Raw genomic sequence first — 144,179 nt, 5'->3', positions numbered from 1 at the left:
CTTCTACTGTATCTTCAATGCCAGAGATCCTCTCTTCCATCTCTTGCATTCTGTTGGTTATACTTGCATCTGAAGTTCCCGATCTCTTACTCAGGTTTTCTATTTCCAGCATTCCCTCTGTTTGTGTCTTCTTTATTTTTCTAATTTCCCTTTTCAGGTCTTGGACTGTTTCTTTTGTTTGTTTCATTGCTTTTTCATGATTTTCTTTCAGTACTTTATTGTTTTCTTTCAGTACTTTATTGTTTTCTTCTAGGACTTTATTGTTTTCTTCCAGAACTTTATTGCTTTCTTGCAGGACTTTATTGTTTTCTTCTAATTTGTTTGCCCTTTCCTCTAGTTGTTTACAGTGTTCTTCCAATTTTCTTGTCTTTTCCTGTACACAAGCCTCTACCTTCTTCATGACGTTACTCATAAGGCTACTTTCTTCTGCTTCTTCCAATTTTTGATGTTCAGGTCTAGATGTTGGAGGCTGGCTAGGTTCTAGTGATGCTGTATTGCTCTTCATTTTGTTGTGTGTACTTCTGCCCATCTCCTTGTGGTTCCTTCTTGGTCTTATCAGTGTACTTGGTTCAGAAAGAGCTGACAGATTCAGGAAGTCTCTCTCTCTTGTCCAGATGGGAGTTCTCTTGTCCAAATGGGAACTCCGGGGCAGGATGGAAGCTCTTATCTGGACTGGAAGTCTCTGGTCCAGAAGGGAAGTCTGGAGCAGGATGGGAGCTGGGGGCTGGTCTCTAAGTCTCAGGAGGTGGCTGGGGTCTCGGGCAGATGGGCGTGGGGGCAGGGCGTGGAGATTACAGGGGCTGCTGGGGGGCTTGGAGAAGGGGATCCCTCCTGGTGGGGCTAGAAGGGGACCTCCCCAGTGGCCAGAACCTGGGGCCAAGTTGGGCAGGTCTTCCCGGAGTGGCTGGTGCCCAGGGATGGGGTCCGGGTTGGGCCCGGATACTCACCTCTGGTCCAGAAGGGAAGTCGGGGGCAGGATCCCACTGTTCATTTCTTAGTGTTCAAGAGGGACTGTGCCTCCAGATCTAAGAAGCCTGCTAGTTCATAGAGCAGAAACTCCTAAATCAGGAGTAGACATAAGGTTCTCTGTGAAATTCACTGGGGATCCTGCCCTGTTCCTTCCGAGATGGACAGATAATGTGGTCAAACCATAGCTTTGGTTTCAGAGGCATAAAGTTCAAGTTTAACTCGTGTCCCTAGAACAGGGTGATGAATAACTGTAACCCCAGTCAATACAACAACTGTGTCTCAAAGAAAATTACAAAGTAGTGGTCTATTCTGAGACATGTATGAGCAACCATACCCTAGGCACACAGCCTGAAGCTACCCTAGATTATGCGGTCCATGATGGAAGAACTTTCATGCATGTTGATTTGTATTTCTTTGTTGTAGATGATGATGGTGTTATTTTTTTTTAAAGACAATCTCCCTTTGAAGCCTAGGATAGCCTTGAGTTTATGCTTTTCTTGCCTCGGCCTCCTGAGAGCTGGGATTATAGTTGTCTGTCTCTGTGTGGCTCATCTTTACCTGTTCTTAACTTTAGAGTTAATAGAGACTAAAATTCAGGCTTAGCTATATACTGCCAAATTCAATCTGGTAGTCACAAAACCAGAACTTCGTGCCAAAGGATGGTCATCTATGGAGAAGATTTGAGGGTTTAGCAGGAACTGGAGGAAGGGATCGTTGACTGATATCACTAAAACTGAAAAGGAACAACAACAACAACAAACCTTGTCCATTACTTAGGTTAAGCAATGATGCTGTCACCATCACCTCACCCACTAGATTTGGCTCCCTGGCTGCTCCTTTGAGCAAAAAGCCTTGGTTCTTTCCTTTATGAAACAAGGTCCCTTGTAGCACAGGCTAGCCTCGAACTCATTACTCAGCAGAGGATGACTCCACCTCCTGGGTGCTGGGATTATAGGTGTGTGCTGCTGTGTCAGTTTATGAGATATTGGGAATCAAACGCAGGGCTTCCTGTGTGCTAGGCGAGCACTCTACCAAGAGAGGTCCATCTTAGCCTGGCCATTTCTGCCCTTGGTCTTTAGTTAACGCTGGATATACGGGGAAGTTGCATGCACCCTTTGACTTCTTATGCTGAACTGCAGTGTTTTGCCAGAGGGGAAAAAGTGGCAAAGTAGAACAAAGCCAAATCTCTCTCATCTCTCCCCCCTGAACAAACATTGCTTTTGTAATATTCCTTCCTGCCCAGGCTCCACTATCCTACATTTATCTTCTTTATCCGAGTTGCTCTACTTCAACCTAGTTGCATAAATGATCAAAGCCAGCTTGTAATTCCCTTCATCTTCCCAGATCTGTCAGGGGAAAAGGGCCTTCCCATACTACTTCAAAAAGGAATTGTCACACAAAACTTGTTTATTCCTTTGTTCTTTTTAAATATACGCATGAAGTCAGTTTTCTGCTGACTGTGCCGCATCAACAATATAAAAGAAGCAAATTCAAAAACTTAATCTTGAATAGACAACATGCGGTATTTTCATCTCAGCACTTTTAATATTTTGTGCTCAATAATTCTTGTTGTAAGAGAGGTTTTTGTGCACAGGATCCCACTTTGTGACAAACAAAAAGTCTTAAAACATTACCAATTGTCCCCTTGGGGCAAGAATTATTCTAGGTTAAGGACAACTGATATAGAACAGTGTTATGGTCGATTTTAATCATCCATGTTGACAGGGTGAGACTCAGGGAGAGACACACCTCTAGGCACATTTGTGAGGGAGTTTCTAGATTGGGCTAATCATGGTAGGAAGACCCACCTTAAATGTGGCTGAGTGACAACATTCAACACCCTCTGCTTCCTGTGGATTGAGTGTGACTAGCTCATATTCCTACCACTCTGCCATCCATGCCATGAGGGACTGTGCCCTCAAACTTTAAGCCAAACGAACTCTTCCTTAAATTGCTGGGGATTTTGTCAAAGCAAAGGCAAAGCTAATGGATACAACCAGATATCATCTTTTTTATCTAGAAAGCTCCAGCTCTCAGAAGCAATAATTCTTTCTTGACTATTTTGAGAGCCAAGAAAGAACCTGGTCTTCACTCTTTTTTGAGGCTGGAGGGTGGGGGTGGGGTTCAAGGCAGAGTTTCTCTGTGTAACATCTCTGGCTGTCCTGGAACTCGCTCTGTAGACCAGACTGGCCTTGAACCCACAGAGATCCATCTTTCTCTGCCTCCCCAGTACTGGGATTAAATGTGTGGGCCACTACATCTGGCTGCTTTTCATTCTACTTGATTCCTAAATTATATCCAAAAAAATGATTGCTGGGATCATTTGTTGGATCTTCTCAGATTGATGTATTGCCTTTCAGCCTTTTGCCTGATTCTTCCCATAAGCAACAGGAAAATTCTTCAATGGCAACAAAGTTTCAAGACAATTTCAGTTTATTCCCAAACTCCTCAAGCATACACTTGAGTTCAAGAGGATAATCCCTCTAAAGAGGGTGTTCTTGTTTCAGACTCTCAGAAGTGCCATAGGCTAAGGACTAAGCCTTTGCATTGCGGGCCTTTGGGGGCTATTTCAGATCCAAACCACAGCAGGTACAATTTCCAGGAAGTCTAGGTCAAATGTGTGCAAATGAGGAGAGGATCAAAGGAAATCCGGTCACGGTAGGCAGAAGAGAGCAGGGTGCTGGGGAGAAGAATGAGAAGGTGCAGGGTACACCCGACATATAGCTTGTAGCCCCCTGGCTCCACAGCGCCCCGCTCCAGACTGTGCTTCACATAGCCTGCAAATCAAAAGTCCTAGTATTGGCTCACCTCAGCTTTCATGTGTGTTTTTCCTCCAGCAGGCTTCAGATTCTCCCTTTTGCAATCACCACCAGCCACCACGAAATGGCTCAACTCACCATCGGAACCACATTTTCCTTGGTACTCATTTGATTCTTAATCGTATTTAATCTTGTTGCAATGTCACTCTCCCCAACAATTATTTTGGTGTCTTCTTTCTCCTCAGCAGCCCTCCAGGGTCTCCTCCCCCTCCACGCATGCTGTTTCCAACCTCCTGTCCATGGGAAGACAGTATTTCACAGGACCTTTTGGGAATTAGTTGCGGTGATGGTACTTATCTCACCAATCATATGAATAAGGCCACTCGAAAGAAGAGATTTAAAGAGCCAAGTGCTCACCTTTGCCCTAGCGTTGGCAATAGAGGAAGGGAGCACAGAGTCCTTGAAGGAGATTAGAGTAGTGTCCTCTAGCTGATTCTAATGTGTGTATTGCATGGACGCGTGCCCCTGTGCAAAAGAGAGCGGGGAAGGGAGAAAGCCGCCCAGCAGGAGAAATAAACCTTTGGTGAGTTCAGCTGCAGAGTTACAGGAGATCTCCTACTACACTATATCTTGGCTTACACTGGGCTGCCTCCTCCGGTAAGAAAATAGAAGCAATCAGAAGAGGACAGCTGCAGTGTCCCGTGACCACATCTGCCACTAAAGAGCCATCACTTCCTGTGCCTTCCTCCTGTATTATGGGTGGACTCTCTCCCTCAGAGGGCCAGCCTGGCATCTTGTGCAGAGGTTCCTCTATCTTGTACATTTGCTCTTTCAGGTTTAGCTAGAATTTGATTTCCTTGATGGAGAATCCTGTGGAAAACTACCCAATTCTATTCTAGGAACCCGCCGTCAGGATGTCCTAGATAACTTCGCTTTTGTTAAATGGCTTCCTTCTGTTCAGTCCCCCTGCAGCTGCTGACCAAGACACCAGCATGTGCTTTTTGCTCTGGATCCTCGGGGCTCCACCTAGATCCGACAGCACTTGGGGGTAGCCCCAGCTGGCTAGAATAAAGACTTTCCATTGGCTAGAAACTGTGTCTGAGTGGAGTTTTCGGGGGGGGGGCTCCCTGTAACACTTTTCTCCTTAATGCCAACATTCAAGCACTTCTCTGTCCCTATATTAATATTTTCCCTCCTTTTCTAAATCACTTCCAATAGTAAATGAGCATACAAGAATATCTTCTGTCTTTAAAACCACCACCCACCTAAAACAAATTCTTTTTTAAAGAGTGAAGGTAGTCTTTTTCACTAATGTATTCCTATATTAGTATTTCCCATTTTTCTTTCTTTATTTTTTTAAAGATTTATTTATTTATTATTTATACAGCATGTACGACTGCAGACCAGAAGAGGGCACCAGATCTCATTACAGATGGTTGTGAGCCACCGTGTGGTTGCTGGGAATTGAACTCAGGACTTCTGATAGAGCAGTCAGTGCTCTTAACCTCTGAGCCATCTCTCCAGTCCAGTATTTCCCATTTGTACATGCCTACAACAGAGACTGATTTATTAGTTAGGAAAAAAAAAAAAACAATGGTAATGATACAATTGTAAAATTATAACAATATATTCTTTTTCTATTTATTTTTTATTTTATGTGTTTTGCCATGGGTGTCAGGTCCCCTGGAACTGGAATTACAGACAGTTGTGAGATGCTACATGGATGCTGGGAATTGAACCTGGGTCACTCTGGAAGAGCAATCGGTGTACTCAACCACTGAGCCATCTCTCCAGCCCCACAATATATTCTCTAAAAGGCTGTGTGGTGCCTCAAAAGTTTTTTCTTCTACGTTGTTGTAATTTTGGAGACTGAAGGTAACTGAACTGTAGAGAGTACACCATGGATAAAAAGGAGCTATAATTCCACAGTCACCAAACTGGACCAAATTAAAATCATCTCATCAAAGGATTATTATAATGGTCTTGTAGTGTGGCCTCCTCCTTCCTCCCTGCTCTACATAGTCCATGGCCAGGCACCATCCAGGATGAGGTGTTAAGAAGTAAAGGAGAATCGGGTCTCCACCTTGCTCACAGCCAGAGCCCTCCCGCTGCTCCATGGACTTGGGTGACCAGGGCTTCCCCATCTCCTTCCACTTTCTACCCTTCTCTCAACTCTGACCACATGACCACAACTTCTTTTTTCTTTCTTTTTTTTTTTTTTTTTTGCCACCACTAGATATTACTGCAGGTACTTTGACTTCCGAGTGTTTGTGTTTTCGTTCACCCCACCTAGTCTTTTGCCGGCCTTAGTCCTCTCTCTTCATCTTCTATTCCCAGGTGTCCTCCTGGCCTGCTTGTTTATCCCTTTAGATTGGGAACTTCTCAGAGTACCTCATGTAATTTTTTTTTTGGTTTTTCGAGACAGGGTTTCTCTGTGTAGCTTTGCGCCTTCCCTGGGACTCACTTGGTAGCCCAGGCTGGCCTCGAACTCACAGAGATCTGCCTGGCTCTGCCTCCTGAGTGCTGGGATTAAAGGCGTGCGCCACCAATTCTTATCTCTAGCTCTCTTATTCTGTACCCTCCCCCCCCCCTGAGTATTTCTTACCATCTGTGTCAGCTTTCTGGTCTTTGTGACAAAATGGCCCATCAAGCAATTTAAGGAAGGCAAGATTTATTTTGGCTCACAATGGAAGGGTTTTCATTCACCATGGTAGGAAGGGTATGGCAGAGCAGTGTGGGCCCCCATGTTAGAAAACTTTCAGTGTGGCCACCCCACCACCCCACCCCACCTCCCACTCCCCCACCTCCCACCCCCGTCAGAAAACAGAGGTGAGGAGGGAGGGAGGGAGGCAGAGAGGGTAGAAGGGAGAAGAGAGAGTATATGGCTACACTATTTCCATTTCTGTCTCTTCCCTTCAGACAGGCAGGCTCTCCCACCTATCCGATGGTGCCATCCACATACAGCGCAGATTTTTCCCTAAGTTGGTTCAGTCTAGAAATTCCTTTATAGATGCACTCAGAGGCATGCTTCTTTAATTCGCTGAGTGCTTTAAAAATGCAATCAAAGTGACACTCAGTAGTCACATCACACCACCTGACACACTGGGATTTGCCCTCCCTTATAGCTCCCCCCCCCCCAACTGTAATCTAAGCCCCTCAGGGCAGGAATTGGTTTGGTCTTCCTTTGTCCTGGTCAGGCTTTTGTGTCATTATTTCCAAATGCCTGAGAAAAACCAATCACAGAAGGAATTTTTTCGTCCCCCCCTCAGGGTGTCCGAGGGTTCAGCCCATCCGGGTTGGGAAGGGTGATGGAGCCGAGCATCATAGTGGACAGGAAGCACAGAAAGGCCACCCTAGTCTCATCCCTCTGATGCTGTGATAAAACGCCTCGAGAAAAGGCCACATCAGGGAGAAAGGGATTATTTTAGTGCACACTCCAGGTCACAGTCCATAAAGCAGCCAGTCACATCCCATCTACACTTCTGGAGTCAAGAGAAAGGAGCAGTGAGTGAATGTGCACCTGGTTACTGCGCTGCCCGTGTTGCCCCTTTTATGGCTGGGTCTTCCCACATCATCAAGACAATCCCTCACAGACGTCCCCACAGGCCAACCTCATCCACACCATCCATCCTTCACTCATACTGTCTTCTCAGCTGACTCTACATTGTGTCGACTTGACAGTTAAAGCTGATCACCACAGTGCTCAAAGTAAGATACAGTCTAGGGGGCACACTTCCTCTAGCTAGACCCCCGCCCCCCAGTCATGCCAGCATATTACAAAACCATCAAGGCGCTAATCCATTCACTAAGTCGGAGCGTCCACATCGTAATCCTCTCAGAAAGGCCTTCACAGACACTCCTAGAAGTGCACTTTACAAAATTATTAGGTGTGTCTTAATCCAGTCAAATTAAAAATGGAGGTCAAATTTTGTTTGTTTGTTTTCCAAGACAGGGTTTCTCTGTGTCATCCTGGCTGTCCTAGAACTCGATTGAAGAGGTTAAACTCTCCCACTCTCACAACTGAGTTTATATTTCAGTTCTCTGAGAAGGACAAAACAGGTGTCTCTCCCACAGTGCCCTTGCACTCAGGGATGGGAGAGAACAAACACAGGCCTAAGTCAGGGCAGCCTCACAATGTCTCAAGGACAAATGCAGCAGTTCTCTTCTGAGTCACATCCAAGCTTGCCCAAGCGTATGCAAATATGTCCAAAATTGATAAGACTAAATCTCAGCTAACTAAGAGTATACTAGTGTAACTGCTGTGTGCTTAACCAATTATACATCAGATGACCTAATTGTCCCTGAAACTCCCCTTAGCTGTGTTTAAAAGGAGCTTGCATGCTCCTCTTGGGATTGTCACCATTTTGTGCAAGTGAACAACTCCTGCATGCTGGAATACTAATAGGTGTTCTTTGCTTTTACATACTATTTGAGTCTGGGGTCTTCCTTTAGTGTTTCCTTAGACTCTTACACGATGTGTAGGCCAGACTGTCCTTGAACTCAGAAATTCCCCTGCCTCTGGACCCTGAGGCTGGAATTAAAAGTGTGTTCGAACATTGTAGCATGAATCTTAAAAGTTCTTATTAATAAAATCAAACCCGAGGCGAGTTATTGGGGTCCATGCTGGTAGATCAGAGAGACAGAACAAGCCACAGCTATCTCACCTCGCCGGATCCTCAGCTGGTCTTGTCTCCTCAGACTGGAGGCCTCTGAGTCCTCATCCTGAATGGGTCTTAGCTGAACTGCTGCTGGAAAGCCTGAATGCTTAACCAGCCAAAATCTTCTAGTTTCTGGTCCTCACGCCTTATATATCTTTCTGCTTTCTACCACCACTCCCTGGGATTAAAGGCTGGCTTTCTGGGATTAAAGGTGTGTGTCACCATGCTTGGCTATTTCCAATGTGGCCTTGAACTCACAGAGATCCAGAGGGATTTCTACCTCTGGAATGCTAGGATTAAAGGTGTGAGTACCACCATTTTCTAGCCTTTGTATCTAGTGGCTGTCTGTTCTCTGACCCCAGATAAATTTATTAGAGTACACAATATTTTGGGGAACACAATACCACCACAGAACATTACCTGCCTAAAAAAAAATTAAGAAAATATTTTAAAAATTTAAAATTTAAAGAGTAAAGATAAGCAATCAGTCTTTTTCACTGATGTACCCCTAATACCTACAATAGTGTTTGGCATAAAATTGGAGAATCAATTGAACAAATTTGGTATTGCCTTGAATAGTTATTGAATTTCTGTTGTATGTAAATATCAACTAAATAGTAAATTTTCAAAGAACAAGTCAGTAATTTCCAAAAGGTCCACACTTGGTCCAAGGTTGGTGGCTCTGTTTGGGAGGTGTTGGAACTTTAGGACATGGAGCCTTGCTAGAGCAAGTATGTCATTGGGAAGGGCTTTAAGAGCTTATAGTCTCCCCCTACTGTTGTGGGGTATTCACCAGAGAAGACTGCTTAGACATTGGTTTAAGCCAATAGAAAGTCTTTATTAGTTGGCTGGGTGTTCAGGATCCCAGTGTAGCCCCGAGCCTTTCTCAGGGTGAGCTTTTAAGCACAAAAACCATGTTCTGGGTTGACATTCTTCAGTTAACAAGAACAGTTTAGCCAGAAGTGGAACTGCAGAGGCTAAAAAGCAAAGTTAGGACAGTTAGAGACTTTCCCGGAACTATGGACTTTGATGGATTAGGCCTTTGTTTCCACTTTGGCAGGGGTGCTGTCCTGTCTACGTGCTGAGCTTTACAGACTGAATGGCACTTCCATCACGGGGTCAGTTGTGCTAAGGTCTAGGAGCCTAGTAAGATCTGGGGTCCTGTTATACTACTTTCCAGTTCTCTCTCTCTCTCTCTCTCTCTCTCTCTTTCTCTCTCTCCATCCTAGGTAAATTGATATGTAACCTTTCAGCTTCTTGTTCCTGTCCCCATGCCTCTCCTGACATTATGGACTTAGGTTGCTGTTGGTCAGAGTGCTTTATTACAGCAACAACAGAGTAACTAACACAGTTATGGACCTGAACAGTATTTCTAGGGTGTGTTTGGAGCCACAGGCTTAGGTCTTATAGTACTCCATTATTGGTACTGTGAAGCCTTTGCCTTTGGAGAACTTATAATCATTTTAAAAAATGAATGAGTCCTTGAGAGTGTGAGATCTTTTTTTAATAAGCCATTTTGTAGAGACTACATTGAGCAAACTTATTTGCATACAACATGGTGGTTGTCCCATTGCTTTCTGAGTGTTGACCCACTTAAGCTTCAAACCTACTCTAAATGGCTGCTATACAAGCAAGGAGACTGAGTTTAACAGGGAAATGCCCTGTGGCACTTCCCTTCATCCTACACTGCCTCACTTCTCTAAGGTCAATGACCAACCTACATAGTGATAAAACTGCTTACACTCTATCTGCCTCTCGGAAAGTTGCATTAAAGGCCTGAGGCAACACACACTATTTACATCAGTGAACACCACTGTGTCTCTTCATAAGAGATCTTTAAGTAATACCAGTGGTTTAAGACATCTGTCACTCATGAGGTCTTTCCCTGCTCCCCAACCTGGTTCCTCAGCTCCTATTCTAAAAGGAAGGATTTCCTTTTATTGCTAAATCTTGATAAGAGTGATAGGTGCTGCCGGAATATAGTCCAAGAATAGAGTTGTATGAGGGGAGTCCTGAGGGCTTGTGGGAAAACTCCAAGAAAACAAGACAAGAGTCTTGTGACCTCAGTTTCTTCTAAACACAGAACTGTTCTTGGAATGTGTTTTCACGTTCCTCCCAGGTGTAGCGGACAGGGGTGAGTTTACTTCAGTTGTTGCTATTCAGGTGCCTCTATGGAAAACACATTTTTGCCACATCCAGCTTGTCCTTGTGATTGGACACTTTACTCGGGTGACTCTTCGTAACCCTCAGAGTATAAATTGTCTGATGCTCTGAATAAAGTTGGCTATTGCACTAGACTTTGGTCCACCTCATTTTTAGGCCACTTTCTCCCAGGTTCACATGGCTAACTAGGGCAGCCAACAAGGTACTATTTAAGATCTACTTCCATAGAGTCCTATTTATGACATCCAGACAGGTTTTATAATCTGAAGAGCTACCTTCACAGGCACGTTTACTGCGATAACCTCTGATTCAAAACCCTCTGGTGGCCACATGGAGGAGTGTCTAACAATGTGATCTGTTGGTTAGCAGATAGGGACTAGAAATAACAATAGGACTACGACCTCCAACACCTAGGAACTTAGCACAGCAAGACAGCATGGTGAGTGCTGGCATCTTTTATTTTATAGAAATCCAAACAGTGATAAATTACTCACCTATCCTCAGTGCTGGAGCTCACTTGGGGCCGCGTGCATGCAAGTGCTCCATCACTATACTATATCCCCCAATTTTCAACTTCTGTAGAGCTGACTACAGTCCTGGGTACTGCTCACGGATACTGGCTTTGGGTTCCATAGAATCTACCAAGCAACTTTCTGTACCACCGTTTGCTATGATGACTGTACACACAGTGGTGGGTGTGAAATTTTCTAGCATGGTTCCTGGTACAGTAGTCTGGCTCAAACGGAAGACATGACAGGCGTGTTATGTAATAAGAAACAAGGACAAACCATGTCTGGCTCATCAGGACTATCACATGTATATTAATAAGCCTACCTGTCACACATAAAATTGGAATTCCTTTTTATTCCCACATACTCCTTCATCTCCATTTCTCCTTGAATCTTGCCCATATCCATCAACTGCCTCTAAAAGCTTATACTATTACTTTATCAACAGAAATAAGTCATGGTCCAGGCAGACGCCAATAATTTTGGGGGAAGGTATTAAAGAGGTTGTGATTTCACCATGGGCTTGCTCTTACTAGCCCATTTTCTGCCTCCTCCAAAGCCTCCCGATATGTCTGCAAATTATTTTCTCCCTCCATAGCTGTGCCCAGCTGTGCCCAGTGCCTCCGTTAAGCTGGTTATGGATGTTCGGCCTGGTAAGTGTTATAGATAGCTCTTCCGGCCAATCAGACACTCAACTTCTAAGAAGGCAGGTTTGCAAGCAATATCCATCCAGCCTCTTCCTCCTCAGGCCCTTCTGCCCTTAGCATCGAACTGCTTTTTTTTTTAAAAAAAAAAAAAAAGATTTATTTATTATGTATACAGTACATAATAAGAGGGCACCAGATCTCATTACAAGAGGTTGTGAGCCACCATGTGGTTCCTGGGAACTGAACTCAGGACCTCTAGGAAGAGCAGTCGGTGCTCTTAACCACTAAGCCATCTCTCCAGCAGTCCAACTGCCTTTGATGCAAAAGCAGAAAGCGGTTCCTTGAGCACACACCTGCAAAGTCAAAGCCCAGGTTGGGTTGGTTGGTCTATCCCAAGAAGGTGGTCCACCCAGGGAGGAAGTGGGGAGGGCGGCGAGGAGCCTAAGGGAGGGGTGGAGCCGGAGGAGGGCGGGGAGGAGCCTAAAGGAGGGGAGGAGCCGGAGGAGGGCGGGGAGGAGCCTAAGGGAGGGGAGTTGCCGCGGGCCACCCGATCAGGTGCACTCCAGCATGGCTTCGGCCTCTTCCGGCGGCGGGGCTGGGTTGTTGCGTTTCCTGCGGTTGGTCGGCCAGCTCAAGGTGAGCGAGCGGAAGCGGCCTGGCCGGGATGCGGCGGTTCGGGCTGTGGCTCTCTCCGCGCCGCCTCCCCTCGCTCGGCGGTGCGCGGTGCGCGGCCTGGATGTGCCGGGCAGGAGCTGGCGGGGCCCCAGCCGACGGCCCAGGCTGGACCCGGGACTGTGCACACTCCGAGCCCGGCGCCGCCAGCTCTGGCCCCGGCGCCTACTCCCCAGGCCCTGGGCGATGCAGCCGAGCTACGGCGGAAGGCAGAGTCGGGGGACCCTGCACATGTGCAGTGGAGACCTTCCCCTGTGGCAGTGACTTCCGGAAATGCCCGTTTCTGTAACAGTTTCAGCGTGCCCGGGTCCTCGCCTGGCGGAGGTTGTGCAGAGTCCCCAACGTTCCCTGATCACCGTTTCCCCGACCCTGTGACAATTGTTCGTGAAATTCTTTAGAAGCACAGAACTCCCAGGGAAAGTGCAGACTCGCATGATCATCAATCACATCATGATCTGAATTAAAGTCTTGAGTGGGGCAGAAATTCCTCTAAGTCTTCTGTGTCAGAATTGGGTAGTCTGTCACATGTTTATGTACAAAACATACTACTCTTTTCTTCTGTGAAATGGGTTTTTTTTTTGGATACCAAAAGCCCACTACTCTTGTAGTTAGGAAAAACAGGGCTTTGGCTTTGTATTTTTCCTAACTACAAAGTACTTGTTTTGAGAAGAGGTTGGTAGCTCAGGCTGGCAGCCTGAAACTCCGCCTATTGAATGCTGGGATTCCAGGCTTAACACCAGTTTTTCTTTCATGTTTAAAAGCTTTGTATTTGCCCCATAGTTATACTTCAGTAGCACAGAGTGATGACTGTTGGACTTTAGTATACTTGTGAACTGCATTTTGCTCACTCACTAGTTTGGATCACTATGGTTAGTTTAAATAAAGCATTAAAAAAAAAAGTAGGTTTGAAACCATGCCTTGGTGACTCTGGGCATTCCCTGGCATGCCCATTCATGACTTTCATGAAGAGCACCTGTTGGTTGTGCGGTGGTTTCCAGTGGTGGTATTTGTTTAATTCCTTATCTTCTTTATTAGAGAGTCCCACGGACAGGCTGGGTATACAGAAATGTGGAAAAGCCAGAAAGTGTGTCAGATCACATGTACCGGATGGCGGTTATGGCTATGGTGACCAGAGACGACCATCTGAACAAGGATCGGTAAGTTAATTTGAACACTGATGCTTGTGAAAGTCTCAGGACTCTGTGTGAGGACTACTTCTGTTGTCAACTACAGTAGGTTTTCTGTTGATAGAGTGTGCGTTGGTCTCAGTGGAAACAAATGAGAAGTTAGGGCCCTGAAGGTGAGCATGTATAAAATTATATCTTTGCATTAGTATTTATTTTGTTTTTGAACTAACTAGCTGCTTTTATGAATAGTGGTAGCCATTTGTGAGGCCATGCTGTTGAGGTTGTATGGCAGTAGATTAATAGATGCTATAAAGAGGCACCCCATTTAGTTAATCAGAAGCCTTTAAAATCAGAACCACAGGGCAAGAGTTTACGTAGAAGACAGCAAATGAATTGGCCTGGGCCTGATGTGGTTTCAATAAAAACCACAAAATAAGTTAGGGTAGGGAATTAGCCAGCTATTCATTCTAGTAGTAGGGGGAATCCTCTGCTCTAGGTTGGTCTTCCTGGCTTAGATGGGGGTTGAGTTGAGTTCTAAAGAGGCCTTGCCCGCAGAGAAGCTGGAATCAAAGCCCCAGTGGTTGGGAAGCAAAGTACTCTGGGAAAACAGAAGAAAGTCAGGTTGACCACAGCCAAGAGTTCCCTGGGGAGCCCCTATTGCTCTGCTGGTGGTGTGGGACATGGGGGAGTATTGGCAAAAAAGAAATAAGAAGCACAAAACAAAAGTGAAGTCAGTTTGAGATGACTCAGTCTGACATTTGTACTGGACTAGAAAGAAACTGGAGGCAGAGAAGCCTAGGAGGCTTCGAAGACTTCGTGGATTAGTAGGACTGAAAAACAGCCTGCCCTTCCCCTTCCGGGGCACTTACCTCATTACTTGCCCCTGTCGTTCTGATGGTTATTATCGTGGACTAATAGTCATAGCCATGTGTTAAATGACCAGTGTGGAGCAAGAACATGATTTATCAAATGTAATTCTTGTATCTCCTGTATGAAGTACTCCTCCACCCCCTTTTAGTGATGCTGGACATCAAACTCAGGGCCTTGTGAATGGTAGGCCAGTACTCTAGGAGCTGTATCTCCCCTGTTACTCATTTTGCATGATAAAATGAAGGGCGATGATAGGAAGCATTTAAATTAAGTAAGTAGTTTGGTAAACTTCCTGTAGCTAGTAAGGTCGGTAGCCAAATTCAGGGCCCTATCTGTTCAGCTGCGCCCATTATCCTATATATAGATCATTTTGGCACTAGGACATTGGAGGAAATGATTGATTCTAAGTTTTGTGTAAGTAAAACATCTCCTGGCTTTGCCGTTTGCCATTAGGAACTTCTTAAAGTGAGAATTATGAAATCAACCATTAAAAAAATTGAGTTTTCTCTATACTCTCAAGCATTGTGTTAAATATTCCTGAGCAGTTTTGATTCAGAACTAATGTAGGCTGGTAGAGCATAATTACTTTAGAAAATATTGTATTAAAATATTCTCTGAGTGGGGAAGTAAGAAAAAACACATGCTTAAGTTTAAAATTAGTATAGAAAAGAAACTTGTAGTGACTGTAATTTTGTGTAATTATTCACCATTTCTCACCTGGTCAGATGTATACGCCTAGCCCTGGTTCACGATATGGCAGAATGCATCGTTGGGGACATAGCACCAGCAGATAACATCCCCAAAGAAGAAAAACACAGACGAGAAGAGGTTGGTGCTGACCATTGGCTCTGCAAAGGACCGCGAGGAAAAGCTGTCGCTGAAGTGAAGAGAATTCACCAGCTATAAAGAAAGATGGGGAAGGTCGGAGAGGATGTGCTTAGAGTTTTAGGGCCAAGGTGTTACGATGGAGCGCATCCGATGATAGACAACTAGCTGGGTCTGTATAGAGTTTAGTACTTAGTGGCTCACGTTTGGTGGGAATAGCGAGGGAAGGTCTTCAAGAGAGTCTTGAAGTAATAGTCTTTTCTCAGCAAGGGTTTCTTGGCCAGCAAAGTTGTTTTAGCTTATTCTCAGCAACGTTTTATATAAGAATAGGGCTACATCCCTGCTCCAGCCTTGTTTGACACTGGAACAAATAGTCATGTTGGCGTCAGTTCTTGTTAGTGTGCGTGGAGAGATGGCATGGATTTCATAAGAATAGTACAAATAGCAGGGACGTAAGTCAGTTTGTGGAAATTATCCACCCCCCCAACACACACACACACTTAAACTGTTTGGAGAGAAATTCTCTAAATCACAAATATATTTAGTATTATAATTACTATTTAGTAAATTTTAAGTTAGTCCTTTAGAGGCTAGAAATTTAAAAGGTAAAAGAAAACATTTGCATTCATAGACATAAATAGCATTGATAAGCTATTAAATCAAGGTCAATGGATGCTCTAAACTCAGAGCGCAGGGCTACAAAGAGACATTTTTGAGGCAGAAACAGAAAAACACAGGAAGAAGGCTACCCTTATCCCTTCCTCCTTCCTCCCCTGCTCCTCGCTCTTTCATCCTTTAAAGCTGACGAGGTGATATTCAGTGCAATCATTATTGCAAATGACTGTTCGTGTAGGCCTTTGAGATTGGTCCTAAGTTATTTATTGAGGAAGACTTTACTGAGATGGTTTAATAGAGAAGGTGGGTTTAAGTGGCTATTTTCTGAGCTGATGGAGACTAGATCTAAGTAGCCAGTAGGGCTTTTGCCCACGTAGAAGCAAGAAGATCCCATACGGAAGTGAAGGTAATTTAAGTTCCAAGCCACCCTAAAATACAGGCATCTTGGGAATAGAATAAGGCTGTGTCCTCCATCCCCCTTCTTCCCAAAGGACAGGTCCAAAATATAGCCTGCGCATCATGACAGAAGGAAATATTTCTCAATATAGGTCCAGACTGTTGTGAAAAGAATTCTTGACAGAATCCATACAGAACGAAAGCAATCTGCTTAAATTCTCAGTTGTAGAAAGGAATCAGTATTTGAACCAGAGGATAATGGGTAATGAAGTGTCACCCGGGTTAAGAGGATGGAGAAAAAACTCCTCGTTCGTAAAGCCCGTTGGAGGATGTTGGTTTCATTTCTGCATAAATATGGACATTAGAGTGAAAAACCATGCTGAAGATGACTGGGGCCTTAGACTGAGGAGCAGGCATGGGGAGATATGACAGAAGAGAGATGCTGTCCCTCTGGAAGTGTGCAAGGATTTTCTCCACAGAAGAGCATGCCAGAAACTTCTAGAAAAGAACCACAGACACTGTAAAGGAACTGCAACCAATGCGGGAGGAGGAAGCCTATGACTCCTCAGACAGGATGGGTCCTGATTAGTGTGGCCCGAGGGAGGGTCACTAGGTGATGCTGTGTTCTTGTGTGCCCACCCCTGCTGATTCACAGAGGAATAAATGTCAGAGGCAGAAGGACCAGGGAAACATCTCAAGGAACATCAAGTTCTTGGCCGAGAGACCCAGGGCCTGGAGAGAGCTGGTGCGCCATTACCTTCCTGCTGCTGATCTGGGTTTGGGCACAGGAAGGTTGGGATTCCTTATACAGATGGTGTTTATGAACAAGATTTGGCTCTCTGAGACATGCATTAAGATAGTTAAATGAAGGCTCCTTGGCCTCAGGGGAAATGTGCATAATGTGAACCAGAAGCATCATTTGCACAGAAATTTCTTGACTGGCTGGCCAGGATTTAAGCTGAAGGAGGAGGGGGGGGGGCGGACACTACTTGATAAACTGGAAGGATATTCAATTTTAAGATGAAAGGCAGAAGGAGGGCATAGGAAACAGAACTTGGGAAGGGGGCCAAAAGCAACGCTTGTAGTCTAACCTTCTTCATCCACCATGATAACAATAACCTTTTATTATAACTCAAACTGGCCAGTGTTGCGTAACAGAGATCATGAGGATTAAGGAGCTGGACTTAGAGGCTGGGTGTAGCAGTGGCCAGCTATATTCTTTTGCAAAGAGAGAAGCTTGTTCAAATGGAGTGCAGAGTCATGTTATGTCCATATCTGTGAGGGGCAAAGTATCTAAAGAACTAGGTGAAATGGGCCTTTATTGTGTTTGGAAGGTAGAGAAAGTGAAAAAGTCAAAGCCGAGCATTTCTAGAGGACTCATGCTGAGTTTATGAGGACTGTGTGTGTGTGCATGCTCAGACCATACAACCCTCTTAGGAAGGTAGCATCCTGCAAATGAGGAAATTTCAAGACCAAAGGGCTAAGTGACTTGGTTAGGGATCTTCAGCTAGTTAAGGCTAAGCTAAGGTTTAAGACCAATCTGGATCTAGAATCTGAGTGAGCCACCACACCGCTCAGCCATGTCAGGGTGTGAAGGTCAGGCTTTGCCGGTGCTGGCCATGACACCGATACGTGAGCTTTGTGAGTCTGGTGAGAGCTGCCCTCAGTTCAGTGGAAGGAAATTCTTGGCTTAGTTTGCCAGCAAAGGAAGAAGCCTGGGGTATCGCCACTCAAAACTTATGACTGAATGCCAGAGTGAAAGTACAGAAATGAGGTCCTGGATCATGCCTAGGATCTTCAGTGAAGTCGCTATCATTTTTAAAGGGAGGCATGATGCTGTGGTATAAGCCATCAAACAAGGCATATTAACCAAGAGGTCGCAAAAATGTAATTCTCAGCTGGTGGTGTTATCGTGGAGGTCTTCTTTAGGTAACCAAATCTCCCAGGCCTTCCCCTCTCTCTACATGAAGAGCCACAGGCAATTAATAGCTGCTGAGGACAGAGGATCAGTCTTCTCCAGAGATGAGACCCTTGATAGGTGGCCCAATCCAAACAGTCAGCTCTAACATACACACACACACACACACACACACACACACACACACACACACACACACATACACACCTTAGATGGACTCAACAGGCTGTATTTATATATACTTGTGTGTACACCCATAATAATTTGAGAGGGAGTTGGGGAACGCAAGAGGGGTTGGGAGGGGGGAAGCAGAGAGATAGAAGTGATCCAGTACTTAACGTATGTAATCCTCAAAAAATGGTTTTAAAAAAAAGTATAATTCTCATTGTATAACAAGTTATATTGATACGTTTAGATCCAGAAAATTCTCAATTTTAAGAGGAAAGCAATGTATTTGTTGTGTTTTGTTTTTCAAAGGACACAGTAATTGTGAAGGAGCTTCTTAATAAGTCAGTATTAAGATCCCCAAAAAGCTAATTCAGTCTTGGGGTGCACGCATACAAACAAAGTATCTTGCAGGAGAGAGGCGAGGGCTGCGTTTTGTTCTGCCGTGTTCGGTGCTGGGCCCGTCAGCTAAGAAGAGGCAGTAAAAAGACTCCTGTTTGAAGCAAAGTGTTTAAGCATGTCCTCCAAGAGAACTGGACTTACATATACCTGTACACAAGTGTCTTCTGAGGAAAAGAAAAACAAGCAAGACACATGTATTTCTGGAATAGTATAGTCAAAAGCAATCTCTGTATGGAGACAGTTAATTTATAAATAGGAGTTTTCTCAAGGATATTGCTGAGATTTACAATAAAGAAACAAGAAGAAGGCATGTGTAAAATGCATTTTATGCCACTCAGAGTGGTGTGACGCGACAGCTGTGTGACTGAGCAGGCCACCCCAGATGGCAGTGCCACTTGTAAGAGCATAGTAAATACTGCTTGCTGTGGATGCACATGTATGCTATAAGCCATATTTCCTTCCAGTGTTTTATAAATATGTACACAAATACCCAGTTTCCTCTTCATTGCTTTTCTCTAATTCATTGTCTTATTTTATATAAGACCTTGCTATTGATGCTGAAGTTGATGCTTACAGCTTATTCTTTTCAAAGAGCTGAGCCTCTGGTTACCACCAGGTTGAGTGAGAGGTAAACAGGATGAGCTAATGAAGGAATATAAGGCCACTGAGAAGCCAGTTGCCCTTAAAAAATGTGCTATTTGGAAGAATGTTAGAATGATTGAAGCCAAGGAGGAGACTGGACGGAGGGTACCACAAGAGACTTAGAAGTATTTATAGAGTAAAGAACATCTTTTTATTCTCCCCTTTTATCCTCTCAGTCTCTTCTCTTCTCTTCTCTGGAGTTTGGATAACTCTCAAGCTTCTTGTGGTGACAATGGTGTCTTTAGACACTGCTGGACATATCATGAAAAGGCCCCGGAGTGGCCAGGCATGAGTTGCAAGGACAGCCCCTCAAACAGTGGCTGGGGACACAGTCGCTTTGAACTCACTGGTCATTGTCCTGCTGTTTGTCACTAGGTGTGACCATCAGAGGATAGGACAGCGCTTTTGGAAGGGCAGCCTCGAAGTCGTAAGGTCCTTTGGTGTAGGGAGGACAGTGTTCAGCAGTGTGTCCTGGGAATCTGTGAACCTCAAAAACAGTGGAACTTTTGTTATGTCAGTGACAATGATAGACTCTCTGTATGATGCTTTTAAGTTTTTGCAATAATGGAAATAAAAGAAAATGAATATAATACTTTAAGAAACCCTGGAACCTGTAAAGGCCAGCTTATTCTACTGGGAGTTGTTCTAAAGAATCTGAGTCTCTTGTTTGCCTTTTGTAGACTAGATATTGACTTCAGTGGAGGTGAATGTAATGGAATTAATGGCTTCATATTTCAGGAGGCTATGAAGCAGATAACCCAGCTGCTGCCAGAAAACCTCAAGAAGGAGCTCTATGAACTCTGGGAAGTGAGTATACATACGGGGCTGGCTTTTTATTTATTGTGATGGAATTTGTGTGGCTTATCCGTGCTCTAGTTGCATAGGTCATGTTAATAGTCTAATTTACTGTTGTTTTGTCTCCCAGCTGCTACAGACATTTCTTTGTGCTGGTAGACAGTTTTCTTTCTCATTGTTTTTATTTCTCTTACCACCGCAGGGCCAGGTACAGCTCTTAGAACACAGGGCCTGTATTTCTGCCTGCTTTGTCCATAGCCATGTACCCATACCTGATTCTAAGTGTTTGCATTCATGCTCATGTGTTGTTCACTTGTGTGTAGGCACATGTGTGTATGTGTGAGTGTGGAGGCCAAAGGTCAACCTCAGCAGTCATTCCTTAGGTGTCCTGTTTTGGAGGCAGGATCTCTCACTGACCACAGATCCTCCAGGGATTCACATGTCTCCCTACCGTCGTTACCCTGGGATTACAAACATGTGCTGCCTGGTTAGTTTTGTCACTTGGGTTCTGGAGTTGAATGAAGGTCCTCTTGCTTGCAAGATAAGCTCTTTACTGACTGAGCCATCCACCCAGCCCCCATTTCTAATTCTTAAAACATGTGACTGGCACCCTTCAAACAAGGTGGACAACAGCTGAAGTCGTCCTCTGGACTCCACATGGCTTTGGGGTAGTTCAGAACTGAGATTTAATACCAACATACCGAGTTGTAGTTCTGTGACCTTGGGTGCTGTCCTTTTACTAATCTGTTGCCCATCTGTAAAAGAACAGTGACGCCGGGTGGTGGCGGCGGCGGCGGAGACCGCCTTTGATCCCAGCACTCAGGAGCCAGAGGCTACAAAGTGAGTTTCAGGACAGCCGGAGCTGTTAGACAGAGAAACTCTGTCTCAGAAAACAAACAAATAAGAACAGAGTGAAATCAAGGTGAAAGGCAGAGCATGGACCCATCCAAGGCAAGGGCTCTCTCCTTGGGATCGCTTCTCACTGTGGGCGACAAGGCTGAGAGGAAAGGGCGGGAAGAGTGGGAAGTTAACAGAAAATGTTTTCTGTCCTTCTTTCTTTTTTCTAGTGTTTCTTCCATCCAGAGCACAATGCCTCTCCTTGATGGAGCCCCTCGACCTGCTCCCTTTCCTGCTCTTGGACAATCCCATCTTCATCCTTCCCACCTGCCCTGTGCCAGTTCTCCATCCCCATCACATCCCCCTCATTTCCCATCTAGCCCCCCTCATTTCCCATCACATCCCCCTCATTTCCCATCACATCCCCCTCATTTCCCATCACATCCCCCTCATTTCCCATCACATCCCCCTCATTTCCCATTCAATCCCTCTCCTCTGCCTCTGCCCTCAGAATCACATTGCACTTATCCGGGCCCCTACCCTGCTCTGCCTCTCCTATGAAGTCCCTTCCTACCACCGCCTGTGCTCAGTCAGATTGTCACTAGAAAACGGGACATGCCTGGGACCGAAACCTTGAACTTTGCCTAGCCACCCCGTGTTCTGCAGCATCAGGTCTGCTAGTGCCCTGTTGTTGAGGTGGTTTAGCCCAAATATGGAGTGTCTTCCACGTCTTTCAAGGCAGTGGGATATAGCGCAGTGGGCAGAGACTTGAACCTACACACCCACAGGCAAGTTACTTCCCTCTGGTTAGTCAGATTTTCTTCCAGGAAATGAGAATCCTGCAGGGAGGGCCACCTGCTCATCCACAGTGAAGAAGCCCAACCTACTTAGAAAACTAGGTTTTAAAAACCTTGGTCTGCTCTCCGTGTCTTTGTAAGCAGGATTGTACCTCAGCCGCCATGAGACTTTTAGAGTCAGTCCTTCATCCCTCATAGTGTGAAAGTGAATTTCTCTAATGGAGAAGTCTTCATACCTTTGACTGGTGAGTGCTGCCTTAGGCTCCCTCCCAGGGGCATTCTGTAGTATTAGTGTTCTAAAAGAAGGAAAGGCTGGAATCTGCTGAGAGACCGTGGGCCTTGAGTAATTACCTTGTGAGGAGAATTCCGCCTGCGATGGCATGCACAGCATCTAGTGTAGCTGATGCTTTCCTGTGTCCCACCTGGCCCATGGCCAGGACAAATCTCTTTCACCCGCCAGTCCTGCAGCCGCTTGGACCCAAGTAAACACACACAGGCTTATATTAATTAAAACTGCTCGGCCATTAGCTCAGGCCTACCACTGACTATCTCTTACATGTAAACTAACCCGTAATTCTTATTTATGTCCAGCCACGTGACTTGGTATCTCTTCTCAGTTCTGCCTTCACATCTTGCTTCCTCTGTGTCTGGCTGGCGACTCCTGACTCAGCCTTCCTGTTCCCAGAATCCTCCTCTCTGCTTATCCCACCTATACTATACTTCCTGCCTGGCTACTGGCCAATCAGCATTTTATTTATTAACCAATCAGAGCAACACATTCACAACATACAGAGCGATATTCACAGCCATCTAGCCTGGAGCTGCTGCAGAAGGTATCTGTAAACCAGGGTTTCTTTGGGGAATAGTGGTCCGTGTCTCAAAGCATGTACTTCCAAGTAGCATTTGGAGCATGCTCTGTAAGGTGGGGTAACAGTAGAGCAAGGCTGCACATCACACATTGCAGAGAAAAGAAGAGACATGAATTTATGGATTGGATTCCATCATCTCTTGAGGACAAAACACTCCCAGAATTTGGGAAGCTTTATAAGAATCTGCCTGCCTTTGCCTCTTACTTGTTCTAAACCCAGTGGCAGCATCTATAGAACTGTTTTAGTCACCAGCAACTGACTGAAAATTTTACTGAGAAAACTACAGTTTTAAAGTAGTATCTGAATTTTTGATTTGAGGAGATATGAAACACTTGATAACTCCCAAATAGGTAATGGTTTTTCCATCTTGGACATGTCATTGACTTGATGAAGCTGATCAAAGAGTACTGGTATCCTAGCACTCAGGGAGGCTCCCTCGTGGCCTCCACCTGTCATTTAGTGCTTGTGACCCTTGGCATTCCCTGCCTAATCTGGTCCCCATCCACCAGCTGCTGGGTGTCCTCTCCATGTTTGCCTCTGTGTCCCCCTATCCTGGGTTGGGGCTACATCATAACTCAATCACTTCTGCAGAGATCCTGTTTCCATATAAATCATCGTCATAGGTCACATTTAAGGTCCCAGGCAGACAGGAATTTTTCAACACAAAAGGAGACATAGTAATTGATGCGTAGCCAATGATGGTATATGGATTCCAGTATCCTACTGCTAGTGTCCACACCCTTGTTTCCTTATTTATTACCTATGTGACTTTGGGCAATTTAATTTCTCCATGCCTCCATTTCTTCATCTGTGAAATGGCAGTATATAGATGTGGGAATTAAAGTAATGAATGTAAAACACTTAGAACATTAGTGAGTTCCAGCCCCTGTCTCTAATCCATACACCCTATTTTGTCTGCCTTCAGTCCTGATGTAGGTTTAGGAAATTGGTACCGATAGAACTTAGGGTAATGCTAGGTGCATAGAAAAGACCAGTTGGTGGATATTGAAACGTGGTTACCACAGCTGTTCAGCATTAATCAATACCTGCCAGCCTAGAGGTTTAAGGGGGTTAGACTTCTGGATGATAATTTGTCTTTTACCGTCAAAGTGAAATTATTTTTCAGTAAACCAGGAGAAGTGTGTTCATTTTGTTTGTGTCTGGAAGCACCACAGAAAGCTGTGACTGTGGTGATACTCTGCTGTGCGAACATCACAGAGGCGCATCCACCGGCCACCTGCATTACGTTTTAGAGACTAGCCTTTGACTCACAAAGTGCATGTGGAGCCAGTGCTCCATGTTAAATGCCCTACTGCCCATCTGGGCATTCTCTTCTGCCTGAAGTTTTCTCTCAGTGATATCAGATGTCAATCCATTGGCAATGCAGTTGGGTTAACAAGTTCCCTTTTTATAATGTCCTCTCCTCTGTTCTCAGAGTTGAGTAGAGCAGTGGGAGGCTCCCGGGACTCAGAAGCAAAAGCCACCAGAAAGTCAGAGAAAGGATGGTATGAAAGGCAGACTTCATAGGTAGCCAATCCTCCCTCGCAGCCAACATTTCCGACTTTCCTACCCTATTTTCAAGACCTAGGATGGCCTTCTAGTCCTGCTGCTTAGGAAACCCTGGCCTGAGTCATTTGGTGATTTGTCTTTTCCAGACACACCTGCAGGTAGCAGAGTGGTGTGGGGATCCCCTCCCACCTTAGTGCCACGTTCCTGACCAGGCTCAGGCACTTCCCGTCGGCTCTGGTGTCTGTTGCTCCCCTCAAGCACCTGCCTTGTTACCTCTCTCTTTACTTTATAGCAGATCGTCATTTCTGTCCTGGTTTGTTTTAAATTAGGAGAGTAGAGGCTGCATAGGTGGGCATTTTTTTTAACCCTTGTATGAGCTTGTACATACATATTTGTGTGACTTTTTTGAAGCACATCTCCCCCTTTGCCACGTTTTTCTGCTTCCCCTCGTGACTAAAACAGGTAAAGACTTGTCCGTACTCCCCAACTCTGTTCTTTGAGGCTCACTGCAGTGTGACTGATGGTCCCACCTGTCACTACTTTTGCTGAAATCTCCCATGGCTTCTTTGTGACTCACTCCAACAAGTCCTCTTTGGCCTATGTGCTGCCATCTGGCACTTGGTGGCATGAGAAGAATTCTCTACTGCATCTCATCCCTCAGATCCCTTGTTCGTTCGTGTTCTCTCTCTCTCTCTCTCTCTCTCTCTCTCTCTCTCTCTCTCTCTCTCTCTCTCTCTCCCCCCTTCCTTCCTTTATTATTTATTTATCTCTGTGTGTGTGTGTGTGTGTTAGTAGTGGTGTATGTACGCCTGTTCGTGCATGTGCAGAGGCCAGAGGAGAATGCTGTGTGTCATGCTCTGTCACTCCTCACCTTATTCCCTTGAGACAGGGTCTCTCACTGACCTGGCAGCCAGTAGGCCCCAGACTTCCCCGTCTCCATTCTGCATCAGCACTGGGACTACAGACGTGGTGCATTCAGCCAGAGCCATGACATGCTTTTTATGTGAGTTCTTCTGGGGTTCAAGTTCAGATCCTACTGTGTGAGCAGCAAACACCTCTTATCCCCTGAGCCATCTCCCCAGCCTCTCGTTCCTGGTTTTCTCTGTACCTTTCTGGCTATTTCTTTGGAGTTTCAGCAAATGTTCCTCTTCCTTAGCCCATCTTCAGACCTTGTGTCCCGCCGTGGCACCGGGTTCATGGACTCTTTCCTCTCTGAAGCCCTGTTGGACTCACTCATCACCTGCTGCTTCTCCCTGTAACCTCTCAAAGAGTCTTTCTCTTATGCACCATACTTGAAAACAAGAGCCTAAAACACAGGCCCACCTGCATGTGCACAGGACTCCCAGCTTCTAAGGTCTATTACCATGCTCATTTGTTTTCCCTTTGTACTTTTAACAAAATCTTCTTGTGTGTGTGTGAAAAATGAATCATTCAAAGCCTTGCAAAACCAATGGATAGCATAATTAGTTGCTAGAAGGGTGATATCCCTGTAACTTTCACCCAGATCCATACTTGGAATTTGGTTCTTCACTCTAGATAACTGTGTGTGTGCCTGATCCAAAGGTATCTTCTCTGCACACTGCCCCCTGTGGTAACCACTACCCTGATTTTCATGGAAATCATTTGGATGCCATCTTCATCTTATCATTCATCTTTGGATCTTGTACTTTAATCTTGTGTATAATTTTTCAACTTAATTTCTCCTTCAGGTCTCTTTGACTCTATAGTCTCTCCCTTCATCCATTTCTTTTTCTTTCAAGTTATCTGTTGAGGATTCTAAACTATTTGGCCAGGAATGGAGTCAGAAAAGCCTGGGTTTGCCAGCTGCATACTCATTGTTGAGGTCTTCTGTTATTGGATACAGGTTGGCAGCTAATCACACTCGGGCTGGATCTTTTTGACAAAACTGTCGGTGGGTGTCGTGATCATTCAAGAGGTACATAGAGTCGCGGGAGGAGAATTCTGAGTGCTTGTGAGAAAACTCCAAGAACATAGGACGAGTTGTGTGATCTCGGTTTCTTTCAAAACACAGAATTGTTCTTGGAATGTGTTTTCTGCCCCATTCACGTGCAGCCAAAGGAGTGAGTTTACTTCAGATTGCTCATTACAACTGGCTATTGTTATTTGTTCATAGGCCTCTATGGAAAAACACGTTTTTGCCACGTGTGACCTGTCCTTATGATTGGACACTTTGCTCGGATGACTCAGTATAAATTGTCCGAGAGAAAAGTTGGCTGTTGCGTGAGACTTTAGTCCACCTCATTTATCGGCTCTGTTCTCCCAGGTCCTACCACCTCTAGAGCAGTGACAATATATAATAATTGCTTTTTCTTCATGCTTGTATCCTCTAAACCTCAGATGTTGCAGGAAGGTAGTATTCTAGTGTTTTTTATTTTGTAGCTTATGTATTTTTTGTGGTTGCCTTTCAACTCGTTGCTTGCAGTTCCTACAGGAAAGGTGAGAAGATCTGATTGAATGTGATGACTTCCTTGACAGCAGGAATGGCCTTGCATTAGCCTCGTGCCTAGCACATGCCACCCAGACTGTCCTTATGTCAACTCCTGAAGAGTTGGCTTGTTTGAGTCTAGTCTGTAGTTGAGTCTTCGGAAGGTCTCATAGAGCAATCTTCCCTAACTTCTTACATTTGACTCAGCTTCTCTGTAGGTTTTTATCCATAAAAATCAGTTTCCCTGGATATAAAGTCCCTAGCTCACAGTTTCTTTTCTTGAATAGCTTTAAGTGTATTTCTCTCATTTTCTGCTAACATAAAACATTTCTGTCAAAGTCTAATCCTCATTTTCTTCTCGTTCTATGCCAGAGTCTAATTCTTATATAGGAGTCCAAGGAATTTCTTTTCTGTCTGGTAATTTTTATCAGAATATATCTTTGTATTGATTATCCTGAGTTAATTTCCTTGGGTATTTAGTCTGCTTTCAGCATACTTTAGGGGGAAAAAAGTAATGGCAAATAAGTTTTATTGATGTCCAATTTTTCTTTCTTTTTTCTTCTTCTAATCCTATATGATTCTGTCCTTTTTTTGCCAACTGCCAATGTTCGTCAACGTCTCCGAAACCCTTTGCATCTTAATTTTGAAACTGTTCATTTTTAAACTCCATTTTTGTTTTTATTTCCGTTAGACACACTTACCATGCTCGGTTGCTCTGCAATTGCACATTGCTTAGATTTCTTTCTGAAATAACCCTTTTCTCTAGGTTGTTCTTTAATGTCACATTGTGTGTGTGTGTGTCTGTCCATCCGTCCGTCTGTCTTTTAGTTCTTTGGGGGCAGTTCCTGGTAGTTGATCTATTTTTAAATCTGAGAGTGTCTCTCTGATGTGAATGTGGGGTGTGTTACTTCCTATTCTGTCGTCTAAGTTTGTGTGGGATCTGATCACTGTGCTTTTCTGTTGCTCAGCTTCATTTGAAATCATATTTCCTGAACTTTTGGAAGGAAGTATAGTTCAGATCTCCCTCCTTAGGGTAATTGTTGTTGTTGTTGGTGGTGGTGTATGGGTTGTGTGTGTTTTCATGTAATGTGTGGAAATATGGAGACTTGTTTTAGGGACTTCCCAACTATGTTTCCCTTTCCCATTTTTATCTAGGTCTTTTCTTTTTTCATCTTGATGGTTTTTACCATCAAGTTTTGATTTCTCTTGCTAGCATGGGTCCCTGTCCTGGCAGGGTGACCTAAAGGTGAGACAGGGGAGTATCTTAGGGTTGGACTGTCCTGTGTAAGCCCATGGTGCTCATCTACTGTTAGGGTGCACAGAATCTTGCCCAGTGTCTGTCTGCAAACTTAAGGCTTATGATGGACACCCGTTGCCTGGTTTGATCCTCTTTTGTACTGCGATGCTTTCTTCAGACAGATGCTGGCTTTAATTCGTGGCTCGTGGGTGCAGGTGGGCTGTCTCACTTACGTATAGTTTTATTTTATTCATGGCACTTCGTCATTAACAGTTCTCAAATCCTTCCACATTTTCCTCTCCTGGCTGCCATGATTGTAGGCCAGACTGTGATGTTTTTGCTGCTTCCGGTTTAACTGCTGTCCATGCTGCATGTTAGAGTGATCTTTCCGAACATCAGATCTGAGTATACCTCTTCCTGTTGGAACCCCTCCTTGATGTCTGTGATGCACCGGAAGCTGAGTCTGCATACAGGAAGCCCAGACCCTGCAGGCACAGACCCCTGCTTCATCCTTAGCCTCTTCTCTTTCCTCCTCCGTCGCGGGGTTCTCAGCGGTTGTTAGCAACCGCTCTCAGTAATTCTTTAAATGTCAGAATACCTCTCATCCGGGGAGCTTGGTCTGGAGTGTTCTTTGTCCAACTCTGCCTTTAAAAATATATTAATTTATTTATTGTCCATGTGCATGTGTGCACACGCATGTGTGACACAGCACATATGTGAAGGTCAGAGAGCAACTTATGGTTGTCGGTTTATTCTTTTCACCATTTGTGTTCCAGTGATCCAATTCAGGTCATCAGGCCTAGTGGCAAGCACCTTTACCTGCTGACTGCTGGGGCATCTCACCAAGCCCCTGCCTTTTTACTGAAAGATAAAATCAGAGAATGCCTTTACAATGAATTATTTAAGGGAAAAATCCAACAAATTGCTTATCTTTTAAAAATACTCTGTAAATGCATTAGGATTCTCTGTGCAATCTGTTGCATTGGTTTGCTTCCTGTTTTATGTGATAAACACCACGAGCAAGAGCAAGTTGGGGAAGACAGCGTTTATTTGGCTTAACATGTTCTAGTAATAGTTCATCACCGAGGGAAGTCAGGATGATAATGGCTGCTAGAGCAGAGGCAGGAACCACAGAGGAACACTGCTTACTGACTGGATTGCTCTGCTTCCTTGTGCAGCCCAGGACCATCCATCTGCCCAGGGGTGGCACCGCCCTCAGCGGGACTGGGCCCCCTCACATCCATCATTAATAAAGAAAATGCCCCAACAGACATGCCCACAGGCCATGCTCATGGAGTCCTTCTTCCCAGGTGGCCCTAGTTTTGTGTCAAGCTGATAAAAACTGGCCAGCACAATAATGTACTATATTTCCTAACACTCTTAAAGTTTTTTTTTTTTTTTCCCTCACTTTGAGCAGAAAAGAAATCCTACTTTGGTTGGCTTGGAGTCTTCAGTTTCCTTTGGCTAAACCATGAACTTGAATTTATTTAATATAACTATATAACTATGAATATGAATGAACGCTTAAGTAAAATGTAATTTTTTAAAAGTGCCTCTGAGATAAAGCAATATAGATTAGGCTTCATGTTTAAATGATCCCCCAGGTGTAAAATTCAGCTCCTACCAAATTCAAATGGCTGCCTTTATGAGAATCAGGCTTTGAATACAGCCGAAGAAACCTTTCAGCGATTTGTATCATGTCCTCACTGCCAAGAAAGCATGGCAGGCTTATTATCTGAACACAGCTGGGTGGAATTACAAATGAGAATTCTTCAGGAAACCAGTTGGGAATACTTGGGTCTTAATAGAAGAGTGTTCTGTGCAGCGTTACTTGGAACTTGCTGCAGGTGATACGTTCTGCTCTGAGAAGGAAGCCCCCTGGAACTTCCTGTGTCACTCAGGAGGGGAGGGACAGTGGGAAGAGAAAAGGTAAAAATGCTCCTCCCCTCCCGCCACATTCACGTCTCCTGCCACCCACACACACATACAGCAGCGTGTAAAATTCCTAGATGCTTTCTAATGTCCCTAGTAGTTACAACCCAGAGGGACTTAACTAATTAATTACTCGAGGTGGATCACAAGGACAAAGATTTCCAGGTAAACTTGTAATGAAAAGTAATTAGCAAAGCTGTTCATTAGCTTAGAGGAAGGGGTAGTCTGAGGTGAAATGAGGAGAGATTGCAAACTTTGAGAAGTCTAAGATTTAAAAAAAAGTCTTGAGGTTAACTAGAGCTAATCTACTCAACTCAAGTGGACCAAAGGGTCTGGTCTTAGGGCTGGGGAGATAGTGCAGATTGTAATGTGCTTATGAGGACTTGAGTTTGATCCCCACAGCATATGTTAGAGAAAAGCGGGGGAGGGAGGGATGGAGGGACGGAGGGAGGGAGGGAAGGGACGAAGGGTGGGTGGGAGAGGAATGGAGGGCAGGCAGGCAGACTAAAAGCAAGTATAGAGGAATATGCATGCAATCTCAAGTCCACAGAGGCAGATCCCTGGGACTCACTGGCCTTCTAGCCTACACAGCAAACCACAGGCTGATGAGAGATCCTGTCTCTGTCTCAAACAAAAGGGATGGCAATTGGAAACATTATCTGCACGCACGTAGACACACATACACATACATTTTTTAAAAAGAATGTTGATCTTGAAACCAAGACAGGAAGAGAAGAATTTGGAAGTGTTTATGACGTGTTCATCTTAGAGACTTCCAGTGCGTTGGGTGGCATTTGTGGAGTGTTTTATCTTGCATGGAGTCATGGAATCCTAGTGCTAAACTGTGCCCTGAAGTCAAGAGTCTCTTCTTATCTGTACACAGGGGAGAAATGCGGTTGGTGCTGAGTATTCATTCCCTACGCTGTGATTCTGACTCCAGGTACCCAAATAGGAAATTCCCTAGAATCCCCAGCCAGGCAGCCTAACCGTGCCCTTTACATGTCCCTTTCCTTAGGAGTATGAGACCCAATCCAGTGCAGAAGCCAGATTCGTGAAGCAGCTGGACCAGTGTGAGATGATCCTTCAGGCATCAGAATATGAAGACATGGAGAACAAACCCGGGAGGCTTCAAGACTTCTATGATTCCACAGCAGGTATTCACGCTTGTAAGCATTGTTGGTTGGTTGGTTGGTTGGTTGGTTTAGTTAGGCGTAATTTTAGTGTGAGGACTGATGGTCTGTTACTGAGCCCCATGGTGGTTCTCTCTTCTGATCTTTCAAGTAGAACATCTGAAAAGAAAATGGTAATGGCGGGATGGCTAGTTGAGATGCCACTCAGGGACACTGCCACTTCGAGCACCATGTTCACATTCTGCTTCTGCCGCCTGCCAGATATCTTAATATCTGATGTCTTGATAGCTCTTGATATCTCCGAGCCTGTGCCTCATCTGAACAATAGGAACCAAAACTCCTTTCTGAAGTCAGTCCTAAATTGGTTGTCAGCGGGAGAGAAGACCTGTAAAGGGGCTCGGATCTGTTAGGGCTTTAGAGTTGTAAGACTGGGGCAGAAATAGTGAGTGACTTAAAATAGGTCTTCCGCCTCCTCCCACCAGGTGGATGTCTCCCTCATGTTAGCACCTCACAGCACAGCCCTGGACTCATGATGCGTGGGTTTGAATCTCCCGTATGCCATATATAACTGTAAATCTCTAATAAACCCCTTAGGCCCTCTGAATCTTTGTTTCCTTTTCTGTATAATGGAGATACTTGAGCCTGCTGTTGTACGTGCTCCTAATCCCTACCGCTCAGGAGGTGGGTGCCGAGGGCTTGACTTGGAGGATAGGCTCAGCCTAATAGTTAGACTCTATTTTCAGAAACAAGAGCCGGGGAGGTAGTTCAGTAGTGGAGCATTTGCCTGGCATGTGTAAAGCCCTAGATTTAATCATTCAGTCTAGTGTGGGGACATGAATAGGACCTACATGACGGGCTTGTGTGAGGATGCAGGAGGACATCATGTGGCCCGCCTGGTGCAGCACCTGCACTGTTCACTGTCTTTATTTTGATCGTTTACAAGGCAAGCATCCATTCCAACTGTGTGAGAACAAGGAGCTACAACCACTGTTAGAGATGGATGTTCAGTGGCTGCTTCAGCTATGACTCCCCATCCCTTTCCTGGGAGCCCTGTACGATCAGCCCAGTCTCTGTTTCCCCCGAGAGTGCTGCAAAGGCTGGCCTTGCTCTGACCTGCCATAACCTTTGTGTGGCCTCACCAAACCCATGGAAGTCCTGGCTCACAGACTAATACCCCAAGTCCTATTTGCACGAGAACGAAGCAGTTGCCGGTCTCTTTTTTTCTCTTTTTCCACCTCCGTTTCCTCTGCTTTAGACGGGGCTCTCTGTTTACACTGGCCTGTTACTGTGACCTCCCTTGTAGATACGGGCGTCATCGGCTCCTCTTTTGGAGGGTGGGGCAGGAAGGGGTGGAGTAGGGATCAAACTTGGGACCTTGTGCATGCCAGGTAACTGTTCTACCCCAGAGCTGTGCCCCTAGGCTGATAACTTCCTTTTGAAAAACACATGGCTTTCCTCTTTCTAAAACAAAATCCTGACACTTTTGACTGACCGAAAATGCCCTAGGACCTACTGCTACCCGTGTTTCGGGCGTCCTTTCCTAGTCTTCCCTGTGAGAATTCACGGTTCCCTTTTTGCTCAGTCTACACTTGGTCTCGGTTTGGTACAGCTTTGCAGTCTCCTTCCGGCTCTCGCCTTCTGTTAGCTTCAGTGACTGTAACAAAACACTGGAAGGTGGTGGGAGGTGAAACTTGAGAAATGGCTTTGGAGCCAAGTTTCTGAGGGACTCGTGGGTCATGTGTAGTCAGTACTGGTTAGCTGGCCAACTCTGCTAGGTATCTGTAATGATTTATAATAGATGAGGGTGTGGTTACTGTCCTGAGTGGAAGCCTGGGGGGGGGGGGACGGGGGACACGGGACTGAGGAGCAGGGACAATGGCAGACATCAGCTACTGGAGATGTTAACCAGAGGGACATTTATACTCTTTGTGCCCTGGTCTTCCTGCAGACCATTTTCTTTTTCGAGACAGTTTCTGTGTGTAGTCGTGACTGTCCTGGAACTCTGGTCTGTAGACCAGGTTGACCTCGAACTCAGAGATCCTTTGCCTCCTTAGTGCTGGGATTAAAGGCGTGCACCAGCTCCACCCAGCAGACCATTTTCTATGTAGGTACTGGGTCCTCTTAATTCATTTCAGTTTTGGAAGAAAGAGATGGATCTGCCCTCTGGGCTCTCACTCCCGCGCTTCCCCTGTGTCCCTGGGAGAGGCACTCAGGGGCCGCCTGGCACTCTTCCTTCCAGTTCTGCCTAACCGATGATTCTTTGCTTGATTCTCATCCTTGCACCCTGGCTGAAGTGGTCTCCTTTACCCTTTCCGGGGACCCAGAATCTCTTGCTCTCAGGTATAGCCGAGTCCGTAGAAGAGAGCCCCTGATAGCCATGGGGTCAAATGGAAGAAATGGTGTCTTTTTCCCCCCAGGAAAATTCAGTCACCCTGAGATCGTCCAGCTTGTTTCTGAACTGGAGGCGGAGAGGAATGCCAGCATGCTCACAGCGGCCGCAGAGCCGGGCTCCTGAGCGCGTCTCCCTGTTCTGCCCCACCGCTTCCTCGTCTGCTTCATGGGAACGTGTTTGTCTACCATCGGTCTGAGGATTTCCCAAGGTGGGAGTCTGTTTTCTATTGCCTGGACTTGAACAAGAATTGTGATAGAATCCAGGTGAAGCTACCAAACCGGAAGTGGTCAGGACGATGCCATGGATGAAGACTCGGGAGGAGGATGCCTCTTCTGTGAATGAAATAAATGTTAAACACTCCAAACTTTGGCTTCTGTTTTGGATGTCTTCACTTACCTTATTCGGGCTTGCTTGTTGGCCCGTGTTCTTGACGAGCAGATTCATTGGCAGGTAGAACATTTAATTATAATCACTTTTGAGAACAGATTATTCTTTGGGTCCAGCAGTGAGTTGCTCCTGTGTTCTCACCCAGGCGTGATTCTCTTCCCACACGGTCCCTTTCTGGAGGCCAGGTTTCACTCTGGCTGGTCCAGGCTCTCCTAGATCTCCTCCTTCCCAAGTAACTAGCATTATAGGCATGTCGCATCTGCCCTCTTTTCCAGTGCTTTATCATCTGAGGATGTAAATTAGGGCATAATATTTCCAATGCCCAGTGTGTGTCCTCCCCTTTTCTCTTTATGATGTAATATCTTGGTTATAATAACAAGTTATGAATGGGTGACAGAGTGTTGCTGGAGTCAATGCCTCAAAAGTAGGTATCCACCTGCCAACTTCCTATCTCCCTTTACTTCTCTTTGGTGGGAATAATAATCCCTTCCACATGCCTTTAGTTGTGTACGCCATCAAAAAGTGTGGAAAAGATGGCTGTCCATGCAAACCTACTTGATAATTCAGCATGAGCAATGAGGCCTGTCTCTTTAATGGAAATGTCACCTTCCAATGGAAGGAGGCCTTTGAGACTGGTGTGGAATATTCTAAGCAATGTTTCTCTGGAAACTCTTTGCAGTAGCCATGGATACCCAGTCTGCAGGAAGCAAGATACATGATCTCTGCAAAAGCAACACATGCGAATGTATATCCACTGGGTCGATAGGTAAAGAATGTGAAAATGTTATTTTTGAAGGTTTGCTGAGTAGGAAAATAATTCTACCTATTCGTATTTTGGAGCCTCTCCTGTTGGTTTGGAAATTTACACAAAATAACCCCAGAGACAGTTCAAAAATGTGTGGGCAGAAGCTTTTCTGGGCTTTGATTTTCAGTGTTCCGCCTGCTGCATGAAGGCATTTCTCACGAAGTTAGGACAGTTTGGAGGTCTTGGAAGCCTCCGCTGGCTCAGGCCTTACACTGTTTACTTCCTCATTATCTCAGTTTATCATTTTCCTACCAAGCGACAGTTCACAACGAGACTTTCCCTAAACTTTATTTCTGAAAAAGAAAGAAACGTCATGGGACTGTGACTGAAATCTTAATAAAAAAACAAACAGAAACCCAATAATGGAAGGTAACTGTTGACTATCAGCAATGTCTACAAACATTGGAACATTTTTGCTTTTCTCTGGGGGATTCTTGCTGCTTGCCCAGATTGGTCTTCTGAATAACAAGTCCTGCCGTTATGATGCAGAGTAAATCATTATTCTTGGGTTGAATTCAACAAAAAATAATTTTTGGTCACTGTTTTTCCCTGTGGCTTGGCATTTCTCCAGCTGTGACATAATTCTCTGGGCTCTTGCATTTGGAAAATGTCAGTTTTTCTCAAAGCCTGTGGGTGATGTGTGCCCTGGGTGAGTGACTGCTCAAGTACATTGTAAAGAGATGACCTTTGGACTCAGTATTTTTATGTATATAACCTTACAGTTTAAATGTGGGGAGCAATGGTCTTTATGGGAGACTTGCTGCTGGTGGTGTGTATGATGTATGTGTCCAGGTTCAAGTGCTGGGAGCCTTGGTTGGATACAGTATGGGTGTCCAGGTTCATGTGCCAGGAGCCTGGGTAAGATAGGATGTGTATGTATCTAGGTTCATGTGCTCAGGTCCTGGGTTAGATATGGTGTATGTGTGTCTGGAGGTTCAGGATCTTGTGTGTCCAGGCTCAGTTTCCTGAAACCTGGGTTGGGTAAGGTGTGTGTCCAGGTTCCAGTGCTGGAAGCTGGTTCTTCTCAGTGTGGGACCTTTAGATGTGGGACTCAATGCAAGGTAAGTATGGAATGGGGGCATTGCTCTTGAGTGGTAGTAATGCTGGTCTTGCGGAGTGAGTGGGTTTTCAAGAAGTTACTATAAAAAAGCCTGGCCCCCGATTCTCTCATTTCTTGCGTCCCCGTGTGATAGCTTCTGCTGTCAGACATGCGACCATCTCCAGAGCCAAAGAGATGTTCTTGAACCTTTAAAATTAGGAGATAAAATACACCCATTTTCCTTATAAAGAATTCAGCCTCAGGTATTTGTTTCATCAACAATAGAAACCATGGTGAAACATTTGTAGCTAGTTTTGGTTTGCCTTGGTATAAACTAAACCTAACATATGAATTAAAAGTACAATGAAGGGTAGCAAAAAAGCTCAATGGGTAAAGGAACCTGCTGCCAAGGCTGAAGACGTGCGTTCAATCCCTAATTTCTACGTGGTGAAAAAAGAGAATCCACTCCAGTAAGTGCCTCTGACCTCTATATGACCACACAGTGTAGCATGTGTGCCAACTCATCCCCCCAGCCCCCCCCCCCCACAGAATTTGTAGTGACTAAAATACACTTTTTTTTTTTTTTTAGGTATTTTTCCTTGTGCATCATGTTGACTTGGAATCATTTTGATTTGTTAGCAAAAGCTTCTGTCACTGTGTACAAATCTTCTTTAGTACTTGTGAAAGGCCATAATGCATAGGAATGAGCACAGCTGGACATTCCTGCAACAGCAGGCTTCCAGATCAGGATGAGCTTGCACATGCCACGCCAGGTAGAAACAGGCCAGTCCTAATTGAGAAGGCTCATGGTGAAGTAGGGTGCTCTTCACCCTAAGAGGGCCTCCTCTCACCTCTAAGACAGCCCACCTACAAATGTCTGGTATGATTATTCCGACTGCTGTGACTTACTCACAGGCACAGTAGTGTGTAAGGATGCTCACACCATGCCCTGGAAAGTGTCACTCCTGGGTCAGAAAGAAGCAGCAGCCTTAGGTGAATAGAGGTGTTATGAATAATGAGCACAGAGAAGTGTTTTGCATCTGGGTCTCAAGTAGCTCAATTTGGCCTCAAAACTCACCATGTAGGGCAAGGATGACCTTGCACTCCCCATCCTTAGACCTTCACTTTCTGAGTTCTGGAGTGGATATAGTTTATTAACGAAATTGGTAAACTTAGAACTTTAATGAATGCATTAAATGCTGTGATCAGTGTGCTAGAAACTTTGAGATATAAGTAGATTAGTTTTCTTGGACATTTTTCAATGCAACTTGAATTCTTTGTTTTCAGATTGTAAGACTGAGACAACTTGTTCATCCACAATAGAAGTTGGTGGCTGAAGATATTTACTTATAGTACTAGGCAGTGCTTTCTCTGATACAGTTCAGAAGTTGATTTAAAATTACCCCTATAGAATCATTGCTATCAACTTTAAGTCCTCAGTAGCCCCGGCAAACTAAAGAAATCAAAGATCCAGTCATCATTAAAATGGATTGTTTTAATGACTTAAATAAATGTACGTAATTGATGTAGATGAGAGAGATCACAAGCAGTTTGGTGAAGTTTGTAGTCACTTGGCCTACTGTTAGCGACAGTCTCAAAGAGTGCCTGTACCTATTGATCTTCAAACTGATAGCACATCAGACATGCACATTGTTATGGAGACCAAGCAAATACCAAAGCTAATCATTGTAGCTGCATGTTTGGGAAATATGCATTGAGTTACACAGACAAGAATTATGACCAATTATGAACTTGTAAGATGACACTTGAGAATACTGCAGTGTGATGGTCCAGGGGTCCATCATCAACACAAATGCCAATGGAAATCATTTTATTAAACTTTAGGGAGAGGCCATTTAAATAGCAATATCAAAACTTGTTTTCCCAATGGGATTTTGGTCTTCGTATCAGGAGATGAGCGAGCAGATCCGCTGCCAGCAGCCTGGCTGGCTGGACCTAGCATTGCAGCTCCTCATCCGTGGTCTGCCGGGGGCCTCCTGAAGCATTCTGGGAGCTGGCATGCGCTGTGGAGTTCAGGACCTCCTCGAAGCTGCCTCCACTGTGGTTTGTTCCTCCTACTTTCGTCTGAAATGGGCAAATAGATAAAAATCCCATTAGCATTTCATTGTCATTTTTTGTTTTTATAAGAATGACCAAAGTTTAACTACTTTTGAGTTTAGAAATAACTCTTTTTCCTCAGAGGCACATGAAGTTAGAGAAGTTAGTTTCCTTTGTGTTCCAGAATGCCATTCATTTCGGCTCTAGGATAAGATCCCAAACTTTAATTTCATACAAGTTTAGCGCTCTTCCCTTTCTCTCTTCTACGTGTACGGTTCTAATCCCTGTAGGAATATAATCAGGTCTGTAGATGTGCAACATCTGTCTCTATCCATCTAGAGAACTGATTTAATCTAATTGGAATTGGATCTTAAATTAATTCTTCCAGTTTTAAAAAATAAGCATCCTTACGTGACTTATACTTGGGTTTTCTATTTGAGACATAACTGATGGCCAATCCTAATTTCTGAAAAGGTCTCTCTTTTTTTACGCATATGTATGCATCTTCATGTGGTTGTCGATACAAGCTTGTGTGCAGGTGTGCATGTACATATGTGTGCATGCATGTGGAGGTCACAGGATAATCTCATTTGCGACCCCACCCTCTTTTCAGACAGAATCTTTGGAACTCTCTAAGTAGGCCAGGCTGGAGAGACCTACCCACCTCCACCTTCCCAGAATTAGGATTACAAGTGTGTATCACTATGTGTGCATTTTTCACAGGGGTTTTTGAACTTGATCTCTGATCATAGTGCCTTGCAAGACAAGCACTATACCTACTGAGTTTGCTCTCCAGCCTACCCCTGCCCCCATTGTTTTGAGATTTGAGTTTTTGTTGTTTTGTTTTGCCTGCCTGAGCACTAGGAATTTCCTATCTTTCTAGGCAAGTAGGAAAATCCCTGAGAATACTTTACGGTGGGTCTCTTTTGTGGTCCTTATTTATTTATTGACTCAGTAGGAACAAAGAAGTCAACCTACATTTTAAATACATGCTTAAGTATTTTGAATGATTGTTCATTAGACGCTCTTCAAATCCACGTCTTAGATTCCCAAATATTTAATGCAAGTCTGAACACTCACACTGGCTTTTCCTTCGCCATCCACAATGTGTAAAAACACCAAGGATAGTAGAGACTAGATAATGCTCTTGCTATGGCTGGACTAATGTCTGCACCCACTGTCACCAAAGTATACAGACGTGCACACCGCACGGGACAATGACCATGCTGCCTGCCCTTTAAAAACCTAACTGGACAGGGCTGGAGAGAAGGCTCAGTGTTTAGGAGCACTTGCTGTTCTTGCAAAGGAGCCAGGTTCGGATGCCCGCACCTCTATGGCAGCTTGCAACCCCCAGTAACTTCAGTCCCAAGGGATCTGAAGGCCTCTTCTGACCAACATGAGCACCAGGCATATTTGTGGTACACAGACAGACACACAGGCAAAACACTCACACATGTAAAAGAAAATAAATCCAAAGAATTTACAAAATCTTAACTGGGGTTTGAAAGTTCATTCATTTAAAAACTCTTTTAATTATCCTAAAAATCCTTTTGCCTTTTAAATTCAGTTATTAAACTGACTTTTCTACATTGCTTTAGGTCAGATATTTATCTAATTAATTATTTATTTGTACAATGTTTAGATCAGAAATAAATCTATTTATTTATTTGTTTGTTTATTTATTTATTTATACACCTCCCCCCCAGTCTTCCTATGTACCCCCAGACTGGCCTATAACTCTACAGAGGCCGAGCTGACCTTGAACTCCTAATCCCCTGCTTTAGTTGGCATGACAGGCATTTGCTACCATGCCTAACCAGGAGAGCAATTGCTCTAAAAGGCCAGAGTAACTCTTTCATACTTCAGAACCAAATCATCTTGAGCACTAATGCTTAAACGAGCTATTGTAGAGAGCGGCCACCACTCTTGTGCTACCTAAGTGTACAGGCATGGGACGAGGAGGTAGGGACGCTGGAATTCGAATTCCATGTCATTTCAATGTCATATATGGCAAAATATTATTCTGATTTTTTTAAACAAGTAAATATGCAAAACTATTCTTAGCTTATATATAATCTGAAAATAGGTGACCAGCTGCCTCAGTGGCCTTAGTTTATGGACCTTTGCACAAAAGCGTCAAGCCCCAAACCTGTGATCTTAGCACTAGGAAGAGGTGGATAGACAGTAATGTATGATTCCACTGTGCCATTTCCTCAAAGAAACAAGTAGGATTGTTTTAATGGAATCTACTATGTGAAGACTTCCAGTTCCTTTGGGATTTTAAAAATTTGAATCCTCATGGGGTGTAGTAGCACACACATTCAGTCCCCACACTCGGGAGGCAGAGGTAGGACCAGCCTGGTCTACATAGTGAGTTCCAGGGCAGCCAGAGCTACATAGTGAGACCCTGTCTTGAAGAACAAAAGCAAAACCAAACCAAAAAAAAAAATGCTAGTTCCCTTCCAGCTTCTGTTTAAGACTAGAAATCACACAGTGTTGTGTCAGGTGAACTCTAATTCCTGATGTTTCCTCTTAGACTTTCCTTTATCTAGTTTTTTTGTTTTCTCAAATCAAAATGGTAAGATACAGAAGTGCTTTTTAGAAAATCAATTTGGCAAGCAAGTGGGGTGCAGAGATTTTTTAACCACGTGTGTTTAGTGTCTCCACACTGCAGTGCTTTGGGCAGCAGACTCTAATTCTTGGCTTACATGAAGACACAAACAATAAACCTCTTCTGCACCCTTCTCTTCACAATATTTTTACATCTAAGAACTTATCACTTTGTCCCTGGACTTATAATCATTCTTTACAGGCAATTTCATTTGAACTGCACAGTCCGAATCCTACTCTCTCTAGGAAAAGACAAGTCATCAAAAAGCATCACATAACCAATCGATCTTCAGGTTTTGAAGGTTTGATTCAGGCTGTAATGTAATCATTGGAGAATAGGTGCACTAAAACTATGGTCCATGTGACATGGAGAAGGGGTGGGTAGCACGAATCAGAACATGGTTAAAGACACAAAATGTGCTTTTGTAGGTGCTGGCTCTGCATCTGCCCGTCTGTTTTGGATGGAATAGCAAGAATGCGGGTTAGCTGTGCAGGAAACACTAGACAAGGTATCCTCCAGGAATACATTGCCAGCATGATGTCAGAACTGAATTCTATATGATTATGATGAACTGGAAAGTTTCCCATGGATTAGCCCACTGTTCATTGAGCTGAATATAAAAGGAGAAAAACTGGCTGGGACCAACGGCCTATGGCATGTGGCAGATTGCTTGAGGGGGTGGTATCACTTCAAAGCAGGACATTTTTTTTTTTTCATAGACCATAATCATGACCCTGAGTCCCTGTCAGGGGCTTGAAAACCAAGCTTATAGTGGAGCTTGTGCCTGGAAATGAAACGCAGAGACATCCAGTCTTCCTTACTGAGCTAGTCACTCAAGAGGAAACAGCCTCAAAGCCTTTAAGTGGAGACTGAGAGAGAAACTTAGGAGATTTACAACCCCAAAGCAGTAAGCTATGGAAAGGAGACTTTAATATATCTGTTATTTAGTCTGAGCAGCAGGGAGTAGATGAGAAGTTTCTGTTGATGAAGTGAGAGGCTTCATGCAACACCTGATGATAAGCTGTTCTCCACTGCCTGGGTGGGCAAAGTGGACTAGGCTTTGACTGTGAGATTAGCAGGTATGTGGGATGTGAGTCTTGTTCAAGCAATGGCCAAGTGCACAAGCACAGATTCAGCCTTCAGGAGGTCTCAACAAAGCATAGCATCTGATGGGCTGCAGGATTGTGTTCCTATCTGAGGAGGAGATTAGCTCTATGCCTTCTGTCTCCATGAGGAGAAATGTAAGAGGCTGTAATTGCGACTCCAACACTTACATGGGAACCATGCACCTACCCGTTCCCTAAAAGCCAATGAAAGTAGGTTGTTCTTTATTCATCTTTGGCTTCTTCATATCTCCTTCTTTTAAAGGAACCTAAAAAACGTACAACTTCTCCTACAACAGAAGTTCTCTAACAAGAAACAGAACCTGGACTCGTGTGAGGCTGGAATCCAAGTGTTGAGAAATCGACTTGGGATTTCTGAGCCTTTTATTTTGATACAAGATGTTCTAGAGAGAGATACGTGCACAACATAGTATGTTGCCTTTTTTTTTAATGCTCTACTTTGCAGGACAATTTAATGGCTCCTATTAATCCTTACTTATCCTGAGAAACAGAGACAGACAGACAGACAGAGAGAGACAGAGACAGAGACAGAGACAGAGAAAGAAACAGACAGAGACAGAGAGAGTCGGCAAGTACTAGACAATACTGAGGAGTGAAGAGGCCATGAAAGCATAGTAAACACTGAATGGTAATTTTATTCTGGAACCTTCAAAACCCGATCACAAGCCGTAAAAACAGACCTTGTGAAAGATCTTGCTTTGGAGAAGATCCTTCAGGTCCAAGTCATTGGAAGCACCTGGGGTCTGTTTAGGACTAACTTACAGCCTGGTACATACTACCATGTAGCACATGTGAGACTGACATGGTGAGGGTCTGGAGGCAGCTAAATTATTACCATTTTGATCTATAGATCCCAGTAATAGTAAAATATAGGAATGGACTGCATACATGATAGTAATTATACCAAGAAGTAAGGACATTATTATTTATGTGGCATCTTCCAAAAGGTTCTCTTAATGACTGGTTTTCAATGAATTTGCCTGTTCTATATTAATGCATTTAAAAATCAAGATTAGTTTTGCTTTTGATATTTTTATCCCTCTCTGTAGACTAACATCTGTGGTCAAACAATTAATGAAACTTTAATACCCACCATGGAATGGGTGTGAGTTCAGTGATACCCAGGGATCAAATGCATTACTAGAAAGCAATGCATTCTGTGACATTGTTTAATTTCCCCACTGTGATAGCCATCCTGTGTTGTGGTTAGTATACAAACTTTGTAAATAAGTCTGGGAGGCTGATGTTAGTAGACTGCATTAGGACACATGGCAACCAATTTGATTTTGCTAATTGTTGTCCAAATCAGAAGATCTGTGAACTAGTGTAGAAATGTCATTCATTTTCTATACACCATTCTCTCACATATACCTTTTTGGAGGGATACTGTTATGAAATTAAATGGTGAATGAAAATCCAAGTCACTTTCATGAACAACTTATCCCTGAGTGGTTTATAATCAGCGCTAAGGATACAGGAATACTCTTCACTGCTGATTTTACCCGGAGGTCTCTGTGGGAGGAAAAGGCCTGTCTTTATGCATGTCTACCTTCTCAGCTACACAGAAGGGTGATGGCCCTACCTTGCCTTCAGCACTAACAGTAGTAATGACTAAGCTGGCCTCATGAAATGGACCCAATCATACACAATTCGCTTCATCTGTACCTTGAGGCTTGTGACAGTTGTCTCAACCCTCTCCTCAAATGATTTGAAAGTAGGAGAATTCCTAAAATAAAAAAAGAGAGGTCAGCTCCAAAGACCTTGTGTCTTAGCAACCATGTTTGGTTTTCAGTCCTTGTTTGGAAATATCACTTCTGCACCAGAGCTGGCTGTCAGTGTGCCACCTAGACCAAGTATGTTTTAAAATGCATTTCATTTCTGCTCAGGTCGGTCCAGAAACATAGACATAGAGTATTTCCAAGTAAAATGGTCAGCACATGGCAATGGTCCAGCCACAACAATTCCATAGTCCTCCATAAGTCATTTTCACTGAGTCAAGGGACTGAGAGCTAATTTTACATTTGTTAATTGTTTTCTACCACAATATTCCCCTTCTTAACTCAGCTTTCTGTTTGTTTGTTTGTTTGTTTGTAGTAGAAGATCTGTTTAAAGATCATGCCTGAGTTTTCCTACTTGGAAATTTAAAGTTATTTATTTCAGTAAATTTGAGACAAGACAGACAAGAAATAGCTCAAGGAGGGAAAAAAAAAAAGATGTTCCTGATTTTTCTCTTTCGATGCCTTAAAAAAATAATGATGTTGGCAAATTCCAGGAAGTGGTGTTTCTGAAAGCTGATGTTCTCATTATTTCACACTGGCTACCCCATCAGCTCTTTAACCCGTTTCTTTGTTAGCTGTAGGTATTAGTTTTCCGCCCTCTTAGGAGATGGAGCCTTCTTAACTCATTGGCATTTTATTTATGACTCAAACATTGTGGTGTATTATCTGTCTACCAACCTGTGGCTTTCAGCCATTTCTTTGTTGGATATGACAACAATTGATATCACCACAAAATGATATCACTAAATCCACTTAAAGAAATATAAGCTACACTAGAAGGTGTATCTTAAATTTGGCATGTTGCATTTCAGTAACAATTGCCATTAATTTAAGTCAAATATTTCAATTAAACTTTATCATAGTTAATAAACTACTTGCTCTTTCTTGAGTACAGAGGACTATGAAGTAAGAGAAATAGCCAACAGACTCTTCATAAGGGAGTGTGGCTATAATATGTGGGTTTGGTTATATGGTGTGGGATGAGCCATGGCTCAAGGCAACTAATGTATAAAATGGATTCTCCAGGCCTCTGGCTTTATTGAGGATTGCTCCTGTGACTTTGACAGTCCCTATGGCTAGAACTATACCTCTATTCACACTGCAGGGCAAAGCTTTATACCTTGCACATGACTCAGCCATTAGTCAAGTCCCTCTGAGTAATCCTTCATAATAACCTCTTTTGTGGTGAAGTTACATTTGTATGACTAGAAATTATATACTGTGGCACTTCATTTTCTCTTCAGGCTTTATGTGGCTGAGCCTGTCCACATGACATCCATCAGTTATGTAGGTCTACAGTGGGTAGACAGGTAGGATGGGTGGTTTGTGGATATATATTAGATTAGCAAACTAATTTCCTTTCAAAGGTAACTTCAGGAAGTTGATGAGATTGTCTTTGACCTATAGACCACAAGATGGATTTCTGGTTCATATTTTGTCCAAACCTTTGGACACCCAGATTTAAACTTGGTTAGTCAAGAAGCTAAAAGCCTTGGGTTGCCCTACTTTGTCTGGGTGTCTAATGGGAGTTGGTAACAATTCATTCTGAAGATGAACGAAGCAATCTTATTTCTACCAGATACTTAGAAAACCAAACACTGTGGCTAAATTTCCCAACCAACTAAATGAGCACATATCCCTAGTGTAGAAGAGACTTCATCAGACAGAAAAGAATAAACATTCCTCTAATTAAATTACACTAGAATGCATGCTGGAGAGCAGGGAGAACTGTTTAATCCAATTTAATTACATCATGTACAACTATAAACTTTTGGTACTGCCGATGACCCTAGGAAGAATTTGGGTCCAGTGGTCTCATACTATTTAAAGTAACTGAGTTCCCTCTGCAATTACTCTAAATCATAATGTATACCAGGAAGCAGAGGAGAGCCATAGTTTTGACTCAAGTGTGGAAAGGTCCCAGAGGTTCCATGTGCTCCTTATTTTACACTGATAGCAGCCCAGGCTGCTGGAGCACCCACTAGGAGCACCATGGGAAGAGCAGCAAATCTGGTACCAGCCTGTTAGTTTCAACACAGAGCAACTGATATCATTGAAATGGCTTTACTGAGGCTGGAACATTGATCTTTGGCAGAATGGCACTACATCTGACCTGCCTCTTCTCATTCCCATTATGAACATCCGTGCCTCCAAACTATCACTACCTTTGCATCATACTGTATCACCAAACCATGCCAACCTTGAACTTGGATGTTGTTCTCACCAATAATCCATCCAGGATTGTAATGGTCTGTCATTGTTAAACTTCCAGCAGACAACTCATCTCAAAAATCTTAATGACATCTTTCTCTTTTTTTTTCTCTCATCTCTCTTTTATTGCTCCTAGGTTTGCATTTGATTATGCAAAGGTGTTTAGAATGGTCCAGGTCTCGTGTTAACGCTTCAAATATGTTACTTTGTTTTGGCCTCATAGATCCACGCCAGGCAGCTCTTATAACGTATAGTAAAGAAATGGAGATTGCGATAGGTCAAGTTCTTATCTCTGATCTTAGGAAGGGATGATTGAAAGTCGTGCGTCTGTCAAAAAACCAAGTCCATAGCAAGTGGCCACCTTTTCTTGAGGTCATGAGGCATAGTGTGGCACTTCAGCTAATTCCTTTCACATAAAGTGATACGAGAAAGGAACTCACATGTAAAAATAAATGCTCCGTATACATTCTACATTAGTATGATGTGAATATTTTGTACACATTACCTCATGGCTGGCATACTTATGGAATGGCGAATGGAATACCTTCAGGAGAAAGCACATTAAAGGGAGGGGGGAAAGAAGACAGCACAATTTAAGTTTGTGGAAAAACTCTGGGTTGAAAGTTCTAAAACAGCAAATATCCGATGTATTCCCTGCCCACCCAACCGAGATGGTATTTGTTTTCCTTGGGCATACTCGACCACAATCTGCTTCCAAGGGCATAAGGAAGAATAGATGAGCCATGGCCAAGGCCCCTGCTCTTTCCCAGGGGCCTTGAAGGAAATCTAGAAGGCGTGGTGTCCCCCAGCCCAACCCTGGTCTCCACTTCCTTCTCACACTGGGGAAGAGCGAGAGCTGCACCCAGGAAGGACAGTGACCAGGCAGGTAGATGCTAATGTTCCATTGTATAGAAACCGTCCAGAGGAAGGCAGACGGTTAAGGAAGGGCATCCTAAGAAGGATATGCTAGGCTAACACTGTTCATCCACACACACCAGCCTACATCCATTCTGAACTAGTAGCCGAGAACAATTGGTACAAATATAAACATGCCTGAGAATGTTAGGAGATGGATGCTCTTGATCCTAGAGTAGCTGACTCGTCATCTCCCTTCTCATTGCCTGGTGTTGGCTATTGAGTTTTGCCCAGAATTGGGATGAGGCAGTTTGGAGGAAGCAAGCCATTGTTCTGGGTGAGGGCTTGCTCTCCTGCCACACTTTAAACACAGATCCTGCCTGTGCCTCTCCCTAGAACAGTGGTTCTCAACCTGTGGGTCGAGACCCCTTGGGTTGGAGCAACCCTTTCACAGAGTTTGCCTAAGGCCATTGGAAAACACAGATACTTACACTATGATTCGTAACAGTAGCAAAATTACTGTTATGAAGTAGCAACAAAAACAATTTTATGCTTGGGGCGGGGGTCACCACAACATGAGGAACTGCATTTAAAGGAAACAGCATTGGGAAGGTTGAGAGCCACTGCTCTAGAAGCTAACAGGTTTGGGATCAAATCTGTCACACGTCCTGGAAACTATCAACTAAAGTCATCAGGATGGTCAGCCTCCTACTAAAATGTCGGAAAGACAAAGTCATTCAGGCAGTAACTGTAGCCCCCCAAAGACTATACATAGAAATTGCATTTAAAACACATCACTACAGGAAATCCAGTATTGCCAAGCTGTTCATCTCCTAAATACAATCTGGGGTAGGGTGGATTAAGTTCATACTAAGATTCCAGCAAGAAAGGCTTAAGTTGAAGTCCTTAGGCTGGAAGCCACTAACTTCCTATCGTAAGTATTTTCCAGTAATTTCCCCCGCACCACTTCAAAAAATGGATATTGAAGTTCAGATGTCAGTGCATCAATGTTAAGGAAATTCAGAGAAAAGTGATAGGAAGGAAACAGTTCTCTGTTTCCTGTTCTGCAAGTTTTATTTAAAAAACAAACAAAACACCATCTCAATTTCCACTTTTTTTTTTAACCTCTTTGAATTCTAAGGACCCTGTCAGTGTAGGAAGAAATTTTTCTGACAGAGGAGATTTAGTTCTAAGAGACTGCTTCGCAAATGACACTGGTGTGAAAGATTCACAGGTGAGATGAATGTGTGTTTAAATGAACGGATTCGTCGCTGTGCAACTGACATCTTCCTTCTTGTGCGCATGCTCCAGAAAATGGGCTTGTTTTTCTGGCTGTGACACAGGGTGAAGGGAGCTGAGAGCCCCCGAAGGTAGAAGGGTATGGCATGGGAGGAGGCAGCCTCAGAGACTCAACTGCGTGTGCTTACCCAATAGAGTGAGACCTGCAGCCAGGCAGCATGGGAGAGAAAATCAGGGCTGAGTTAGCACAGAATGCACAGACATGCCCCCCTTGTGACTTTTGTTCCCTTGCAAGAGCTCAAAAGAAAGGTTTAAGTAACTCCATTCACTGTCCTTTCGAGTACACAGTCTGCCTTCCCTGCGCTAGTTGAGGGGGCAGTCGTCCAGGACCCCCGTGGATATGGAAATCCCAGGATGCTTAAGTCCTTGCATAAAATGCCTTAGTGTTTGTGTGTAGCTTCTATACTTATTACTTGGATACCTAACACAAGGTAAAAGTCATAAAGCATTTGTAATGCCTTGTTACTTAGAGAATTTTAGCACAAAAGTCTGTACATGTTCAATAAAGGCGAGTTAAAAAAAATATTTTCAACCTGTGGGATCTACAGGTGTAGAAACAACACCTGATAGCACCGATTTCTAAAGGTGTCTTAAAGGTTTTTGTCCGACACTCTGTGTAAATATTGCTTTCTGGTTGCTTTTCCCACAGTGATATATTGATGGCAAGCCTCCATTCTATGCTTCCTCTGAACATTTGGTCCCCAGTGGATCACAGTCTGAACAAATTCACTGGGGAATTCTGAGAAGATGCCAACCTGTTACTGTAAAAACCACCCCAACAGTTTCCACCTCCTCAGAGTTCACTTCATGGATGTGGCTTTATACCCAGGTGAGGCAAGCAGTACTAAAGCTATTTGCAGATGGAGAGAAAGACAGGACATGGTCATAAATTTGGTCCTGGAACACACAGAAGAATTATATAGTATAAGGCAATAACACACTTTAAACCATTGGAAAGTTTAAGGTAAAAATACCTGTGCTAAAATTTTAACATTTATAAATTGCCACATTAGTTTGAACAAAATGTAAAAAATAAAATTCTCATTTGTGTCTATTTACCTGGAGGAGTTTTTAAATAACATATACATATTACTTGTTTTACTAAAATTTAAAACTAAAGCCTTTGTAATACTTGATTAAAAAAACTAGAAATATATCTCTGACTTTTTCCAACTTTATAAAATTTTTCAGAACTGTAAGTCTCTAGAAACGTACATTTTCCAGGACTTTTACCCACTATTGGTTTCTCTGAAGCAATGAGGCTCGAACCTCAGACCTCATGAATTGCTAGGTAATTACTTTACTATTGACATAAATCTCGCGTAGTAACATCAGCCACTACACAATGAAAATTGTGACTCTTCCCACAAAGTTATAATTAATGAGCAGCCTGAACTCCTGGGAAATGAGTTCTACACTAACTCATGAAACACTTTAAAACAGGAGGGAAGGCAGGTGACAGCTGGGTCTCATACCCGTCCCAGTATGAACAGCAGCAGACCAACACATTACCTAGGGGCAACAGCCTTTGTTGCTCACTAGAGAAACACAAGGAACCTTGATAAGACAATAAGTCCCCGTCACAGATGTGTCCTGCTTTCCTTCACGTAAGTACCACCTTGCGTTGGTCGGATAATAAAGATTAAACTAGCACTTGAGTGCATAATACATAGGGGAACTCTATAATACCCTGGTGATATTGAGTTCTCCTTGCCTCTTTTGTGATTGGATGGAACCCGAGGGCTCCCTCATGTATGCAAGGTAAATCGTCTACCACTGAGTTACAGCCTTAGCTCGGGTCTTGAAGAGGAGCAATCTAGGAACACACATTTTAAAACTGCTCCCCAGATGTTGATATGGACTCATAAGGATGGAGGGAAGCTACCTGGCAGTGTCGTGCGAGGTCCTAGTGTTCAAGAGAAAACTGTCAGCTGTCAAATTTGTAGAAGACGAACTTTATACACGGGGGAAAATATATTTTCTCAAGTATAATGGGCAGAAGGGTCCTTCTTGGGTAAGGAATTATTTGTTCAAATAGATGGTTTAGTGCTACTGATATGATTGAAAACTTGACCTATGATGAAATTAGCAGTAACTAATAATATAAAAACCACATGCCGCCCCTGAAGGCTTTCAATGTCTTTTGATAATGTGGTATTAATAAAAAGGAAGATAAAACAATGCAGAGTATTCATGTACATATCTGTAATTAATTCTTTCCACAAGAATGCCTATTTAAAATGGTTCATGAGTATGAGGCATAATCCAATAACTTATGATGTAAGAAACTAAATACAAAGACATGAATATTTGTTTCTAGCTATCAAAGCTTCAGAGAAATAACAGTTTAAGAAATCTATGACATCAATGTACACATAGTTTTTGAAAAGAAGAAACTTAAAACTTGGCAACTTAAAATTAATTTGGTTTCTAAGAGAAAAATGAAATTAATTTCTAAAGAAAGATCTCCTAAGCCACATCAGCCAAATTCAAAATAAATTGACAGGCATTTAAACAATACAAATATGACAGTAATAACAATGAGAAACATTTCCCTCACATACAATATAAAAAAATAAAAATATCCTATCTTCATGTCCTCCCTGGTCTCTGTGAACTATGGATGACTCTAATGTGGAGGACACTTCAAGGGTTTGCTGCTGCTGTATACTATACGATAATCCAGTTATTAAACATGAAGGTGTGTAAGTTGTTAAGATATGTCAATATACTGGTAAAGTAAAGAAAGAAAACTACCAGAAGTATAGGCCAAATAGTATCATTTTAAAATATAAAATATACCAGATGGTTGGATACAAACATGTAACCTAGAATAATTTATCAGAGCAGATGCCCCTGAATAATTTCCTATATCAATTTAAATTGAGATATGTGATGCTTAATATTCATTGTCAACAGATTAGATTCAAGATCACTATGGAAACATGTCTCTGGATGGGTCTGTCTGTAAGGCTGCTTTCAGACAGGCTAAACTGGAAGGAAGACTCCTTAGCCCGTGGGGTGGAGTCCAGGACAGAGAGGAGAGTGCCAGCATTCACCTCTCTCTGCTTCCTGACTAGGGGTACAAGGCGACCAAGCTCTGTTGCCATGACTCCCAGGCCAGGATGGACTCTACCCTCAAAGGATGGAACAAAATGGATTCTTCCAGAAGTGGGTTTTGTCAGATAGAATGTCACGGCCAAGAGGAAGGTTAACGAATAAAAACAGCCAGGCTCTTTGTGTTCTGGATTGTTCTGAAGCCACTTCTCATACCCTCTGCCTTCTGCTTTTACTGGTGGAGAGGGTAAGGCTGGGGACGGAATTCTAAACTGAGCTTCAAACAGACAATATCCCAACGTGAAAATTTATCTGTCACCAATCAATGTCATTTTTACCCACTAAAGAAAGAAAAAGAACACCCTACCAATACACAATGCCCTTGGCGGAGTTCCTGTGTTTGTTTGTTTGTTTTTTGTTTTTTGTTTCTTTGTTTTAATCTTCTGACTTACCTCATATCTCCAAACTTCTTGCTGATGGCTGTTCCCACGTTACTGAAAGCTGCTGTGGCCTTCTGCCCTGCGTGGCTCAGGGTTTCATGTGTTTTCTTGTACCTAGAAATAAAAGAGAACCATGGGAAGTGTCAGAAAACAGTCCAAGAATAGAGTTGTATGAGGGGAGTCCTGAGGGCTTGTGGGAAAACTCCAAGAAAACGAGACAAGAGTCTTGTGACCTCAGTTTCTTCCAAACACAGAACTGTTCTTGGAGTGTGTTGTCACGCTCCTCCCAGGTGTAGAGGACAGGGGTGAGTTTATTTCAGCTGTTGTTATTCAGGTGCCTCTATGGAAAACACGTTTCTGTCATGTGTGACTTGTCCTTGTGATTGAACACCTTACTCCTGTGATCTTTCATAACCCTCAGAGTATAAATCGTATGATGTTCTGCATAAAGTTGGCTATTGCACGAGGCTTTAGTCTGCCTCCTCTTTAGGCCCAGCTCTCCTAGGTTTACGATGCCAACTAGGGTGGTGAACAGTAAGCAATGAAGGAGGCTAGAAAGACAAGGGGAATGAAAGGAATGTGAGAAGTGACAGGAGCCCTTCATCCTGGAGTCTGGTTGGTGTCTCATGCCAGTTTGGATCCCAAAATTCTATCACCATTGACAAAATTTGTTGTGAAGGTTGCTACATAGAGACAATATTCCTTTCAGATACTGGTATTTCAAACAAAAATGTTAAAACAACAACAAACCACACTTCAGACCTTTGAGTTTAACTGTCTTCCTTTCCTAGCTGTGAACCTATAAATTTCTAAAATGTTTCACGAAAAAAATCCATTAACTTGGGGTTTATTTATGTCTCTGAAGAACAGATTGTATATGGGCAAGCCCTGGCTGGTGACAGACAGGTCACACAGTGAATGAGAAGTGAGAGAGAGGTGAGAAGACAGAAGAGAAGACCCACCAGAAAGATCTAATTTTTTCTCTGCAGAAGTCTGAAAACAGGATATTCAAAGCATAATTTTACTTTGTACATTTTTACACAAGACTTTATGTTTTAATTATGGAAAATTATGACCATGTGAAGCCACGGAGTGCCAAGTGGTTTATACATGATATAAAATATTAAAATACAACTTGCTGCTAATAATGAGGCAGTTACCATAGCACTAAATGTAAACGATTAGGAATAAAAATGGCAATCCTTATCAAAAGATTTCAGAGCTCTCTGATCACCAAAGGGCATGCGCCGAGGTTCTTCAGAACAAACCAATACTCAACAGAATCCAAAAACAATATACTGAACACTAAATTGACTGGGCTCAACAGCATTTAAATGTAATGCCTTTGGCCTTCAAAATCAGAGTGTTGGGGCTGTAGAGATGTCTCAGTGGGTGGTAAGAGCATATACTGCTCTTGTAGAGGACCCAATCAGGCAGCACCCACATCAGGCTGCTCACAACCACCTAGAACTCCAGTTCTATGCCTATACACACACACACACACACACACACACACACACACACACTCATGCATGCACACATGCATGCACACAAATTGAAAATAAATATTAAAAAAGAAAAGGGCATATATTTACAAACAATCAAGAAACAAATCTGGCATTCCTATTCAGTTATATTTCTAGGATGCTGATGGAGTTTTCACAAAGTGGTAATGGGGTTATGAAACCAGATCTATAAAAAGTACATCCAAACACAGAATGGGGGCATTGTGCAGGTAAGGAATGCACCGCACAATATGTATATGAAACATGTTCATGCACTATGATTAAGATTTAGAGTTAGCTTTATTCTAGAACTCTCCATACTAATACTGATATCACAATTCTGAGAAGCAAAAAAAGTCACAGTTTTTCCTATGTAAAATGTCTTAGGCACAATGGCGAGGAAAGGAAACAATCCATTGGATGGGGGACCGGCACTAGCTTTGACCTTTTCTTTTTTCCTCCATATCCAATCCATCAAGAAACCCTCCAGATTCATTTCTGTAGCAGGAATCTTAAAAGTTCTTATTAATAAAATCAAACCCGGAGCCAGGTATTGGGGTGAACTGGAAGATCAGAGAGACAGAACAAGCCACAGCTAACCTCACCTGGCCAACTTCTCAGCTGATCTTGTTTCCTCAGACTGGAAGCCTCTGTGTCCTCATCTCCGAATGGCTCTCAGCTGAACTGTGCTGCTCAAAAACCTAAAAGCTTAACCAGCCAAATGCTTAACCAGCTAAAAGCTGCTAGTTTGTGGTCCTCACGCCTTATATACCTTTCTGCTTTCTACCACCACTCCATGGGATTAAAGGCTCGCTTTCTGGGATTAAAGGTGTGAGTCACCATGCTTGGCTGTATCCTTGAACAGAAGGATTTCTGCCTCTGGAATGCTAGGATTAAAGGCGTGTGCTACCACTGCCTATCCTAAGTATCTAGTGGCTTTTCTGTTCTCTGACCCCAGATAAGTTTATTAGGGTACACAATATTTTTGGGGAACACACAATACTACCACACATTTCCATTTTCAGAGTAGAACTAGAGCCTGGCAATTCTCCCACCGTCTCTACTTCTTCTTCCTTCATCGGGCGCCATCCCTCACCTGGGCTCTTGCAACATTGTCCTATCTTATCTTCCCATTCCTGCGTTTCTCTCCCTACACTGTCTTTTCAACACAACAGGCAGAAAACGTCCTTAAAACATCAAGCCAAGTGTGTCTCTTTTCTGCACACACCCTTCACCAACTTCTCATTTCGCGTACAGAGAAATCCAAGGTCCATATGCACTGACCTTCCATAGCTTTATATAACCTGGTCCCTCAGGCTGACCACCCCACCCTCTGCCTCTTCCTTGTTCACCCTGTTTCAGCCACCCCAGATGCATTACTGATCCCTGAAGATGCCAGGCTCCATCCAACCCGGGGGACTCTATTCTAACTGTTCTGCTTTGTGATACCCATCACATTTGGCAAGAAAGGGATTAGGTTAATGTCAGTGCCCTACCTTGGAGGGTTAAAAAGCCTACGCTCTGAGGAAGACTAGAAGGCACCTTTCTCGGTCCAATAGGCCCACAGCTTCTTGGAGCCTTGGCCATGTGAATGCCAGCATTAAAAAGTTAAGCAATAGGTGGAAGGAGGTCACAGAAAGCGAAGTAAAGGCAGTCATGGAAGTCTGAGCGAAGAATGTCTCCTGGGCAGCCACCCAGCACTGACTCAAGTGGCCTGAAAGACACTCCAAAGGAAACAGGAAGAGAATGGGGCAGCAACTGTGATCTTCACAGGAGGCTGAGCTGGGCTACTAGAAAATTCCTTCTGATGTCAGTCTGGCGCTGCTTTGGCAGTTTCTTGCAATTAGCTTGCATATTCACTCCTACTGTAAGCTGGCCTATGTAGTTCAACACTAAGTGTTTGAGAAGACTTTGAGTTTTGAGATAAGAGCTCTTTTTGAACACACGTGTGACATTTTGAATTGGATGACTGAATTTAAAACTGGCTAGGAATGAGGTCAGATTGTAAGCAGTAAGTGTTACATTGTTTTAAAGGCACTTCCCAAAATGGGAGGGAGGTACACACAAGGATCTGTTGACTTTTATGTTAGTGAAACTTATGTGTTACCAATGAAAAATGCATCTCTATTTACACTTCCAAATTCATTGTCACGGTGCAGCCTTATGCATGGCTCGATGCGGGATTAAGGATGCCAGGGCTCCTTAATTCTGAGAAATCACCCATAAATCCATTTTGTTCTTTGGTTTGTTTTTCTCGCGTGTATGTGTGATGCTGAGAACTGAATTTGGGGCTCTGAGCCGTTAATGTTAAATTGGAAGGCCATTAGAATAGAGTCCCTTCGACTGCACATGATAAATGGAGGCATGGAAAAGTGCTGTGGCTCCATGGTGACAGACCTGGTGCCTCCCTTCCCCCATAATGTCCTGTCGCCTTGGAGATGACACTGAGGTGAGTCGGGTCAGCCTTCTATAGCTCCAGTTTCATGGAGAGAAATGATAACACCGTATTTTAAGAATTTTAAGATGTGTGAGAAACCCTGTCTCAAAGAGGAACAAGGCCTGAGGAACACCCACCTGAGCTTGTCTTCTGGCCTCCATGCACATGTAAACACATGCGTAAGCAACCGCACACACAAATACACACACACACACACACACACACACACACACACTCAGAATTCTAAGGTTTTTGTGTGTGTGTTTCTTTTTCTGCCTCTTCATTAGGCAAACTGTTTCTTAAGAACAGTTAGTAGTCATTTTGCATGATGCTTAGAATCAATAACCAAAAAAGATCTCAAGGGGTAGGCAGTGAGAGGGAGTTATATGTGGGAAGTGATTACCAACACCATAGCAACCAAGGGCCTAGGAGAAGTAGGTCATTGAACTCAGAGTACTTAGAGGCTCCAAGGAACACCACTTAAAGCGCTGCCTACGTGAAGGGTACCTCAGGGGTTGTACATTGTCCACACCCTGTTGTTGTTCTATGTGGAGTCCCGGTTGAACTTGATCTTAATTGTACCTAGATGCTGGGAGCCCAAGCCCTGAAAATGGCACTCCTGTCAGGCCACTGATTTCCCCCCCCCCAACTACCCCCAAAAGTATGTCTGCATTTTACTCTTTTTAAAATCAAAATCTAATTTTATCATTATTTTATAGGCATATAGTGTGGTGTGTGTGTGTGTGTGTGTGTGTGTGTGTGTGTGTGTGTGTGTGCACTTATGTGCCACAGTATACACGTGGAGGTCAGACAACAGCCAGCTACTCTCAGGAACTGTTCTCTCCTGGTACCTTGTTGAGGTAGGGTCTCTCTTACTGACCCCGTAGCTCTGTGTGCTGCTAGCCAGCCAGCCCAGGAGCTTCCAGGAGATTTCCCTGTCTCTGCCTCCCATATCTCTATGGAAGTGGGTGCTGCGATTGCAGATGTGAGCCGCCAGCACTTCAGGATTTTTGTGGACTCCAGATATCAAACTCAGGTCGGTCATCAGGATTGTATGGCAAGCACTTGTATCCCTGAGCTATCTCACCAACCCACACTTGACTTTCCTTAGGCCGTGGAGCCAGGCCTGGGTTGTACTGTTGATAGTTAAAATTTGCTTTTCAACCATAGCATTTAAAACTACCTTTAATAATAGTCAAATAATGAAAGGTAAATACTAATCTGACTGGTTAGGCAAACTTATAACTTAAATACAAAACTATATGCAGCATTTTAGAAAATAAAATCTTCTTATATATAGCATCTTTAATTTAGCATCTGTTTATCTGTCTGCCTGGGAATTATGCTGCCGATTGTACCCAGGAGCTCACACATGCTAAGCACACTTTCTACCGCTGGGTTACACCTCTAGCTCACACATGCTAAGCACACTTTCTACCGCTGGGTTACACCTCTAGCTCACACATGCTAAGCACACTTTCTACCGCTGGGTTACACCTCTAGTTCACACATGCTAAGCACACTTTCTACCGCTGGGTTACAGCTCTAGCCACTAGCAGATCTCATTTTAAACCAAAGATGGTTTACACCATCGGACCTCACATAACTGATAAAGCAGGGTAACCAATGTTTTCTTTAGGTGATGGTGACAGTGTGCTTGCTGTCACTTGTGCATTCGGTGGCAGACGTCTTGAGAGTCCAAGCTACAGGAGGTCTCTGTTCATGCTTCTCCTGGTCCTACCACCTCTTGTATAACTCTTTCAGAATACCTTTCTGTTGTGTTGTGATTATAGCTGGTGGCCATCTCTGGGACCTGCCTGCACCGTCCTGAGGTTTGGGAACACATTTTGTTTAGCATCGCTGTATCTCAGGGCCTCAATCAGCTAAAGCAAGATCCACAGATCGATGAGAAGCAGGACATGGTTTTCAGTTCCATTTCTTGACTTGAGCTGCTGGAGTTTCCAGTGTGACGTTTCCAATGCTGAACAACCGTGGCCTGAAGGTGGTGAGGGAGAGGGTCAGCCTCAATGTGGTAAAGCAGGTTCCAGCCGAGGACAGGGATGAGCCCTTGCAGTAAGAGCCAAATGCTACCTAGCAAGTGACTAGTGCTTTGCAAAAGCTTAGCTCTGACAGTAACAGCGCCTACCACGTGTATGAATTCACCCAAGATCCCTCACTGGCAGGTTTTGTTTTTGTTTTGTTTAACATGAGTAAACTTCCTGTTTTTAAATTGCAGTTAATAGGAAAGTAGCCTTTACTTATTACCAGTTGAGCTTGGTTTGAGGTTAAGCACTTAATAGGCAGGGAAGTTGTTTGGCCAGTACATAGAACATCTTCTGTAGATCTCTGTGTGTGTGTGTGGGGGGGGGGGGGGGGGATCTTCCTCTCCAAGCCAAATAAAAAGAATTCTACTGAATTTTTGCAGGAATTCCCTTGGTAGTTCCCATACAGCACAGGATTTACAATTGTATATGGCAGTGCATGATTTGGACTTGAGCATTTTCTACATATAACTAGAAGAAAGAACTGAAACATCAACTGTGTTTACAAGATATTTCACAACATGAATATATTTCCTCTAGGAAAAGATTTAAAAGAGTGCATTTCCTTAACAATTCATTTCAACATCTCATCAAGGACATACATACAAAACCATTCAGGGTCATTTTCTTCCAAAGACACCCTAAATATGTTATTAAAATATAAATGTACCACTTCTCTCTGGAGAAAAGAATCTACTTTCCAGTTTGGGTAATATAATAGAATCCCAAAGGTAAAGAAAACTAACTGCATGGGAGATAGGGTGTGCACAACTTTTATATTAGGTCTTTATTTGTTACTGATACTTGAATGCAGCAGAACTACAAAGCACTCCTCACAAAGAGAGAGAATTATTATTTGGACCAGGGTGACCTGGAAAACGAGCCCACCAGCAAAGAGCAAATAAATCATAAACTGAACCTCACTTTTCAAGCACTGTGAAGTCTTTGAAAAGCTGCAAGTGGGGTTGTATTTTTCCTTATCTATAGCATAGTTATTGAGCTTTTCAACAAAAGATGGAGGAGTTTAACTTCCTTTAAAAAACAAAACAAAACTCCTACCCTCTGTGGCACAATGCACAGAGGTCTGTAAGTGGGAGAATGTCATGGGTTCACAGAGCAGAACACTGAATACATAAACAAGAGTACTGGCTCTAAGTCACCCACCTGCACCCTGCCTCCTTGAGGGCACCCATCTGCACCCTGCCTCCTTGAGGGCACCCATCTGCACCCTGCCTCCTTGAGGGCACCCATCTGCACCCTGCCTCCTTGAGGGCACCCATCTGCACCTTGCCTCCTTGAGGGCACTCATCTGCACCCTGCCTCCTTGAGGGCACCCATCTGCACCCTGCCTTCTTGAGGGCACCCATCTGCACCCTGCCTCCTTGAGGGCACTCATCTGCACCCTGCCTCCTTGAGGGCACCCATCTGCACTCTGCCTCCTTGAGGGCACCCATCTGCACTCTGCCTCCTTGAGGGCACCCATCTGCACTCTGCTTCCTTGAGGCCTAAAAGACAATAAAAGAAATCTAGGCATGAAAAAAATGGACAAGAACCAGAGCAGCAGCAGCAGCAACAACAACAACAACACCACACACACACACACACACACACACACACACACACACACACCACACACACCACACCCTTGTCCTGCTTCTGTATCCCTCAGCTATTTCTATAAAGGAACCAATTTGAGTCCATTATGTAATTCTTCTTCCTCATTGGGTCCTATGGCAATGTGAATCCTATTGCTGAAGAAAATATGCCAAGATCTTTCATTAGCATACCATAGATTTTCTTTTATTATAAATCAAACTAAATAGGTCATGATTGCCTAATCATCATGCAAAGTATCACCTCTGGGAATCACACACATTCTCTGAAAGCTGGAATTCTCTTCAGTGCTTTGAAGTCTAATTCTTCCCAGCTACATTGCCACAGCTTATCATTCTCTCCTAATCACATTTCTATCCTATAGGACACAGAATGTGTTCTAGAATGAGAGCCGTGAACACTGACTGATAGAGTGGGATTTAATTAATTTACAGGGAAATGGTTTTGTTATCTCTCCTTCCAACATAGGATTAATAAGCTCCCTCCCCCACTTTCCCTCAGTAGCCAAGGAAATAGGGGTAGGGGAAGACTCTCCTGAAATTATATGGTTGATAAATTTTTCTCTCACTCCTCACTGGTAAGGAACTGGCTCTTCTCTACTAAGGATAGTTCTATTTCATTCCTAAAGGTTACTGAGACCACAGTTATTGGACTTATTCATCTCCAAGTCCAATCCTACAGCTTTCAGTGATATCCATGGGTGAATGACTCACACACACACACATACACACACACACACACACACACACACACACTCACACACACACAAGCATGCCTGCACCTCTGCCTTTAACTTTTCTCAAGCTGTCCTCCCAGTCTGACATTTCCTTATGGGGTAGTTCAGACATGATTGAAATAGGTCACTGAGTGTAAGCACTGCCTCTGTGTCTCAGTCCTCCTGACGACAGTGGAAAGTCACCACAAGCTAGCAAGGCACCTGGCTACACCACCTGCATACAAGATTTAACTCATCAAATCATCACTCGCTATCACGTTGGTACTGACACAGTCTCATTCCCTGTCTACACAGACTCCAGGCTGTTACAACTTCAGCCCAGGAGAGTCGCAGCCACGTTCGACTGACCTGGAAGCAAACAGAACCGATACTGCGTAGTGCGTAGTGCAAGCGTTCGCGTGAGTCACATTCCATCACATGCTTCCCTCCTCATCGACCTCCACACTATTGGGGCTCCTTGTCAGACTGACCTCCAAATCCTTCCCTTGCTCTCCATGACTCTCACTTACAGTAGTCTCATAAATGATTTTCCAACCCCCACCCACAGCCCTCCACAATCTATTACATAATCTAATGGAAATGATCCATAAACGTGCGTCAGCCCAGGCCATTTCCTGCTCCAAACTTTCCAGCAGCATCTAGAGCCCTTGGCACTGAATTCTCCCTTGCCCCTAGAGGCCTCGGTGACTGCGCTCTTACCTCAGCACACCACATACAGTCTAGACCTTCTTAAGAGACGTCTTTTGGCTCCTGAGAGCTTCAAAGCTAATTCAGGCCTCAGAGTCTTTGCGTCAACTTTTTCTCAGCCTGAAAGTTCTTCTCTAGATCATTTAACGCTGGATCTTTCCAGTCTTTCCAGTCCCTGCTGTAATCAGGCTCTAGAACAAGTTTGTCCTGCCTGGGACTCTATCCCAGCAGCCTCAACCCCCTCCTTTGAATCTCTTACTGGCAGCAAATCATCCTCACAGCACATCCTGATAAGTCCTCCCTGGCAGTTAGCGCCTCACTGGTTTATTTCATTTCTTGTTTCTTGCTTGTTCCCTTTCCACAGAAAGGTAGGCAGGCACCTTGTCAATCCCACTATCCTGAGGTCTCGATTAGTCTGGAGGTAATAAGTGCCTCATAGTAGACATTCATTAGCACCTGTTGGATAAATGACTGGGTAGGACCCTTTCGTGGCTTTCTACTCCCTACAGCGACAGGTGACTCTATTAAGGGACATGCCTGCCCCCATCCCAAGCCAAGCCCACTACCTGGATGCTCTCCTCCGGAGTAGACCCTTCTCTCCTGCTGTGCCATCCCCAGTACGTGTCACTCTCGAAAGGCACCACCTGTCTCTCTTGGACTGATTCCATTCTGAGGACTCCTTGGAAACCTTGCTTCCGTCCTGCTCATGCTCCCACTGTGCCCTGTGCTTATCATTCGAGAACAAACTAAACAAACCTCTTATCCAACAAGAAGTCTTTTTTTGTTTTTGTTTTTGTTTTTCAAGACAGGCTTTCCTCTGTGTAGCTTTGTGCCTTTCCTGGAACTCACTTGGTAGTCCAGGCTGGCCTTGAATTCACAGAGATCTGCCTGGCTCTGCCTCCCGAGTGCTGAGATTAAAGCCAACAAGAAGTCTTACACCAAGTAAAACTGCTTGGCTACACCAATTTGGTTTTCAGACATGAAAAACCAGAGACGACCCATTCTTCCCTGTATGACTAGGCTAGAAGACTTCCTGGAACCTGCCTGCTGGGGTTCCACATTCCAGGATACACAGGCCTCTCTCCTTTTCCTGCCCCCATTACCACTTGCCACACTGGACACACCCCACAGAGCTATGCCCTCTCCTTCCTCCCCATCTGCAGCCCCAGATTACTCTGCTCACATTGGGTTATCTAATTCCTGAAGTGATTAGAGAGGCCAGATGAAGCAATCCTTCCTATTCCCCTGCTCCAGAGGGAAGTTTAAATCAGTATGATTTGAAGCCCGGAGACCCAAATTCAGTGCAGAGGGAACCAGACCCAGGGAACTAGAGGGTGTTCAGCCACACACTGTCAGGGCAATTCATTGGTTATTGGTTCTGAAAGGGCAAAGACGTAAGCCCAGACTATTGAGAGATAAACTTATTTAACATAGTGCCTAATAGTTCACTGTCCTTTCCTGGAGGTCGTTCATATGGTGGTGTTGCAAAACTTATTTTAAGTTGATGCGCACAAGTGTGTGGTATATAACTCTTTCTGCAGAGTTATACACCACATCATCTCTCATCATCTGACGAGGGAAGGTTGGTCAGTAGTCTCTGGAGAGGAGCTTCAAAAACCCCTGACTCCATGCTGTCTTCCTCTAGGATATATCCTAGCTAGAGGAAGCGTTGGGCACGTGCACATAGAAACCTGGAGGGCAGATGAGCCACCTCGCAGGAGAAGAGAAACAACGGTTCACATGGAATTGAAGGCAGCTATGCTGGGAAGTCTCAGGCTCCTTTAGGTACCGCTCCTCATACAAAGGGCATCCTCCACAGCACACAAAGGCCTTAGACACTGGGGCTTAAGAACTAGCAGGTGAAATTAGCATCTCACAAAAATGGAAATAATTGCTGTCAATCATTGGTGGTACTTCTTACTGCCAGGCGCTAAGCCCAGGGGCAAAGAACTGCAAAGATTCTCACATAGGTACTAGACACAGGTGAAGACAATACCTTTACATCCTAATGAATGAAGCAAGAAAGAAATGCATAACTCAAAGGCAAAATAATTCTTTTTTTGTTTTTGTTTTTTCAAGACAGGGTTTCTCTGTGTGGCTTTGGAGCCTGTCCTGCAACTCACTCTGAACCAGGCTGGCCTAGAACTCACAGAGATCTGCCTGCCTCTGTCTACCGAGTGCTGGGATTAAATAAGGGTCCTTAGGAGACAATTTCTTTGGCCCCTAAAGATGTACCAACACTTTCAGTCACACACTCTAGCACTTCACCACATGCCCATCTGTTTATCATCACTTCTGTGTTGTGCACGGATGAAGGACACTCATCTGAAACAGAACAGGACATTGGCAATAGTGAACTCTGTCTGAGGCCTACACACCCCTTGTTCCAGGAAACAGCTAACTTCAAAACATGGCCCTGCCCTGATGTTGGCCAAAGATGCCTGAATGCCAGGAGTCCTTCTTCAGGTGGGCTCGCTGAAGCTGGTTGGATGTGAGAGGGTTGCTCCAACTTTACTACTATCCCATCCCGATGCCAAGTCTCCTGGCCTTTCCATCCCATGATAACTGACAATCACCAAGGTTACAGGATCAGAAGAGACACCAGAGGGAAAAGAAGCAGCATCCAGTTTCCTGGGAAGCTAGGCCCATTCCCAGAAGACATGAGATACCGACCTACTCCAGGCAGAATGCCTAACATCAATAAATCTGACAACAAATGTTGGAAAGGGTGTGAAGAGACAAGGATCTGATTCGGTCCTGGTGAGGTACAAATTAACAGAGTCATTGTGGAAATCAGTTTTGAAAGTTTCCAAATATTAAAAATAGAACTACCATATGACTCAGCTACTTCACTCCTGGACATATCCAGAGAATTCAATAACCTATCATAAAGATATGTGCACCTCTATGTTTATTGCTGTTTTATTTACTATTGCAAAGAGTTGGAATCAACCTGTGTCCACCAACAGATAATCAAATAATGAAAATCCACTATGTATATGTGTGTATGCATATATATGTATATATTCCTGTATATATAATGGGTATGTACATATATTTACATGTATACATATAGTGAATTTTCAGTGGATAGACAGATAGTTATAGATTAGATACAGATATAGTGGAATATTGTTTAGCTCAAAAAGAAATATAATCACAAAATTTATAGGAAAATGGATGGACTTAGAATGTATAATATTGAGGTCACACAATCTCTGAAATAAAAATACTCATGATCTCCCTCAAATGCATAATCTACCCAAAACCAAATGTTACAGTGTTAGAAAACGAACCCAGGTTTTTCTGTATTTAGGCACGCACTCTACCAGCTGGGCTACGTCCTGAGATCCTGGAATTAAGGGTTTTTAATCAACACAGGCTCATTGCAGGAAGTTCCTTTTTAGTTAGCTTTACAAGCAATATACTTAATTACCACTCCTATCTCTTTACTTTGCTCCCAAAGAAAACACCTTCCTCATATCTACAAACACCAAATCCACCTTGTAGGAAAGACCAGAGAGGAAGGAAGCCCAGCAGAGCGGCGGGACTTCCGGAAGCTCTGCGGATCTACTCACGCAGTTGTGGTCTGCATGTCGTGCCAGCTTCGGCTCAAGTTCTGCTTCAGCTCGTTCATCAGGTTCATGCCGAGTTTCTGTTTGATCTCGACGAGGTGCCTTTCTTTGGCCGACAAAACTTGCCGTAGCGTTGTAATTTCGTCTTCTAGCTACAGGTGGGAGAAAGAATGGCGGGGTGAGACATCACAGCAGATGCTTCGGTGGAGGACCCGGACCCTGTTAGTGGCCTCCCGCGCCCGGCCCCCAAGCTTAACTATGCAAACGACAGTCCACTCTCCGGAAACTGACACTGGATACAGGATGCTTAGGTTTAGTGATTCCCAGAGTACTCAGTTTCCCTTCTAAAAGATTCAGATTGAGCACCAAAGAGAATAAAAATCACCTGTAAGTCTACAAGAAAATAGGTATTTTTTTTTTTCCATATGCCTGTGAGTGTAATCATGCCAAGGCTTGTAAGCAGAGTCAGAAGATAATTCGTAGGAGTCGGTTCTCTCCTACCGTGTGGGTCCTGGCAGCTGGGTCCCGTGGTCACCTGGCAGCAAGTTCCCTTAGTGCCTGAACCATTTCACTGCCCAATACTTAACGTTTTTTTTTAAAGAAAGATTGATTTTGTAATTGATTCTGTAATGCCCACATTAGTTAACAAAACCACTTCTTTTCACGTGTTACTAGTGAATGTTTGCTTATTCTTGTCAGCTGCACGTATCTGTATTAGGATAGAAATAAATTTGACCAATATAGTGCTTTTTAAAAAAGGGAGGAGCAAGGGAGGTGGGAATCCATGTGAGAAAGGAATTTGGGTTCTCTTTAGCAATTTATTGACATGGAGCTGACACACAATAAATGACATGTATCTTAAATATGCAATTTATAAGCATATATATAAGCATATATATTACACAGATATACACCTATGTAATCTATGTGTATATGTATATGCACATACATATGTGTATACATATGTATCCATGCAGCCATACTATCATTAGCATCTGAAAAATATATATTCCCTCCTAGCCATGCTTTGTAATTTTCTCTCCCTAATTCTTCCCTGCCCCCCTAACTCTTGCCCCACTAGGCAACTACTGAGATTCCTTCTTTCACTCAGGCTGAGTTTGCAGTCTCAAGAGTGTTGTATAATTCTGTCATACCTTGTATATTTGTTTTGCTTGGCCTCGCTCACTTAGCACAGTTATTTGTGATTGACCCATGTTGCTGCATTAGCGGTGGCTCCTTCCCTTTGCACTGCAGAGCACTCCTCTATGGGGAGGTTTGCCAGTTGTTAAGGAGCATTTGGATGTAGCTAATACAAATAAAACCACTATAACAAGCTACCTCCAAGGCTGTGTATGGAGGACATATTTCCTCTTCCCTCCATGCTCCATACAAGTAGATCATCATGAAACTGTTTTTGCAAGTTAATTTCTAGCTAAGGAACTACATAAAATACTCAGAGTTTGGGGTACTGCAATATCCTCTAAAACAAATTTAAATTTCCTGAAGTCTGATTTAACTATGTGTCATACTTCATATTACAGCCATGTGGATCTCTCTGGTATTAATGCTTAATTTCCCATCTCTGCTTCCGAGAAGCACAACCATTCATGCTTTTCATCAACAAGTCAAGTAAAACCATCGTGAGAACACCCTCAGTACTCCACGTGTACAGAGGTAACCGAAGTCTTCCAGTTTCTTGAGAGTTCTGAGTGTGGTGATATTTTATTTGTGCACCCCAATAAAGCTTATCTGAGGATCAGAGGGAAAAGCAAGCCACTATATTAAACCAAAAAGTCAGGCAGTGGTAGCACATGCCTTTAATCCTAGCACTCGGGAGACACAGATTCATTGGGATCTATGTGAGTTCAAGGCCACATTAGGAACAGAGATAGGCATGGTGACACATGCCTTTAATTCCCAGCACTAGATAACCACAGAGGTCTGGAAGTCTGTACAGACAGACAGGAAGTAACAGAACTGGGTGGGAAGAGGAAGTGATGTAGCTAGGCAGAGAGAGGAAGTGAGATGGCAGGGCACAGAAAGGTATATAAGGTATGAGTACACGGGAAGTAGCTCTCTCTTTGGCTGGGGATTTCCTAGCAGTAAGAACATGGCTGGCTTCTTTCTGCTTCTCTGATCTCTCAGTTTTCACCCCAATATCTGGCCCCGGGTTTTTTATTAATAAGACCATTTAGCAATTCGTCTTGCATCTGAGTTTTTTTTTTTTGGTTTTTTTTTTTGTTGTTGTTGTTGTTTTTGTTTTTAATGGAGAGCTATGTCTCATTTCCATTCAAAGTATCACTTTATTTCTGACCACAACCTGTGGGTAGTTCTGTCAGGCACCTTGCAAACACGCTCCTTGGGTCACTAGGGAGCAAGCTGCTGAAGAACAGCAACTGCCTTTGAAACAAGGAGTGTCTTCTGTGGTGTAAGGAAGACTTTTTCCCTGTGCTGAACAGTAGGAATCAAGTTGTGATTTTTCTTCTATTTTGGCCACAGTGAGGATTGAACCCACAGCCTCACACATGAAGAACATGTTCTCTGAACTGCTTCCCCGATGTGAAGCCTCACAACACAGATAACCACTTCAGGAAAAAAGGCACAAGCAGATGAGAACCATTGTAAATAGCACATTATGAAAGCGCAATGTCTTAGGGTTTTTAATATCAGAAAAACATTCTGATAGCTTAATGCTAGGCATTTCTTTATGCTCATGGAATGTTTTTATATGTTCTTGGAAAATTTTCCAGAAGAGAGACTGAATCACACATCCCATATGTATTCATAATCAGTGGAAGCGTGTCTTTTTCTTGGTGTTGAAGTCTTCCATGTGCATGCGTAGGCAGACAGCTGCCAAAGAAGGACACTCAGACTACCTGAGGGCACGTGCTTTAGTCTCCCCATCACAGGAGAACACTGTGTTATTTTAAAAATCACATTTCTCTGTTCTTTATTATCACATCATATTCCACTTCTTTTTATTTTTATCAAAGTATCTTCCTGTATTTCATCTGCTGCCTAATATGGGTATCTCTGGTTCTTTTCCCTCAGACAATGCTTGGGTATGGCATCTTCCTTTACTCTTTTGATAGCTAGAGCCCACCCGCTTCCTTCACTTTGAGTGACTGAAATTGCTGGGAGTCTGTTTCTTTCTTGGGGTGGGATGGATACATGGGGTGTTTCTGCAGTTTCTACTGTGTGATAAAAATCCTGGGGAAAAACTGTAACTTGCAGAAGTAAATTACCGAGGTAGGGAAGGAGAAAGGGATGGCATATCCGGATAGTTCAGCCTGATGCATGTGGGGCTGTATAGACATAGTAAGTTACTTACGTGTTGTGAAGGAGAGGAGAAAGGAAACAGAATCAGTTTCCATTAGAATTTTTAATAAAAATCTGACCCTCCTCACAAAAATGCTAGAAATTTGAGGTGACCTACTTATCTCCCATAACCTCTATAGTTTGGATCTGGAGCATGCCCCAAAGGCCCATGTGTCAAGTGCATGGTTCTCAGCTTGGGAGGTGACAGAAATTTTGAGAAGTATAACCTAGTGGAAGGGGGTTTTTGGTGGACACTCATGGGTGATGTTGGGGATGCTGGTTTCTTCCACTGCCTTTTTTTTTTTTTCTTTTTGCTTCTTGCCAACCATGATGTGAATAATCTTCTCTGCCACACGCTCCCACTATGGTGCAATGTACTATCATGGCATCAGTGTTATCTACAGAAACATGGCCAAGTGACTATGGGTCAAAACTTCCGAACCTATGAACCCAAATAAACCAGTCCTGATGCTTGGGGGTTCAATTATAGCAGTGATTTAACCACAGTTCATACAAATCATCCTGAGAGCATATGTAAAATGCAGAGTCCCAGGCACGTCCCTCTGCTCTTATCACTCTGAGAATCTGAAGTATCACATAAGGCCAGCCATCTTATAATATCTGACACGGACCCGCAGATATTCTGCTGCAGGTGATATGTAAAGCCTGCACTGTGAGCATTTCGTCAGTCACATCAGATCTAAAGTGAGATGAAGTGCAGGTAAATCACATTGACCGAAGCGTTTAGAATATTCTTTCCCTCAGCTTAAAATTATTTCTTCATTAGAAATAAGTAGTTGGTTCTTTGATTTCTTTTTTAAATATTATTTATCTATTTGAGACAGGATCTCACTACCTAGCGTTGGCTGACCTGGAACACCCAATTTAGGGTTATTTGAGTTTTCGACGATCTCCAAGTGAGAAATATTTATGGCCAAGCTTAGACACTTTAGCTGATTACTTAAATATGGTTATCAAGGAAACAAGCTCTAGCAAAGAGGTGAAGGAATGGAATCTTTACATAGTGCTGATGAAAGGCCCAAGGCCAACCCAGTCTTTTCCAATCTATATAGCCTGGAGGCAATGTGTGTTGTGGACCTCCCACCCAATGAGGAAGAAACGAAAAGAGAGGAGGGAGCTTCAACATAGGCTCTGTCCATTGATCGTGCTGGCTGGAATTTTCCCACTCCTATTAATACCTGTTTTTCTTGAGTCATTTTATCTAGGGACATTGGCAGTACCAAATTGTTATGTAACCACAGATTGACAGTGCCGGTGCCAACACGCCCATCAGTCCAAAGCCAGGCAGGCTACAGAATACCGTGCATCAAATGCAGCTTAGAGGAAGCAAAAGGGGAAGAGATGATGCCGCAAGCTGCAGGACGATGTAATGGAACTCAGCTACTATCACAAAAGCTACTACTTGGAAAGGTCAAGGACTTTTCCGAAGGTCAAGTCATGGCTTAAGTCTTGGTGATATTTTAGCTTTGGTATCTATATTAGCCGCCTCCTGCAATGATTTCCTTGTATGCTATGTATGCTTCCAAGAACTCATAACAGTGTATTTTACCTGAAACACCTATCAAGCATCCAAGGCCAAACGGCCTCCTGAATTAAGGTAAATTAAGCTCAGATCCTCCTTTCTTACACAACTTTAGTGGTATTTATACTAACATTATAGACTCCTAACATTTACCTAACCACCTCTAGAAATGTAGTTTGAGCACATAAATTCCCTTTTTCTGATATATTAACCCATTTTAGCTTTTAATTGACTTCCTCCTTTCCCACTACCATTTTGGGTTGTAAAAGAAAGTCTGACGGTCACTGCCTGAAGAAAACTCTTCTCTGCCTGTATGACCCTGTAAGAATTCTAGCCTGGTGACATTGCTTTAGCTAGAGCACTGCTATTGCATGGGTATAGAGACTGAGGAGGATTTTGACTGGAGAACTAGAAGAATGAGATGGAAGATGAGGAAGAGCCAGATGGGTAAGAACAAGATGAGAAAGACCAAGATGGGCAGAACTAAGATGAGAGAATTAAGATAGAACTTAGAAGGGACAGCAGATAAATGTAGAGCGAAATCAGGAGCTAGGCATGAGAACAGAACTGAAGCTGTGTAGATAGGATTTTATCCCAAAGGAATAAAGAAGACAAACTAAGAGCTTGGTGTACTTAGATTCTTTTCCTGAAAATAATCCTCACCGTTTGTAGCTTCTTTTCTGGGCCCCCGGGAAGAAGATTATTAAGGCTGGACCATAATCATTTTCGAGAGGATGACAGCAAGAATTATTACATTTATCTGAAGATAGAGATAATTAGATATTTGAAGACCCTAGGCAGCTGACGATAGGACCGAATAAATACCAGGAATGAAACAGCACTTTGTGATATGGTGATAAGAGCCATAAAATCACATACCCCATGGTGGGCACTACCAATACAGAATTTTGATTAAGCTGCAAAATAACTCAAGCTAATTATAAATAGTCATTCAACACCACCAATGCATAAACCACTGCACCAGAACAGGAGTAATACTGGTTTCATGTCCAAGGAATTTTAAGAATCCAAGTATGATACAATAAAAGAAACTACAGTTCAAGTTATAGTGTTCAAGACGTGTTGGCTGTGCGGATGGATGGACTTAGAAGACTGTCTGAGGACAGCCTCACAGGGACATTAATAACAAAGTGGTGGGGGGTAGGGCAGGAGGTCTGGGCAGATGGAAGGCAATGGGAAGCTATGAGGGAACCCTGAAGAGGAGTGCACCAGTGTCTGGGTGTCTGGCAGACCCAAGACTGCTTTGGACAAGCAGTCAGAGATAGGCAATCCTTATTATATACTGAGGTCTTGCTTCGCCACGTGACTGCACTTTGCCCGATACAAAAGTGGATCTCCAAAAGACTGGTGGTCTCTGAGGAATCTTTAAAAAAAATTTAAAGGATTTATTAATTTATTTATGAATGAAGAGGGCATGCACATACCAAGATGCACATGTGGAGGTCACTGGACAACTTATGGGACTTGATCTCTCCTTCCACAACATAAGTCTCAGGGATCTAACTAAAATCATCAAGCTTGGCTACAGGCACCTTTACCCGCTGAGCCATCTGCTGGCCTCTGAGGAGTCTCCATATCCCATGCCTAAGAAACCCAGTAAGACCTTCCAGATGCAGAGAAGAGCTACTTTTGACCTAAGAGACCATCTGTGGAGGGCTGAGACAGGGGCTGAGCTTTTTTGAAAGTGCTGAGACTGCTGAGGGTGATCTCTGTGTGTTCTTGTGGCAACTGGATCCTAGCACTGCCTGTAAAATTGGAATGGGTCTGTGAGAAAAGGCCCCATAGTGCTGTGCATAGGCAGGACATTCCTTGTAAAAGCAGAGCAGGGAGGGAAAGCCGACTTGGGAAAAGGGCAAGGCCAAGGTCGGGGTATCGAGGGAGAAGTGGAAATGGGCAAGGGAAAATATCAAAGATACATGTGACTGTCTTTTCACTGCTTGGGGTACAAACCCCACACAAATGTCTCTGGAAGTCATGATGCTAACTTTGACCCTTGGTGAGTCTTTATCCCTGAAGCACCCAGAAATAAACAGAAAGCATTAAAAGTCAGTGCACTGTGAAGGATGGAATCATGAATCCCAGAAACCTGCACACAGTTACAAAAGGGTCTGGTGTTACCATCAGGATTCTGACTTCAAAAGTACCAGAAATAAAACTTGCTGGATGCATAATGCTGTGACCAAGAAGACAGGGAATTCTGAGAATGTTGCTGGGCGTTTGCATTCAGGGAGCATCCAACTAAAACCAATGCTTACTCCCCTCCCCCCCCCCAGCCCCCGATAATAATATATTAAAATGAAATTAATTTAAAGGTAGGCACACAAAAACAAATACCAAACAATTTCATCTATATTTGATACAAAAAAAAAGTCCCGTAGAAACAGAGTAAAATAGTGTTTACTGGAGGCTGGAGAGGAAAAAAAGGGATGTGAGGAGAAAATGGTCAGAGGATACAAGATTATTTTGGATAAGATTTAGTTCTGAGGCTCCCCTGCATAGTAGGGTGATAATATTGATTATACATTTCAAACTAATTAGGAGACTGAATGGTCTCATCACAAAGAAGAGCTAGATGTGTGAGGCAACAGATACATGATGCATCTTTTTTGACTGCCACATGCTATTCACGTGTATGGATATATCACACTGTACCCTATAGACACGTGCTACTGACATGTGTCGATAAAAATAAAACGAAAATGGATAGCAGGGTGTACTGGTAAACATTGGTATAACCCAACTTGGAAGGCCAGGAAGATTGTTGGTGCCACATCAGTCTGGGTTATATATAGCAAGATTCTGCCTCAACAAAACACAATGTAAATAATAAAATTACAGAATCAAACTTAAAGCAATTTATTGCAATTAATTAAGACCTTGCTATGACAGTAAACTATCATAGTGCATCAGCTGTGGTGGGCCTCAGGCTGTCCTGAGCCTGTGGGAAGGTGCCAACAGGAAGGCAAAGCCTTGCTTTCGTGGGGAACAAGAGTTTCCTGCCCTGCGAACTGGATATGGAAGGAATGATGGTTTCTGCCATCATCTCTTATCCTCCTGCTTCACTCTGCTCCAGGAGCCCTTCTCCAGCCCTCTCCAAGGAAGAGACATCTCTAATCAGTGAGTGGATGGGTGAGAGCGTACCACTTGCAAAAGACTTGGCACAGACCTGTGCTTAGGATGAGCTTGGCATTCTCCTTTCCTCGAGTATGGGTCCCTACAGCAGCTACACATGCTCCAATTAAGCCCCAATTAATTGTAGCTTACCTCTCCACTCCAAGAGCCTTGTTCTTCTTCAAAAGAGCCAAACCAGCTGCTCTCATGGTTGATATTTTCATTAAAATAATACAAATTTTGAAGAATTGCTTTTAAAAAAGGGGATTACATCTATGCCATGGTTTCTTCCTTCCTTCCTTCCTTCCTTCCTTCCTTCCTTCCTTCCTTCCTTCCTTCCTTCCTTCCTCCCTCCCTCCCCCTCTCCCTCCCTCCCTTCCTTTCTTTCTTTCTTTCTTTTTCTTTTTGTATTTTGTTTTGTTTCTGAGACAAGGTCTTATATAGCCCAAGGTAGCCTGGAACTCACTCCATATCCCAGGCTAATCCTCCACCCTTCAACTTCCTGCCTCAGCCTCCAGAATGCAAGGATAACAAGCATGCACAGCCACACCTGATCTGCCCCACCGTTTTAAACACATTCTGTCTGATTCATAAGCGATTAACATTTGCACAAACCTCTCTATACTAAGGAGAACAAGAAACACATACTTAACACTAATTATTATTGTGGACTAAACAGCACCACCATCCATTTTACTGCAGGCACAACCAGAATTCCAAAAATACCTTGGGTAAAAAGAATCATCCTGCAATGTGTTCATTTATGACACTTTATTACATGAAAGACAACATAATTGCAATCTGGGACCTGTGTCGAACAGAAGATAGAAATAGAAGATTACTAAACATACCTGAACTAATTCTGCCTTTAGCTCCTCCTTCTCCTCCTCAGAGAGCATGCTAGAGAAGTCAGCACTGGCTATTGCATCCTCATCTCTTCCTTGCAGTGGTTCCGTCTCCAGTAAGCCTTCAGGCAAAGGGGACAAAACAAACATAAAGTGAGGATTATACATTCCGCCATCTTCCATTTCTGTAACCTGTAGAACGCCATATACTGATTCACCCTCACACTAAAAACGCAACCAAAAATTCACCCAAAGAAAAACAGGAACAAAGCCCTCGTCCTAAATGTGTGGTGGACTCCAAGAGAGCAAATATTGAGAAGCCTTGAACAAAAGAAGCAACCAAAAAACCTGAGTGCTGAGGGAAAGGCGGAGTGTAAACAAGGGGCTGGATAGACTGTTCAGTGTTAAGAGCATGTACTACCTGAGTTCGGTTCCCATGGCAGAATGCGCACAATTACCTGCAACTCCAGCTCCAGGGATCCCACACCCTCTTCTGGATAGAGGGTACTTGCACTCACATATACACATACCTCCCCAACACACTCTTATACACATAATTCTGAAAATAAAAGACATCTTTAAAAAATATAAACAAAGTAAGCCGTCACAGAATTTTCCTGGGTCACACAGGTTCATCTTTAACTGCCTCATGGATTCAGAAGGCAGGGAATAAAACCCACACAGGGAAAGAAACTGTGAGACTCAGCCTGCCTTTCCTGAAGGCGTCTGCAAGGTAACCTGCCTGGTTCTGAAACTCAGAGCTGAACAACAGACCAAAAAGAGAAAAGATGCCTGTCCCTACCCCACCCCAACCTGAGAACTCAACACTCTCTAGTGGGCTGCATGAAAGCCTACTGCTTAAATGCACTTTGCCTGCAAATAATCAGAGCCCAGAAAACTAGTTTCTGTTTTTGATGTGGTTAACATGAGGAGGCTGAAACAGCCACACTTAGAAGAAACACAGAAACAAATGGTTCCCCAAAGAGGAAAAGATGGGAAGTACCTGGGGGTTTTATGCTATCCTTGGAGCACAGACTAACCCCAGGAGAGCTCAATTTATAACTAGAGATGCCTTCCTAGTTAAGAAACACAATACCTCGGAGGGCTCTGGAGCATCTGGCTGATTAACTCACTGGTCTGTGGTGGCTGGAGAACTCGGAGCATATCCACAAATATGTTCAGAAAATATTTATTTATGACATGGTATATGGCAGAACTGTCATTTACACATCCGTAGTAAAAGGGCTTTTAAACATTATTCATGTGGAAAAATAATGTACACATTCACACTCCTAAAATTGAAACTCCTAGAAGACAATCAGTTCCTATCCATCAACCTCTATCAACTTTTGGGAAGGAAGAGATTTCTTCAACAAGAAACAGAGCAAAACATGTAAGAATAATTAAGCACATCTCTCTTAAACACTATCAGAGACAAAAAAAGACATCAGAACATATTGCTACATAAATGATTAAGGAAAGATCAGTTCCTAGAATATGTAAAATTTCTACAAACCAATCTTTTAAAATGGGGCCTAGCAATCTTTGCTTTCTTTCCTGTTCCTCCATTTCAAATTCTCCATTCTCATCTCCAACCTTGTAGCAGACCACTTACAGAGCCTGTCTTCCCTCAATCCAAGAAAATGTTGAATCTAAAAAAATCCAGGCACAAAATATATAGGAAATCTAGGACATTGTGAAAAGACCAAATCTATGAATAATAGGAATAGGGAAGGAGAAGAAACCCAGTTCAAAGGCCCAGAAAGTATTTTCAACAAAATCATAGAAGAAAATTTCCCTAACCTTAAGAAACTGGCATCTATCAAGGTACAAGAAGCTTACAGAAGAAGACCAGATAGACTATACCAGGAAAGAAATTCCCCTTGACACATAATAATCAACACACTGATGTACAGAACAAAAAAGAATATTAAAAGCTGCAAGGGAAAAAGACCAAATAACATATAAATGCAGACTTATGATAATAACACTGGACTTCTCAATGGAGACTCTAAAAGGCAGAAACGCTTGGACAGATGTTATACAGATTTAAGAGAACACAGATGCCAACCCAGACTACTTTACCCAGAAAAACTTTCAAATATAATAGAAGGAGAAAACAAGACATTTCATGATAAAAGCACATTTAAGCAGTGTGCATCTCACCAACTCTACAGAAGGTGCTAGAAAGAAAACTCCAACCTGAAAAGGTTAACCACACTCAAGAAAACACATAAATAAATAATCCCAAGAACAGCAAATCTAGAGAGAAGGAAAAACCCACACCATAACAACAAAATAACAGGAATCAACAAACACCCTCACTGATAACGCTCAACATCAGTGGTCTCAATCCTTTATTAAAAAGACATAGACTAACAGGCTAGATTTAAAAATAGGATCCATTCTTCTGCTGTATCCAAGAAACATATCTTAATATCAAGGATGGACATTACCTCAGGGTAAAGGGCTGTAAAAAGACATTCCAAGCAAATGGGCCTAAGAAAGAAACTGGTATAGCCACTTTTATATCTGACAAAATAAACTTCAAACTAAATTAGTCAGAAGAGATGGCATAGGAACTAGATATTCATCAAAGGAAAAATTCACCAAGAGGACGCTGCAATTCTTTTTGTTGTTGTTGGCTTTTGTTTGTTTCCTTTTTATTTCTTTCAAGACAGGGCTTCTCTATGTAATGGCTCTGACTGTAGTGGAACTCACTTTGTAGACCAGGCTGGCCTTGAACTCACAGAGATCTGCCTGTCTTTGCCTCCCAAGTGCTGGGATTAAAGGCTCACACCACCACCACCAGGCTGAGCATACTGCAAGGGCATCCAAGTTTGAAAAAGAAATACTTAGCTTAAATCACATATTGACCCTTACACACTGATAGTGGAAGCATTGAATACCCTTTCACCGATAGATGGATTATTTAGACAGAAACTAAACAGACAAATGCTGGAGCTAACTGAAGTTATATATACCCAATGGACCTAACAGATATTTACAAAGCATTTCACCCAAACACAAAAAATATACTTTATTGTCAGCACATCATAGAACTTTCTCAAAAATTGACCACATTCTTGGACACAAAGAAAATGTTAACAAATGCAAGAAAAATCAAAGTAACACCCTGCATCCTATGTGACCATCACAGATTAAAGCTGGAAAACAACAATAAGAACAACAGAAAGTACACAAACTCATGGAAACTGAATCGCTACTGAATGAAAAATGGGTCAAGGCAGAAATTAAGAAAAAAAAATTAAAAACTTTTTAGAATTGAATGAAAGTGAAAACACAACATAGCCAAATTTATGGGACACAATAAAAGCAGTTCTAAGGGGCAAGTACATAGCACCAGTGTCTACATAAAAAAACTGGACAGACTTCATAATAATAACTTAACAGCATACCTGAAATTTCTATAACAAAAAGAAGAAATGATACTCATAAGGAGTAGAAGGTAGGGAATAAGAAAATTCAAGACTGAAATGAATAAACAAACAATAATACAAAGAATCAATGAAACAAAGAATAGAGAAAATCACTAATATGAATAAACCCTTAGCGAAATTAACTACAAGACAGATTAATTAAATTAATAAAATTAGAGACAAAAGGGGGGTGCATAACAACAGATAGTGAAGAAATTCAGAGAAACATAAGAACGTACCTTAAAAACCTGTACTGCACCAAGTTGGAAAATCTAAACTAAATGCATATTTCTTGATAGATACCACCTACCAAAGTTAAATCAAGAACAGATAAACATGGGGGTGGCCTTGATCTGGAGGTGGTGGGAATGGGGGGTGGACTGGGGGGAAGGGGAGGGGGCAGGAAGGGGGAGAACAAGGGAATCTGTGGCTGTTATGTAGAACTGACTAGTATTGTAAAATAAAAAAATAAATAAAATAAAATAGAAAAAAAAGGAAAAAAGGGGAAAAAAAAGAACAGATAAACAGTTTACACAGACCAATAATGCCCAGTAAGATAGAAGCAGTAATTAGGTTTCCCAACTAAAAACAAAAAGCCCAAGGCCAGATGGATTCAACACAGAATTCTACCAAACTTTCAAAGAAGAATTAATTCCAACACTCCTCAAATTATTCCACAAAATGGAAACAGACTTACCCAATCCTTTTGAGGCCAAAATTACCCTGATACCTAAGTCACATAAAGAACAAACAAAGAGAATAACAGACCAATCTTCCTCATGAACATAGATGCAAAAATTCCCAACAAAATACTTGCAAAGCAAGTCCAAGAACATGTCAAAAAGATCACCCACCATGATCAAGTAGGCTTTATCCCAGAGATGCAGGGATATCCGACATCCATAAATTGATAAATGCAATCTACTACATAAACAGAGTGAAAGAAAAAACCCAAATACCATTAGATGTAGAAAAGGCCTCTCATAAAATCCAACACTCCTTCATGATAAAAGTCCTGGGAGACTAGGGATACAAGGGACATACTTCAACATAATAAGGGCAGTTTGCAGAGCTACAACCAACATCATCCTAAAGGGCAGGTCCCCACTGTAGGGCACAGTGTTTCTAGCTGGTTGATGATTACCTTTTCCACTAGCTGCATGCGGAGAGCCTTTGGGTGCCAAGAACACTAGTCAGTGGGGATGAAGGCTCTAAGTAGGCACCAGCTGGACTTCTCTATGTCCAATGAGTTTTATAGGTGTTGTCTTCAGCAATAGGGCCTTACCATCAACTTATGGGGAGCAACTAACAGACTAGGCAATAGCCTGGGATATTTAGGGGTTCCTATTGGCCAATAACCTAATTAGCTGTAACCCATTCCCAGCATGGAGGGTTTCATTTGGTGGCAAGAGATGTCTAGTTAGACCTTTGTCTTCCCTGTTATTTGGTCCATTTAGATTTCTTTCATATATGCATTCATTTTAAGAATAATATATTTTAATATTCTTAAAATAATTTATTTTAACAATAATTTTAAGAATAATCACATGTGCATTTATTTGAAGAATAGTAGGTTTCCATCTGACCCCTCAAACAAGCCTTCACTTTAGCTGTCCTCCCCTGTATTCCCTCACGTACCCCCCCTTCCCTCTCTCTTTTCCTTTAATCCTCCCATTCCTGCCTCCCAACATCTCTCCATGATCATATATTTGATTTCTTCTTCCTAAGGAGACATACCCATCCCCCACACCCTTGCTCTATAATAACCTCTGTGGTTAGATGGATTAAAGCCTGTCTATCGATGACTTAACAGCTAAAACCCACATATGAGCAAATACATACCACATTTGTATTTTAAGGTCTGTGTCACCTCATTCAGTATTTTTTCTAGCTCTATCCATTTACCTGTAAATTTCAAAATTTTGTTTTTTAACCTCTCAGTAATATTCCACTGTGCAAAAGTATCACATTTTCTTTATCCATTCATCCATTGACAGATATCTAGATTGTTTCCAGTTTCTGACTATTATAAATATAGCAGCAATGGGCATGAATGAGCAAGTATCTCTGTAGTAGGAAGAAACATTCTATGGATAAATGCCCAAGGATGGTAAAGCTGGATCTTGAGGTAGAGCTATTCCCGGATTCCTAAGGAACTGTCACACTGATTTCCATCTTGGTTGTGCAAGTTTGCCATCTTAAGACATTTAAAAAAAAATATCAAAGAAGATATCAGACAATGGAAATATCATGACTATGTTCATGGATCAGTAGGAATAACAGTGAAAATGGCCAATTTATCAAAAGCAATCTCCAGATTCAGTGCAATTCCCATCCAAATTCCAATACAATTCTTTACAGAAATTGAAAAGACAATTTTCAGCTTCATGTGAAAACACACACACACACACACACACACACACACACACACACACCACACCACACCACACCACACCACACCACACAGGATAGCAAAAAAATCAGAATAACAAAGAACTGCTGGAGGTATCACTATTCCTAATCTCAAACTACACTTCAGAGCTATATTACTGGCATAAAAACAGACACATCGATCAATGGAATAGAACTGAAGACCTAGCTGTAAGTCCACACACCTACGGACACCTGATTTTCGACAAGGAAGTCAGGAACACACACTGAAGAAAAGACAGCATCTTCAGCAAACGGTGCTGGTCAAACTGGATGGCTGCATTTATAAAAATGCAAATAGATCCATGTCTTCTACCCTGTACAAAACTCAACTCCAAATGGATCAAAACCTCAACATTAGGTCAGATACACTGAATCTGACAGAAGAGAAAGTAAGGGATAGCCTTGAACTCACTGGCATAGGAAAACACTTTCCGAACAGAACATCATTAGCATAGGCACTAAGATCAACAATTAATAAATGGAACTTCATGAACCTGAAAAATTTCTGTATGACAAGGGACACCATCATTTATAGGAAGCGGCAGGCTTCAGCACAGGAAAAGACATTTACCAACTACACATCTGATAGAGGACTAGTATCCAAAATATATAAAGAACAAAAACAATAAAACAAAACAAAATAAAAACCCAAGAAACTGGACATCAAGAAAGCAAATAAGCCAATTAAAACATTGGTAAAGACCTTAGTAGAGAGTCCTCAAAAGATGAAACTCAAATGGCTGAGAAACACTTAAAAAAAATGTTTAACATCCTTTGAGATTTCATCCTACACCAGTCACAGTGACCAAGATCAATAAAACAAGTGAACAGCTCATCCGAGAGAGGAGCTGGTGTGAGGAGAACACTCATCCATTTCTGGTGGGACTACAATCTTGAAAGAATTTAAAAAACAGTCATACATACTCTTATGTATGCAATAACATAAACAGAATTGTTTTATAGAAGAACAAATAATAATTCTCAGTTTGAGAGCACTCTGTTGGCTGTGTAAGATCTTTGGAATCCAAGTAGACTGTAAAGCACTAGTCAAATGGCCATATGCCTGATTTTGCAAGATCAAAAACAGGTCTGAAATATTACACTTAAGTCACATATGTAAACTGATGCAGATCCAGGTGAAGAGCTATTGTGCTGGTCCACAGTCCCAAGTTACTGGCCCAACCTAAGGTTAGTCTAGCTCCAAAGCCTATATCCTTGTCGGTATTTTATACTTCTCTATTAGAGACCCGACTTAATTCATTTATAAAGACAGAGATTTATGTCTTACAGTTCCGGAGAGGCAAAATCAAAAGTCAAGAGGGCCCACATCTGGAGAGGGTCCTCTGAAAGTATTATCCCTTGGGTGAAGGTAATAGAGCAAGAACGCATGTGTGAGATAGGGGGAAGAAAAGAGACTAAATTCAGTATCAAATGGATCCTATTCCTGTATGAACCTTCATCAATAGCTGTATATGATGACAGAAACCTGTGTCCTCACCACTGCTCAGTCCTATGGTACTAGGGATTAGCATCTACTGTGTAAACCTCAGGAGATCTATTGGCCATACACCAGTGCTTCCCTGTACCTGTTGAAATAGGAACCATCAGTGTGTAAATCAAGAGATGAACTCTAGGTGAAAGTGATACACTTAACACTGTAAGGAAATCACGTACGTATTGGCATCTGCATATTTTCAGTACAGCTTCCCAACCACCCCTGGGGATTTGGTAATGACTTATGACCTTTGTTGAAGCTCTATAGACAGCTATATGTCAAAATTATCATTAAACTACGTTTTTGGATCAGTCATACATTGTTAGCAAGGATTAGGGGGTTGGAGATTTCTTTGAAATATACAATAATCTTGTACTAGTGAGTTAAGTAGGTCCAGCTCTCTAACCAAGCAAGGGGGAAAAGGTGTATTCTTTCAAAAAGATTTAATAAAAGAAGGAATGCAAGAAAGCAGCTTAAATGAAGACTTACCATGTCTTGAATAATAGATTTAATACTGTAATATTTATTACTTAATTATATTTTCTTCATAAAATGTGGTTAAAAATAACTTCAAATATCTGTTTATTATCAAAGGGATAAAATATTGAGGTAATCTCATTACTATGGGATTTATGATTATCTTCAAATGCACACAAACCCTAATACAAAGTGATGTGTGGAAATTAAAGACATAAAGTATGTTTATTTATTAGTACCCTACACTCTGCATATTTACTTAACTTATCCCTCAGACTGAAGTATTATTTTTCATGGATCTCCATCATTCAACTGCTTTTCTTTCATCTCTTAGTATCTCTTATCTAATCTCTCACTGTATTGTGTTTCCTGTTGCCCTGGAGTTCTGGCAGATGCTTCAAATGCCAGGGGTGGTACAATGGGTGCCTTACATCCTCACATCCTGAATTCAAGGCTTGAAACCTAATGCAGGGCATGCCAAGAGATTTTAAAACTGGTTTTTCTGAAGCTGAGGACCACTCACTCTGTCCTTTGAGACTGGGGTCAGAGTAGGGCAGGCAAACAAGGTCATGTGGGGAATTTCCATACACACATAAGTAGTCAGAAAAAATAAATCAGAACCTTACCTCCCAGAAATCTTCAATAATATCACCATATCTTTCCCACACTCTATACAGTGTACATACTCTCCCTTCATACTTAGATATCAGAGTACCTCTTAATTGGCAATGTCTTAATTGGCAGCATTAAAATCTTTCTTAGTATATATAAAACGATAGTTATCTTAACATCTTTGATATTTTAAGTCTTAAAAAAAAAACACACAGAAATAATGAGGTATTCTTTGTGGGAGGATTTGTCCCAGGACTCCATGATGTAGCAAAGACCTCAGATAACAAAGTATTTTATATAAAATGACTTAGTATTTGCATATAACCAAGACACTTCCTCATGATATTTCAATCTCTAATTAACTTATAAAACACAATGTAACATTATGTATAAAGTTTTTATATTGCATTGTTTAGGAAATAATTAAGGGGACAGTTTTACATGTTCGACACAATTAAAAATATTTTAAAAACAGTTTGTCTTATTTACTTTTCTGTTGTACTGATGAAACTATGTGACCAAGGTAACATATAGATGGGTTCCTTTAGACTCATGGTTCCAGGGAGATAAGAGTTCGGGAGCACCATGGCAGGTGAGTAATTGCGGGTAGCAGAAGCTGAGAGCTCACATCTTGAACCCAAGCATGAAGCAGAGAGCACAAACTAGAAATGGCAGGGATCTTTAAACTCTGAAAGCCAGCCTCCCCTGACACAAGTCCTCACACAAAGCCACATCTCCTAAGCCAAACAGTGCCACCAAACAGGGGACCAAGTGTTCACATACATCAGCCCATGGGGAACAGTCTCCTTCAAACCAGCACACAGTTGGTTGACTCTGTAAGAAACATACAGATACAGAGGGCAAACTATCTAAAGCCATACACCTGTATTCCTAAGAATGAAAGCACAGTGTTTTGTAACTTGATCTTTTTTCCATATAACTTTTTCCTCTCGTTCTTAATCATCTCACGTAAAACCTGACCATATCGTAAGTTCTCAATTGGTCCAACAACGTATTTAAAGCGGATATTTCCCAATCCAGTCATGGAGATCACAACAATTTATTCATCTGTTTGTTTTATTTTTTAGACATCTTTCTCTGGACTTTTAATGACTCATGGATGAGAACTGGCTCGGGTCTGCAGATTTCATCATAATATCTTAATTAATGATTTATTAAGTGACTATGCGATAAAAGTCTATCTCCAGAGAACAGACCGCTTGCAGAACAAGCTCCTTTTCAACTTCTCTTTTCATCCAGAACATATGGATAATAGTGTTATTCATAAGGGTAGTTTATAAGGGATTACAGTATTGCCAAATGCTCAGTGCCTGGCATATGATAATCAGTAAGTATATTAGTTCCACTTTCATTATAATAAAGCAACATTATTTTTTGATTGGAATCATTATAAAGTTCAGTTGCTATGGGAGTAAAAACAGAGTCAAGTTACTAAAAAAATTTTTCTTGATGGAGATAAGCTACTAACATGTAAATCCCTAAGTAAAACCACTACATGGCAGGCTTAATGAATGAATTCACTAAATGAATGCCCTGAACCAGTGGTTCACAATCTTCTTCATGCTGCGACCCTTTAATACAATTCCTCATGTCGTGGTGACCCCTCAACCATAAAATCGTTTTCATTGCTGCTTCATAACTGCGATTTTGCTACGGTTATGAATCATAATGTAAGTATTTGTGTTCCCCAATGGCATTGGGGGTCTCCACCCACAGGTTGAGAACTCCTGCCCTAACCCATCACACAGTGCTCCATCCTCTGACCCTCATTCGTTTGCCACTGCCCTTCCTGGCCATCGCTTAAAGGACGAGGGAGGACATTGAAGTAGCCTGTGTGATCCACGCCTGGGGTTTTGAACTGAAGTGGAAAGGCCAGGTAAACACAGTTGACTCGGGTACCAGCACTGTGGTAGAATTCATGTGGGAATCTCCCACAGAGCTGCCCAGCATCCTGTGCTTTGAACAGAACATTAGGGAGAACTAAGTTCTATGCAGGCTTTTCCTCTCCTTGGGTGTGCCTACTCTTCCTTGCTGGGAGACCTGATTGTCTGGATTCTGAATGTCTGAATTTTTTCTTCATCCTTAAAATAAACTTCATCATTTTCATTTGAACTCATCTAAATGTCTTTAAAAAAAAAAAAAAAGCAACACCAAGTTAAACAGAGACATAACATTGCAGAATCCAGGTAAAAGAAGATGACTTGAACTCCTTTCCATATTTAGCTCTACAATGCCAATGCCTAGCCATGATCTCAAATTAAGTTAATTAAATAGGTAACAAATTATTTGTTTATTCCAACTGGTTTTCCACAAACCCTGAGAAGTCATCTAGTCATTTTCACAGATGTTAAGGTTTTGTCTGATATAAATGACCTGCTAGCCTAAACTATCCAGGAACAGTAAATGCCAATTTCCTTCTTTATTCTCCCTGAGTCTATCTCTTTCCACTTTGCATGGGATCAGCAGTAAGTCATCACCCTGTCCCACTATCCCTAGGGAAGCAGCATTCCAGGCATTTCTTTTCTTTTCTTTTCTTTTTTTGATTTTCAAGACAAGGTTTCTCTGTGTAGCTTTGGAGCCTGTCCTGGAACTCACTCTGTATACCAGGATGGTCTTGAACTCACAGAGATCCGCTTGCCTCTGCCTCCTGAGTGCTGGGATTAAAGGCGTGAGCCACCACCGCTCGATTCATTTCAACTTTCAAAGACACATGGGGCTACAGTTACCAGTCATTGGTCTGTGGTCGCCACATGAATTCTGAAGGGAGCTCTGGAAACACCTTACTCATGAATAGTAGAAACCCCAATGTGGTGGTTAGAATGAGAACGGCCCCCATAAGCTCATATATTTGAACACGTTGTCCATAGTTTGTGGAACTGTTTGGAAAGGATTAAAAGGTATGGCCTAATTGGAGAAGACATATTAGTAGGTTGGACTTTGAGGTTTTAGATGCCCACTTCATTCCTAGTTTGTCTCTGTCTGTTTCTGTCTCTCTCTGTCTGCCTCTAAATTATGGATAAGATGTAAACTCCAAGCTACTGCTCCAGTAACATGCCTGCTTGCCTGCCTGCCACCATTCTTCCTGCCATGATGGTCATGGACTCACTCTCTGAAATTGTATACAAGCTCCCGGTTAAATGCTTTCTTTTTCTAAGTTGTCTTGATTATAGTGTCTCTTCACAGCAGTAGAAAAGCAACCAAGGGGCCGGAGAAATGGCTCAGTGGTTAAGAGCACCGACTGCTCTTCCAGAGGACCCAGATTCAATTCCCAGCACCCACATGGCCGCTAACAACTGACTATGACTCCAAGATCTGACACCCTCACACAGACATACATGCAGGCAAAATGCCAATGTACATAAAATAAAAGTAAATAAATTATTTAAAATAAAAAAGTAAAGCAACCAAGATACTCATGTATCCAGAAGAACTGCTGCTGGAAATATTCTTACAACCATTCTGACTTGCTTGAGAGACCAACCAGAAATCTTTAGGAGACAGAGTCTACAGGACAGGTTTCTTGGGAATCTCCTGAGGAGTCTGTATTTGGGAAAACTGATACAGACCACACAAATGGGACTTGTCCTTAGGGATCGTGTTCTTTCCTTGCTCTAAAACACAGTATGAGGACATCCTCTACACCATATTTGAGTGAGGTCTTGGCTTATCATGCCTGGCCATTCACAGTGGGGGGTCTCTTGATAGTACAGGCCAAGTCAGAACCAAGGATTCAATTTGGGTCATCTTACCTTAAGTGGCAATTGATTGTTATGTGTTCAAGTTGGTGACAGGAATCATTCAGGATTAAACCTGAAGCCCAGGACCTAAAACAAATTGGGTGTTTTTTCTAAGAAACTAACTACTAGCTAGATGCAGGTAATGTCTGATTCTATCAGCCCAAAGTTTTGTATAGGAAATTAATAAATAAAGCTCTCTGGGCAGCGTCGTCAGCATGGGCCTCTTCATCACACAGCACCTACACCGCTCTCAGGCCATGGGTGCTTTCTCTCTCATGTTGTGTCTATTTGTTTTCATGTCTGGTCCCCCTCTCTGAACTATACAAACCTAAAGAGCAGAAACATGCTTTCCCCACCCAAACCCCACACCATATTAGCTTAGCATGGTGATCTGTCCTAGAGAGATTGTAGGAGTGGGACCATAGCTACCAGCAACAGCCTCATCCACTGATGGCAAGATGTCCCTGAACCCAATAACAGCAAATCCGTACCCGGATGTCACATGAAGGTGTGCAATGAGACAACAGGTGACTACAGAATGTCAAGAGATCACAAAGGTGAACTTCCTCTTCCATCAGTCCCTTCTAGGAGTTTCTGAACCCTCTTAGGAGAACAGTTTCTGCCATCTTACTTACAGCGTGCTAGGGGGTGGTAGCTCTTTTCTCTTTCCTGGGTTTCTTTCTTCTCTTATAAAAACATAGACGTCCTATTGAAATGCACAAAGGACTGCTATCAGGCTGCTCTTTGTTGCTTTCTAATGACAACTTACTGACTTTGAGAAAAGTTAGTGAGGGACCCCAGCCCATCATTTACAAGAAATCAGAACAATAATATATGTTCTTAAACTTTAGAGGGAGGGTGTCCTTTCTCTGAACCATGCCCAAGTGTGTGTGTGTGTGTGTGTGTGTGTATCAAAACTTAGGTGAAGAATCTCCCTGGCTGAAAATACAACGAAAATTGCATAGGTTAACTGCAGGAATTGTTAGAAGTGGTTCAATTGCTTTCAAGGGAATGAGTGAAAAAAAGAGGTTTTGTTTTCAAGCACATGGTAGGTACCAAGTGTGCTCCATGTCTTGCCTCATCCTCCCCAGAAACACCTTAGGCAGGTGGCACAGTGACTGAATAGTTTTGAGATTTTACCAAGTCTTCCAGCTAACAAGCTGCTCTGGTACAATTTCAAGGCTGCTGGCAGAAGACCCCGAACTCCTGAGTCTGTGCCTCACAGCTAAATGAGAACCATGAACATCACACTCAGGGAGAGTTCCTTTGCCAGCAAGTCCTGTAGAGGGTGCTTTCAGAAGGACGCTGTGCACACAGTGGGTTTGAGTTCATTGAAGAGCCCTGAGCTCGGGCAATCAGAACACTTCTTAGCAGGCATTAAGCAAAGCTGCCCGCTCTTTGCTCTGGAGGAAAGCACCGTCTGTTTTATGTGGAATGGGAGATGGGGCTGGCTTCTGCTTCCCCAGAAGATATTATCTCTCTCTTTCCAGACTGTTCTCATCCTTGAAAAGGCAAACCAGGAAAAACGAACCCACAGACAACAACAACAACAACAACAACAGAAATGCCTCTGCTTGCATAGTTTGAAGAAATGCAAGAGATCTTTGGAGACTCCCCTTTGATAAAAGGTATTTTCTCATTTTCCCAGACACCAACTGAGAATGCTTATTGCTTTTCCCAACTTCATGAAGAGTGGGCTTGAGTTTTGAATGAAAAGCTAGCTGCTAGGTCAAAGAGTTCATGGTATCTTCACCTGACCACACATCTCATGCAGGGACTGGAAAGGAATAAAGTTATCTCCCCTTCCTATCTAAATCCCCACCTTTCTGTCCCAGGGACTGGCCTTATAGAATCTCACGTTCTGGAGCTTACACAGCAGAGTCCTCCCCACTGGGTGGAACCCAGGGTGGTCTTGTAGCTCCCAAACTTGTCTAAATCGGATTTGTTTAAAAATAAACAAATATTAAAAAATAAATCAACCTACTCCCTGCCCCCAGTCTTCTGGATGCTGGAACTGTGCTGGCCATCATAGTTTCTATCCTTTTTAATTTTCATTGTTATGACAACGACTCACTTATCATCACACTCGGCTAAAGTATGAGCCAAATTTCATCTCCCCGCTTGCATTCTTACCGCACGACTCAATCTCTACAACACTTAAGTAAATATTTTGAGATATTGCTTTGAGATATTGCTATCATGTCACAATTCAGTTCAAGAAACAGCCCACTGATGACATCCATAGTTTTAGTCTAAATGTGAACATTCTTACACATACGGCCAGCTGTGAATAATATTCATTGCCGACTGCCTAGCATTTCTCCCACCGAAGCTTCATCCCAGCCAGGCTGTCTGCCATACACAGTGCTTGTCAATAATGTTTCATCTGCTCCTAAATGATTCTTGCCACCATGTCAGTTTTGAAAGCCTTTTCCACTTCCTCCACAGTTTCTCTTCCAAGAAGTCTACCAAGTTGCCAATAACATTAGAATAACCACATGTTAAGTGACTTAATTTGACTCGAAATACTGACTCGTTTCCTTCTCTATACATTAATGTATATATTATACTACACATATATTATAAACTATATTACAAATTACATTATAAATTGTACCAAGACCCACAATAATAAATATTACTACAATAATAATCAAACAAGCTTAAGAAGCAAATATTTCATGTACTGCCTAATATTTACTGTCTTCCTAAAAATACGAAGAATTCATGAACTGCCACTATTAATATTACTTTTCAAGTAATATTTGGTTTCATTTAATAATGTGACTAAATCCAGAAAGTATATCTATAATGATCAGCCTGCAATTATGTCAATCAGATGAACAAAGATTTTTGGATTTTACCAATAATTTTGTCTCAAGATAATTCTTAGGTTGCAGAGATTAAATTAAAATGTTAGACTTTGTCTTTCTCGTTTTTTATATATGATGTATAGATGACAATACGAATAGTCAGGTGATTACTGTGACAGGTAAACACAACTGTGGCCAAAGGTAAAAGGAACAAGCTATTACAGATTGAAATCAGCAAATATATGGAGTTATTTCCTTCAACATCTCATTATTCCAAATGGATGAGGACAAGGACTATCTTTTGACTGCAAGAGGAAACATATCACTGATGTAAAATTCTCAAGTTAACTATGTACTAACTCTTAACTGTTTAAAAGCCCAAATCAAAAACTTCAAAGGAATATCAAAGATGATCAAAAAGTATATGGTCCCAAATTGTTAGTCAAGTGCCACTTGTAGCTAAAAAGTAGCCAATATACAAGGGACTTAAAACAGTTAAAAGTTCCCTGGATGCCAGTTAACCTAAACTACTATGTCTGTTGTCAAAATGTGAACAGGAATAAGAAAATGAGCCTGGATTGGCCTCATTTACACACGGCTTCCTGGTCCCTATGTCCACATTATGCCCATAGGATGCTCTGGAAAGCATTGAAACTGCTGAGAATTTGGGGCGAAAGCTAGGGCCTGCTCACCACAGGGGTGCAAAAATGCTTTCCAGGCTCATGAGAGTGACTCGCCTCGGATTATCATCTCACTGGGCTAAGGACAGAACACGTCACTGTATGAAGACACAGATTTCATTATTCTGTAAGAACAGCTGGCCCACCAGGTCGGGATCGCCAGGCTAACTACATATTAGAGAGAATCAGTATTCTGGTCCAAGTTGTCATCTGTGGCTGTCTAGGTTCAGAAATTTTAGTTCACAAATTGAAAACTATATTTCATTCATTCTCTCTCTCCTCTTTTTTTTTTTCTCTCTCTCTCCCTCCCTCCTTAACTCCCCCTCCTTCCCTCCTCTTCACCCTCACCTCCTTCCTCCCTCTCTTTGGACGATGCTGGGGATCGCATCTAGGGCCTCATGTACGCAATCACTCTACCAACCAATCACAGTCCCTACTTCACATCCTCAACAAAAACAAATCCTAAATACCCACTTTCTCGTAAAAGCCATACAATTAAGATAAACGAAGCTGGAGGTGAGCTCCAATGGGTATCTGAAGACACACAAAGAAGAGGAGATGAGCTTGCGGGTGGCAATGTCTGCTAACAAATCTCCATGGAGACTGGTCTGTCTAGCTGACCAAATACCGCATGATAAGTTCTGCATGCTTCGCTTACAACAAAACATACAGTGAAATGAAGACTCAAACGGACAGCCAAAGTTACCTGACAAGAGTTGTGGACAGTAAAGGGTGACTTCACAGTATTTGGACATGTCACATTTGTATTTCCAGCGCATGGTTCATTGTGTTTTTCTCTTTTGACTACAAAACACCTTATTCGTTGTAACTACCTACCTTGCTCATAGTAGGTACTCAACAAATATTTCTAGAACAGCTTAACTAGCCATCATAGATTAGCATATGTACTTTCAATTGCAAATATAATACTCATCAGGGGTATTGGTGTCTTGTGTCTGTGATTTTGACAATGAAATGACCAAGGCCGAGAGCCAACATGACGGTCATTGACAAGGATGACAGATAATAAGTGATAAAGAAGTGCCAGGCAGTGCACACCAGACTCTCAGCTCTGACGCCATCATCACAATTTCTCTCGGGGCATCTTGCCCATCTAGGGTTGTTACATGATGCCACAGGCTGGTTTTCATTCTATCAATATTCCGTTCAAGTTTGTGCCCTCATTTCCCTATATAAAACAAACACCAAACACCCTCACCCTGGGGAAAGCTCCAGGTAAGTAAGATGAGAAACATTGAAACTGAACAAGGTTGTACACGACATGATGGATGGCCCTGGAATTTTAGTTTCATTAAGTGACAGAAGACAGCCACAGCAAGGTCTTATCCAATAGCCTGACAAGTTGAATCCTGGTATTTATCTGGGACCATTTGCATTCAAATCATTGCATCTCTCAGGACAGAGGTGTGTTAGGTTTTCAACCTTCACTTATTATTTATGTCAACGTCAATCTACCAGTTTCTTTTACAAAGTTTTACTTGACTGTGAATATTGTTGAGATTAAAAGAAAACAAAACAAAACTGTTTTACAATGAGGTCAAGGGAACAAGTATAGAGGAATCAAGTTTTCTTTAAAAAAAAAAGCCAGAACAGAGGACAGAGGATCTTAAGTTTCTTACAGAGAATGTGTGATGCTGTGTTCTTCCAGGAACTGCCTCTGGACTTCACTCTGGTGGGGCCGACTTGACTCAACCAGTGTGAGCTCTTGAACCCTAGCTTTTATTCCTGACGTGAGGTCACATGACCTTGCCTGTCGCTGTTAGTGTTTCAACAACCACACTCAGAACCAGGAAGACACAGTGAGTCAGTTTTCATTAAAAGATGTTATAAAATATTTATCAAAAAACCCCAGCTTCTCTACTCTCCCACCTTTCAAAGACAAGATTAAGGCATTTCAAATCTTTTTCTTGTTTTAAGGGATTATTTGCTAGTCTTGAAAGACATCATTTGACACACATAAAAATAGAAGCACACTGGATAAAATGATCAGTCAGACAAAAACAACCCCAAAATAAAGTCATAAAAACACAACAGCCACAGCTGATGACTAAAAATGCAAATACCTGACTATAGAAAAACAAAAAATATTTAATGTTCCTGACGGATAGACTCCAGGAAATTCCTTCTGAATGACCCTCACATTGCCTGGGGAAATGTATAAACTACTGCAGGAATGCGTACTGAGCAACCCAGAACAGATGAACCAGGGAAGCCTTTACATCATCTTCCTCCTCTCTACACCCCACCCTTGGGGCTGGGGACGTAGCTCCGTGGCTAAGAGTGCTTGCTCTACAAGCATGGGGGCCTAAACTCCAATCTCTAGGCCCATGTGAAAGTTTGAGCTTGGCTGCCTAAGTGTCTGTTATCCTGTCACTGTGGGGAGTAGAGCCTGGAGGCTCATTCAGAATTGCTGGCTGCAAGCCTAGCTCTCGGTTCAACAAGAGACCTTGTCTCAAGGGAATGTGGCATGGAGTGAGGGAGCTGACTCCCATCCTCCTCTTCTGGCCTCTGCATCCACACATCTGAGCAAGCATACCAGCACTCACACATATGCATAAACCACATGCACACCCCTTCCATGACACATCTCTTTATACAGCAAACCATCCCTCATCGAAGTTGGAAAGGGAAGTCAAGCCCGAGGAAAAATAAACCTCTGAATTCAACAACCAGCTTGAAATTTTACCACAGGCAAAGATCTTATTTATAGTCCAAAAATCTCCAGAGTAATAAATTCTTTGGAATTCAAACTAATAAAAACTAGCACCTATTTTGTTTTTAAAAAATCCTTTCTTGTCTTCCCAGCTTCTTCCTTTTCAAACCACCAAAAGTAGACTTCAGAATTGGTCTTTCTATTCACATATTTGGTGATGTGAATTTTCCCAAGATGTCCAGCCTATGGCCATGGGCTCTGAGTATCATTTTATGTGCTACAATCCCTGAGGGAGTGAGGCAGAGACAAGCCTAGGCATGGTCAGTTCTTCAGGACAGGCTACATTCCATCCTAGGTCATTTCTTGAATGTTCACTCACCTTTTAATTGAGGAGTCAACCTAGTTCAGGAAAAACAATAACATCGTTCCCTTGGCAATGGAAGATAGCCCATGTAAACATGAAGCAGGATAAAAACGCAACTGCTCCCAAGATCTGATTAAAGACAGGAACAGGTAGTAAGAAAGACCTTCTCAGATGGCCCAGGGCTTTGTGAAACTCTCGGGTTCTTAAGCAATGGCAAGGATGGGACAAGGGTCAGAGGGCACAGCAAAACTGTCCGGCAGCAACACTCAGAGTTTTGAAGCTCTGAAAAACATCAGTCAGGGTACAAACAGCCATCTTCCAGCTTTCAGCCCATCAGTTCTGAACATTCATGTTTCTCTAGATTCCCTCATGATGGCTGCTACTGAGTATGTCCAAGGAAAAAGCCCTTTCTTTACTCCTAAAATCTGCATAGGAAAACAAATGTGAGGGGACCTGGGAATGCACATATCTGAACCGTGAAATGGGCAAGAATTAGACATTTCTAAGACAAGCCTGAGATACGGAAATGCAATAGACAAGTGAAGCACGAAAAGACACCCAACCTCACTGAAAGTTCATGTCAAAAGGTACTCGAATTTCCACTGAAGCCATGCTCAAACTTCAAACGCAGGACAACACGTTGTATTGAAAAGCTTGGAAAGCAATGGGACCTCTGTACACCATTGGCTTCTGTGCTGTTATAGGCTTGGGGAGCCTTTGACCTACCTACCACTCCTGCTTTTGAAAATGAATCTGTAAGAAAAAAAAGGACAGACCTAAGGAGATACGTCTAACATATTAAAATTTTGCTAGTGAGAGCTACAAAAATTAAACCAAGCACAGTATACCACATTTTGTATTGTTTTTTCAGTTATTAACTAAAAATAATGTATTGACCATAAGGGGTTTTCATGGTGTATAGCTTATAGAATGCAAAAGGAGAGTTACTGAGCTGGGTTTGCATATGACCCATTTCAGGGAGGATTGCAGTACCTTTGATGTGTAAACAGGACTCTCCATAATTGCCAATCTGCATGAAAACTTGAGGAGGCTTAGAAAAGATGCACAGTAAATAACCAAATCTTGGCAACAACAAAAGGTGAGATTGGAAGGAAGGAGAAAACTATCAGTGTATGAATGCATTACCTGACTGGTTACAATAGGCACACAATTATTAATATATTAATATATTTTAAATTGACGCTTTAATACAAATAAATAAATAAGAAAGGATTTTAGGTGACAGTTTCAGAGCTAGATATGAAATATTCTAGTCAATTATGATGAAAGACAGTGCTTAAATTCTGGCTGTTTAACGTTTTAAGTATCCGAACAACTTTAGTATGGTCTCATGATTGTAAAGGGAGCCTTTCTGAACTGTTAGTACACAATTATTCTCACTTCGCTGTAGCAAACGCAGCAGCGCCTCCTTCCATCTCAACCAGTAACTTATTATTGCGCCTTTTCAGTGGAATCGAAGAGCATGTGAGCTCACAACAGCACAGATGTTATTATTATTATTACAGTCAACAATATTAACTAGAGGCTGATTGGAGAGTGCTAACAACAAAAATGTGGAATATGTTAATCATTCAAAATAGATTACATATATACAGGACAATAAATCCATTCATCAGAATCACGTTCCAGAAAAACAACAAATGATAACACAAAGCTCAAAATACCATGTGTATTTAAAATTTAATATTTAAAATTTAAGATTTATATCAAATATTACATGTATTTCTTCTACACAGGAAAAGACTATAAGAAGAAATTCACAATAAATATGACTGGGAAGTGAAACCATGAGCAAGCTTTTTCACTACACTGACTACTTTCTTCTATTTTCCAGATTGTCTATAATAACTACAGATTAATAAAAAACAGATCTTTCTGGAACTGGCAGCCTTGGGCTCTCAGCCCTGCTATCTCACCTAGTAACCGTCTGGTCTGTAAAATCCCTGTTGCACTCATATGACATTTCACTGAGAGTCAATAAAAACGCAGGCTTCTCAGCAGCGTTTGAGCCAGGACTGGCTCTGCACTGGTCCCTGCAGCCATTCTCTGTCAGGAGTCCACTGCCTGCCACGCAACTCCATCATTCGGGCACCTTCTGTTCAGATGCAGCAGCTCATACACTTTCCTGTGGGGTGTGTGTGTGTGTGTGTGTGTGTGTTTAATTTCTCCTTGTCTGTAAAGCTTAATCAAATGGTCTCCAGACTGTGACTTTTTCTCAGAATTAAGAAATGCCTCCTCCCATATGCCTTATCATTTTTTCCACTCCAGTACTTATCACATGATTAGTGGTTATCAGGAATTTCCCATAGACTCTGCCAGAGTAGAGGCACAGCCTGAATCAACTCCCAGAGCTGGAGCATACCTGAGATATCAAAAAGTATTTGAGACCTGAGAACATATACATACAAGTAAGATTATACAGCATGAATAGGTTGTACTTATGTATTTACGAATATGGATATGGATATATACATACACACAGACATGCACACATATAAATGTAACAACAATTAAATAAAGAAGAGGCCACACTTTTGGATGAGAGAAAGGTGAGATAAACAGGAGAGTTTTGAGGGAGGAAAGAGAAAAGGGGAGTGATGTAACTATATTATAATCTCAAAAATATTTTTTTAAAAAATCTGGTGAATAGTCAATGTACAGCTGAATAAAAATAAAGGACAATATTTAATCCTGTGAAATTATTTAGATTTACTATAGTCTCCATTCCCAATCATTAAATAAAGAGAAAAGCCAAGAAGGCACATGGGTCAGAGTTCCTCATAAATGGGAGTGTCGTAGAAGCCTAAGCAGGAGAAATTTCTAGATTTGATATCAGAATCAAAGGTCATTTTCCCACATGAGGGGTCAAAGTGGACCACGGTTCCAAAGGGTGGCTGAGAAGCCGTTGGAACTCTTGGCTGTCTGGTCTGCCCCAGGCTTCTAGGCACAAAGACTTCACTCCCCCTGGAAATAAACGACTACGAGGGAATATTTAAAAACTAGGACATGTTGAATTATTGAGAAACCATGTCTATCATTTGCCTCTGGTTTCTGAAAACACTTCCTGCATTGCAAATGGAAATTTTTCCAAAGAAAACACATCACCACATCTGTTGTTAATGTGACTGTAGTCAATTTTCAATGTACTCTTAACCGACTGAATCCTGAAGTACTTTTTTAAAGAAAGAGGCTCAAACTTCCTTCAGAATGTATTCACTGGAATTTATGATGGACAAAACACAGAGTCAGGAAGAAGCCAAAGTCCTCTTGCAAAATCCATGCCAGACGGCAAACACAACTCAACACCGTAAGTCTGAAACGTGGAATGAAAGCAGGCCTGTAAAGTCAGGGCTGCGAACACGCATGCGCTCCTGCAAAGGCATGCCCTCCGAGGAGGAGGAGTCTAGAAACTGCTAAACGTGCCAATAATCGCAGGTCCTTCCCTGGGTCCTAGAACCTAGCTAGGACAATGAGGTAGCAATCCACCAAGAGACTTCATCTAAGGTAGTGGAATGCGGTGGAAACATGACTGAGGCAAGGCCCGAAAGAGCAGCCTCGGAGCCAAATGCCTTTGATCTCCCTTCAAATTTTTTTTTGTAACTCTTATTAATTTTGTGCTTTGACAATTTTACATATGTATATAGTGCATTCTGATTCCTGTCACCCAACTCCCTTTTCTCACCCGTCTCATCCCCAGAAGCCCCTTGTCTTTTTATTGTTTTGTGACTTTGCTGAATTTAACGGGGGCCATCTGTGTGACCGTGGGTTTGGAGCCATCTTTGGGAGCCTGGTCGTTCGGCATCGGTTTCTTCACCAAAGGCAGTCTCTGTGTGTCTCTCGGAATCGATCAGTAGCCAGCAGTTCAGCAGGAAGGGGCAGGGCCCTAGGAGTCCCTCTGCATCCATGACTGACTATTGAGAGGCTCGGTCTTCCGGTCTTCTGCAGGCTGGTCTTCTGCAGGCTGACGCAGCTGCGGGGGGGTCGGGACCACGTTGGTTGTGCCACGCCCAAAAGACAGCTCTTCAGAGAGCTGTTCTCTCTCTCTTTGGGTTCTAACCTTCCTTCCACTCCTACTATGTGTCCTGAACCTTAGAGGAGGTAGTATGAATGACTTGTCTAGGGTTGAGTACTCAATAAACAGTTATTCTTAGCACCGTCTGTGGCCACAAAGTGTCTGTATTCAGATTCTGCAGCTTTATTCCCCCCATTTTGCATGCAAGTGCTCACTTCTGGCATATTTTATTCATACATTTCAGGCATTCTGAACATAGTACTTTTTAATGACATTTTATTTTGCTTGAAGGGAGTCTCTCTGCACATATAATTTGATAAGTGACCCTTCTTTTGGTCCTTTGTATCATAAAAAAATGTAATGATTTCATAGATCATATCAACCCAACCAAATATTTTTAGGCTGTGCCATGGGTGAAAATTAAAATAAACATAACTCAGCCTTTGACCCTTCAGTGTATACTTAATTGCCTAGTTGAATGGTTAGAATTTTTGTCTAAATTTAAATTGAACAAACAAACAATGACATGATGAAATCTTAGCTATTTGGGGGCTAAGGTATATGATCACATGTTCCAGGCAAAAGTGTAATAAATAATGTTTAAAAACCAAAACAAAACATTTTTCTTAGCTGGGTGTGGTGGTGCACACCTTTAATCCCAGCACTTGGGGGGCAGAGGTGGGAGGATCTCTGTGAGTTTGAGGCCAGCCTGGTCTACAGAGTGAGTTCCAGGACAGCCAGAGCTGTTACACAGAGAGAGCCTGTCTCGAAAACAACAACAAAAAACATTTTTCTTGGGTAACAAAGAAATACTCATTCTTCCTTTCTTTTTCTTTTCTTTTTTTCTTTTTTCTTCATTTTTTTGAGACAGGAGTTCTCTGTGTAGTCTTCACTGTCCTGGAACTCACTCTGTAGACCAAGCTGGCCTCACACTCACAGAGATCCACCCACTTCGGCCTCCTGAATGATGGGATTAAAGGCGTGCACCACCACCGCCTGGCTTGAACCATCTGTGTTTCAAGGGTAAATTTTTGTCTGCTCAGAATAAGGTTCTAGCTTCTCAGAATGTGTTTAGATTCCACGAGAGACTCACTTTGTCTCTTCCAGTGGCAGCAGAGATCCCGGATGCAAGTATGAGAAATGTCCTGATTCCCGAGGGACAGTTGCCAAGTTCACACCCCTTTCGTCTAGAACTCTACAGCCTGCACGTGCAGCCTCGGCATCGTTGACGTTTTGTTATAGAACGTTTCATGTTGGGGGGGCTGTACTTGTGCACTTCCTGTAAGATGTCCGGCAGTGTACCTGGTCTCTGCCAACCACATGCCAGAGGAACAATGAAAATAACCAGAGAGATTGGGGATATGGCTGAATGGGTAAATCACTTCAGCACACATGTAAAAAGCCAGAGGTAGTGACGCCCCTGTAATCACAGTACCAGGAAGTGTGGACAGGACAATCTAAGGCTTCTGGGCTAACCAGTCTAGCTGACTGTTGAGTTCCAGATTCAGTGAGACCCTATCTGAGAAAATAAGGAAGAAGGCAATACAGGAAGACACCTGATGCCAGCCTCTGGCCTCTACACATGCATGCACACATGGGCAAACACATGGGTACACACATGCATATCACACACACACACACACACACACACACAGAGAGAGAGAGAGAGAGAGAGAGAGAGAGAGAGAGAGAGAGAGAGAGAGAGAAATTTCCCAATATCCTTTGTAGCGCAGAGCTGAGAACCACCGAGAAAGCTCTGTTCAGGGTAGAGGCAGGTTGGATGTTCTCAGTTATGACCAAGGAGAGCTGCCACTTGCCACTTGCATTCACAGTGTCAAGGATCTTGTATTTCATGTGGGTAGTTACCACTATTCTCAATTTGGACATAGGAGAACTGATGGTCAGAGAGCCACGTCCTGCTTTTTCTACATTCAGGTGACATGGCCTCCCTGGCTTTGGGTCACACATTTCCCTTACACTATGAATTCAATTTGAGTGTGTGGAGGGGTGACAGGGGCAGGATTGTGCCCAGTATATAGGATGGAAAGTGAAGGAAGGGGGGGTTTCGATTATTCTATCTCCACTTGTCGACCATAGTCACTAAGGTCTTTGGTGAAGACAGTAGGCCCAGAGGATTCAAATGACCCGAAAACGTTGACATGCCTATAAGGACCTTTCCAAAGTACTGTGAATGTCCAGGAAACCACCTAAAGGCCTCTGTCTCCAGAAATACATGAGCCAAAGGCTCATTCTGTCTGAGAGCACAGCAGAATTCAAGGTCACAGGCAGTCTGGGTAGAGAGCTTTGCTCTTGTTGGTCTTGGCTTGAAGTCTGACACGCAATCCCACGTTCTATGAGAGCTTTGATTGTATTAACCTTTCAAGATCTCGGCCTCAGGAGCCAAGGGCTCACTTAGTGGCTCCAGGGCTAATCCGGTCTGTGGCTTGTCCCGTGCATGTGACCTGAAACTGTGGTAAATGTCCAGCCCCGCCCAAGTACTCTGTAACAGTGAATCCAGTTACCATGTATGTGGGACAGCTGGTACTTCCCTTCTCTCTTTCTGGAGATATCAGAAGCTTTACTATTTCAAGTAGTGGGCACCCACATGCCCGTTTACAGTCTCAAAACTGAAGGGGTAGATGCTAGTTTGCCAAGATTTGGTGGGCTTTATGTTCCCTTCGACTCTAATCCCCATTTTCTCAGTCCCACATAGTCTCCTCGGTTCTTGTCATCAGCTGTATCTGAACTGTTAGCACTGACATGTCCCAAAAGGCCACTAGGTAAATGGTTACTGTCTCTGGGGAATCACTTCGTTGAGAGTAATCATTGACAAGGGGCCCTTGCTTATAAGATGTGGGTTAACTTTAAGAAATATTAAATTATATGCTGTTTTATAAATACTGATCAGCACCTCCTACTATATTCTACCTTATAGAGGAAATGAATTCTACTTTAAAAACTCTTTTTACTTATTCTGCCCCTTACGAGTTCTGCATCTACACTTTCTTTTTTTTTTTAATTAAGAATTTTTTTTTATTCATTTTACATCACCTATACTTTCTAAGAATCTTTGTTTTGGATGTGGCAGGCAAGAAGGAAGGGGTGTCTCTTGGCGGCAAAGATTTTCTAAAGTTCTTCCTGGTAGAAAAGTGAGACAGCGATAAAAATTAGCTGCAGGGAGACAGAGAGCCGGGGAGAAAGAGGAGAGAAAGTGGCGTTTGTTATTCTTTCGGGTTTGTGGACTCGTTTCAGTCCTACTCCATGGTCAGGTGGGTAGCACAGATGTGGGGTCTTAAGAGAATGGACATACCTGGATGAGAAGACATAAGGCCTGGAAGACCCAAGTTATAGGATTGAGGAAGATCTCCATCTGGAAAAGGGATGTGACTGGAGACTCCGAGGAAGGATTACTTAAAGGAAAAGGCCTCAGCTCTTTTCTCATCAAGAAATGGGGAATCCGGGCAGTGGTGGCGCACGCCTTTAATCCCAGCACTCGGGAGGCAGAGCCAGGTGGATCTCTGTGAGTTCGAGGCCAGCCTGGGCTACCAAGTGAGCTCCAGGAAAGGCGCAAAGCTACGCAGAGAAACCCTGTCTCAAAAAAAAAAAAAACCAAAAAAAAAAAAAAAAAAAAAAAAAAGAAAAAGAAAAAGAAAAAAAGAAATGGGGAAGGTACACTAAAATGTCAGCAAGAATGAGCAGAGGTCTGTTTGAGGAAACACTTCTAGATTATAAACTAAATACAGCTCTTTATGGCCCAGACATCTTTTTCTGCTGCCCGTGAGAGACTGCATGTTCACGTGAAGCTCAGGCCTGGTCAGATATTTCTGAGGAGTATTTATCTTCCTTGGCTGTTTCCTTCTGCTAATCATTTCAGAACATGGCTAAGGGGTAGGGAGGTGAATGCAGCACCCGGCTCTAATTGGCTAAATGGTTCTGAGCGTGATGCTTACCGGCTGTCCAGCTCTGGGCTGTATGTGTCAAATCAGGCTGACACCATGTCATGGTCTAAGCCTGCTGCGATACCATGGTGATGAGGGGAGTGCGGAGCCTAAACCTAGGCTGGAATCAGTTACGGAAGTGCAGGGAAAAGGGAAGTTCTCTTTCCAGGCCCATCTGTCGTATATTTTAATGGAATCAGATAAATACTGAAGCACATATTATGGAAAAGCAAGCACCCATTTCAAATTGTTAAATATCAGGTACTTGTAAAAAGTCACCATGCAAAAGAATTCCTTGACATTTTTACATGTGTATACAATTGGACTTCACTCATATTCACTCCCCCATCGTTATGCTTTGTCTCCTATGCCATGCCCCCATTCCTCTCCCCCAAAGTCCTCTTTCTACTTCCACATAAACAAATACATATATTTACATATATGTTCCACACACGAGAATAAGCAGTATTTGTCTTTCCTTTTTCCCTCTCTTGTTTTTTTCCTTCATCCCATCCTTAAGACCTCTTCCTCCTGCCAACTTCCCTTTTTATTTCTATTTTCGTACCCCTGTGTGTGTTAAATCTGAGGTCTGCACACGAAAGTAAAAATACTTATCTTTTTGAGTCTGGCACATTTGCATAGTATGATGATCCCCAGTTCCAATCCATTTTCCAGCAAATATCATGTGTATTATGTGATCTAACAGGAACCATAACTCAATAGCCATTCATCATGCTCTCTAATTTCTTAGAAGTGGTTAGGCTATGGTTGGGATGGGGAGAAGTCTCCACGGTCAAATGGTTTGCTGTGCTATCAGCAGCACCTGAGTTTGGACCCCAGGGCCTCGCTGCTCAGACAGTCTAACCAAAATAATGAGCCCCAGGTGTAGTGAGAGAATCTGCCTCAGAAAAAAAGGGTGGAGAGTTATAGAGAAAGACACACAACCTGGACCTCTGCCATCCACATGGACATGCACAGACACAGGCAACCCTCCTGAACCACACATGTATACATATATACAGCACATACACACACACACACACACACACACACACACACACACAAAGACACACACACATGAAGGTAATAGGTGATTATCAATCTTACATGGAGAAATAAGTTAGTAATTATTTGCACTTTCTTTTCTTTTCTTTCTTCCTTTTTTTTTTTTTTTTTTTTTTTTTTTTTTTTTTTTTTTTTTTGGTTTCTCGAGACAGGGTTTCTCTGTGTAGTTTTGCGCCTTTCCTGGATCTCGCTCTGTAGACCAGGCTGGCCTCAAACTCACAGAGATCTGCCTGCCTCCCAAGTGCTGGGATTAAAGGCGGGCACCACCACCACCCAGCTTTATTTGTACTTTCTTTATTTGTAAGGAATATGCCAAAACCTTTTGGGGTTTGCAATTTTTTTTAAATCGAAATAATCCCCTTTCTCTCCTCCTTTCAATCCCTCCCACATCCCCCCACATTCCCTCTCAAATTTATGGCCTCTTTTTCTTTAATTATTATTGATATGTACACACACACACACACACACACACACACACACACACACACACGCAACCTGCTGAATCTGTTTACTGTTGTTCATATGTATATAATTTCAGAAATGAAAGTTTGGTATTGGATAACTAATTAGGGGGTCCATCCCAGAGAAGACTAATTCTCCCTCCCTTGCCAGTGGTTAATGGCCTGTAGCTCTTCATTTAGGGATAGAGAGCCCTGTGGTAGTTTGAACGAGAATGAACCCACCATAGACTCATATATTTGAATAGCTGGCCTCAGTTGGTGGAGCTGCTTGGGAAGGATTAAGAGGTGTGGCCTTGTTGGAGGTGTATCACTGGTGGTTGATTGTGAGGTTTGAAAAGAGTCCCAGTTATCTCTCCCTACATGGTGGTTGTACATCCAGATGTGAGCGCTCAGCTGTTTCTTAACCCTTTGAAACCATAAGCCAAATTAAATGCTTTCTTTTTTTTTAAAGATTTATTTATTTGTTTGTTTGTTTATTTATTTATCATACAGTGTAATGTCTGCATGTATCCTTGCAGGCCAGAAGAGGGCACCAGATCTCATTACAGATTGTGAGCCACCATGTGGTTGCTGGGAATTGAAATCAGGACCTTTGGAAGTACAGCCAGTGTTCTTAACTGCTGAGCCATCTGTCCAGCCCTTAAATGCTTTCTTTATAAGTTGCCTTGGTTACAGTGCTTTATCACCACAATGGAAGAGCCACTAACACAGGCCCTGTAAGATTCCCCCTTCTACATTAGCATATCTCTTGGTGTTGTCATTATTCAGACAACCACCAAAACTTTTTTTCTGCATAAAATTCAAGTAATCCTATACCTTAATGAATCAGTAATTAAAACTTTGGAACTATCCTAGATGTTTCTGGGGCCAATGCAAGTGCATGTTTGACTTTATTTCCTCTTTTCAACAGTCACAAGGATTAAGAGTACGAGATGAAAACATAACATACAGAGTCTTAAAAACAACCCGAGCTTTGGAAGCTACAGAAAGTTTAATTTTCCTTGTCATGAGTCTGATGATTCATCCATCTAAAGTCAATTGTAAGGGCATCATTCCATGTCTACTGAATTGGAACCTCTGAGGTCAATCTGGAGGATACATGTGTTTTTAATCTCTGTAGGTGACATTGATGGACAGCGAATGTTCCAGCTCGGTGATTTTTATATAAAATGATATTACATAAGAGGCAACTCTGTGGGCTCAGCATTATTTTAGGTCTCAGAGATACAATCATTACTAGAACATGCAGGACCCAAGTTCTCTGAAGCTAAAAAGATATGACAAGTAGAGAGACATCAATTTTCTTAGCTGCCACAATGTCCCAGTGTGAGAACAGGAATAGCTTGGGAAATCCTGGAAAGCTCCTTGTGAGTCAGTTGCTCTACCCTTGAGAAATTCCAATAAAAACCAGCTTCCTAGGGAGAGGTCACAGCCAGCTCCATCGTCCTGTTTCATGCATGTGTGGAGGCTTATTTACTTTTGTCCTTGTTAATTGAGATAGGAACCTCCCTATGTTACTCAGAACTCTTAGGTCTAAGTGTATCTCTGGCCTCAGCTCCCTGGGTAGCTGAACCTACATTTTCACCAACACGCCCAGCTGTCTCCAACGTTTTAAAGGGACCCTCCCCTCTTACATGAAATACTGAAAAAAGTGCTAAGGGCATAACATTTCCTCTTCATCTTTCTCTGCTGTCAGCTGTCATTTCCAACTGATCACGAAGTTGGAACGTCCAAAGGAAGAAGAAAAGTCACACGTACTATCCATCTCATAACGGAGTGTAAAACCGAGCCCATAAATGGTCTCAGACCTTTTTAGCTCTCATTTGGCTATTTGTTGTCCCCCCCGCCCCATTTAAGCATCTTGTCTTGAATTCTCTGTTTGCATTATGACATCTAAGAGTACCAACCTAGAAACATATATACACATATATATACTAGATATATATATGTGTATACTCATATATACACTGTAATGTGTGTGAAGACTCCTCCCTGTCCTGCCCCACCTGGGAACCAGAAGGTAGAGAAAGGGGCATGAGTAGGTTTTAAAAGCCCTTCCTTGCATTCTTTTTTCGAGACAGGGTTTCTCTGTGTAGCTTTGGGGCTTGCCCTGGAACTCGCTCTGTAGACCAGGCTGGCTTTGAACTCACAGAGATCCGCTTGGCTCTGCCTCCTGAGTGCCGGGATTAAAGGCGTGGGCCACCACTGCCCAGCAGCTTCCTTGCATTCTTACTGCAGCCAGGTCTTAGTTGCAGCCCTATTTCCCAGATTGAGAATTACAGTGCCACTCAGTAAGGGCTCTGGAGTTGTTGGGGGAGCCAGAACCTAGTTCTGGAGTTGTTGGGGGAGCCAGAACCTAGTTCTGGAGTTGGGTGACCCTGAACCTAGTTCTGGCAATGCAATTATTTGCAGAAAGGCCTGTGTACCTCGCTTGGATTCTCTGCATTTTCACATTCATCATCTGCAAAATACAAGAACTGATAGCAACTATTTCAAGTCGTTCTTTTGAGGACTAAATGACATTCAGTTACATAAACTATTGGGCACAGTGTCTACCACATAAAAATAATGAATAAATGTTGGCTCTGATTATTATGACCAACCAGTCAAGCCGAGCTGAACTGCCAGGCCAACATCCCTATAATTAAATATTTGCCACAGACAACAGGGATGCCAATAAATTGTCCAAGACCTCAGTTGAGACACACCCATTACATAGCCAGCTCTTCCCAGGATGCACCACGAAGATCTGGCTTTGTTAAGAGGGTGGGGTGCACATGTGCGTGGGAAGCAAGCTAGGCCTGTCATCAAAGCAGCTGAATAAAAGGCTTGGTTGGTGTTTCGAACCTATGGTGAGTGTGACCTCTTCTCTCTGAGTCCAGAAAAGTGGACTCAGCCTAGCTGGCAAGTTAACAACACAAAACACACTGTGCATTCCTTCAGAAATGGTGGACAGGCTTCTGATAAAGATGCTACCCCAAACAACAAACAAACAAAACCCAAACAAACGAAAAACAGTTCTTCCTTCCCCAGCAGGTGAAGAGCTCTCTGGCAACAGCAATCCCAGGCCAGATGATGATGGCACAGAAGGGTTCTCTGCTATGGGATGGTCCTTCTGTATGATGTGAATATGTATTGCTCTCATTGGTTGATAATAAAGTTGTTTTGGCCTATGGCAAGACAGGATAAGGTTAGGCGGAAGAATCAAACCAGGACTCAGAGGAAGAGGGGTGGGGTCCACAGACACCGTCTGTGAGCTGCCCAAGAAGTAGAATGCTGGGGGACTTGTAAGCCACGGACCACATGGTAATAAATAGATTAATATGAATGGGTTCATTTAAATGCAAGAGCTAGTTAATAATAAGCCTGAGCCATCAGCCAAACATTTATAACCAATATAAGCTTTTGTGTGACTATTTGGGGCCAGGAGGTCAGGACAGAGAAACTCCACCTCTGTTTACAGTTCTCTCTATCTGAGGAGAGAAGTTTGAACGAACCACACCACAGCGGCGGCATACTCTTCCTCAGCATGCCGCACACATCACGCTAAGACAAGGAATTGTGGAGTTTCTCCTAGTCCAAAATTCTGATTGCTACAGATTAGCCCCAGAGAAATTCCTGCTGCTCAGGTCATTTAAGTTCCAACACTCTTCTGTACCAAGGGCGGTAACAACGTGACAGGGCGGTGGGCGGTCAAAGGCCTCAAGTTAAAGAGCTGGTGCTCTGAGTGCTAGGCGGGCTCACCAGGAAAACAGAAATTTCCACTTGGAGAAAAGGCACCCCCTTCACACTCCCACTCTTGTGCTACAACGAAGGCCCGGGGGGGGGGGGGGGGAGTGAAGAAGGGACAGGGCTTATAGAAGAACCGGAAAAGTACATGGCCACGAGACAGCGGTGCCAGGGTCCTCAGCCATAATTTCCTTCAACTCTCTAATGAGTCTAATTAGATTCTACCCCAGAATACCAGGCCTTCCTTACACTGCTACGCCATGTGGGTGCTAGTTATTTTGTTTGTTTTTGAATGAATTGATCTTGTTGATTAAAAAAAAAAATCAGTCAATCATGACAAAATGGGGTGACAGCTCACGAACACGAGGGGAGAGGGAAACGGAGTTATTTTAAAAGTGCCTGAGAACTGTGACGTTGTTCATTTGTTTCTTTTCCGGCGAACTTTTTGTCCCTGCCTCCCCTCAGCCGGTAGGGAGAGAAGTAGGGTTACAGTGCATGGATGTCTGCGTCTTGATCCCATCGTGACAAGCACTTTCCAGAGCAACCAGCTAAATGGAAGCTTGGCTGAGCCTGGGGACCTCTGATACGACACAGCCATATTTTCTAATGAGTAGGCTCCTCTACACTCTTTCTGTCAGCACATATACTGCACCCCAATTTAAGCGGAGAATCTCTTTGCAGTTTCCTTTAAAAATTAAAAGAAAGGAACAACATCTGCATCTCAGTGTGACCAGGAAAACGACATTGGGCTTCTTTGCACCGAGAACAGGAAGGCTCGCCCATCTTCATGAAATCCATCAAACACACAGGCAATAGGTAAGAGGCAAGCAGCAAAAGAGAGCTTGCTCTTCTAAAACTCCATGCAGTAGGGAACATGATCCAGAACATTACTGAGAATCCAAGGATACAATTGAACAAAATAACAATGGTAACACGGCCGCCACCAACAAACCGAATCCAAGGCCAGCAAAGGATAACTTAGTTTGAGGGGGAACATCTAATTTGAATTTAAAATCATAGATAGCAAGATTCCATGTGACAGAATGCAAATCGCTGAACCCAGTGCATGAGTGGGGGGGGGGGACAGGAATGCACAGTTTCACGTGGTTTCCTTGTTCTAACGCAAGAAAATGACAGACCAGAGCAAGCGACACTCTCAGCCATGCCGACATAAAGACCGGTGCTTGGTTTCATGGGTTCCCTACGACCAATTTCTTGGTGGTTGACTCCCACATGCCACTTGAATTCAGTGCAGTTTTTAAACAGAACAATCTCAGAAATCAACTAAGTAAAAACTACAGAAATTGAGAAGGAGCAACAATAGTCCCTTCACTCAGGGCGGCTGGTAACAAGTTTAACAAGTCTAATTTATTATATTTGGACAGTCCTATAAGCCAAACCAACCGAACAAAAAGCATATTGATTCCTGCCATTCACAAAGACTCTGCTGGCAGAAGCAGTTCCCATCATGACCAGTGCAGTCCACAGAGGGAAGCTATTTCTAGTTTGGTACTTTAAACGACACTGGGGCTAACCGTTCAGTTCCATATGGAAACGGCAAGTGACTTAGGAGAAGAATGCTTTCTCTGTTCTATTTGTTCTAGCTAGCCCACAATCTCTCAAGGCTGGCAGAGAGCTATAGAAAGGGATCAGAAGTGGGAGGCTCGGCGTTAGGGTGAATACCTTGACTTCCTGCACATTGCTGTACCCTTTGTTTTGTGTTTTTGTCTCTGTAGGTTATTGTTGCTGTGTTTCTACTTTATATCCTTCTCTGAGGGGTGCACAGCAAATAGCTTTGTAAAAAAAAAAAAATGCTTACTTCAAACACTCATGCGGTGAGGAAATAAAATCAAGTTGCCCCAGTATCAGATTTGGAAGGACCTCAGAGTGGAAAGGCAGTAACAATGAGGTTGCTGAAAGGAAGCTTGTGGAAAAGTACTAAGCCAAGAGACGCTCTCATCTCCCCCCACCACGTGATGCATTAGCTTTGTACAATACCCACGAAATCAGAGACAGGGATGTCGATCAGTGGGAGGAAATGTTAGATTAAAGACTAAAATCCACGGCAGTTTATAACAGCCTTTATTTCCAAGCGAATATTTACAAATTTTCTTAAATTAGGCGTACTATAAAAGGTAGTAGCATGGAAGAACCCACTTCCCCATCAGACTGCTTGAAATTGTTTGTCCACATCCATTTAAATATAAAACATCATTTTTCTTTGAGGTCCAAGAGTAAATCAGGCTTCCAAGCACTCCCACTTTAAGGGTCTGAACATCAACTACCTCTGTGTGTATGGCACACACAAATCCTGTATTTGGGACAGAGTGTACCACTGGCCTCTGGTGTTCCCCAGAGCATTATGCTAGAATTTTGCCCAACTAAGGGAGTCATTAAAATAACAAGTACCACTGTCGTTTAGTTCAGAACAGACATTGTCCTTTGATAGACATGAGCATGTTGTTTTAAAGGAGGATTGAGAAAAGTAACACAAGAACACTGGGGCAGAGGTGAGATCAGCTGAGATGCCTTCTATTTATACTGAGATGACCAGCCTCCTCATGACTGCCCCAACTAGTAAACAAAAGTCATTACCACAGACATTGGCCACACAAAAAGTTATTCATTCACCTCTAGTCTAAGCTAATTTTCTAAATGTACTGCGATCTCTGCTGTGGTAGAGACTTAAAACTATATCAAATCTACGATCAGAGCAATCTCTACTATGGTAGAGACAAAACTATATCAAACCTACAATCAGAAGGTCCTGCATATATCTGGCCCCGCTGGTGCATACTAATAGAAGCACAGCATGCCTGGATCTGATCTGACCCCAGTGAGGAAGTGTCAGGCTAGTCAAGTGGAGATCTTTCAGCCCTGGAATGCCAGATGTGCAGTTCTGATAAGATTCCTTTTATGCTGTCTTGGTTGCTTGTTTATTTTTTCAAACTTCAGGCCATTATCACAGTGGGTTATGAAGTTAACTCAACAGACTGATCAGAATGATTATTAATAAAATTAAGCGCAATAAAAGCGAATAGAAGTGATAAGGAATGAACACAGAAAGGCTAAGTAGTATTCCATGAGGCTCTGATTTGCTTCAGTACAGTCTCTCTGTGTATAAACACACATATATACAAACAACTAATACGAAACAATCTGATCTTCATTGTTCCAAAAACACTTGTAAAAAGGAGAATTCAATTGTTTCATGCAGTGTCTATATACTTCTACTCACTATCAAGATTTCCTAACAAGGTAGGTATGAGAGGGTGAAGGAAACCACTTTGGTCCTTATCAGTCAACAGCCGTGGGAGGAAGAATCAGCACTCTTTGCAAAAGACAGATCTGGAAGGGTGAAAATATGCCTCTCCACTTGGGTACCAAGTGGGTGATGTGGGCATTTCATTCAATGAGAGAAACCCCGAAAAGTTCCCATTTGAGTCACATCTTTCTTCAGATATGGTAGCTGGTTTCTAACCTACCAGACTGTGAAGGCGATGACTGGATGCACAGTGTACTATGGTAATTATGGAAAGCTCTTCTTCAATGGGTGGTTATAGGACTGTGTACCAACTCAATGGAGAGTTCCAAACCAAGATCTGCATTAATTATTCTTCAAGGTAAATGATCCATCTGCTATTTCTTCCAATCTCTCAGCAAAAACCCGATGTTCCTCAGTGCCCACAGGAAAGCTTTGCTTAATTTCTAGTATTCCAGAGAGAAATTAGAAACATTATCATGTCTCTGAGGAGATACTAAAAAATGCACCTGCCAGTTTCTGGATTTAGAATAACACAGGATTCTATTATTTAGCAGCATGTCAATGTGTATATGCACACATATATAACCTGTGTGTGAATATATAACCATGCATTTATGAACACATGCATATATATGCACACATATGTACAGTATATAATTGTATTCAAGGGCAGATTTTTTTGCAACTATTTGTCAAAAATGTCATGTTTCTATATACCCTCTTCATCTTGCTACTCTTAACAACTCATACTGAAAACATATGCCAAATACTAAAACTGCCTCTCTTAAATGACTGCTGGCTACTTCACGGTAAACATATGTATTCAAACATTGGCATTTAAATAGATTTTTAAAATTTAGTCTCTTTCCCCTTCACACACCTCCCCCGGGGGTGGGGGGGGTGATGAGGTCCTTAATCAGTGCTGTAATAAATAATCTCTGTGTCTGTTATTACTCGTTATATAAGGTAGACTCAGTTCTGGAAAGTTCCAAGAGGCAGAATTTAAATTTTCACAGATGCTGACCAACTATCCCTTTCAAAGACCAAAATAATTCACACTCCTCCATCAGCCTGTGAACATAATCTCTCTCTATTTTTGTCAGCATTTACATGGTTATCGCATTTTTCTTTCTAATGTTTGCACTGTTTGATATTATAGCTAAGATTTTAATCTATATGAAACTGATTTTACGATGCACACAGTAGAAGTCAAGCTCTATTTTTTGTTGCTATTGCCTCCTCCTCCATTTTAAATACAAAGTTTTACTATTTAGCCTGGGATGGCCTTTAATTCTTGAACTCGGTACCTCCTGGCTCTTCCTCCTGAGTCTTGGGATTGCAGACATGTGCCACCTTGCCAAACTTCAAACTTATTTTTTTTTAAGCCAGCTATTATTAAGCTAGACCTCCCTCACCTCCGCTGCACTGCACACATTCAATTCCAGCAAATTCGAAGACTTATTTTGAACTGCTCTGGTGTCAGTTTTGATGACAATGACTACTATCTTGCTGGTAAGTTTTTATTGACCATTTGACAGCAGCTAGAGTCATCTGAAAAGAAGGAAACCCAGTGAGGAATTACCTAGATCATCAGGCTGGCCTACGTGCATGTCTCAGGGGAATTATGCTGAGAGTGAAGGAATTGAAGCTGGAGGACCCATCTTGATCTCCGCAGCCTAAGTCCTGAACTGAGTAAGAGAGGAAAGCTGGCTGAGCAGAAGCAGAGTGAGAGTGGGCATGTAATCATTTCTCTCTCGTCGCTGGCCTACAGATGTGCTGTGACTCAGTGCTTGACTTCCTGCCTTGACTTGCCCTCAGTGATGGGCTGTAACCCCGAACTGGAAGCCAAATAAAACCCCTTTTCTCCTCAGTTGCTTTTCCTCAAGATATTTTTATCACAATCTCAGCTATAAAGCTAGAACAATGCATACCAATAGCCCCCAGGGCAATCTCTATACTCAAAACTTATGTTTCTCAGCTAGTCTGAGAGCATTTAACACAACTCCAAAAACACTTTCATTGGGGTTTTAAGGGGGACTACACTAAATATAGTTATTAATCAGTCTAGTGAGTTTTAAGATCATCTTTTGGTTGTCTGGGTAGCTAGTATTTTTTTTATACTTACTCTAGTTCAAGGGTTGCCCATCAAGGTCTGTTGTCAAATCCTGTCTCTTGACTGGTTTTGTTTATTTCTGTCATGCTAGGGATTGAACCCAGGGCCTTGTGCCTATTAGGCAATCACAATAGCACTGAGCAATGTGACTCTCTCTGTGTGTGTGTGTGTGTGTGTGTGTGTGTGTGTGTGTGTGTGTGTGCATATGTGAGTGGCTGAGTGTAGAGACCAGGGGTTAATATGTGGTATCCTTCCTATTGTTGAGTGTTAATGTGTGGTATCTTCCTGTTTCGCTCTTGTTAATTCTTTCACTGAACTTGGGGCTTGACAACTAGACTAGCCTAGCTAACCACCTTATCTTAGGAATTCCCTGTCTCTGCTTCCAGAGTGCCGGGATTGCAGGCAGTCGCCATTCCTGCCTGGCTTTTATGTATACCCAAGCGATCTGAACTCGAGCACCCATGTTTTCCAAGCAAATGCTTTGCCACTAAGCCTTCTCTGTAACCCCACCCCTGCACATTTTACAAAAGTTATTTCGTGTGTATGAGTGCATGTGTACATGTGTGCACCAGGGTGCACTCATTTGTGCATTCACATGTGAAGGCCAGCGGTCGATGCCAGGTGTCTCCATGACTCCCCACTGGCTCTCATGAGCCTGGAACTTGCCGACAAGGCTAGGGTGCCTGGCTAGCGAACCCCAGGGATCTTCCTGTATCCATCTCTCCGGTGCTGTGGCCAGGTGTGCCAGCAAGCTCAGCCTCTTTTCCCATGTGCTCTGGAGATCGGATTCACATCCTCAAATCACCAACAGTTTTACAGACCAGGCTATCTCTTTCATCCTTTTCTAGCTTCTTAAGCTTGGACTTTTCTAGTTTATAGTCACTCTATGTTTCAGGTTCTTGTGTGTTTTCTTGATTGATGATTGATGGGGGAGGGCCCACTCCACTGTGGGTGGTGCCACCCTTGAGCTGGTTGTCCTGAGTTGTATAAAAAAGCAGGTTGAGCAAGCCACGGGGAACAGCCTGTGAAAAGACGTCCCCCATCGTCTCTGCGCCAGTTCCTGCCTACAGCTTCCGACTTGAGTTCCTACCCTGACTTCTCTTCATGACGGGTGTAAGCTGTATATTTACACTCTCTCCCCTCCAAAGTGCTTTTTGGTCATGGTGTTCATCGCAGCAATGGAAAGCAAACTGGGGTGTAAGTGAATTAAAATCCCCTGAAAGGAAAATGCCAAATACGAGCACTAGAGTGAAATCTGATGTTTGCTGTCACATAGGAGCAAAAGTCTAACTCTTCCACGTCCATTATTGCCAACCTGCTTCCCTGTTAGCACCTGCAGGGTTTCAGCTGGGATTTTCTTTTTCCCCTGTGGACATGCCTGTCTGGCTAGCCAAGCTCTGGCCTTTCCGATCTATGATGTGCCTTCTAAAGTGACTTGGTAGACATCAGTCAAGTGTGTTCTTCCTGCAGCCGAGCGCAATGATGTTGGCATCAATGCTCCGTGGCTGGCTTCCCAGTGTCTTGACCTTAACATCAAGATGTTAAAAGACCATGTGTGACCTGTCATTTTCCTAGTGCCAGCATGAAGATACAGCATAGTTCTGGAGCCAGTGGCAGGAGTCACACCAGGCAACAGCTCACTGACCCTAACAGCTTCTTAGTAACCATGGCAGCAGCCACATTGCCATTTCAACAGAGCAATGATCCCAAGACCATTCATGTGGCTCAGTCACAGATTCCTTCCTATTTAAAACTGCTGGGTGGATTCCAGCCGCAGCAGTGAGACTGCTGACAAATGTTTCCTTTTTCTCCTTAGGGACTCTAGAGCGGTGGTTCTCAACCTTCCTAATGCTTCGACCCTTTAATACAGTTCCCCATGTTGTGGTGACACCCGGACCATAAAATTATTTCATTGCTACTTTGTAACTAATTTTGCTGCTGCTATGAACCATAATGTAAATACCTGATATGCAGGATATCTGATATGGAACCGCAAGGGGGTCACGACCTACAGGTTGAGAACCATTGCTCTAAGGTTTTTACCAAGACAGTAACTTGGTACTTGGAGTTGTAGACTCAGTTTCCTTTCTTCCATATCGAGTCATTACTTAGCTTTATATTATATATTCTCCACCACTTTCAGTATCCATTATATTTAATCAACATTTCAGATCCAACCAAGTTGCTAGGAATTGAGTTCTGAAAGGGAGGAAAGTGATCCCTCTCTGATGGTTTCATATTTGTTACCCCACAGACTTTTATAAATATTACCATTTCACACAATCCAGTGATGAATCGTTTGCTGTTTTTATTCAAAGCACTTCTCTGAAGGTCTTTCTGTGAGTCAGAGGAACAGCAACCACAAGGCTATTCTCATCAAGGTACTTCGCTGGCCTCATTCCATCCATCTGTTTCTTTCAAATATTTATATTCCACCATTTCTCACTACAAACCCATCTCTGGACTCACCTTGTCAAGCTTTCTTCTGTATATCCCTGTCTCTAGCTGGCTATCCTGGAATTTCTGGGCACTGCAGTGTACTTTCTGTATACCCCTGTCCCCAGATGCCTGCCCTGGAATTTCCTGGGTACTGCAGTATAATTTATAGTCATGAAACATTACTCCCCAAATACTCTTTTTGTTCCGACTTTATTTTATTTCTATTTATTTTCTAAGAACTATTTGTATTAGAAAATCTCCAGATAAGGGGACTTTGTCCTTTTGTCTACCCTAAGTTTCTAATACTGCCAATGGTATAAACTATTTAAAAAGAGCATCCAGGCAGCCCACATATTCTTAATATCTGTCACATAAATGCTTGTGGAATCATGTACTAAATACACAGTAATTTCTGAGTGCTTGTCACACACATAACTCACATTCTGTAGGCCTCTGTGTACTCACCTGTGAAATGGAGGTGCCATCACCTACCACATAGCTGAGTGTTGGAGATTAGCTAGAGTCCTGTATAGCAATACTGACATGGCTCCTGTCCAAGACCACAGAGCCAGAGGGATTATGACCTCTGAGAGCTAGTCCTGGGCTCGTAGCATCCTCACTCCCTAGGACTTCCTCAGTGAAGCTAACATGTCTGCCACTGTATCTACTCCAGAAGCAAAGGCTACTTTTAGAAGCTGTACCGAGGGCCTGGAACATCATCTCACCTCCAGATGGCAGGCTCCCTCCCTTTCTACCTTTAACCGACTCTCACAGCCACCCCCTCAACCCCCCTCTGCTACTATTAGAGGGGGACTCACTCATCTTCACCTCACTCTCCCTAAAAGTGCAACGCCCACATGTGGCTCACGACTTCAGCTCACGACTCTGGGAAAAGGCAGCCTGTCCTTATACATCATGAAAAGTGACAGTTTGAACATCTGCATGCTTCCCCTAGGCCTCTCAGGACTTTTAATCTCAGCACACCGCCTGCAAGAAGGTACAGATCCAATGTGAATAGGTTTGCACAATGTCCAGACAAGTAAGACACATTACAGACATTAGCTCAGTAAGGTCTCCTGGCAAATATCATGTCTGTCTACCAAGCTTTCCCACACTCTTGATTAATATGTGTAACTGGTTTCTAGAAAGTACAGCTACACAGAAGTTCATTATTACCTCCCTAAGACCAGGGGTCTTAGAGTCACCCCAATCAATAAAAACTGACCCAGGGGTCAGCAAGATGGCTCAGTGGGTAAAGGCATTTGCTGAGCAGACCTGAAGACCAGAGTCTGATGTTTGGAACCCATGGAAAGATGGAAAGAGAGAATCAACCTGATAAAATTGTCCTCTGACTTCCACACATATGTCCTGGCATCATTTGTATACACACACACACACACACACACACACACACACACACACACACACACACACGTACATACTACATACACAATAATGATGATGATGATGATGATGATGATGATGATAATTAATAAAATCTTATTAAAATTGGCCCAAAGCAGGAGATTCCTGGGGCAGGATTGTCTAAATTAGCTTTCCCCAATCATGGACAGCCATCCTAAGACCATCCTGATGTCCCAAATACTCCCCAGTCACTGGAGTCTATGCAACACCCAGCACTGACTCTCCGAATTCGACTTAAAAACCCTGGCCTTTGGTGACCAGAGAGAAGAAAGAAGGCATCTTCCCAAACATCAAGAGCTCACACAAGGTCAAAGTCAACTGCTACAGCCTCGATATTGAAAGTTAACTATGCTGGCACTTTTAGCATCCACGCCCATTCACTGGTGCATCCCCAGAACCGAGACAGTGCCTAGCACACTGAAGGTGCTCACCACATGCTTGTATGAAAATATTATCACATAGTAACATATGCTTCTATTAACACCTCGGTTCTTTATCGGTTCATAATTCAATATTGAAATCCCAGGATGTTGATGAAGTCTTGTTTGGGTTCCTCTATCTCTGTTTCCTCTGGGAAAGTAATGAACACCAGCTGGCTTCCCTCCTGATAGGATGGCCAAATGCTCCAAGTACTTTAATTCTTCATTGTGTGTGTGTGTGTGTGTGTGTGTGTGTGTGTGTGTGTGTGTGCACACATGCACATACATGTGTGTGTATATATACATGTTCAAGTATGTGTGTGTGAATATATATGTGACTATATACATACATTAGGTGAAAGCCAGATGACCATGTCAGATGTCTTCCTAAATTGCTCTCCATCTTATTTTTTGAGACCAAGTCTTCCACCAAACCTGGACCTCACAGATTTAGCTAGATTGGCTGGTCAGCAAGCTCCAGGGAGCCCCCTCTACCTCTCAGCACTGTCCGGTGTTCCTCAGCACTCCTGAGCTGGGATTGAAGGTGAGCACTATTGTGCCTTGGTTTTTATGTGGGGGCTAAACATGGATCCAAAAATCAGAGCCTCGAGCTTGTATGCAAGAACTTTACTGATTAAGCCGTGACTACATCCCTCTTTCCTGTATTCTGGCCTAAATATTTCCTGGTCTTCTTAGGTACATTATTCAGCTTTCTTGATTAATCTTACATCCTTTAGAAGAGATATTTTATAATCTGACCTTAGTTTTCCAGAATTTTGTTCTTGGGGTAGTACTCTATGCTAACAGTTTGAGTCATATATTATCGGATTTACTCAATCATTAAAAATTAAAAATAAAAAAGAATAAGATTATCTGGACAAATAAAATTATAAGATTTACAAGATGCATTGTTGGATTAAAAACTGTGTTATGAGCCAGGTGGTGGTGGCGCATGCCTTTAATTCCAATACTCGGGAGGCAGAGTTAGGCGGATCTCTGTGAGTTCAAGGCCATCCTGGGCTACAGAGCGAGATCCAGGATAGGCACCAAAACTACACAGAGAAACCCTGTCGTGAAAAATTAAAAAAAAAAAACTGTGTTATGTAGAACAGGTATGTTTTTGCATTATCACCCAAGTAAAGATTCATCAGCAGAGAGGCTTTACAGAATAGAGGAAACACAAACAACTCAAATCACCATCTGGGGAAATGAGTTCCATTTTGGAAGAAATCATTTAATGAGAGATGTATTTTTCAATGTCCTTCTTTAAGTATTTTTCCCATTGCTACTATGTAATCATATTAATTGTTAGCATAAAATATATTAATGATAAAATGCTGAAAAAAACAAAAACAAAACAAAAAAAAAGAAAATTAATTATCACAGTGTACATATAACCTAATTAGGACCATATAGTAATGACTGATTTTGTTACCCTAAGATTCTTAATCTCTCCAGATCTTAATGAGGAGGAAAACACACAAGTAGGCTGGAACCTTATTTCTGACATCGCCTTAAACCTACCATTTTCCCCTCTCCGGTTTCTTGTTTTCTAACCTGCAGACGAGCAGCGCCAACCTCCTTCCCAGCACAGAACGGACCGTGATTACTCACAATTAGGTGTATTGAAAAGCAGTCAGCAATTCTAAAGGGAGGTTACAGTGAACGCGTGTCACAGGCTGCAGCTCTGTGCGCTTCGAGCAGGAAGCCGGGTGAGTCTGTTCCCTCATTAAAAAGGAACTCTGAGCAGATAAACAGCACACATTCTTGAGACCTGAATACATCATTAGGAGAACCAGGAAACAAGTGTTTTACACAGGTATTAAGCAGTACTGTTCATGGTTACATTTGGAAGCTGAGTGCTCGGAGAGGGGTAATTAACACTGGAGTTCTCTGATCAAGAAACAGCTGTGTAGCAGTGCATGTCATCCACAGGCGCGTGAAACTGCCACACTGAATTTGCAAATTCTTATGTATTAGTAATTTAGAGAACTTCAAAGTCAAAGTCAATTTCTGTAATTTATAGTAGTCTTTGCAGGATGTAGGAATAAACTAAGGTGTACCTAGTAATTTTTTAAAAAATGGCTGAAACTGAAGAATTGGGTTCTCAAAGACCCCGGGATCAGCCTTGCCCTTAGACTAGCGTTAGGAAGGATGGCTGCAGTCGCCAGAGTTCCAGGTTCCAGGAAAGCAGAAAGCACAGTGGGGGTGGGGTGCTGGGAGGTGGGAGAGGGTTGCCCTGCAGTGAATGCAGGCAAATGCCAACACAGGTAGAAAGAAGCTCTCCTTGCTGGAATTATTCCTTACAACTTAGCTGGTTTTTCTGCAAGACCTTGCTTCCCAAAACAACAGTCCTCTGACGTTTTCTTCAACTGTGCAAACAATGGTATAGCAAAGTCTTCAAAGTAGGAGCTGACTTCTCAGTCTCCATCCCTAAAATAAAGATGTGTGTGTGTGTGTGTGTGTGTGTGTGTGTGTGTGTGTGTGTGCAGGTGCCTACAGAGGCCAGAAGAGGGCCTCAGATGTCCTGGAGATGGAGTTGCAGGTGGTTGTGAAGCATTCAACGTGGGGAGCTGGGAACTGAGCTCAGGTCCCCTACGGGAATACTTAGCCCCTGACCATCCCTCCCAGCCCCGCATTTCCATTTTCACAGGGGGTTGTTTGTAGTGACAGTGTACAGAGAACAAATAGGAAGAAAAGGTCAAGTTTAGTGGAGTGAAAGTGAAGGAATAAGAAATTCACTCTATTACATAAAGCTGTTCTGTACACAGAGAACATGGGCCTTAAACATATGCCTGCTATGATGAAAAACAAGCAAGCAAGCAAACAAACAAACAAACAAAACAGAAAAAACAGCTCTTAGGAACCCAAAGCCTAACTGGGATAGAATGGGATAGAAATTGCCTACTTGAGAAATATTTGGGGAAAAAAATGTTTTTGTTTTATGTGGGATTTTTGTTGTTGTTTGTTTTGTATGTTTTGAGACAACGGATTACTCTGTAATCCATGCTGGATTACATCCTGGAACTCACAGCAGTCTTCCTGTCCCAGTCTTCTGAATGCTGAGATTATAATCACTCACCTCGCCTATGAATAATAAGGACAACCATAATTCTACGAACATAGTGTTTCTTGGTTAACACAGTGCTTTGGTGTGGGGATGCTTGTGATTACTTTACATGTTTGAGAATGCCCACTCTCTGAGCATCAGCCTCCAACCAGAAGGCAGAGTGGGACCTACGGCTTGGAGCCACACGGTGTGGCCTTAAACAGTGTGTATGAGGGCCCCCTTAAATAAGCCATCGTGTTACATGGGACCCAATAGTAAGTGAGAAACAAAAACAGAGCTAAGGCATAGTGTTTGTCTTCTTGAAGTTCAATGTCCTCCTGGGGAACTAAATTTGAGTGGAATAATGACTGAGAAAGTTGTCTTTCAATTATCATACAAAACCAAGGCAGGGTACCTAGAATTCAGTCATTTTTAAGAGCTAGTAAAAACAAAATCCAGCCAAGTGAGATGAGTGTGGCAGGTTTGTCTTTGGAAATCATGGAGTTGGGTAGTGTGATAGTTAGCTATGTCTCTAGGGAATTATTTTAATTAAGTCAATTGATGCAGGAAGACCAAGCCCATGATGGGTAGCACTGTTTCCTAGCCAGGGGATCTTGACCTGTACCAGTGGAGAAATGGAGCCAAGGAAGCAATCAAGCAAGTAAGCATGCATGTGTTTGTCTAGGCCCTTGACTATGGATGCGACGGATTTTAAGTTCCTACTGCCTTTATTTCCCTGCTCAGATAGACTTTAACCTGAAATTGTCAGCTAAAATACACCTTTTCTCCCCTAAATTACTGTTTAATCAGGACAGAAATGAAGCTATGACAAGAACAGAACAATTTTTTTTGTTATTGATGTGTTTGTTTGGTCTCACTTAGCCCAGGCTGACCTCACTATGTAGCTGAGAATGACCTTGAAATCTGATCTTCCTATTGGTACCTCCCAACTACTGGGATCACAAGTGGCTACCATGACACCTGGCTCAAAGGACAGAGCAACTGCAAGCTCAGCTAGGGTCATGGGAAGAATTCAACCATTGTTGTAAGTCAAAGCTTTGGACTTGTACAACTCCAGAGAAATTGCCCTCTCTAAGGAGTGACTTCAGTCCGCTTGATAAGACCTCTACTCAGGGCACCAATCACAAAGAAGAACAATCTAGGCCCATGTTGAGACCTCCTGCCACCTCACAATTCTACTTCATCAACCTATTTTTCTTAGAAATTACCAAAATACATATCATAAGAGTGTTCAATTATATCACTTATTATTTATCTTGTTCCTACAATGTTCATAAGAGAATTCCTTTTTTGGACTAGTGTTGTTTTCCTACAATGCTGCCCGATACATGGAGAGTTTAGATAATTATAGAATGAAGAGCCAAATCAACCAAGACCAGAAGTCTAGGGGTTTTGCTAGAAAGATTTCTGAATATTTGGAACCTACATTATATGTGAAATAATCTGATATCTTGAGAGATTACCAGACTTATAATTGCAATTTTAAATGTTTAATTATTTAAATAATTTAAACTTGTGACTTTTAAATGGAAGTCTTACTAAATTTGTAAGGAATATTGAGTGATTAAAAAGAATTTCAGACTCACTGTACTTAAAAGCTTAATTTTTAGATTTTTAAGATCTAAGTACTTGAAAACGCTAATCATTTAGAAATTGGATACTGACATATAAAGTAGAGTATTATAGTAACCAAATTTGTATACTACCTGATGTATTATTTGGATATCACACTATACAAAGTTGCTCTGAAAACAATGACTGTTCAATAAGTGTCCAAGAATTAAATTATTAATCAGGTAATGGTTGCATTTACAAACAGGAGAAGATTACACAACACTTGAAAATACAAATTGTCCAAATCTGAAGCTTTGATAAAATGTTGATTTTACATTGAAAATAGGTTTCTGGCTCTTTGATCTGTTTTTGCGAGGTTTCTGAGTAATGGGGTAAATACATGCATGGTGCTGCACAAGGTCACAGGCTGCTTCCTGCAGAGACTGCATCACAGGAGTGGGGGATCAGAAAAAGAGGGGTTTTCCTCTGCTGCTACTGCCATGCATTAGTTGGGCCAATCACTTCATCTCCTAAATGCTTTTCTCCACAAAATCCGGAGACTGTGCGAGCCTACTTATCAAGTCCCCTTTAACTCGAAATCATGACACTGCTGGAGGGCACAAAGCAGACCCCCAAAACAGGAAGAATTAAGAAAACAGAGATTGCTTTCCACGCAGAAGCCAGGACTGTACTGCAGTAGATGGGTGGGTTCTGAGAAACAGAAGTGAGGATGAACCGTATTCCAGGTAGATACGACCACCTGAGCCAACTCTTTAACTTGAGAAGGTAGAAATGAGCTTGGGAAACGGGGAATCAGAATATACCCAAGGTGAACTAGCCGTTCCATGAGCTCATGTATGGACTTCATTGTATTGACTCACAGCTCTCAAAACTCAAAAAAGCAAGGGACAGCTCAATCACTATCACACCACAATAATGGCATTCACATGGGACAGAAGCAAATGATTGCTAACCAGGATTACTCTATCTATTTGAGTTAGTATTTGAGTATGCAAAAAGGATGTGGTTTAAATTACAGTCTTTGGGGGTGGGGGGAGCTTATTTAAAACTGCACTTACACCATGGTGTTAGAATAAGCTAATGATAACTCCAGGGGGAGTGAAGGCTTTGTGCCTAGAAGCCTGGGGCAGACCAGACAGCCAAGAGTTCCAACGGCTTCTCAGCCACCCTTTGAAACCGTGGTCCACTTTGATCGACCCCTCTTGGGGGAAAAAAATGACCTTTGATTCTGATGTCAAATCTAGACATGTCTCCTGCTTAGGCTTCTAGGACACTCCCATTTATGAGGAACTCTGACCCATGTGCCTTCTTGGTTTTTCTCTTTATTTAATGATTGGGAATGGAGATGATAGTAAATCTAAATAATGATAACTGCATTCATTTAGCAGAATCCATTTTGAGCTCTGTGAAACCAAGAGAAAGAATACCCACATATTATGATATTTTTGTGGGTGATTTTTCTCTGCTAAATTTCCCAACAAAATTAAAAATATCCTTCATTGAAAGGCCACTGAAATTCAGAGATGAATGAATTCATACTCATCAATGTTTTAAACTCAAACGGGCCATCAGGGACACTGTCAGGAGGTGACACATTCAGAGAAGGAAATCAACACATTGTGAGTTTTGTTCACTGACTTTCGATGGTATGCAGACTAACTACATCTTCCGATAAATCTGTATATACTAGATAAACACAATGGGCCATGTGAGCAACAAGGAAGAGAATGTCACTAAGGTATTGTAGCATTTATTTCTATCCATTAGACTGTCTGGTTAACAGAAATGCAACAGGTATTACTAATCCACTAAAAACCAGCTGCCAGGCAAGTCACCTGCCGCGGGCCAGCTGTGCCAGCTGTGGCCTCTCCTTTCCCGCCATGTTGCAACATCTGCCCCAGGGGAAGCAGGGAAGCATGCCACCCCAAACGTGGATCCTTTGCACAGCTCCCATTGGTGGTCATCTCTAAGGGTTTCCTCGATGCTTGTTTAATGGAGATTGGAGAACCAGCTATTTGTTAGTAAAGGATACATCAGCATCCAGTAATGTCCTTTGAGCTCTTAAACTCTAAGCCCACACCTGCTCAAGTAAGCCTCATGAATTTACTAACTTATCATGAGAGGAAAGAGGAGTTGGTCCAGAGAGTTTCCTGAAGATCACCACAGCATCTCTTGTCCTAAGTTTCTCTTTCCAGGCTTGAGGCAGCTTGTCCTGTCCTTGCTATTTATTTTTCTCCCACAAAGGCAATTTTTTGGTGTGAATTTTTCCCGCCCCATTTTCTGTATTTACCTCTTAACTTCTACATAGCTCCCTCACTTTTTTTTTGATAGGAGAGCAACTTAGTTCTATCCTAGTTTCTGTACTGGGGTCTCCTGATACCCCAAATCCCAACTTGAACATTGTCTTCAAGATTTCACTACCAGGGACATATAAGAGAGGGGTACTGAAATTTTCTTTCTTTTTTCCCTCCTTCCTTTCATCTTTTTTTTCTTTTCAATTACTGAAGATTGAACCTAGATCTTTGCAGACACTAGACAAATTATCTAACGTGCAATTGTGTTTGTACATTTACTTCCAAACAGCATCTGTCCAAGTTGCCCAAGCTGACTTTGAACTCACTCTGTAGTCGAATGAACCTCCTGCCTCATCCTCCTTCCTTAACCTACAAGTATCTGGGATTGCACGTTTGTACCACTAGACACCTCCTGGAAATTCTTTTATCTGTGGTATTTAATTTTTTATTACATTATTTATTTATTTATTCAGTGTGTGTGTGTGTGTGTGTGTGTGTGTGTGTGTGTGTGTTTTCAGGCCTCTTTTTCTGTGATGCTTAATTTTTTTGTTAATTACTTTTGTGTGTGTGTGTGTGTGTGTGTGTGTGTGTGTGTGTGTGTGTGTGTTGTACACGCTTATGAATGTCAGAGGACAACTTTCAGAAGTTTGTTCTCTCCTTCTACTATTTGATTTCCAGATATCAAACTCAGATTATCAGGCTTGGCAGCAAGTGCTGTTACTCACTGAGCCATCTTAACAGCCCTTAAAATTCTCAATATTTTTGTAGCACTTTAATAACATTTATTTTCTTTAATTTTAGGAGCTCTTTGTATCAAAAGTTAAAATAATTTTTTAAACAATTTCTCACAGAAGTTGAACGACCATTACCCTGCTCCCGCCTGCTAGGATTACCTGTGATCATGTTCGTTAAATGCCATTCATTCATTTATTATTTCAATCTTTAATTTTTTTGAAGCATTTAAGAAGTATCTTCCATGAACCAATCATTGTTCTAGCTAAAATGAGGAAATAGCGATAAAGAGAAATTCTCTAATTATCTATTCTTATTGAGCCTATTTTCTATATGAGGGGAAAGCAATATTAAACATATATTATATAAAAATAATATCAACTGATGAAGAAAAAGCCAGAGTAAAGGTTTTATAATGTATATGCATACATGATGTACTACATAAACACACAGATATATATATTTATTTGTGCTAACATAAATAGTAAAAGGTTTTTGTTACCATAATGAGATTTGAAGTATCTCACGTGGCAAGAGCCGGGATCCCAATTTGTCATTAGATGTTCTCAGAACACTCAGAGGTCTCAGCATGCTGCTAAGCAACAGATAGCAGGATGCTGGATGTCCTGCCATCCAGAGCATACACCTTCTTCTGCAGGCAGCACACTGATTTGGTAAGCCTGCGTTATTATCATCAGACCTGAATCAGAACAGAGTAGAAATATGAACTGCCAAGTGAAGAGATGAGGATCTGGCTGTTCTCCTCTTGCTTTATTAAATTGTTACGAGATAAGCAATATAATGTGAGCAAAACATCCAACCTGCCCATTTTTCCCCAAAATATATCTAGATGATGAATATTGCTTTGTATGCCCACTGTCTATCTTTAGCTATAATCTTAGAAAATAAAAGACCCAAACTAGCAACCATGTAAGAAAAAAATGTACTTGTCAGCAAATTTCAATGGGCTTAGTAAGTCAAATTTATGTTTCAGAAGTGAAATTTTGCATATGGGCCAGATGTCCAAACTCCATTAGCATTTGTATTTATTTCTACCTTCAACCTACTCATCCTCCCTTAGATCCAGTAAGTTATTTTTAACGTTGGGGTAGGTAGTGTATGAAAATCCAAAGGATTTTTCTGATGCAAGACTATTTTTAAAATAGAAGTTTCATACGTACCTCGCACAACAAAAATGGAGGTGGTGGGGTTTAAAGTCACCAAAGAAAGGCGTTGGTTCATTCACATTTGCCTAACACCTACTTTAGAATCCAGCACAGAATTTGTTCAATGAACAAAGGACGGAAAATTAATAAAGAAATCATCTTCCTTGTTTATTAGCATGACAGTGTTCAGCCAGTGTTACAAGCAATTCCCATGAGTCCCAGCACTCCATCCTCACCATACCCACCAGGAAGCTACCATGTTTTTTTTGTAGATTAGCAAACTGAGATGTGGTAAGTTAAAACATACCGAAGAAATGACTGAACTGGAGAGGGAAATTCAGACACACGACAATACCTATGCTCTTCACCCTGATATGAGAGTCCCTTTAAGTGACAGTCCCTTTCTTTCCTCTTAACTCCCTCACATGATCTCAGTCCCATGAGAGAAGAAAGATGCTGGTGTGGCCATGCAGTCATCCATTACATGAGAAGCATCGGCACCCAGAATAAAATTTTAGATTACATTTTAGAGAGTGAAAATATCTAGCGTGTTTGAAAATTTTCCACATAGGAAACAGGAGCAATAAGCCCTCAGACACAGATGTATGTGCATATATCTCTAAACAGCAACTTGTGTTGAAGGAATTTCAACAGGCCTCTTAAGGGTGGGCTAGGTAGGACGTTGAAGGGCATGTGATCCGGTCCTTTCAGGTTAGAAGTATGTGATAGGTGAGCAAACAATGTGAATATCAGAATGGTGGCAAAGCCTGGAACAGAGCCCAACACCTGGCTCCCAGCCCATCTCTCCCCCATATCCTGCTGCCTCCCTAAAAGACTACAATCATCGTATAAATGGTACAGGACAAGAAGAAACAACTACTCGGAGGAAATCGTAGACCGGTGTTCAGGAGAATAATGCAGGCTTCTGTAACCCAGTCCTTTTGGACCATACCCATGATTCAAAGGCAAAGTTGGCACAGATTGGTGCTGGATGGTGGGATTTCTGGCCATGGAAACAGTAAAATTCCAAACAAGTTAAATATGACAAGATAAGTAGAATTTCTTAGTTGGGACTTTAGGCTGAGGCAGCCGGTGCTACCTTGCACAGAAAGGGTTCCCAGTAGTGATGGAGTAGAGCCTCGGATTGCTGCTCAGTGAATAGAATAGACAGAGGTCTGCCATTATTGATTTTACTAGGGTGGGAATCAGTCTGGCCCTTGGCCAGTCATCATCCACATAAAGGTTTTTAGCGTCCACAAGGATGCTTTTTCCTTCTTGACTTGCAGGCTAGCAAGAAGATGACTTAACTCAGAAACTGCTGGGTCCTTCATCATTTTGCCCCAACGTCTTGGCTTCATGGTTGGGTCTGGACTTAGATAAGGTTACAGATGCTTAAGCTGCCAAGAAAGCGCAAGGGTTGTGTAGGAGGAATAGATGCCAGCTCCACCAAGTAATTAGCTAACCTGAATTAAAGACTTGAATAAGACATTTGCAAATGACTGGCATGAAAAGTCTGCGTGAACCCTGAAAGGGGCACATGGATCGCCTTGAGAAGGGGATATAGATGAGATCTCCATGAGTAAACAAGAGGAGGCGATAGACGGGAGAGGATGGGGGATGAGAACATGCTCAAACTGGGGGAGGGACAGAGTGGGAGAGCAATGAAAGAGATATCTTGATAGAGGGAGCCATTATGGGGTGAGGGAGAAACCTGGTGCTACAGAAATCTCCAGAAATCCACAAGGACGACCACAGATTAGACTATTAGCAATAGTGGAGAGAGGGTGTCTGAACTGGCTTACCCCGTTAATCAGATTGGTGACTACCCTAATTGTCATCATAGAGCCTTCATCCAGTAACTGATGGAAGCAGATGCAGAGATCCACAGCCAAGAACCAGGCTGAACTCTGGGTGTCCAGTCAAAGAGAAGGAAGAGGAATTGTATAAGCAGGTGGCGGGGTTGTCAAGATCATGACGGGGAAATCTACAGAGAAAACTGAACCAAGCTCATGGGAACTCAGGAACTATAGACCAACAGCAGTGGAAACTGCATGGGACCGGAATAGACAGGTCTGCAGAGCTTGGTCTGTTTGAGGGGCCCCCGGCAGTGTGATCAAGATCTATCCCTGGTGAATGAGACGGCTTTCTGGAGCCCAGTGCCTATGGTGGGATGCCTTGCTCAGCCTTGATGCATGGGGAAGAGCTTGGTCCTGCCTTAACTAAATGTACCAGGCTTTGCTGACTCCCCATGGAAGCCCTTGCCCTTTTGGAGGAAGGGATGGGAGGAACAGTCGGGGGTGGGGGAAGGCTAGAGGTTAGTGGGAGATCTGTGGTTGGTATGCAAAATGAATAAAAAGATTTTTTTTTCATTAAAAAAAAGAAAATATCTACTTCCGGTATCTGGGAAGTTATTGGTGGAAGTATTAAGGCAACTCCACGTAGTGAAAAGGCATGTTTATTTTGTGGGGTAACTTACAAGTAAAGGGATAGGTTACAGGGTCCGGGAGAAGTGAAGTGCAGTCCAGGGGTGTTCTCTGGAGAACTCTGCTCAGTCTACCTCCAGCGTCCAGGATCCAGGAACCGAGAGAGCTGGCGCATCCGGATCTCAGGTCTTAAGCGCTCCTGTCTCGGCCCTGCCTCAAAGGCGTGACAGTTACGGGAAGCCTCAATGGAGGTCAAAGATGGAACAGCTACCCACTACAGGAAGTTTTTGTGGTTTTGCTGTTGCTTTGTTGTTTTTGGCTTTTTCACTCAGGTTCAATGTTTCAGGTCTGATATTAAAGTCTTTGATTTAAAAAAAAAAAAAAAAGTCTGTATGAAAAGCTAAGTAGACTCTGACCAAAGGGTTAAAACAGCAACAAGGATGTCAACATGCAGACAGAAATGACAAGCTTTTCAATTACCCCTTAGGTACGACAGACTCCAACAAAGAACCAACGTGTTTAGCAAAAGCGGTCTTCAAGTTTCTACAGAAACAGTCGAGGCGGCTGTTACCATAACCCTTGGGTCAGGTGTGTTATCTAGGGTGAAGCTACGGAAAACTAATGGTGTAGTTTTCGGGGTGGGACCCCTACAAAGTTGGTGATTTGTAAGTTCACTAAAACCAAGTAGAGCAAGAGGACCTTGGCATTTGGTAGGCTGTTTTTGTTGTTGTGGGCATATTTTGTTTTATTTATGCTTGTCTGGTGTTTGTTTGTTAGGACAAGAGGCAGACAGAGACAGAAACTGACAGAGAGACAGAGACAGGCAAAGAGAGAGAGAGACAGAGACAGACAGACAGAAGAGTTAGGAAGGGCTCTGATTCTGCTCTGGAAGATCATCTCATGTCTGAGTTGATTCTAGGACCTTCCAAGGGCATTTTATGCTATGAGGGTTTTTCCTTGGTAACAGTACCCCCTTGTCTTCACTACTCATAACCATCTCAAATCTCACTAGTTGTACCTTGGCCTAATCATAAGGGGTCCATTAAGATAGACTGCAAACTTGTTGGCCTGAGGCCTAATCTGGTGTTCCAAAACAAAGCTGTTGAAGGAGAATAAGGATGTGGGCAGCAGGACACATACGTCAGACTTTTTAACAGGTATCAGGTTAAGGGCCAGGAGTTTATTTACCGTCTCTCCTCTTGGCAGTGGTCCCTACCACTCTAAAAATGACTAAGGACAGTCCTGTCTTTAAAAGAAGAGAGAAAAGAAAACTGAGCACAGATTAACAGAGAAACTGGACACTCTCTTCCTCTTGGAGTTCTTCTGTGAGTATGTTCTCACACAGACATACAGGGCAGCCAGACAGCCATGCACTTAAGAAGCTGACCCACAGAGATGAAGTGGAGCATGCAATAAAACTTTTGGCAGATGAGCCCTCACCTCATAAGAACAGCAAACTGGGAGTCTTTTTTTTTTTTTTCTTAAATGGGAAGAAGCCAGATGATGCAATCCAATTTTTCCACTTCCTTAACTACTTTGTTTAAATTATTTCCCCCAAATTTATTTTACCATTCATGCAATTAGCTGATACTGAGCAAAGATGGTAGTAAGACCCTGTTGATTTTCCTGGAGCTTTTACTAGGAACCAGCAGACTTTCAAATGGAAATCTACAAATACTGCTCAAACTCCTATGAGATGGTCGAACTGTGTCCTAGGAGCTAGAGACTAGACAGTAGCCACCAAATTAATCTGTCTTGGCCTTGCAGAACTTACCTGTGGGCGGTGTGAGAAGAAAAAAGTGAACAAAATAAATTTAAAATAAAGAGCATATTAAATGGAGGGCAACTGCAAAGAGCAGTTAAGTGTGTGTGTATACAGAGGAAACAAGGTGTGACCGTATCTAGATGTAGCAGGACACAGCTGTCAATCACACTCACAGAACCCAAGGCTGGCTCCCAAAGGAAATTCACAGCCTGTCCTCTCTCCACATGGACTTTGGCATCCCATTATTGATCGCTGCTTCTGCTTGCAGCAACACATACTCATTTTCTTCTGTTGCTGTAGGTCAGAAATTGGGGGACAGCTTAGCCGGGTCCTCTGTTTAAGGTCTCACGAGGCAACAACTAAGTGTCAGGGATGCACGAACACCCAGCAGCTCAATTGGTGGGAGACGATATCCAAGGCTCACACAGGCTATTTATTAGCAGATTCATTTTCCCTGACCCAAAGGACACAGGTTTTTGCTTTCTTAGTTAGATCCTAGAAAAGCTGCCAGTTTCCACAAGCTACCCCACAGTTCCTTGGCAGGTAAATTTCTACAGTATAGCTGCTTGCTTATCTGCTCACAGGAGGATCTCCAGTATGCGAAGCTGGACCCTTACTAAGTAAGGTAAACAGGGGAGCTGCATCTCAGCATGGCCGTCACATTTGTTTTATTGGTTGGAAGGAAGCTGTAGTCTTGTCTATGCTCTACAGGATGGGATGTGTGTGGATAAAACTCAAGTCAGAAGTCACTAGGACTCAGCAAGATTCTGTCTACTACAAGCTGCTGTGGAATAAGCCTCTTGTACACTGTAAAGATTTGTCACTCTGAATTGGTTTAATAAAACGCTAATTGGCCAGTAGCCAGGCAGGAAGTATAGACAGGGTGACCAAACTAAAGATGATGGGAAGGAGAAGGGCAGAGTCAGGGGAGTTGAGAGAAACACCAGCCAGCCACCAATCAAGCAAGACATGTGAAAAATGAGGTAACAGGCCATGCACCATGTGGCAAAGCATAGATAGAAATATGGGTTAATTCAAGTGTAAGAGTTAGCTGGTAACTCCAGAGCTGTTAACCAGCCAGCCTGAGCGATTGGCTGAGCATTATAATTCATATTCAGCCTCTGAGTCAGTTATTTAGGACCAGGCAGTCAGGATAGGAAATGTCAGAATGTCAGTTTACAACAGGCACTGGCTGGAGCTCTATGCACATGCAATGTGGACTAGTTTCATGTAGCACTCTGATCTTCAGGCAAGCTTTATTTGTTAGATCACAAACAAAATATCACTACAGTTCCAGATTGCTGAATTTGCATCAGTGGCCCATATGCAGAGTTTCTGACTTAGTTGTCCTAAAGTAGGACCATCAAGTTTGCATTTCTAACAAGTTTCCTGGTGAAGCCCATGACACTGACCCTAAATTGTATGTTCAGTCTACTCCTTCTATCACCCCCAAACCAGCCAGCTCTTCATCTCCTCTCAAACCCATGAATGGGCCCTTCAGCAGCAGGCTCTGCCTATAGGAAGCTCATGGAAATCTAGCAACACAGCAGAGCTGTTAACCAGGAAACTCTGGACTCTTGGGAACCCAGGGCATGGTCTAGAAAAGGGAACAGAGGCTCAAGGTCAACAAATGAAGTTCTTACTTTAAACAAAGGCTCATCCAGAAGTTCATTATTGTAGAATATTAGTTAAAGATGTATTACACTTGTTTATGCTGTGGAATATTTGTTTAATGATGCAAAGATGTGCTGCATTCATTTATGTTGTATTTGTTTAACTCTGTGAAGCTGTGTTACTTTGCCTGTCTAAAACACCTGGTTGATCTAATAAAGAGTTGAACGACCACTGGGTGGCGGTGGTGCACACCTTTAATCCCAGCACTTGGGAGGCAGAGCCAGGCAGATCTCTGTGAGTTTGAGGTCAGCCTGGTCTACAGAGCAAGATCCAGAACAGGCACCAAAACTACATGGAGAAACCCTGTCTTGAAAAACAAACAGAGTTGAATGGCCAGTAGCAAGGCAGGAGAAAGGATAGATGGGGCTGGCAAGCAGAGAGAATAAATAAGAGGAGAAATTTGGGAAGAAAAGATCAAGGAACAAGAAAAGGAGGGAAGGAGGATGGAAAGGGCCAGCCACTCAGCTACACAGCCAGCCACAAAGTAAGAAGTAAAGAAAGGTATACAGAAATACAGAAAGGTAAAAGCCCAGAGGCAAAAGATTGACAGGATGAATTAAGGAAGCTGGCAAAAAAAAAAAAAAAAAAAAAAAACAGGCCAAGCTAAGCTAAAGCCGGGCATTCATAAGAAGGAATAAGACTCTTTGTGATTTAGTTGGGAGCTAGGTGGCAGGCACCCAAAGAGTAAAGAGCCAAAAGAGAAAATAAAAACAAAAACAAAGACCTATAGTAGATGGACATGGAGCTAACAAGCAAGGTTCAGGACAGGAGTTAGGAGTTCTGAAAGGCCAGAGTTTACCCTACTTGCAAATTGAAAAATTATCAGTCTAGCTTCATGGATGATGACAAAGGCAACACCAGTTCCTGGTTGGCTAATGGCAAAGGACAGTTGACGACACCTAGCAACAGCAGTTGTCAGAACAGCACCACTGTACTGGTTCCCTGAGCCCTGATTCCAGAGGCTGATGTAACCAACTGATGAAGGCCAGGTCTGTCTGTTTCTATGGTGACCTGTGCTGCAGGAGAGAAACACGGAACTAGGAAGCCATGATTTATACAGGAGCTGCAAATATGTTCCACGTGTGCCAACAGCAAATACACACTGCCCTTAAGGAATGTGGTTTCTGTCCTTGAAAACCTGTCCAGGAAAAAAAAATGAGCCGTAAATGCTCAGAAGATGAGCTGTGCACACGCCTGAGACACCAATGGAGAGCTGCTTCCCAACAACATGGTCCGGCTGTCAGGTCTGCGGGTCAGGCTGAGAGTAGCCTTTGGAGAAGGATCAAAGAAGGGAGAAAACAAGAAGGACATCTGAGGAAGAGGGTTGGAGGAATAGGGAGGGTTCTGAAGAGGAAGCAAAAGGAGAAAAGAGTAAGAGCATCAATCTGATCAATTCTGTTAAGACTTCAAGACCAAAGAGAAATCTGAGAATAAGCAGTGAGACCTAGAGCTAAGAAGTCCTGGGAGGACAGGAGAGAGACATACTGGTCTGGCCCAGAGCAGTATTGTGGTGATATTATGTTCCCCCAAATATTGTGCACCCTAATAAACTTATCTGAGGTCAGAGAACAGAACAGCCACTAGATATAGAGGGCAGAAAATGGTGGCACACATGCTTTTAATCCTAGCATTCCAGAGTCAGAGATCTGCCTGGATTTCTGTGAGTTCAAGGCCACACTGGAAACAGCCAGGCATGGTAACAAGAGCCTTTAATCCCAGGAAGTGATGGCAGGAAGCAGTAAGGTATTTAAGGTGTGAGGATGAGGAACTAGAGCTTGTTAAGCTTTTAGGCTTTTGAGCAGCAGTTCAGCTGAGATTCATTCTGGATGAGGACACAGAGGCTTCTAGTCTGAGGAAATAGGATCAGCTGAGGAACTGGCAAGGTGAGGTAGCTGTGGCTTGTTCTGCTTCTCTGATCTTCCAGCGTTCATCCCAATACCTGGCTCCAGGTTTGATTTTATTAATAAGACCTTTTAAGATTCATGCTACACAGTATAAGCAGGGGCAGCTTGGGAGGAGGAAGCATGAAGATCAGGAGTTCAAAGCCACCCTGGGCTATAAAAGATCGAACCAGTCTAAAAGAGAAAACAGCAGGGTGGAGGTAGCACACACCTTTGATCCCAGCACTAGGGAGGTGGAGACAGGAATATAAGGTGGGTGGAGACAGGATCTCGCCCCCATTCAGTCTGAGGACTCGTAGAGGTAAAAAGTCTCTAGTGGCTGCTGCTCTGCTTCTCTGATCTTTCAGCTTTCACCCTGGGGGTGGGGGTGGGGGGCAGGGAGAGAGCTGCTGATGTTTAAGTATGCTTTGAAAACAGAGATGGTGCTCCACACGGGAAAACTACACGTTACATTTCAGTGAGGATGCAGACACAGCAAGTGGACATTTGAAATGCAAGGGCAAGATCCTGGATGGAAAAATAAACTCTCAAGTAGTTAACATTTGGACTGAGTCCCAAACCTTATGCCATGAAGAGGTGACCAAGAGAATGCGTGTAGGCATAAGGGAAGTGCAAGCCAAGGCTTGAGTCCTAGGGTATGGCAAAGGAGAAGAGAAGGTCTGTGAAGGAGAGAGGAGTGAAGAGAGAAGGCAAGGAAGGAGGGGAGAGTCTAGGATGCTGAAAATCAAAGAGGTGAAGTGATAATAGTCAACTGAAATATGGCTGAGATGTAACATGTGGATTTGGTGTTGAGAGAGAAATAGAGGAGAAAAAGAAAGGGGGCACTAATTCCTTTTTTTTAATCAAGTAGAAACCAAATTTATAACTTACATGACAGCATTACGGAATATTTAATTTCTTTAACCTTGTGAGCTAGACAAAAGGAACAGACAGATTCTGAGATCAGAGCTAGAACAGAGCTCTGTAAAGGAGGACACAGAACCCTCTCTGAGAAGATAAGACATGTCTGGTCCTGGGCTTCAGAGCTTCATCTGAGAGAGGAGGGCGACACACGGCTATGACAGTCCAGAGTCAACAGAACAGGGGCACTGAGCTCTGAGTTTACCTGAGGTCAGACAACTATGATACAGTTGTTTATTTTCATGTTATCAATTACTCCATTGCTGCAATCAAGTAGATTTAACGGAGAGTACACAAAACACGGGATTAAGCCAGATATGAATGGGTTTTTACTATTTCTCCTACTAGAAAAAGTCATCAAAATCTCTACATCTAACTGTGAGATTTTGGACAGCAAGATATAAAATGGCAGTCCTTGATAAAATTAATATTTTTGCCCAGATCTCTTGAGGAAGGAAATTAGCGACTTTATAAACAAGTGAATTCAAAACACCATGAACCTAATTCCCCCTAACCCTTGAATCTGTCCAATTGTTTGAAACAAGCTGTGCAGGTAACATGCATATCCTAGAACCTCCTGGAACCCTTCCGCAGTTAAAGAGAAATAACAAGGGACAAGAACTGTATTTTCCTCCTATCCAGCCCTGTGAAGTAAGGGAAATTATCTTTCTCTGATGTCATTATGTAGAAATGCATCTATTTCAGAAACTGAAATGCTGGGAAATATACACAGTGCTTTCCCCCCCCCCTCTCAATCATCATTGCTGTTCTCATTTCATTCATGAGTAGAGAAGACACTAATGGAAAAAACACAAATACCCAACATTCAACATCCAGACTTAAAAATAGAGATATCTATAGGGCTCCCTCCCACTCCCCTCATCCCAAATCTTCCTTTACTTTCAAATGAATAGATTCTGCATTCTAGATCCCCCTGACAGGATGCTCTTGCTAACAATCCACAAAAGAAATTTCCAGCTGAAAGAAGAAAACCCTATTTTGCAATTTTGCAGGAGTTGAAGAGGATCCCACATTTTAAATCAATGTCAGAGAAAATGCAATTTTTCTCTAGGATATAAATAACCACAGGCAACTTCGGAGACAAGGTCTAACAGACTCACACATTTTCAGTATGCTGCATTTTCTGGTTACAGTAAAGTACCAGTTTTGTCCTTTGCTAAAAGAAGCAATTTGTTGATGAGCAAGGGTATTGTGGATTTGTGGTTTTACTCTGGGAATTTCCCGTCTTATATATCAAAGCACAACAGTTATACACAATATACACTGAGAGAAACTCTTTAAAATGTATCATTACTTAAGGATAGAAAACTTCCCTTTTGTTTGAGTTTTATTCAAATACATCAAAATGTTTTATTGCCTTTCCTAGTATACCAATCATAATTCTTAATTGAATGCATATATTTTGAAATAAATTATATTTTATTTTGATGGAATGCAGCATGACATGACGTGTTTGAAAATCTATATTTTACAGTCATCTTTCATGTGTTCTTAATTGCATGACAACGCAGTAAGCTTAATAAGTGGCCTCCAAGAGTCATTGGGAGAATTCCAGGACAGCAGTAATGGCAACCATCTGCTTACATTGAGAGCAAGCCAAGTGGATGACTGAGGCAGACACTTCTTTCTTCACTTGACACTTTAGACTAGTGGTTCTCAACCTTCCTAATGCTGTGACCCTTTAATACAGTTCCTCATGTTGTGGTGACCTCCAACCCTAAAATTATTTTTGTTGCTACTTCATAGCTTGGATTTTGCTACTGTCATGAATCATAATGTAAATATCTGATATGCAGGATGGTGTTAGGTGACCCCTGTGAATTCAGTCCCCAAAGGGTTGAGACCCACAGGTTGAGAAACACCACTTTAGACCATGGTCACAAACATTGCCAGTAGCGTAAGTGGCAAATCGTCTGTTTTTGTTTTAGTTATTTTTTCCTCACAGTTTCATTAGGTATTCTCTTAGAGTAAGTATTTGCTAATATGCATGGAATAGAATTAAATGAATAAAATGTTTTTCATCCAAACAGTTACAATTTTCACAAGGCAAAACAAAATCTTGAAGGGGATAGTTTTTACAATTAGTCCTCTTTAGTTAGTGTGGTAAGAACACAGATCCCATTTTTCAGAAATAAACACCAAGATCCCACAACTTTTAGTTTCTTTTTAAAGTACTGAGAGAGAGGATCTGGGGATGGCTCCGTGGGCAAAGTACCTGCTATTCAATTATAGAGACCTGGATTTAGGTCCTGAGCACCCAGGTGGAATGTCAGCCATCTGTAACCGCAGTGATGGAAGGCAGCAGATCCCATGGGCTTGGTCTAAATGCTGAGCACTGGATTAGTGAGAGCCCCTAGCTTTGAAAATACAGTGGTGAGTGATAGAGAAAAACTGCTGGCCACACACACACACACACACACACACACACACACACACACACACACACACAGAAACATAAAATCCAAAAATACTATTATCAATAGTTATGGGCAAACAAATGGACATTTAAACTAGTTAAACTAACTATTCCTTGATCTAGTGATAAAACTCTGTACTACTTCTATGAAGCCCATGTTCAGAATTCTTCCTCATGTAAGCGAACCCAGCTAACTGACTCTTACCACAATCAGAACATAATAATGTAGATGCTGTGGTCAGTTGGACTGACTACAGTAAGCTCCTAACCCCAGTCCCCAGCCTGCCGTATTAGGAAGACCATTCTCAAAGGCTGCAGAGATACCGAATCACTTTCAAATTCCATGACCTCGAGCCTAGCCACATACAGAATCAATAGTGCAATTAACTTCTGCCCTTCGAAAGCTGCTCTGAGTGTACAGAATATAAAGTGAGTTCGTCGTTTGCAGTTTGGCGCACTGATTGCTACGCACAGCAGCATGAGGGGTTGGTACAGAAAGTAACTAACACCTCAGGTATGGAGTCAAACTGATTTCAAACCCAGGCTCTGACACCTTTTTTAAGTTAAATCTTGAAATATTTTGAGAATTTCATACATCTAAATCATTTCTACCCCCACTTCAACCCCTTCCATGTCTGCCCGCCCTTCACACCCTCTCAAATTTTTGATCTTCTCTTTTTTAATTTTATATATATATACATATATATATATATATACATATATATATATATATATATATATATATATATATATGTATATATATATCCTATCTGGGAGCTCATCTCTGGAGAAAACTCGTTCTCACTTTCTCACTTTCTCAGCAGCCATTGACTTCCTGTAGCTCTTCATCCAGGGGGAGGACCCTGTGAAATTTCCTCATCTACATCAGCATATTCCAACATTTCTAAGTTTCCTGACATGAGGAAAGTTGGGTAACCATTCTGCAATTCTGTATCCTTACCCAGACAATGAAAGCAGTATTACCTCCCTTGTAAGTTTGATATAGTTTTCAGTGTGCACAGTGTGGACCTGGGCATAACAAGTCTGAAATATCATCATCAGCTTCGGTGTGGATTAGTTCTAATTAGCTCTCTAACAATCCCGTTGGGGTAGAAATAAGCCATCTTTCAGCTCTGGGAACTGGCTCATAGTGATGGATTCTGCCACCTCTCCTTGCCTCACCCTTTGGGGTGTGGTGGAGTCCACACTGAGAGACAGTGGAGTACCCTGGGGAAGCAGGTATTTCTGATTCAGCAGAACAGGAATGGAAGTTTGTGTTCATCACTTCAGCTTTCCTGTCTGCAAAGGAGTTAAAAGTAGAGACACCTACCTTATGGCGTCACTACACATTTCAATAAAACAATGCATGGGCTGAGAGAGGCAACCATGAACATTCCTTACCATGTATGGGGCACCATTTCAAGTACCTTGAATTAATTAACTCACTGAAGCTTCACTATGACTCTAGCACATTAGAGTTATTATCTTCAATCTATATAATGAAGAAGCCGAGGCCCAGGGAAACCAGAACCTCACCGGAATCAGTTGAATTTTAAGGTAAGTTTGACAGAGTTTAAGTTGAGACAGGATCCCTTGATTCCAGGGTCTTAACTTTAGATCCCCCAATGTCTACTGGAACCAAGTGGTTATCAAATATTTGTTGTTACTATAACCATCAGTACATATTTACTGGAATATTTAAAATCAATGTTTTCTGAAATGTTTATTAGTTGTTAATCAATGTTGGGACAGCAATTCAAGATCGGCTCCAACTGAGCACCACATCAATATTATTATGTTCTGATTTGAGGTCTGTTTGAATTGCAACAAGAATATATAATATAATTGAATATACACATGAGATGGTTTAGCAGGTGAAGGCACTCGCCACCAAGCCTGAGGTGTTGCTGGAGAGCTTCTCTCCAGGTTCCACCAAGCCCCGCAGTCCCACAATCCATGTATAAAATAATCACTCAGATGCTTATATTACTTATAAACTGTATGGCTGTGGCAGGCTTCTTGCTAACTGTTCTTATATCTTAAATTAACCCATTTCTATAAATCTATACCTTGCCACGTCGCTTGTGGCTTACCGGTGTCTTTACATGTTGCTTGTCCTGGCCATGGCTGCAGTGTCTCCCCTCCTTCTTCCTGTTTCCCCAATTCTCCTCTCTCCTTGTCCCCCCTATACTTCCTGTCTGGTCACTGGCCATCAGTGTTTTATTTATATAGAGCGATATCCACAGCTGAGGTACTGGCTGGTTTTGTGTGTCAACTTGCCACAAGCTAGAGTAACCAGAGGAAGGAGCCTCATTTGAGGAAATGCCTCCATGAGATCCAGCTGTAAGGCATTTCCTCCATTAGTGATCAATGGGGGAGGGCCCAGCCCATGGTGGATGGTGCCATCCCTGGGCTGCTGGTCCTGGGTTCTATAAGAAAGCAGGCTGAGCAAGCCAGAGGAAGCAAGCCAGTAAGCAGCACCCCTCCATGGCCCCTGCATCAGCTCCTGCCTCTGAGATCCAGCCTTGTTTGAGTTCCTGTCCTGACTTCCTCCAGGGATGAACAGAACTACTGAAGTGTAAGCCAAATAAACCCTTTCCTCCCCAAGTTGTTTTTGGGTCATGGTGTTTTATCACAGCAACAGAAACCCTAACTAAGACATCTGATGAACTGAGTCTGATCCCCAGAATCCACATGGCAGGGGGACCAGTTCCCACAGATTGTCTCCTGACCTCCACAAGAATACTGTGGCATATGTGCATACCCCCCTGTAAAATAAATAAATAGATAAATAAATAAATACATGCATTAATTTTTACAAAATCTTAGCAGTTAAAATCCATTGTTCTAAGCTTATGATTATATTGCCTGAAATGAAATAAAATTTTTGAATAAAATGTAAATTTTCTCCTAATGTAAACTAATCATATAGGAGTCTGTTGTTATTTGAAGGAAGAATACTATTTTGTAACAAAACGACTTACTTTGTTTATGAAGCAAGTCCTCATTCTTGGGAAGACTAGCTGGATGGCTAGCAGATAAAGAAAGATGCTTGCCACCAAGCCTGATGACCTGAGTCCAATCCCTGGGAACCCCATGGTTGAAGGCGTGAAGACTGTCCTCTGACCGCCCCATGTATGCATGGCATATATGTTCACACACACGTAAAGTAAAGGAATTAGACAAAAAGGAGTCTACTTTCCATAGAGTAACCACAATTACTCAAAAACCGCACAATTGAGCATATTTCATGGGTCATCATTCCTGGCCTCATGTTCTGTTCATATCCTTCCTTATCTCCTTTCATTCATTTATATATTGACTTGTGTTTTATTTGTATATCTAATTGTATTTATTAATTTATATTAACTTGTGTTTTATTTGTGTATTCATATAAACTATTGTTGTAAGGTCTTTCTGAAATAAGCACCTTGAGGAAACTATAATATAAGTCAATATGATGTGGCCATTTTAATAGGCTTTGCAAACAGGTAGGAAGAACCCAGCATTTATTAACTTTGTGTCATTTATAGGCTTTTAGGAATTCTCCCCAGTTAAGTGTTTAATTAGAAAGGGGTCTTACTGCAGTAGGCTGAACAATGGCCCAAGAGCCTAAACTCTGGAACCTTTGAATATTAATTTATATGAAAAAGTTATCATTATAATTGTGGTTAACGTGAGGCTCTTGAGTTGTTTAATTTAGCCAGATTTAGACAGGTGAGCCCTTAACACAATCACATGTTTTTTATCGCAGGCAGGCAGAGATTCACCATAGTCAGAATGGGGAAGGCTCTGTGACCTCAGAAGCAGAGATAAAATGCTAAGATACAGTTGAAAGGGATCAGGAACATTCATTTTAAGTGGCTGCTGCATGTTTCAGGAGCATAATACATTCCTAACCAAATTTCCTTTCTCCAGGTGTTTCTCATAACTATGGGGTTATGCCACAATACAAACACCATAAACTGAAAATGCCATATGATGAGAAGAATTTGAAGTCATTTCAACTATCAACATCATAGCTCAGCAAAAAATGCTCACTGTAGAGTGTCAGCTGTTTCCCGTGTTAAGTGGTTGACTAGAAATTGTAGCTGGCTGCCATGGTCTAGTATCAGAATACTGTGGTCCAGTTAGCACTCTGCTGTGACAAAATACTTTGAGGAAGCCACTTGTGGCTTGAAAAAATTTATTTAGGTTCACGGTTTCAGCCACTTTCATCCATGGCCAGCTTGCTCTATTGCTATTGGGTTGTGGTGGGGCAGAATGTCGTGGCAGTTAGAACACGTATGGAGCACAGTTAGAACACGTATGGAACACAGTTAGAACACCTATGGAACACAGAACACCTATGGAACACAGAACACCTATGGAACACAGAACACCTATGGAACACAGTTGCTTGCCTCATTGCAAGCCGGAAGCAGAGCAGGATTCCATTCAATGGAAAAGTCTCAAAGTTCCACTTCCTTATCCGGGTCCAACTTCTCACTAACCCCCAGTCCTGCCATTGAATTACGAACCCATCAACAGAGTAACACATCGATTAGGCTCCAGTCTTCATGACTGAACCACCTCCCAGTGGTTGCAAACACCACAGAGAAATCAAGCCTTCAACACACAAGACTGCAGGGGGGTAATTCATATCCAAACCATAATAAATGCTGTTCTGAATCACACGTCTGAGATCAAAATTCGAACTCGGAGACAGTACTGAATACCCACCCATCTCTTGCACACCACCGTGAAGGTGAAACGCCTGCCCCGGAACCATGCTATGTCAGAGACTGCGTATCCACTCCATGATGGCAAACTTCTCCAGGGCTGGTGAAAAGCAGCAAGCAGCGCTGTGCTCCTGTGGGTTCCTGACTTCGCTCTGCTCGCCAGTCCCTACCGCTCGCCCATTCATAACAAACCCACCTCCCCACCTCCCACCCCGCTCCCATCCAGTCAATTCCTTAGTGCATCTCCTTGTCTTGTGGGAAGTAAATGTCATTTCACAAAGCCAATGAGTGCGTTTTGGAGAATTTCACTCCAAAGGAGACTTCCAAAGACCTGCCCGTGCGTTTCTGAGCTACACGGACAACCCACACCTATAGCACCTGTGTGCAAGAAGGGGCTCTAGTCACTCGAGGCCGGTCTGATCTCATACATATTTGCTTTCCTTTAGATTTAGAGGCAGAAAGAGAAAAGGGGAAGAAAGAGAAATCATCTCCAGTCCAAAAAATTCCAAAAGAAACCACAGGCAGAAATTTATACCTCGGACGGAAATCACTGGGCTATTTTAGAATCTAGTTCCATCCAGCCATGGGGGCAAAGGGGAGAGTGTCATGGGGCAGCTAAAGAGGCAGTTAAGACTTAGGTTTTATCTTTCCTTTGGAAGTCCAGGGTTTGAATGGGATGAACACTCACAACGCTAACTTTTTCACTCCTTCCCTGTTTGTCCACACACAAGGAATCTAGCTTCTGCCCCATCTCCGGACAACAAGGTCTAAAGTCTATACTCTCATTGTACCACGTGGTCCACTTTCCTGTCATTAATATGTGGTGATTTTACATTTTAATTTGTGAAGTTAAGTGCCACACTACTATCCATCACATCCTCTATTGTAAATTGCATGAAGGTGAAATCAATTCTGGTTTTCTTCTTCCCCTTACTGTGTTTGGAAAAAGAAAGCACTGAAATATTTGCTCACAGATAAAGCAAGCTAGTAACATCCGTAGTTCTTAGTCTACAGTTTCAGATGTCTTCAGAATTTTTGGAGGTGCTTTTTAATTAATATAATTCTTTCCCTACCTTATTGAATAATAGAATTGCTTGGATAGCTTTCAAATACACTCATGCTTAGGCCCCAAGAATTCCAAAGTGACTGATATGGGATCAGCTCAAGTCCACTTGGCCCCATATCCATGGGTTCTTCAAACTTGGATGCAGTCAAGTGCATATAAATAATACTTGAAAAAACTATCAGAATATGTAGTACAGTCTTTTTGCTATTGTGTATATATATGATATATATGTATATATATACATATATATATGTGATAGTTATTTTCATGACATTTGGTTGAATCAGTTTTATAAATGATATGGAGACAATTGAAAGTATACAGGAGATGTATAAGAGATCTTATGCAGATATACAACAGATTTGAGTATCCTTGGGTTTTGATATATGTTTTAAATTGTGTGTGTGTGTGTGTGTGTGTGTGTGTGTGTGTGTGTGTGTGTGTGTGTGTGTTATCCACGGAGAACAGAAGAGGGCATCTGATTCCTCTGGAGCTGGAGTTAGAGGCAGTTGTGAGCCACTGATGTAGGTGTAGATGTGGGACCAAACTTAGGTCCTCTGCCAGAGCAGTACAGGCCCTTAACCATCGAGACATCTCTCCAGCACAGATCTGGGTGTCTTGAGGAGGGCCTTGGACCCAATATTCCATCAATACTTAAGCATAGATAACTGCATTCTAATCGGAAAGTCCGGTTGGAAAGCTCCAATGATGTCAGTGTCTGCTTCTGTCCAGACACAAAGGCATCCACGGGGACCTCTGCTTTTGCATTTGACCAACAACCAAGACTCTCCGCTTGGCCGGAAGTCAGCAGGAACCTTCTATAAGGCCCATCTGCGAGCTTTTGTTTCGTGCAAATTTCCTCAAAGAACTCCGTTCTGTCAGTTTAGCCTCAACACCAGACCATCTTCAGTACCTGGGCAGTTCCCTCCTCTTCCACAGACGCCCTCTCCCCCGGCCTCATGACTGATCACGTGGCCTGCCTCAAGGAAGAATCTCGTTAGTCCAGAAGCATTTTGACAGAATCCATCTCCTCGCTGATGCTTCCCTGAGTAATTCTGCATCCACTGACCCCATTTATCCCACCGACTACACATCCACATTTGCTCATGCTTTGGGGAGTTGAGCCCAAACTTCGCCATTACAAGACTCTTTTAAGTGGGGCTCACAATTTCCCTACGGTGTCCTGGACTAGCCGCCTTAACCGTTATTAAACAACTCCTTCCACCTTAAGGTGAACTCTTCTTCGCTATTAAGATAATGGAGGACGGGGTACTGGAAGCTGCAGCTCCCTGGCAGGACCTTGGCTGAGGGAACCAATGAGGAGTATGGTTCATGCTGTTCGGTCTACTGTGATCCTGGCAGCAAACCAGTTCAATGACTCCAGACCTAAACACTGCCAAACTGCCCTCAGAGACGCTCTTGCCTCTAGAACACCAGAGTATGAGGTCATGAACCCCCTTACTTTTTTTTTTTTCTTTAAGGCTTTGATGTATTTAAAAGACACAGAATTCCTTAGTGTGAAGTAAGGTGGTCCTGATGGCATTAATGCAACCCATTCCCTCTGCGTGATGCTTCCAAAGTGGACTCCTGGGTGCTTCCTTCCTCCCTGCCCCTCGCTCCACATCTGACCACATCTGATCCTTTACTCTTATTCTAAAACGATCCTCTAGAGTTCTCTGGACTCCTCTAGCGGACACCCCGAGCACACAGAGGAGGAGGCCAGCCCTTAATTAAGCCTGGCGCCCGGTGCGGCTGGGGCGGTACAGACCTATCGCTGACCGCGGAAATCCAGGATACGGTTATCAATCTGGAGGTCATGGGGGGCTTGTGAAGCTTTCTCGCCTTTGAAGGCCAATCCTCCTGCCTCAGCCCTTGCATTGCAGGGATACAGAGTCTCCACCGAGCCACCACCTTACCGCGCGTCCCCGTCACCCCAGCCTGCACTTGTGAACCAAAGGACTCGAGCCCACGGCGGGAGTCCGGAGGAACCCACTCCCCCGGGGAGACGAGCGCAACGATCCGGAGCCTGCACAACAGGTCCTCTGGGCACCCTCCATGGTGAGGAAGTGGGAACGACTGACTGCAGGAAGGGGTAGTGCAGAGAGGGAGACAATCTCTGCAGGAGGGCTACTCGGTTTCTGGGTCCCCAGCCCCTTCCCTGGTCCCCAGCCCCGCAGCAAATTCCGAGTTAAGCTAGGGATGCAAGCGTGATCCCGAAGGCGCGCGTAGGCGCGGAGTTCCACACGCGTAGGCTGTCCCTGTCGGTCCAGGAGTAAAGTTAGCTAGAGCAGGAAGAGAGTCTTCTCTGTGCATCTCAGGACCAGACCTCGGGGGAGGGGACAGGCGACCACCCACCTTGTGCCTGCGCCTCCATGGTGGCCGACGTGGAGCTGAGAGCCGCGGGGGACGCGCGGACGCCTGCCTGGTGGAGCAGATGGCAGCGGTGCCCGAGCTCGGGAGACAGCGAAGCCCCGCCGCTCTCGTGCCCTCTCCCGGCGCGCGTGTCGCGAGCTCTGCGTGGAGGGGGCGGGGGACTGCGGGCGAGCTGCCACCGCTGGCCGCCGCTGGTTACCTCCGCCCCTTCCAGTCCACCTGGTCCACGGAGCGCTGCCAAGAACCACAGGTCGGGCGCCACCTGCCGGCCGCTCGCCGCACCCGGCGGCAGGCTTCCCCTCCGGCTGCACCCATGCATGCCCTGATCAACAACCAACTTGGCCCAGAGACGGGCAACACAAGGGACAAATGCCTTGGCCAGAGGAAGGTCGGGAGTGTTAGGGGTGCGTTACTGAGCCATTGGTCCCGGTGGAGATAGTAGTGTTAGGTTCCTGGGAGCCCCAGTGCCATATTTTTTGTCAACTGACCATTACATAACTTTGTTTTATATGCCTGTTGGAAGAAACCTTCCTTAAAATGTTGTTGGTTCATTTAACATTGAGCACACAGCTCTATAACTCGGACCAAAAGGCAGTTTACTAAGGTTATGTCATGTGTATACTTCCGCTGTAAAGTTCAGCACACCCTATTGCTCTTAGGGACACTCAACGGCATGCGAGTGATGTGCGTGGATCCAGCCTCCCGGGAAAGTAAGGAACAGAAGCAACAAAATGAGCTGAAATCATAAGGTTGAGCAGTCCTGTCTGGCTTCCTGACCGGGGGGAGGGGCGGGGAGGAACGGACGGATGGACTATAGTACTTTGAGACTTTTGTTTATGACGCCAAATGACCAAAAAGACTGCCTGGATAACGGAGTTCGGTGTTAGAAGTAAATCTGAAGTGAGGAAAAAAGTAGAAACACAGACCTAATACATATATATTAACAGGACATATGCCTTGTTATCCAGAACCTTGCAGGCTGTGCCACTGGGTTGGTCCTTTTCAGCGAAAACTAAAACTTCAGTCCTGTGCCGAGGCTTGTCTGAGGACGGGACTGATTGGAAAGCCAACAGAGAGTCTGACTTATAGCTCACACCTCACCTCTACCAGTCTACCTACCAGGAATCCTTCCCCCTTCTCAGCATCTCACCAACTTCCGTGAAATAAAATCTAGCATTTTCTGATGCTTGGTCTTGAATAGTTTGTGTGAGAGAGTGTTATTCTCTTTCTTTAATAAATTCATGAGGAAATCTGGTGAGATTGAAGATGGTTATTGTAGTAAATCTCCCATAATTCCTGCCAAAGGGCCTCAAGCAGATTTACAAGTCCAAAAAGATAGTGAATAAGCAATCAGTAAGCCATATTTTATCCACACCCAAGTTACTGTCAAAGTTCCAGCCTAATAAATATGAATGGAATCATATACTTTTCCTCAAGGAAAAAAAAAAAACAAGCATACTGATGACTTCTTGGCATGTACACAAACATGTCAGTGTTTGTTTTGTTTTTCTCAGTTTTGGGTTGAAGATCTCACAGGTATGTAATCATTTTCATGATATTTACCCTAAGGGCTGTTAGTGAAAATGACCAGACAGGTATAAAGTGGCAACTGGGTGATTAAATCGCTTTTAGAATCTGCTCAGTTGTTCTGGTCCTTCTTAATCCTAGAAATTAAACATCGGGTTATATATAGTTGACTCCCAGCTGTTGCAATGAGCTAAAAGTAGTTCCTGACTCTTCCGCTTAAGTGATCTATCGCCATCTGAACTCTGACTCATTCTGATTGCTAAAACTTTAAGCTACTGCCCCTTCGACATTTTGATCATTTTTTTTTTAATATGATCATAAGACTTGGCTTTCATTCTGTGTGCCAGGGATTTGGACAGATTCCAAGGCAACAAATGAAGGACACAATTCTCCCCATCCTTTTCAAAAGGTTCGTGATTTATTGAGAAGGAAAGATAAACAGATCCTTCATGAAGCAGTATGAGGTGCTGAGGGCCGTGCAAGGCTAGCCCAGTATGCCCGAGTTCACTGCTAAAGACCTCAATAATCAGACCCTCGAGAGGA

The 144,179-nt window shown here is 42.8% G+C and overlaps 2 protein-coding genes across 5 annotated transcripts; one reads left to right on the top strand and one right to left on the bottom strand.

Annotated features, from left to right (window-relative positions):
• Positions 1–12,210: 12,210 nt before the first annotated feature.
• Hddc2 (HD domain containing 2) lies at positions 12,211–33,645 on the top strand. The gene is made up of 6 exons (XM_028868339.2): positions 12,211–12,341; positions 13,413–13,534; positions 15,100–15,202; positions 20,076–20,144; positions 30,775–30,913; positions 33,307–33,645. Exons 1-6 carry the CDS (start codon positions 12,273–12,275, stop codon positions 33,402–33,404), a joined length of 600 nt encoding a protein of 199 aa, XP_028724172.1. The 5' UTR covers positions 12,211–12,272; the 3' UTR covers positions 33,405–33,645.
• A 3,347-nt stretch (positions 33,646–36,992) lies between these two features.
• Positions 36,993–142,247, bottom strand: Tpd52l1 (TPD52 like 1). 4 transcript variants are annotated; one of them, XM_028868341.2, is made up of 8 exons: positions 142,092–142,247; positions 72,386–72,501; positions 63,545–63,693; positions 50,958–51,059; positions 47,577–47,591; positions 45,800–45,838; positions 42,971–43,031; positions 36,993–37,597 (listed from the first exon to the last, which is right to left on the bottom strand). In XM_028868341.2, exons 1-8 carry the CDS (start codon positions 142,108–142,110, stop codon positions 37,469–37,471), a joined length of 630 nt encoding a protein of 209 aa, XP_028724174.1. In that variant the 5' UTR covers positions 142,111–142,247; the 3' UTR covers positions 36,993–37,468. The 4 variants fall into 4 exon arrangements, with proteins under 4 accessions (XP_028724174.1, XP_037056385.1, XP_028724176.1 ...); XM_037200490.1 differs by lacking the exon at positions 142,092–142,247 and adding an exon at positions 89,728–89,868; XM_028868343.2 differs by lacking the exon at positions 47,577–47,591 and having other exon boundaries at positions 142,092–142,246.
• Between the last annotated feature and the right edge of the window lie 1,932 nt (positions 142,248–144,179).

The sequence above is a fragment of the Peromyscus leucopus genome, chromosome 8a (assembly GCF_004664715.2).
Source record: "Peromyscus leucopus breed LL Stock chromosome 8a, UCI_PerLeu_2.1, whole genome shotgun sequence".
Taxonomy (NCBI): Eukaryota; Metazoa; Chordata; class Mammalia; order Rodentia; family Cricetidae; genus Peromyscus; species Peromyscus leucopus.
The sequence above is the reverse complement of the archived record's forward strand: the minus strand, read 5'-3'. Positions and strand labels throughout refer to the sequence as shown.

Bases quoted from the DNA above. Each gene is read 5' to 3' on its own strand.
- Hddc2 (XM_028868339.2), top strand. From the start codon at position 12,273: ATGGCTTCGGCCTCTTCCGGCGGCGGGGCTGGGTTGTTGCGTTTCCTG. The intron at 13,535-15,099 runs GTAAGTTAATTT...TCACCTGGTCAG, and splicing joins GACCATCTGAACAAGGATCG to ATGTATACGCCTAGCCCTGG. The intron at 20,145-30,774 runs GTGAGTATACAT...CCCTTTCCTTAG, and splicing joins AGCTCTATGAACTCTGGGAA to GAGTATGAGACCCAATCCAG.
- Tpd52l1 (XM_028868341.2), bottom strand. The intron at 51,060-63,544 runs GTGAGTAGATCC...TTTTATTTCTAG, and splicing joins GACATGCAGACCACAACTGC to GTACAAGAAAACACATGAAA. The intron at 43,032-45,799 runs GTAATGTGTACA...TTTTTATTTTAG, and splicing joins ATAAGTATGCCAGCCATGAG to GAATTCTCCTACTTTCAAAT.